At 40.5% G+C, this 144,179-nt stretch overlaps 2 protein-coding genes across 3 annotated transcripts; one reads left to right on the top strand and one right to left on the bottom strand.

The window, feature by feature from the left end:
• Positions 1-30,011: 30,011 nt before the first annotated feature.
• Positions 30,012-89,245, bottom strand: LOC145876363 (uncharacterized). 2 transcript variants are annotated; one of them, XR_014391514.1, is made up of 2 exons: positions 88,672-89,245; positions 30,012-32,543 (listed from the first exon to the last, which is right to left on the bottom strand). XR_014391514.1 is itself a non-coding variant. In XM_082972150.1 (2 exons), the coding sequence occupies exons 1-2, from the start codon at positions 40,580-40,582 to the stop codon at positions 31,825-31,827; spliced, it is 1,023 nt and encodes a 340-aa protein (XP_082828276.1). In that variant the 5' UTR covers positions 40,583-40,797; the 3' UTR covers positions 30,012-31,824. The 2 variants fall into 2 exon arrangements, 1 of the variants encoding a protein (XP_082828276.1); XM_082972150.1 differs by lacking the exon at positions 88,672-89,245 and adding an exon at positions 40,279-40,797.
• On the top strand, positions 59,779-70,856 carry LOC145876329 (uncharacterized). The gene is made up of 2 exons (XM_082972121.1): positions 59,779-59,806; positions 68,058-70,856. The coding sequence occupies exons 1-2, from the start codon at positions 59,779-59,781 to the stop codon at positions 69,635-69,637; spliced, it is 1,608 nt and encodes a 535-aa protein (XP_082828247.1). The 3' UTR covers positions 69,638-70,856.
• Positions 89,246-144,179: the final 54,934 nt, after the last annotated feature.

Genomic DNA, 144,179 nt, shown 5'->3' with positions numbered 1-144,179 from the left:
ATGCATAGGAAGTGTAGTGTTCTGTTTTTTAACATGATATTTCTGTATATATGAATTAACTAGTTAAATCCTGTTTCTTGTCTATTAGTTACAATGTGTAACCATTGATGTCCCAGGACCAAGATTGGTAAACACTGTTGAAGTGTATAATTGTAATACATGCATGCAGACACAGCGTCATTCAAAGACTGGAATTTGATACTCCTGCTATTGGATATGACTGAAAAATAATCTCAAAGACATTCATACCTAAACTGCACCTTTATTTGCCAAGGTAGAGTACATGATCAGTGAATATGTTAAATGTACAGGCTACAATGTGGGGATCTCATGCATGGTAATAACTACATGTATATACGACTTGCATCCTTGGCACAACATGATATTATATTCTACTCAATCCATAGGCTTCATTAATGTCATTCAGGCTGTTTTGAAGTTGATACAACTGGCTATGATAGCTGAGGTTCATAGGTTCTGAACTAATATGTATACCAAACGTTTGGGTCCATACACAGATCGGCTAGATAGCTAGCTACACATCCATAGGCATACAGGTATTTTAATCATCCACTGCACAATAAGCTAGAACATAGCTAGCTACGTTATTTCATCTATCTGCATGGCAAATATCAGCAAGGCAAGCTAACACAATTGTACATTCAATTTTCAGTAAATTCTTCAGCTGGCTAGATTCTACACATTCACTGTTTCACAAAACAACAGCCTGGTTTGCTGGTTGTTTCAGGAGTCCCTAAAACAACCAGAATGACAATTACATACTCATGTCACAACACCCATAATGCTAGTCAGCTAGCTGGCTAATGTTAGCTAGTCAGCTAGCTGGTTATTGTTAGCTAGTCAGCTAGCTGGTTAATGTTAGCTAGTCAGCTAGCTGGCTAATGTTAGCTAGTCAGCTAGCTGGTTAATGTTAGCTAGTCAGCTAGCTGGTTAATGTTAGCTAGTCAGCTAGCTGTTTAATGTTAGCTAGTCCGTTAGCTGGCTAATGTTAGCTATTCAGCTAGCTGGCTAAATCGCGATTTTCGTAAATAAACTTTATGATAAGAAAAAGCATAATCGTTTGTCTCTACATTAACTAACATTTCTGTCAACTGTACATGTTTCTGCATGATTCGTTATGACGTTATAATCCCTTACATTTGCTTCCATCCTAGTATTTCTGTCCGCCATCTTTGATCCAGTTCAGTTCTGTGTAGGGTTACGCCTCTCTCCTAGTATTTCTGTCCTCCATCTTTGATCCAGTTCAGTTCTGTGTAGGGGTATCCCTCTCTCCTAGTATTTCTGTCCGCCATCTTTGATCCAGTTCAGTTCTGTGTAGGGGTACGCCTCTCTCCTAGTATTTCTGTCCGCCATCTTAGATCCAGTTCAGTTCTGTGTAGGGGTACCCCTCTCTCCTAGTATTTCTGTCCTCCATCTTTGATCCAGTTCAGTTCTGTGTAGGGGTATCCCTCTCTCCTAGTATTTCTGTCCGCCATCTTTGATCCAGTTCAGTTCTGTGTAGGGGTACGCCTCTCTCCTAGTATTTCTGTCCGCCATCTTAGATCCAGTTCAGTTCTGTGTAGGGGTACCCCTCTCTCCTAGTATTGCTGAAGAAAGTAATGAATATTTTATGACCAGCGATGTCCCTTATTCCTACCCTTTAACTTTTTGTCTGACAAAATATACATTTTACTCAACTGCGTTACCCACTCCAGTCAGCAGATGGCGGTCTGGGAATTTAACGCGATGCTGTTGGTGTGACGTATAATGTAGTGGACGGAACTCTTCTTTCAACAGCAGCAACAGTTAGTCAGACACCACGGTAGCTTGCTAGACAAAATAGCCGAACCAATAAAGCTCTTTAGACGCGTTAGTGTATATTAGCCACTGTGTTTTAAACCCACTACTGTCGTCTAGTTAGTTATCCGATTTAATTTCATATTTACGGTGTTGTTGTTATTATTCAGCTAGCGGGCTGGTTAAGTTAGCATTAGCCTAGCTAGCTAACATTCCCAACCATGCGGTCACTGATCTACTCTCCTGCTAAAGAAGAGAATATCACAGTAAAACAAGAAGTAGAGGGTGAGGCCGTTACTGTGAAAGAAGAAAAAGACGCGTTCAGAGTGAAAGAGGAGGAGGATGTTACAGTAAAAGAAGAGGAGGATGCAGTTTATGGAGTGAAAGATGAGGAGGAGATGACTGTTACATCGATAAAGGAGGAAACTGGACATCTGGGCCCGGTTTCCCAAACGCATCTTAAGGCGTCCAATGGTTCTAACGGTGAACTTAGCCATAAGATGGTTTTGAGAAACCGTTCCCTGATTAACACTAGTAAGTACTGTCTTAAATACAGAGGCACAAACTCTGCAGTTGTTGAACTGATGTGTGGTGTTAAAGCGGAAATATGCAATAGCTACATCCATATTGTGACTTTTAAATTATTAATTTATAGCCATTGATTGTTGAAGAATATAACACATGCCTCATGAGCTTAGTTCACCAGTTTACCCAATCAGATCCCCAAATAAGCTTTTTTTACTCCAATGTCTAGAAACAATGTAAATCAACACTGTATAGCCTCAACATGGTTAAAACTATCATGTTGATATCATGGATGGTCAGTCCTTGCATCCATAGGTCTGTCTATGAATTTGAAAGTAGTTACATTTCTCCAACCCCCTAATCATCTTATTACCAAAACTGGTGGAATGACAGCTTTGTTATTGTATGAACTGCAGATTGCTGGGTTGTGTGAGTTTTTTCAACAGTAACAAAATGGCTGCCCAGAGGCTTGGTTTGGTAAACAGCTGAGGGATGGGGGAAGGAGGAGTGTAACCACTCAAATTTATTCATCCAGGATGTCATAATGATAGTTTAACCAGGTTTCTAGGATATATAGTATATTCTAGAATTCATCCATGATGTCATAATGATAGTTTAACCAGGTTTCTAGGCTATATAGTATATTCTAGAATTCATCCATGATGTCATAATGATAGTTTAACCAGGTTTCTAGGCTATATAGTATATTCTAGAATTCATCCATGATGTCATAATGATAGTTTAACCAGGTTTCTAGGCTATATAGTATATTCTAGAATTCATCCATGGTGTCATAAAGATAGTTTAACCAGGTTTCTAGGCTATATAGTATATTCTAGAATTCATCCATGATGTCATAATGATAGTTTAACCAGGTTTCTAGGATATATAGTATATTCTAGAATTCATCCATGATGTCATAATGATAGTTTAACCAGGTTTCTAGGATGTATAGTATATTCTAGAATTCATCCAGGATGTCATAATGATAGTTTAACCAGGTTTCTAGGATATATAGTATATTCTAGAATTCATCCATTATGTCATAATGATAGTTTAACCAGGTTTCTAGGCTATATAGTATATTCTAGAATTCATCCATGATGTCATAATGATAGTTTAACCAGGTTTCTAGGCTATATAGTATATTCTAGAATTCATCCATGATGTCATAATGATAGTTTAACCAGGTTTCTAGGATATATAGTATATTCTATAACTGCCAGTGTAGATTTCCTGTGGAGGCAAATTATTAGAGCTGTTAAGTCATTGTATAATATTCAGCCAATTGTTTTTCATGCCATCACATTAAAGGCAAGACATACCTAGATTCAATTACATTCATGAATTGGTTTGAAACCTTTGTTTTAAACCCTTCTAAAAATTGGTGCCTTGCCGGATTTGTAAAAAATGGTTTGTCATGAAACTCTATTTTTTAAATGTATTTAAATGTAACCTTTATTTAACTAGGCAAGTCAGTTAAGAACAAATTCTTATTTACAATGACTGCCTACCCCGGACACCGCTGGGCCAATTGTGCGCCGCCCTATGGGACTCCAAATCACGGCCGGTAGTGATACAGCCTGGATTTGAACCAGGGTGTCTGTAGTGAAGCCTCAAGCACTGAGATGCAGTGTCCGCTGCGCCACTCGGGAGCCCCAAAATCATGTTCTAGTGCTGTCCCCAACTAAAATACATCTTGGTCAACCAAGAGTCATCTGTTCTTTCTACAAATCGCCCCATGTGTTTTTATAAAATCAACTGTATGTACTGAACTTGTCTGATGCTTTAAGCACGCTGTTTGATTAAATAATTTAAACACAAATGACTGGAGGGAGCCAGTCATCACTATAACCTGACTAGAGGGAGGGAGCCAGTCATCACTATAACCTGACTAGAGGGAGGGAGCCAGTCATCACTATAACCTGACTAGAGGGAGGGAGCCAGTCATCACTATAACCTGACTAGAGGGAGGGAGCCAGTCATCACTATAACCTGACTAGAGGGAGGGAGCCAGTCATCACTATAACCTGACTAGAGGGAGGGAGCCAGTCATCACTATAACCTGACTGGAGGGAGGGAGCCAGTCATCACTATAACCTGACTAGAGGGAGGGAGCCAGTCATCACTATAACCTGACTAGAGGGAGGGAGCCAGTCATCACTATAACCTGACTAGAGGGAGGGAGCCAGTCATCACTATAACCTGACTAGAGGGAGGGAGCCAGTCATCACTATAACCTGACTAGAGGGAGGGAGCCAGTCATCACTATAACCTGACTAGAGGGAGGGAGCCAGTCATCACTATAACCTGACTAGAGGGAGGGAGCCAGTCATCACTATAACCTGACTAGAGGGAGGGAGCCAGTCATCACTATAACCTGACTAGAGGGAGCCAGTCATCACTATAACCTGACTGGAGGGAGCCAGTCATCACTATAACCTGACTAGAGGGAGGGAGCCAGTCATCACTATAACCTGACTAGAGGGAGGGAGCCAGTCATCACTATAACCTGACTAGAGGGAGGGAGCCAGTCATCACTATAACCTGACTAGAGGGAGGGAGCCAGTCATCACTATAACCTGACTAGAGGGAGGGAGCCAGTCATCACTATAACCTGACTAGAGGGAGCCAGTCATCACTATAACCTGACTAGAGGGAGGGAGCCAGTCATCACTATAACCTGACTAGAGGGAGGGAGCCAGTCATCACTATAACCTGACTAGAGGGAGCCAGTCATCACTATAACCTGACTAGAGGGAGGGAGCCAGTCATCACTATAACCTGACTGGAGGGAGGGAGCCAGTCATCACTATAACCTGACTGGAGGGAGGGAGCCAGTCATCACTATAACCTGACTAGAGGGAGGGAGCCAGTCATCACTATAACCTGACTAGAGGGAGGGAGCCAGTCATCACTATAACCTGACTGGAGGGAGGGAGCCAGTCATCACTATAACCTGACTAGAGGGAGCCAGTCATCACTATAACCTGACTAGAGGGAGGGAGCCAGTCGTCACTATAACCTGACTAGAGGGAGCCGACCAGTTCTGAAAGCCTTTTGCCGTACCCTCATCCTACTCCTCTGGTGATGTAGACGTTATCCCAGGCCCTGTGTGTCCCCAGGCGCTCTCATTTGTTGACTTCTGTAACCGTAAAAGCCTTGGTTTCATGCATGTTAACATCAGAAGCCTCCTCCCTAAGTTTGTTTTACTCACTGCTTTAGCACACTCCGCCAACCTTGATGTCCTTGCCGTGTCTGAATCCTGGCTTTGGAAGGTCACCAAAAATTCTGAAATTTCCATCCCCAACTACAACATTTTCCATCAAAATGAGAGGAGTTGCAATCTACTGCAGAGATGGCCTGCAAAGTTCTATCATACTTTCCAGGTCTAAGCCCAAACAGTTCGAGCTTCTAATTAAAAAAATTAATCTCTCCAGAAATAAGTCTCTCACTGTTGCCGCCTGTTACAGACCCCCCCTCAGCTCCCAGCTGTGCCCTGGACACCATATGTGAATTGATTGGCCCCCATCTATCTTCAGAGTTTGTTCTGTTAGGTGACCTAAACTGGGATATGCTTAACCTCTCTAGGGGGTGTGGGATGCTACCGTCCCACATGGCCAACATCCAGTGAAATTGCAGAGTACCAAATTCAAAAACAGAAATACTCATTATAAGAATTCATAAAACATTCAAGTGTTATACATCGGTTTAAAGATTAACTTCTTGTTAATCAAACCACGGTGTCAGATTTCATAAAGGCTTTACCGTGAAAGCATACCATGCGATTATCTGAGAACAGCGCCCAGCAGACAAATCATTACAAACAGTTACCAGCCAAGTAGAGGAGTTACACAAGTCAGAAATAGCGATAAAATGAATCACTTACTTTTGATGATCTTCATATCGTTGCAACTCACAAGACTCCCATTTACTCAATAAATGTTTGTTTTGTTCGATAAAGTCTCTCTTTATATCCAAAAACCTCCGTTTTGTTCATGCGTTTTGTTCAGTAATCCACAGGCTCAAAGGCAATCACAACAGCCAGACGAAAAATCCGAAAAGTATCAGTAAAGTTCGTAGAAACATGTCAAACGATGTTTATAATCAATCCTCAGGTTGTTTTTAGCCTAAATAATATATAACATTTCAACCGGACAATAACGTCGTCAATATAAAAGGTAAACAAGAAAGGTGCGCTCTCGGTCTCGCGCATGAAAAATCTCTGAGATACTGAATGGTCCACTCATTCAGAGTGGTCTTACACTCTCATTTTTCAGGATGCAAGCCTGAAACTATTTCTAAAGACTGTTGACATCTAGTGGAAGCCCTAGGAAGTGCAATTTGAGACCTAAGTCAATGGAATCTGTATAGGCAGTCAATGGAAAACTACAACAACAACAAATCCCACTTCCTGGATGTATTTTTCTCAGGTTTTCGCCTGTCATATCAGTTCTGTTATACTCACAGACATTATTTTAACAGTTTTGGAAACTTTAGAGTGTTTTCTATCCAAATCTACCAAGTTTACTTTGGCACGCTTTTCATCCGGAGGTGAAAACAGTGCCCCCTACCCTAGTGAGGTTAACACCCCGGCCGTCCTACAATTCAAGCTAGATGCCCTCAATCTCACACAAATTATCAAGGAACCCACCAGGTACAACCCCTAAATCTGTAAACATGGGCACCCTCATAGATATTATCCTGACCAACTTGCCCTCCAAATACACCTCTGCTGTTTTCAATCAGGATCTCAGCGATCACTGCCTCATCGCCTGCATCCGTTATGGGTTTGCGGTCAAACGGCCACCCCTCATCACTGTCAAATGCTCCCTAGATCACTTCTGCGAGCAGGCCTTTCTAATCGACCTGGTATACATATTCGTCGCCAAACCCACTGGCTCCAGGTCATCTATAAGTCTTTGCTAGGCCGACTTCACTCAGCTCACTGGTCACCATAGCAACACCCACCCATAGCATGCGCTCCAGGAGGTATATCTCACTGGTCATCCCCAAAGCCAACACCTACTTTGGCTGCATTTCCTTCCAGTTCTCTGCTGCCAGTGACTGGAACGAATTGCAAAAATCGCTGAAGTTGGAGACATATATCTCCCTCACTAACTTCAAGCATCAGCTATCTGAGCAGCTTACCGATCGCTGCAGCTGTACACAGCCCATCTGTAAATTGCCCATCTGTAAATAGCCCATCCAACTGCCTACCTCATCCCCATGTTTTTATTTACGTTTTTTTGCTCTTTTGCACACCAGTATTTCTACTTGAACATCTATCACTCCAGTGTTAAATTGTAATTACTTCACTACTATGGTCTATTTATTGCCTTGCCTCCGTACTCCATTTGCACACACTGTATATAGATTTTTCTATTGTGTTATTGACTGTTCGTTTGTTTATCCAACGTGTAACTCTGTTGTTTTTGTCGCACTGCTTTGCTTTATCTTGGCCAGGTTGCAGTTGTAAATGAGAACTTGTTCTCAACTGGCCTACCTGGTTAAATAAAGGTGAAATACATTTTTTTTTTTAAATCTTAGCTTTATTGACAACACTCAAATGGATACTGTCATTAACGCAGTTCTTCAATAATTACACATAATACTTAATACTGTAGATGTTTAGTTACAGTCACATGATCAACTATCAGAAGATCCAGGAAATACTTTTCTGAATGACAGTCACATGACAAACATCACGACATGCAACAACAACCAAAGTGCTTCTTCATTCATTACTCTGGTAAAGACAGTTATGCCGTGCTCCACGTTGGATCCAACATCCCTAACAAATCGATGTTTATAATGTGTTATTGTCTGGTTCATTTACTGTAGGGTCTCATTAGTCTGTCTGGACACAGAGATACGCTCCACGTTGGATCCAACATCCCTACTTTGCTCAATGTGTAGAGAACTGTTCCTTGATGGATAGGCTATTGTACAACACACAGAGCTATTTTCCTTTATTCAGGACATTTAGAATGACAACACATTACAGAGTAGCCTAGTGGGATTATTCACAAAATTATCTGGTGATCAGGTTATGAAATGTCATGACAAAGACATGTTAGTTTCCATGTTTCACCTGAAATATTAAATGATTTATAGTCCTAGGTCTATGTTGTTGTTAGATAAAGTTATGGGTCCTACAGTAGGTCTATGTTATTGTTAGGTGAAGTAATGGGCCAATTTGTTAAACACTTAGTGTACAAACCCTCATTGTCAGGCTGATGTTAAAGCTAGCCAAAGAGCATTTTACTGGTTGAAGTGTTTTTTAAGTGTAAAGCAGTTGATTTGCAACAATAACACAAACACATTAAGCAGGAGATTCAAACGAGCCCTACAATTATAATCCATATTTAATGTGAAATGCACTCATAAGCAACCTGTAAATGGAGGCTATATTTGCTGTCAGTCTATTAGAACTCCCCTGAGTTTCCCCCACGGTGGTGAATTAGTGAATAGACACAGACCTTAATGTGAGTTTCCTTGAGTACCACTCCTGATCTTGTCCTAATAGTGCGCTGTAATATTCAGAATACATTGTGAAAAACTAAAATCTTCTCTCACCATTTTTGCTCCAAGCAGATATACTATGTCTAAAGGGGACCAAGGCACAGCGTGCTCATATTTACTTTATTAAGGAACCACTTAACAAAACGACCACCAACAGTTCCGTCAGGTAACCCAGACAAAACGGAAAACAACTACCCACAAACACACTAGAAAAATACCCAACTTAAATATGATCTCCAATTAGAGGTAACGAGAACCAGCTGCCTTCAATTGGAGATCAACCCCAAAAACAACAACATAGAAATAGAAAAACTAGAACTTAAACATAGACATAGAAAACCACCCCAAAACACCCCCTGTCACGCTCTGCCCACACTACTATAGAAAATGACATTTTACAAGGGTCAGGACGTGACAACTACATCCATAACTAGTGGTTTCCTCATTACCAGATATACTACATCCATAACTAGTGGTTTCCTCATTAGCAGATATACTACATCCATAACTAGTGGTTTCCTCATTAGCAGATATACTACATCCATAACTAGTGGTTTCCTCATTAGCAGATATACTACATCCATAACTAGTGGTTTCCTCATTACCAGATATACTACATCCATAACTAGTGGTTTCCTCATTACCAGATATACTACATCCATAACTAGTGGTTTCCTCATTACCAGATATACTACATCCATAACTAGTGGTTTCCTCGTTACCAGATATACTACATCCATAACTAGTGGTTTCCTCATTACCAGATATACTACATCCATAACTAGTGGTTTCCTCATTACCAGATATACTACATCCATAACTAGTGGTTTCCTCATTACCAGATATACTACATCCATAACTAGTGGTTTCCTCATTACCAGATATACTACGTCCATAACTAGTGGTTTCCTCATTACCAGATATACTACATCCATAACTAGTGGTTTCCTCATTACCAGATATACTACGTCCATAACTAGTGGTTTCCTCATTACCAGATATACTACATCCATAACTAGTGGTTTCCTCATTACCAGATATACTACATCCATAACTAGTGGTTTCCTCATTACCAGATATACTACATCCATAACTAGTGGTTTCCTCATTACCAGATATACTACATCCATAACTAGTGGTTTCCTCATTAGCAGGGAGGAGTTTCTGCAATCAAATTGCCCTCGTGCCGCAATTTTAGCAAACACAGAAAGGGGCCAATATTGGAGACCAAAAGTCGTCTGGCACACTGCTTAGAGTTTCAACAACATGAATAACTTATTTCTAGTTACTACTAATGTGAAAACAAGACAAAATATGATTGTTGCTAAGTTGACTGTCGTAATGGTCAAATAATTTAACAGACGTCAATTGTTGTACAACCTCATGGGTATGATCTGACAAATACATTTGATTTGATTTGGTCATCCCTTTTTACCTAAAATAAACAATGGATTTCTGCTGTTGTGGGCCTTTAACCGTCTGTATGACTTTGTCGTTCACACAGGAGAGAGACGTGACTATCGTGGATCCGCTGGGGAGCCTCAGCAACCTCATGATGCTGACGAGGCAGAGAAGAGTCTCTCCAGATCAGAACTCCTCAAGAAACACCAGCAGAGACCCACAGGGAAGAGAACTCACTGCTGCTCTGACTGTGGGAAGAGATTCACCTCCTCATCAGGCATTAAAATTCATCAGAGAAGACACACAGGAGAGAATCCCTATAGCTGTGATCAATGTGGGAAGAGTTTTACTGAGTCTGGGGGTCTGATATTACACCAGAGAAGACACACAGGAGAGAAACCTTATAGCTGTGATCAATGTGGGAAGAGTTTTACTGAGTCTGGGGGTCTGATATTACACCAGAGAAGACACACAGGAGAGAAACCTTATAGCTGTGATCAATGTGGGAAGAGTTTTGGTCAATCTAGCAATCTGACAGTGCACCAGAGAACACACACAGGAGAGAAACCTCATAGCTGTGACCAGAGATAATCTGATAAAAGATCTCTGATCAAATATCAGAAAATACATACATGAAGGAGTTGTTTCATGATATCAATGAATTAATGTCACAATGTAGAATGTTTTAACATTGTAGTAGGAGTATTTTAATAATGTCACAATGTAGAACCCTAAACGTTTGCCCCCTGTTCTATTGATTTCAACATGATATGGATATTAGCCTCAGGGGGAAAATCCAGGCTCTGAAATGGAAGAGTACTATTTATGTGATTTAACAAAAAGTGACTAACAAAAAAAGAGTTGTGTTACACTTACCACGTTGGTGACCCACTGGAATCAAAATGCAACACTTCAAAATGTAGCTAGCTGTTTTCTACAAATTGTCCTCTAACCAGGGATGTACACATTATTCCCAGATTCCATGTGTTTTTTGAGCTGTTAGTTTTAACAGGACGTGCAACTTCATCTCCCTCCTGTCACACAATTGATCTCATCGTGATATCGATGAGTTGTGAAAAATAAGTGTTGCGTTCCTTTGTTTAGGGACCCTAAATTTAAATGCATCACTCCAAAATGTAGCTGACTGTCTTCTGCAGGTTGTCCTCTAACCAGTGAGGTGAAAGATATCTCCCATTTCCATGTGTTTTTGTTTTGTTGTGTTAGTTTCAACATCATGTACAACCTGATTTCCCCCCTAATGGATATCAGTGATTTATTGCTACTTGTCAAAACAACAGTGTTTCTGGTGCTTGTACAGTTTATAAGGTGCTTGTTTTAAAGAATACAAGTAATATGATTATTGTGGCAGATGTTTGTGTAAATAGCACATGTTATGTTTAGGTTTTCAATTTATCACAAACCGTTTCTGCATATTGGTTATTGATTTGGACACGTTAAAACTGTGTTTTGACATTGGGGATATCCCATCTAGCAACATGTAATTGAAAAGACTTTGAAAATAAGACTATGCAACCAAATATTTCATATTTACATTTCATGTAACATTTAGTAATGATATTTATTTATGCAACCAACTGACAATTTTTTTGGTACAATTATATTGACATTGTTGCCCTGTTTTTATAATATCAGGGTTCATTCTCAGATGTGCCAACCCAAATGTACTAGAGCATGACATTGGGGACTGGACCCCGATCCAACAACATGCCTATCTAGTGAACCCTGAAAAGAGAGAGAAGCTCTGCAGTGAGGTGGAAAGTTACTACGGATATTGCAGGAGTTTCCTCTTGAAATCAGACATGTCTGTGGTAAGGACAACTTGGTTGCTGATTGTCTCAAGGGTGGGCAGTCAAAAAGATTTGTGTTTTGCGTTTAACCAGTGTGTTACCATGGATCACATATTATTTTGACACGTTTTTCCGTGTTGGAGATGAGTTTTATCTCTTATTCTTTTCTGTATGTTTTTGAAACTGCACTGTTGGTTAGGGGCTCGTAAGTCAGCATTTCACTGTTAGGTCTGTTGTATTCGGCGCAGTACAATTTGATTTGAGTTTTGTTATACGGCATGTTTTTCCGTATTTGAGATGATTTTTGTTTGGGCTCGTTCCAAGGGGACGAGAGTTCTAGAAGCTAGTGAGTTTTAGGAAGACGAGAGTTCTAGAAGCTAGTGAGTTTTAGGAAGACGAGAGTTCTAGAAGCTAGTGAGTTTTAGGAAGACGAGTGTTCTAGAAGCTAGTGAGTTTTAGGAAGACGAGAGTTCTAGAAGCTAGTGAGTTTTAGGAAGACGAGTGTTCTAGAAGCTAGTGAGTTTTAGGATTCTATAGACAGAAAAAGGAGAAAAAAATAGTACGATTGTATATTCTTATTTTTAATTGTTGAAAGCCAGTAGACACCATGTTTATATTGGTGAAGGTGAAGCATTGTAGTTGATTATGTGAAATGGAAGTTGTTTTCTTTTGGTGGTGAGCAAACTTTTCTCAGATACTGTTGCCCTCTTACATTCTGCATAGAAATTATCCCCAGCATCCTATCTGAATGTTTGGCTGTTCCTTTTCAGTTGAAAGATGGTGCAACAACAATAGAAACCAGAAAACGTATGTTTGTTTCCTTGTATTTTCTTCTACCAGATCTATTGTGTTATATTCTCCTACATTCAATTCACATTTCCACAAACTTCAGAGTGTTTCCTTTCAAATGAAACCAAGAAAATGCATATCCTTGCTACTGGGCCTGAGCTAGATTTGGGTATGTCTTCAGGTGGAAATTAAGAGAAGTGGGGGGGTAGCCCTAACAGGTTTAAGACTCATTTCCACAGTCACACAATGCTATTCCCAAACATACCTAATCAATTAGTTGTTTTTCAACAATATTTTAACCTGCAGGAATATTTTCACATTTCTATCTCATGGTTAGTTCCTAGGATAATGAAACTCATACATGTACATATTTCAATACTTCTAAAATGGTGTCCAGGTTTAAAATAATTACAGGTGCACCGTACCATCTTATACTATATCACAAATGGTCTTAACTAGTAAACACAGATTCTAGTTTTCATCCAGTTCATAGATAGCTGACAGCCTACTGACTGGGCCCTGTTTACACCTCCACACAGGAATACACACTCAGAGCCTACTGACTGGGCCCTGTTTACACCTCCACACAGGAATAGACACTCAGAGCCTCCTGACTGGGCCCTGTTTACACCTCCACACAGGAATACACACTCAGAGCCTCCTGACTGGGCCCTGTTTACACCTCCACACAGGAATACACACTCAGAGCCTACTGACTGGGCCCTGTTTACACCTCCACACAGGAATACACACTCAGAGCCTACTGACTGGGCCCTGTTTACACCTCCACACAGGAATACACACTCAGAGCCTACTGACTGGGCCCTGTTTACACCTCCACACAGGAACACACACTCAGAGCCTCCTGACTGGGCCCTGTTTACACCTCCACACAGGAATACACACTCAGAGCCTACTGACTGGGCCCTGTTTACACCTCCACACAGGAATAGACACTCAGAGCCTCCTGACTGGGCCCTGTTTACACCTCCACACAGGAATACACACTCAGAGCCTCCTGACTGGGCCCTGTTTACACCTCCACACAGGAATACACACTCAGAGCCTTCTGACTGGGCCCTGTTTACACCTCCACACAGGAATTCACACTCAGAGCCTACGAGGACTTTCTAAAAACTCCACTTTGCGTGTTTCACTCACCTCTTTCTTTTTAAACTACGTTCAAGATGTGGTATATAAATATACTATACTGATGGTATCCACTATAGATACTATACTGATGGTATCCGCTATATATACTATACTGATGGTATCCGCTATATATACTATACTGATGGTATCCGCTATATATACTATACTGATGGTATCCACTATATATACTATACTGATGGTATCCACTATATATACTATACTGATGGTATGCACTATATATACTATACTGATGGTATCCACTATATATACTATACTGATGGTATCCACTATATATACTATACTGATGGTATCCACTCGGCTCGCTGCCTCTCAGAACAAAGGTGGGTCCATTTGCTCCGTTCCCGCAGTGTGGTCTCCCTGAGATCCCAAGTTTGAGGGATCCCTCGTGCATCATTTACCCAGGTCACCAGGAGCGGTCACCAAGTCAAGATTCACATCCCCAAATGTGGTTGTTATTTTCTTTAATATCAATTGAGGAGAGACAAACTTATCACAAGTCAGAGTTATTCTTAAACTAAATCTTTATTCACATATAAGGGAGCAGGTCAATATAACGTACACATATAAAGTGGATCAATTGAGTGCCCTACAATAATGATGGCTGGTGGACCCAGGTGACAAAAGTACAAAGGTCTTTTATAGCCCTTTCAACCTACAGGACGAACAACAGATGTATAGAGCGGGTCACAAGGTTAAGATTTGTATGAAAGATACTTATAATTCTCAGCAGAGACTATCTGCTGTAAAAACAGTACTCTTTGTGTAGAGACCAGGGTCTGGCCCTGAGGTCATCTCTCCCTGGTACCGTATAGAACAGAAACATTAACTCATGTTCTGGAATGCGGTCTCTTTAGGTTTTATCACCCAAAAGACATTGTAAATCTCCTGTCAGTGTTTTCTCCCAGAGGCCCATCCTCAGTAGAACACAGACACAATAGTTCTAAGAACCCTCTATTCTGTTGCATAAAACAACCATTTGATGCAATAAAAGTATTATAACATAATCATGTAGTTTTGCTCACAGTGTCCACTGAAAGTTGACTAGTAACAACAACTGGGACCTAAAAGACACCCACCATGAGACCCACTAAATCTGCCCAAGAAGAGACAAACTAAAGAAAAACCCACAAGGTGGAGCAACTAAAGGTGTTGACTGGAGCACTCAATTTATTAGGATTGTTAATAAAACGTATTATAGACATCCATGTGTATAAGCTGCAAGTACATTGAAATTAAATAGTTTTCTTTTCAACTAAAAACAAACTTATATTGTACGTCGGGCATAGTCTTAGTTTCAATTACATTTTGCTAGGTGAGATATCCCCAATGTCACAGTTTTAACGTGTCCAAATCAATAGTCCAAATGCAGAAACAGTTTGTGATAAATTGAAAACGATATCGATGAGCGATGACAAATAAGTGTTGTGTTCCTTTGTTTAGCGACCCCTACATTTAAATGCATCACTCCAAAATGTAGCTGACTGTCTTCTGCAGGTTGTCCTCTAATCAGTGAGGTAAAATATATCTCCCATTTCCATGTTTTTTTTAGTTGTGTTAGTTTCAACATCACGTACAACCTGATTTCCCCCCTAATCGATATCAGTGATTTATTGCTACTTGTCAAAACAACAGCGTTTTTGGCACAACTAAAAAAAACACATGGAAATGGGAGATATATTTTTCCTCACTGGTTAGAGGACAACCTGCAGAAGACAGTCAGCTACATTTTGGAGTGATGAATTTAAATGTAGGGGTCGCTAAACAAAGGAACGCAACACTTATTTGTCATAACTCATCGATATCATGCTAAAATCATCAACCTGGTAAAATGAACAGCTCAAAAACCACACGGAATCTGGGAATAATGTGTACATCCCAGGTTAGAGGACAATTTGTAGAAAACAGCTAGCTACATTTTGAAGTGATGCATTTTGATTCAAGTGGGTCACCAACATGGTAAGTACTCTTTCATTTCAGAGCCTGGATTTTTCCCAAGGCTAATATCCATATCACGCTGAAATCAATTGAATGGGGCAAACGTTTAGGGTTCTAAATTGTGAAATTCCAAAAAATACTCCTACTACAATGTTAAAAACATTGACATTTTTTCATTGATATCATGAAACAATTCCTTCATGTATGTATTTTCTGATGTTTGATCAGAGATCTTTTATCAGAGTATCTCTTCCAACATAGATCACAGCTATAAAGTTTCTCTCCTGTGTGTGTTCTCTGGTGTCGAGTCAGAGAGCCAGATGTAGTAAAACTCTTCCCACATTGATTACAGCAAGGTTTCTCTCCTGTGTGTGTTCTCTGGTGTATTGATAGATAGCCAGATGTAGAAAAACTCTTCCCACATTGATTACAGCAAGGTTTCTCTCCTGTGTGTGTTCTCTGGTGTATTGATAGATAGCCAGATGTAGAAAAACTCTTCCCACATTGATTACAGCAAGGTTTCTCTCCTGTGTGTGTTCTCTGGTGTATTGCTAGATAGCTAGATGTAGTAAAACTCTTCCCACATTGATTACAGCAAGGATTCTCTCCTGTGTGTGTTCTCTGGTGTTCAGTCAGAGAGCCAGATGTAGTAAAACTCTTACCACATTGACCACAGATAAAAGGTTTCTCTCCAGTGTGTGTTCTCTGGTGTGATATCAGGTTGCTTGACTGAGTAAAACTCTTCCCACATTGACCACAGCTATAAGGTTTCTCTCCTGTGTGTGTTCTCTGGTGTGATATCAGGTTGCTTGACTGAGTAAAACTCTTCCCACATTGACCACAGCTATAAGGTTTCTCTCCTGTGTGTGTTCTCTGGTGTGATTTCAGTTTGCCTGACTCAGTAAAACTCTTCCCACATTGACCACAGCTATAAGGTTTCTCTCCTGTGTGTGTTCTTTGGTGTACAATAAGATTGTTAGATGAATTATAACTCTTCCCACATTGATCACAGCTATAAGATTTCTCTCCTGTGTGTGTTCTTTGGTGTACAATAAGATGGCTAGATTTACCAAAACTCTTCCCACATTGATCACAGCCGTAAGGTTTCTCTCCTGTGTGTGTTCTCTGATGAATTTGAATGCCTGTTGATGAGGTGAATCTCTTCCCACAGTCAGAGTAGCGGTGAGTTCTCTTCCCTGTGGGTCTCTGCAGGTGTTTCTTGAGGTGTTCTGATCTGGAGAGACTCTTCTCTGCCTCTTCAGCATCATGAGGTTGCTGAGGCTCCCCAGAGGATCCACGATAATGAAGTATCTCTCCTGTGTGAACAACAAAGTCAGACAGATGGTTAAAGGCCCACAACAGCGGAAATCCACTGTAAAAGGTGATGCCAACAGCGTTGCCATGATGTTGTACAACAATTGACGTCTGTAATGAACGTTAAAATTACTTGACAATTGTCTTAAAATGAGCAAGAACAGTCATATTTGTCTTGTTTTCACATTAGTAGTAACATCGATGATTGTAGGCTAGAGATAAGTTATTCATGTTGTTGAAACTCTTAAGCACTGTGCCAGATGACTAATTGGTCTCCAATGTAGGGCCCTTTCTGTGTTTCCTAAAATTGTGGCATGAGGGCGATGCACATGCAATTTGATTGCAGAAACTCCTCCCTGCTAATGAGGAAACCACTAGTTATGGATGTAGTATATCTGCCTGGAGCAAAAATGGTGAGCAAAGATTTTAGTTTTTCACAATGTATTCTGAATGTGAATGGGGGAAACTCAGGGGAGTAACCTCCATTACCAGGTTGCTTATGAGTTCATTTCACACTACTTTGGATTATAATTGTAAGGCTCGCTTGAATGTCCTGCTTAATATAATGTTTGCTACAGTATTAAGAACAGCGTTATCCATTTGGGTGTTGTTAACCTGTTGGGGATAGGGGGCAGTATTTGCACGGCCGGATAAAAAAACGTACCCAATTTAATCTGATTATTACTCCTGCCCAGAAACTAGAACATGCATATAATTATTAGCTTTGGATAGAAAACACTCCAAAGTTTCTAAAACTGTTTGAATGGTGTCTGTGAGTATAACAGAACTCATTTGGCAGGCCGAAACCTGAGAAGATTCCAAACAGGAAGCGCTCTCTCTGACCATTTCATGGCCTTCTTTGATCATCTCTAACCAAAACAGGGGATCTCTGGCATGACGTGACATTTTCTAACGCTCCCATAGGCTCTCAGAAGGCGCCAGAAATTTGAATCTTGGCTTTGGAGCCCCAGGCTGAAACACATTAGCGCCTTCAGTAAGTGGTCGATCTGAGAACAATGAGAATGGAGGGGCGTGCAAGGGGCGACTCCATTTTTACTTTCTCTCTCTTTGAGCGTATACAGGGTTTCCCGGTCGGAATATTATCGCTTTTTTACGAGAAAAATCGCATAAAAATTGATTTTAAACAGCGGTTGACATGCTTCGAAGTACGGTAATGGAATATTTAGAATTTTTTTGTCACGAAACGCGTCGGGCGCGTGACCCTTATTTACCTTTCAGATAGTGTCTTGAACGCACGAACAAAACGCCGCTATTTGGATATAACTATGGATTATTTTGAACCAAACCAACATTTGTTATTGAAGTAGAAGTCCTGGGAGTGCATTCTGACGAAGAACAGCAAAGGTAATAACATTTTTCTTATAGTAAATCTGACTTTGGTGAGTGCTAAACTTGCTGGGTGTCAAAATAGCTAGCCTGTGATGGCCGGGCTATGTACTCAGAATATTGCAAAATGTGCTTTCACCGAAAAGCTATTTTAAAATCGGACATAGCGAGTGCATAGAGGAGTTCTGTATCTATAATTCTTAAAATAATTATGTTTTTTGTGAACGTTTATCGTGAGTAATTTAGTAAATTCACCGGAAGTTTGCGGGGGTTATGCTAGTTCTGAACGTCACATGCTAATGTAAAAAGCTGGTTTTTGATATATAAATATGAACTTGATTGAACAAAACATGCATGTATTGTATAACATAATGTCCTAGGGGTGTCATCTGATGAAGATCATCAAAGGTTAGTGCTGCATTTAGCTGTGGTTTGGGTTTATGTGACATTATATGCTAGCTTGAAAAATGGGTGTCTGATTATTTCTGGCTGGGTACTCTGCTGACATAATCTAATGTTAGTCCATAGAGGTTAACTGACTTGTATAGTTAAATAAAGGTTACATTTAAATACATTTAAAAAAAATAGAGTTTCATGACAAACCTTTTTTTACAAATCCGGCAAGGCACCAATTTTGAGAAGGGTTTAAAACAAAGGTTTCAAACCAATTCATGAATGTAATTGAATCTAGGTATGTCTTGCCTTTAATGTAATGACATGAAAAACAATTGGCTGAATATTATACAATGACTTATCAACAGCTCTAATAATTTGCCTCCAAAGGAAATCTACACTGGCAGTTATAGAATATACTATATAGCCTAGAAACCTGGTTAAACTATCATTATGACATCATGGATGAATTCCAGAATATACTATATAGCCTAGAAACCTGGTTAAACTATCATTATGACATCATGGATGAATTCTAGAATATACTATATAGCCTAGAAACCTGGTTAAACTATCATTATGACATCATGGATGAATTCCAGAATATACTATATAGCCTAGAAACCTGGTTAAACTATCATTGTGACATCATGGATGAATTCTAGAATATACTATATAGCCTAGAAACCTGGTTAAACTATCATTATGACATCATGGATGAATTCCAGAATATACTATATAGCCTAGAAACCTGGTTAAACTATCATTATGACATCATGGATGAATTCTAGAATATACTATATATCCTAGAAACCTGGTTAAACTATCATTATGACATCCTGGATGAATAAATTTGAGTGGTTACACTCCTCCTTCCCCCATCCCTCAGCTGTTTACCAAACCAAGCCTCTGGGCAGCCATTTTGTTACTGTTGAAATAACTCACACAACCCTGCAATTTGCAGTTCATACAACAACAAAACTGTCATTCCACCACTGTTTTGGTTATAAGATGATTATGGGTCTGGAGAAATGTAACTACTCTCAAATTCATAGACAGACCTATGGATGCAAGGACTGACCATCCATGATATCAACATTATAGTTTTAACTAAGTCACAATATGGATGTAGCTATTGCATATTTCCGCTTTAACACCACACATCAGTTCAACAACTGCAGAGTTTGTGCCTCTGTATTTAAGACAGTACTTACTAGTGTTAATCAGGGAACGGTTTCTCAAAACCATCTTATGGCTAAGTTCACCGTTAGAACCATTGGACGCCTTAAGATGCGTTTGGGAAACCGGGCCCAGATGTCCAGTTTCCTCCTCTATCGATGTAACAGTCATCTCTTCCTCTTTCACTCCATAAACTGCATCCTCCTCTTCTTTTACTGTAACATCCTCCTCCTCTTTCACTCTGAACGCGTCTTTTTCTTCTTTCACAGTAACGGCCTCACCCTCTACTTCTTGTTTTACTGTGATGTCCTCATCTTCTTTAGCAGGAGGAGAGTAGCTCAGTGACCGCATGGTCGGAGATGTTAGCTAGCTAGGCTATGCTAACTTAACCAGCCCGCTAGCTGAATAATAACAACAACACCGTAAATATGAAATTAAATCGGATAACTAACTAGACGACAGTAGTGGGTTTAAAACACAGAGGCTAATATACACTAACGCGTCTAAAGAGCTTTATCGGTTCGGCTATTTTGTCTAGCAAACTACCGTGGTGTCTGACTAACTGTTGCTGATGTTGAAAGAAGAGTTCCGTCCACTACATTATACGTCACACCAACAGCATCGCCTTAAATTCCCAGACCGCCATCTGCTGACTGGAGTGGGTAACGCAGTTGAGTAAAATGTATATTTTATTGTCAGACAAAAAGTTAAAGTGTAGGAATAAGGGACATCGCTGGTCCTAAAATATTCATTAGCCCCCCCCACCCTAAATAAATCAATATCGGTCAATATATTTTTTCTGTGATTTTTTTTTTTTCGTCAACCGTTCCATCGCATCTTAAACTCCTAGGACCGGGGGAGGCTGCTGCTGCACCAGTGACTGTTAGACTTTCTTCAGAAATACTAGGAGAGAGGGGTACCCCTACACAGAACTGAACTGGATCAAAGATGGCGGACAGAAATACTAGGAGAGAGGCGTAACCCTACACAGAACTGATCTGGATCAAAGATGGTGGACAGAAATACTAGGAGAGAGGGGTACCCCTACACAGAACTGAACTGGATCAAAGATGGCGGACAGAAATACTAGGAGAGAGGGATACCCCTACACAGAACTGAACTGGATCAAAGATGGAGGACAGAAATACTAGGAGAGAGGCGTAACCCTACACAGAACTGAACTGGATCAAAGATGGCGGACAGAAACACTAGGAGAGAGGGGTACCCCTACACAGAACTGAACTGGATCAAAGATGGCGGACAGAAATACTAGGATGGAAGCAAATGTAAGGGATTATAACGTCATAACGAATCATGCAGAAACATGTACAGTTGACAGAAATGTTAGTTAATGTAGAGACAAACGATTATGCTTTTTCTTATCGTAAAGTTTATTTACGAAAATCGCGATTTAGCCAGCTAGCTGAATAGCTAACATTAGCCAGCTAACGGACTAGCTAACATTAAACAGCTAGCTGACTAGCTAACATTAACCAGCTAGCTGACTAGCTAACATTAACCAGCTAGCTGACTAGCTAACATTAGCCAGCTAGCTGACTAGCTAACATTAACCAGCTAGCTGACTAGCTAACAATAACCAGCTAGCTGACTAGCTAACATTAACCAACTAGCTGACTAGCTAACATTAGCCAGCTAGCTGACTAGCATTATGGGTGTTGTGACATGAGTATGTAATTGTCATTCTGGTTGTTTTAGGGACTCCTGAAACAACCAGCAAACCAGGCTGTTGTTTTGTGAAACAGTGAATGTATAGAATCTAGCCAGCTGAAGAATTTACTGAAAATTGAATGTACAATTGTGTTAGCTTGCCTTGCTGATATTTGCCATGCAGATAGATGAAATAACGTAGCTAGCTATGTTCTTGCTTATTGTGCAGTGGATGATTAAAATACCTGTATGCCTATGGATGTGTAGCTAGCTATCTAGCCGATCTGTGTATGGACCCAAACGTTTGGTATACATATTAGTTCAGAACCTATGAACCTCAGCTATCATAGCCAGTTGTATCAACTTCAAAACAGCCTGAATGACATTAATGAAGCCTATGGATTGAGTAGAATATAATATCATGTTGTGCCAAGGATGCAAGTCGTATATACATGTAGTTATTACCATGCATGAGATCCCCACATTGTAGCCTGTACATTTAACATATTCACTGATCATGTACTCTACCTTGGCAAATAAAGGTGCAGTTTAGGTATGAATGTCTTTGAGATTATTTTTCAGTCATATCCAATACCAGGAGTATCAAATTCCAGTCTTTGAATGACGCTGTGTCTGCATGTATGGATTACAATTATACACTTCAACAGTGTTTACCAATCTTGGTCCTGGGACATCAATGGTTACACATTGTAACTAATAGACAAGAAACATGATTTAACTAGTTAATTCATATATACAGAAATATCATGTTAAAAAACAGAACACTACACTTCCTATGCATCATGTAAATACTCTAACACTGGTTCATCTCAACATCTAATGCCCTTCATCTGCATTGATCTGATAAACACAGGATAGGTGGAGTATTTAATCACATTACACTTCATTTCAACCAGTAGAGAATGTGAAATGCTTTATTGAAAAGCTCATTATCCAAGTGTTATAAATACAAGTTTAATCTGTACTTCAATGCACATCTGTTGTGCATTATAAAAACAGAGGAAGAAAGAGGAGGTGGTGAGAGAGGTGTAAAAGACAGAAAGGGAAAGAGGTAAGCACATAGGAGCAGGGAAGGCAGCACATGATTAATGAATCACAGTGCTACATAAATATTCTCTCAGTTCATCACAATTACATAGTGTCTCTAGTCGACCCAAAGGTTCTTAAAAGCAAGTGAGGTGGTGATGACGGGACTGGGGGTTGGCATCCTCTCACATCAAAACATACCTGCAGACAAGAGACAGATGGTGAGAGAGAGAGCATGTTTAAACCTTGTGTTTTTATTTTTTATTCTAACATTGTTAGTCATCAATCAGGAGGTGAAATGCAAAACTGACCTGGGATCATTAACTCTGGGACTACTGCATCTCTATCTGTATTTCAATGTAAAGCATCTCTTTAATAATACTTCCTGTATAATATAAACTGACCTGGGATCATTAACTCTGGGACTACTGCATCTCTATCTGTATTTCAATGTAAAGAATCTCTTTAATAATACTTCCTGTTGACCTGACCAAGTGACCTCTCACCTCTGATCATGCTGTGCCCTCTATGTAGCCAGTTCAGATGCAGGAGGGGTTCACCGACACAGCTGATATAACCTAGAGGATTTAGGGAGAAGGGGAGAGAGGGATGAAGTGAAGGAGAGAGACTGTTATTGAGAAAATAAGGTAGTTAAAGCGACAGTGTTCACAGGAATCTGTGTGTGGCCTCACCTGGTGTCCACACCACACTAAGTGGTTGCAGAGGACTTTATGCTGAAAAACATGAACGGACACACGAGGACAAACAATATAGCGTAGTTATAGAAATAATGAAGTGTCTTACTATTCTCCATGGTTGGCCCTCTTGCCTATTCTTTGAAGGTGGAAGGAGCCACAGTTATACACCTGAGCCTGTTTACTGCACAACACAATCCATCAGATTGATACATGAGTGTGTAGGTGTGGGTTATAGGGTGTCTAATTGTTCTACATTTTTTCAATATGGGTGATTTAAAATAGCCTGTTTTTGTTTTTGTACAGAAATCACACCCTTACCTAAACAGCACCCTCACCTGAGAAGTAGAAATCAAAGGGAGAGAAACTGTGAATTGAATAACTGCAGTTGACATAGCTCAGTAAATGGAAGAATACTCTTATTGCAATGTGAATGGCTCTTAAAAGAGCCTTTGGTTGTGCATAGTGACGTCTATGGTGTTGCCAGGGAACAGCACCCTCTTTGAAGAAGTAGGAGGTGAAGATCTCCTGCACACGGATTGCCTCTCTTGCTGCGTTGTTGGACCCCATCCTTGAAACATCCTGCAGAGCAGCAGACTCCTCCTCTGGCACACGGCGGCGAGCTGCAGATCCCCTCCTGGTCCTCGTGTCCATCCTCATGAAGTTACGCAGGACACAGGTAGCCTTCACACACCTGAATTCCTCCAGGAGGCAGTCCCAGATGGCCCTGATCACCCAACCTTGCAGTGCCCTACACGGTAACTGTAGGCAATCGTTTTGAAGGAATCTCCAGTTACAAGGTATCTGTAGGAATATGGAAGACAATGTAATTATTAGACTGTTACATCACCAGGTCATTGTGGATTACTAAAGTATAATATCCCTGATAACAAATCATGATAACATTGGATTGATAGATGCATGGGCACACATATGTACATGTGTAGCATGTGACAATAACAGGATCATATCAAGGATGGCATCACAAATGAATACATAAATACCACTTGAAGCTTGATGATGAGTTTGAATCATTTGAATCAGCTGTGCAGTGTGAAGGCAAAAACAACAATGTGCCCCTCTGAGTCCCCAGGACTGAGAACCACTGCTCTTCATTGGGACCTCTTCATATGTAGACTGGCTTTCATAGAGCTCTTTATCTGAGGACAGAAATCCTCACAAGAAACAGACTTCATTATAGTCAGATTACACCACACTGAATATTATGTTACTATTATCTCCGTCCTCACTTCTAGGGACAGGAACTACACAAAAGTACCTGCCCTATCCAGAATAGCCTCCTCTCTCACTGACAGTTGGGGCTGCTATCCTTTCACCCTCTTCCATGGCTGTTAGCTAGCTACCTACAAATGCATTTGAAGTTTGCTTTTTACAGTGATAAATAGATAGCTAGCTAATATGAAGTTCGCTAGCTAAGTGAATTAAATATCACCAGCTACCTATCTATCTATACTGTATGTGAAGTTGGCTAGATCGCTAGCTCATTTAGCAGCTCATTTGAGTTAGCCTGCACTGTAGCTAGTTAGCTAATAATACATCGGTTTTTTTTACATTTTCATAATCTATTTACTTACTTACTTGAATAGGTTCTCCCAGCCATGTGGACAATTGGAAACAGGGCAGCAAAGTTTGTCACCAGAGCGTTTTAGAGGATATTACTATTGAACTATGTACCCATTTAATAACCAGACCTTCATACAAACTTGCTCTGCTGAATTCTTGACGGAGTCACAATGGGTGGCCTAAGAGGCATCTAGTCCATCTGCTGACTGGACGCAGTTCAGTAAAATGTACACTTTATCTTCAGACAACAAGTTAAAGTGTAGGAAGCATGAGTTTTTACTCAGCAGTGTAACAACACAGTGTGGTTAAAGACTTAGTAACTGAGTTCTAGTCACGATCTGGTTCCCTATAAGTACAAACAGTTATGTTTCTGTTTTAAATTTACAAAATTAAAAGGACATTTTAAATGTTTTCTTTACTCAAGTATGACAATTGGGTACTTTTTCCACCACTGTATTTTTATAAAGATCCCTTGCGTCATCCAGCCATTCCTCTGGGTAACCCCGCTGTCTGAAACACTCATCCAGCCATTCCTCTGAGTAACCCCGCTGTATGAAACACTCATCCAGCCATTCCTCTGGGTAACCCCGCTGTCTGAAACACTCATCCAGCAGTTCCTCTAGATAACCCCGCTGTCTGAAACACTCATCCAGCCATTCCTCTTGGTAACCCCGCTGTCTGAAACACTCATCCAGCCATTCCTCTGGGTAACCCCGCTGTCTGAAACACTCAACCAGCCATTCCTCTGGGTAACCCCGCTGTCTGAAACACTCATCCAGCCATTCCTCTGGGTAACCCCGCAGTCTGAAACACTCACCCAGCCATTCCTCTGGGTAACCCCGCTGTCTGAAACACTCATCCAGCCGTTCCTCTGGGTAACCCCGCTGTCTGAAACACTCATCCAGCCGTTCCTCTGGGTAACCCCGCTGTCTGAAACACTCATCCAGCCATTCCTCTGGGTAACCCCGCTGTCTGAAACACTCATCCAGCCATTCCTCTGGGTAACCCCGCTGTATGAAACACTCATCCAGCCGTTCCTCTGGGTAACCCCGCTGTCTGAAACACTCATCCAGCCATTCCTCTGGGTAACCCCGCTGTCTGAAACACTCATCCAGCAGTTCCTCTAGATAACCCCGCTGTCTGAAACACTCATCCAGCCATTCCTCTGGGTAACCCCGCTGTCTGAAACACTCATCCAGCCATTCCTCTGGGTAACCCCGCTGTCTGAAACACTCATCCAGCCATTCCTCTGGGTAACCCCGCTGTCTGAAACACTCATCCAGCCGTTCCTCTGGGTAACCCCGCTGTCTGAAACACTCATCCAGCCATTCCTCTGGGTAACCCCGCTGTCTGAAACACTCATCCAGCCATTCCTCTGGGTAACCCCGCTGTCTGTAACACTCATCCAGCCATTCCTCTGGGTAACCCCGCTGTCTGAAACACTCATCCAGCCATTCCTCTGGGTAACCCCGCTGTCTGAAACACTCATCCAGCCATTCCTCTGGGTAACCCCGCTGTCTGAAACACTCATCCAGCCATTCCTCTGGGTAACCCCGCTGTCTGAAACACTCATCCAGCCATTCCTCTGGGTAACCCCGCTGTCTGAAACACTCATCCAGCCATTCCTCTGGGTAACCCCGCTGTCTGAAACACTCATCCAGCCATTCCTCTGGGTAACCCCGCTGTCTGAAACACTCAGACAGCCATTCCTCTGGGTAACCCCGCTGTCTGAAAACACTCAGACAGCCATTCCTCTGGGTAACCCCGCTGTCTGAAAACACTCAGACAGCCATTCCTCTGGGTAACCCCGCTGTCTGAAACACTCATCCAGCCATTCCTCTGGGTAACCCCGCTGTCTGAAACACTCATCCAGCCATTCCTCTGGGTAACCCCGCTGTCTGAAACACTCATCCAGCCATTCCTCTGGGTAACCCCGCTGTCTGAAACACTCAGACAGTCAGCTTGTTTGTCATAGTCACTCTGTGTACTACAAATCCTGTGTATGCGACTTTATTGGTTGATGGTGAGGATCTCTTTTAGGGGTGTAGGGTGGAAGCTGTCTACGTGTAACAGGGAAGTCCTGTCCATCGGCTTCCTGTATAGGTCTGTGCTAAAACCACCCCCCTCCCTCTTAGTCAAAATGTCCAGATAACTTGTTTCATGCACATGGAAGGTGAGGGTGAATTTCAGATGTTTACTGCTTGTATTGATGAAGGAGTGGAATCGATGAAGTTCCTCTGCTGTCCCCTGGAATAGATGGAACACGTCATCAATGAAGACTTTTTCAGAGCCTGATGAGGTGCTAGAATGGATTGTTAGGGCTGACAATCACATTTAACCATTTTAAATGTCAACTTCAATGGGCTAGGGACGTCCCAAGGATGTATCTCTACCTGAAAATACATGATCTAAGTGATTGATCGTTGGTATTCAGCAGTCATAAAGCCTTATTTACTTTAATGAACTACTAAAATAGTGATTTTGTCAGACAGCATAGACAGCAGCTCTACACTTTATTGACTGACTGATCCATTCATCCTTCCATCCCTCCTCAGCCTTCCTCTCCTCTGAAGACCCAGTGAGGGTGGAGCTCAGTCAGAGAGCTGTTGAGGGACTGGTTAGGAAGAACACTTCTACAGCCAGAGAGGTGAGAGGTCACACATGGTTTAGATGGTAAATATTTATGTCCCCTTAGCGGTTCATCACGTCAGCAAAAGGGAATATGTTCCATCATCTATGTTTATTTACATTAGTGCAAATTGTTCACTGATATTGGTATAATTTCTCACCCCTTTTGGCTGTATGAAGTTAATTTCCCCTCAGACACACACATTTGTTCTTTGATATTATGAAGGTCATTTGTGTCAAATGTACTTTTCCCCACTCATTCACCCCATCTCTTTACATTGCTTATGCATATTCAGTGGCCTGACTGCATCCAGACTATCAAAGGCCCATCCTGGTAGATCTGAACCTAATGCAGCTTGGAGTGATCGGTTGACAGAAGTCATTTAGGTGCCAGGTGTAACTGAGGCCATAGATGCTCCATATCCATTACTTTGAGTGTTTTATATAATATGACTAAATGTGTTTCTGTGTTGCAGGGACAGTCAATAAATGGAACAGCAAGGCCACAGAACATGACATAAGCAGAGCTGTGGGAGACCACCTCAAGCCCCTGGTAGAGCCGGGGGTGGTGTTTACCACTCCACCACGCCTTCAGCAGGCTGAAAAAGTGGGATTGATCTGGTTGATCCATTTGTTTGTTTCGGTTTGCAGTAGTTGAATCCTTTGACGTATTGTTTAATTAAACATTTATCTTCAACAAATGCACTGGGTTGGTTGAAAAGTGATACTAAACGTACATACCAGCACTATTTTGACATAGTGGGAGATATACTGAATTTATACTTTTTTCATAATAAGATGGACCAAGATATGTATTGGTTTTCCAAGAGTCTGTTGATTGTCAGTCATTGGGTTAATTTCTTTTGCAATATGTTCAAATCAAGCTTTATTTATACAGCACATTTCAGACATGGATGCTTCACAGGAAAAAAAATTAAACAATGAAAATAAACAGAAATATTTACCACAACAAACAGAAGATTAACAACTGAAAGACAGATTAGCATTCTAAGGAAAATCCATTGATTAAAATATTAATTGGATGCAACATCCAACCCAAAATATAAGCTTGTTTTATAGGAGGGGCTCTGAAATACACTATGGGGGTGTCCACTGGAAGTTGACTAGTAACAACAACTGGGACCTAAAAGACACCCACCATGAGACCCACTAAATCTGCCCAAGAAGAGGAAAACAAAAGAAAAACCCACACCAAACTTAAAGACAGGAAGCAAACCAAAAAGGTGGAGCAACTAAAGGTGTTGACTCTCCACATGTATCAAGACAACTGGAGCACTGGGCCAGACACTCTTAAATAGAACCTGGACCAGCTCAGGTGAAACACCTTCCCACTAACGAGATGGACAAGCCAGCACAGGTGTAACACATACTGACTAACGAGGTGACACCAATCAGTGCGTCCTACGTGCTAACGAGCTAGACGGGCTAACCAGCTAGACGTGCTAACGAGCTAGACGTGCTAACGAGCTAGACGTGCTGACGAGCTAGACGTGCTAACGAGCTAGACGCGCTAACGAGCTAGACGTGCTAACGAGCTAGACGTGCTAACGAGCTAGACGTGCTAACGAGCTAGACGTGCTAAAGTCCAACCTCAAAACATAAATGGAAAAACCAAAGCCTGTAACACCTTAAGACAACAAATATATCCTATATTTTTGTTGGAAAAGTTTGCTCACCACCAACAGAAAAAAACTTCCATTTCACATTATAATCAATTACAATGCTTCACCTTCTACAATATAAACATGGTGTCTACTGGCTGTCAACAATTAAAATCAAGAAAAAAACACGTATTTCTAAATAATAATATACAATAGGATTATTTGTTTCTCCTTTTTCTTTCTATAGAATCCTAAAACTCACTAGCTTCTAGAACTCTCGTCTTCCTAAAACTCACTAGCTTCTAGAACTCTCGTCTTCCTAAAACTCACTAGCTTCTAGAACTCTCGTCTTCCTAAATCCCACTAGCTTCTAGAACTCTCGTCTTCCTAAATCCCACTAGCTTCTAGAACTCTCGTCTTCCTAAATCCCACTAGCTTCTAGAACTCTCGTCTTCCTAAAACTCACTAGCTTCTAGAACTCTCGTCTTCCTAAAACTCACTAGCTTCTAGAACTCTCGTCTTCCTAAATCCCACTAGCTTCTAGAACTCTCGTCTTCCTAAAACTCACTAGCTTCTAGAACTCTCGTCTTCCTAAAACTCACTAGCTTCTAGAACTCTCGTCTTCCTAAAACTCACTAGCTTCTAGAACTCTCGTCCCCTTGGAACGAGCCCAAACAAAACTCATCTCCAATACGGAAAAACGTGCAGTCAAAATACATTGTGATCCATGGCAACGCACTAGCTAAACACAAAACTTTTTAACTGCCCACCCTTGAGACAATCAGCAACCAAGTTGTCCTCACCACAGACATGTCTGATTTCAAGAGGAAACTCCTTAATATCCGTAGTAACTTTCCACCTCATTGCAGAGCTTCTCTCTCTTTTCAGTGTTCACTAGATAGGCATGTTGTTGGATCGGGGCCCAGTCCCCAATGTCATGTTCTAGTACATTTGGGTTGGCACATCTGAGAATGAACCCTGATATTTTAAAAGCAGGGCAACAATGTCAATATAATTGTACCAAAAATTGTCAGTTGGTTGCATTAATAAATATCATCAATAAATCGATTACTAAATCTGATCATGAAATGTAAATATGAAATATTTGTTTGCATAGTCATATTTTCAACGTCTTATCAATGACATGTTGCTAGGTGGGATATCCCCAATGTCAAAACACAGTTTTAATGTGTCCTAATCAATAACCAATAAGCAGAAACAGTTGGGATATATTGAAAACCTAAACATAACATGTGCTATATACACAAACATCTGCCACAATAATCATATTACTTAAACAAGCACCTTATAAACTGCACAAGCACCAAAAACACTGTTGTTTTGACAAGTAGCAATAAATCACTGATATCGATTAGGGGGGAAATCAGGTTGTTCGTGCTGTTGAAACTAACACAACTAAAAAAACACATGGAAATGGGAGATATATTTTACCTCTCTGGTTAGAGGACAACCTGCAGAAGACAGTCAGCTACATTTTGGAGTGATGCATTTAAATGTAGGGGTCGCTAAACAAAGGAACACAACACTTATTTGTCATAACTCATCGATATCATGTTAAAATCATTTGTGTGACAGGAGGGCGATGAAGTTGCAAGTCCTGTTAAAACGAACAGCTCAAAAAGCACACGGAATCTGGGAATAATGTGTACATCCCTGGTTAGAGGACAACTTGTAGAAAGCAGCTAGCTACATTTTGAAGTGTTGCATTTTGATTCAAGTGCGTCACCAACGTGGTAAGTGTAACACAGCTCTTTTTTTGTTAGTCACTTTTTGTTAAATCACATAAATAGTACTCTTCCATTTCAGAGTCTGGATTTTCCCCCTGAAACTAAAATCAATAGAACAAATATAATATAATATTTAGGCAAATATTTAGGGTTCTACATTGTGACATCATTAAAATACTCCTACTACAATGTTAAAACATTCTACATTGTGACATAATTTCATTGATATCATGAAACAACTCCTTCATGTATTTTCTGATGTTTAATCAGAGATCTGTTATCAGAGTATCTCTTCCCACATTGATCACAGCTAGGAGATTTCTCTCCTGTGTGTGTTCTCTGATGTGATACTAGGCTGGTTAGCCAAGAAAATCTTGTCCCACATTGACTACAGCTATATTGTTTCTCTCCTGTGTGTGTTCTCTGGTGTATAGTGAGATAGCTAGACGTAGAAAAACTCTTCCCACATTGAGTACAGCTATAAGGTTTCTCTCCTGTGTGTGTTCTCTGGTGTATAGTGAGATAGCTAGACGTAGAAAAACTCTTCCCACATTGAGTACAGCTATATGGTTTCTCTCCTGTATGAGTTCTCTGGTGTTTAGTGAGATAGCTAGACGTAGAAAAACTCTTCCCACATTGAGTACAGCTATATGGTTTCTCTCCTGTGTGTTATCTGGTGTATAGTGAGATCGCTAGACGTAGAAAAACTCTTCCCACATTGAGTACAGCTATAAGGTTTCTCTCCTGTGTGTGTTTTCTGGTGCTTCTTCATATTGTGTGAAGTTGAGAATATTTTTCCACAATCTGAACAGTGGAAAGATTTCTCTCCTGTGTGTGTTTTCTGGTGTAGAGTCAGAGAGCCAGATGCAGCAAAACTCTTCCCACATTGGTTACAGCTATAAGGTTTCTCTCCTGTGTGTGTTCTCTGGTGTAATATCAGGCCGTCTGACCGAGTAAAACTCTTCCCACATTGATTACAGCTATAAGGTTTCTCTCCTGTGTGTACTCGCTGGTGTTTAGTCAGATGGCAAGATGAAATATAAGTCTTCCCACATTGATCACAGCTATAAGGTTTCTCTCCTGTGTGTGTTCTCTGGTGTACTTTTAGTGCTTTTAAACTTGAGTAACTCTTCCCACAATCAAAACAGTGGTGAGATTTCTCTCCTGTGTGTGTTCGCTGGTGTATTTTAAGTTCTGATGAAGATTTGCAATGTTTTCCACAGTCAGAGCAGCAGATAGATTTCTTCCCTGTGGGTCTCTGCTGGTGTTTCTTGAGGTGATAGAATCTGGACAGACTCTTCTCTGACTCGTCAGCATCATGATGTTGAGGCTCCCCAGAGGATCCATGATAGTCACGTCTCTCTCCTGTGTGAACAAGTCAGACAGATAGTTAAAGGCTCACAACAGCAGAAATCCACTGAAAAAGTTGATGCCAACAGCGTAGCCATGATACTGTACAACAATTGACGTCTGTAATGAATGTTAAAATGACTTGACAATTGTCTTAAGACAGTCAAGTGAGCAACAATAGTCATATTTAGTCTTGTTTTCACATTAGTAGTAACTAGAAATAAGTAAAAGGTGTTGAACTCCTAAGCAGTGTGCCAGGCGACTTTTGTTCTCAAATATAGGCACCTTTCTGTGTTTGCTAAAATTGCGACAAGGGCGATGCGCATGCAATTTGATTGCAGAAACACCTCCCTGCTAATGCAGAAACCGCTAGTTATGGATGTAGTATATCTGCCTGGAGCAAAAATGGTGAGCAAGTGGCCTAAGCTGTGCCATTAGAGATTCTGGGTTCGAGTCCAAGCTCTGTTGCAGCCGGCCGCGACCGGGAGGCCCATGGGGCGACGCACAATTGGCCCAGCGTCGTCCGGGTTAGGGGAGGGTTTGGCCGGCAGGGATATCCTTGTCTCATCGCGCACTAGCGACTCATGTGTCGGGCCGGGCGCAGTGCACACTGACCAGGTCGCCAGGTGTACGGTGTTTCCTCCGACACATTGGTGCTGCTGGCTTCCGGGTTGGATGGGCATTGTGTCAAGAAGTAGCGCGGCTAGGTTGGGTTGTGTTTCGGAGGACGCATGGCTCTCGACCTTCGCCTCTCCAGAGTCCGTATGGGAGTTGCAGCAATGAGACAAGACTATGTACCAATTGGGGAGAAAAAAGGGGTGAAAAAAAAAATATATTTAACAAATGGTGAGCAAAGATTAGTTTTCACAATGTATTCTGAATATTACAGCACTAGATCAGGAGTGTTACTCAAGGAAACTCACATTAAGCTCTGTGTCTATTCACTAATTCACCACCGTGGGGGAAACTCAGGGGAGTTCTCATAGGCTGACAGCAAAAATAGCCTCCATTTCCAGGTTGATTATGATTATTATTATTATCATTTGACACTACTTTGGATTATCATTGTAAGGCTCGTTTGAATGTCCTGATTTAATATAATATTTGTGTTATTGTCAAATGTACTACTTTATATTTAAAAACGACTTCAACCAGTAAAATGCTCATTGGCTAGTTTTCCATCAGCCTGACATCAGCCTGACAATGAGGTTTTGTCCACTAAGTGTATGCCAAAATGGTCTATAATCTCACCTAACAATAACATAGACCTACTGTAGGACCCATAACTTCACCTAACAATAACATAGACCTAGGACTATAAATCATTTAATATTTTAGGTGAAACAAGGAGACTAAAATGTCTTTGTCATGACAATTCATAACCTGATCACCAGATAATTTTGTGAATAATCCCACTAGGCTACTCTGTAATGTGTTGTCATTCTAAATGTCCTGAATAAAGGAAAATAGCTCTGTGTGTTGTACAATAGCCTATCCATCAAGGAACAGTTCTCTACACATTATGAGCTAAGTATCTCCGTTTCCAAACGGACTAACGAGACCCTACTGTAAATCAAGTAGACAATAACACATTATAAATATCGATTTGTTTGGGATGTTGGATCCAACGTGGAGCACGGCATAACTGTCTTTACCGGTGTAATGAATGAAGAACTACGTTTGACTGGCATGCAGAAAATGATTTCCTGGATCAGCTGATGATAGTTGAACATGTGACTGTAACTAAACAGCTACAGTATTAAGTATTATGTGTAATTATTGAAGAACCGCATTAATGACAGTATCCATTTGGGAGTTGTCAATAAAGTTAAGGTGACTCTCGGTTAGAACCATTGGATTTAGTAAACTGAAATGATTTAGGATTTCTGTGCCCATGAAAACTGTTTTCCCAGCGTAACATAAGGAGACACTAAATGTTACGTAGTTAGAGAGCATTTCGGAGATCTGAATATACAAAACAACTGTCCGACAGCAAGATCCAGTATTTAAGTTAAAGTTCATCATATGACAAGCATAACGTTATGACTATAACTACTGTTCCCTGAAGGAGGGAAACTAGGTACAACATACTATTAAATCCACACGTTATGACTATAACTACTGTTCCCTGAAGGAGGGAAACTAGGTACAACATACTATTAAATCCACTGGCTTACTGGTGTTCTTCCATGCCGTCCATGGGAGGGGTGCGTCACTTGAGTGGGTTGAGTCACTGACGTTGTCTTCCTGTCTGGGTTGGCGCCCCCCCTTGGGCTGTGCCGTGGCGGAGATCTTTGTGGGCTATACTCGGCCTTGTCCCGGGATGGTATGTTGGTGGTTGGAGATATCCCTCCAGTGGTGTGGAGGCTGCGCTTTGGCAAAGTGGGAGGGGTAATATCCTACCTGTTTGGCCCTGTCCGGGGGTTTCATCAGATGGGGCCACAGTGTCTCCTGACCCCTCCTGTCTCAGCCTCCAGTATTTATGCTGCAGTAGTTTATGTGTCGGGGGGCTAGGGTCAGTCTGTCACATCTGGAGTATTTCTCGTCTTTTCCGGTGTCCTGTGTGAATTTAAATATGCTCTCTCTAATTCTCAGAGGACCTGAGCCCTAGGACCATGCCTCAGGACTACCTGGCTTGATGACTCCTTGCTGTCCCCAGTTCACCTGGCCGTGCTGCTGCTCCAGTTCAAACTATTCTGCCTGCAGCTATGGAACCCTGACCTGTTCACCGGAGGTGCTACCTGTCAAAGACCTGTTGTTTTCAACACTCTAGAGAGCAGGAGCGGTAGAGATACTCTCAAAGATCGGCTATGAAAAAGCCAACTGACACTTACTCTTGTGTTACTGACTTGTTGCACCCTCGACAACTACTATGATTATTATTATTTGACCATGCTGGTCATTTATGAACATTTGAACATCTTGGCCATGTGCTGTTATAATCTCCACCCGGCACAGCCAGAAGAGGACTGGCCACCCCTCATAGCCTGGTTCCTCTCTAGGTTTCTTCCTAGGTTTTGGCCTTTCTCTGGAGTTTTTGCTAGCCACCGTGCTTCTACACCTGCATTGCTTGCTGTTTGAGGTTTTAGGCTGGGTTTCTGTACAGCACTTTGTGATATCAGCTGATGTAAGAAATACATTTGATTTGATTTGTGACTATAATTACTGTTCCCTGAAGGAGGGAAACTAGGTACAACATACTATTAAATCCACACCTCGCTGGAAGCCCCGCATTCCACAGGTGATGAGCGTGAGACTCGGATATATTCCTTAACCTGTTAGGGCTAGGGGGCAGTATTGACACGGCTGGATAAAAAACATACCCGATTTAATCTGGTTACCACTCCTACCCAGTAACTAGAATATGCATATACTTATTACATATGGATAGAAAACACCCTACATTTTCTAAAACTGTTTGAATGGTGTCTGTGAGTATAACAGAACTCAAATGGCAGGTCAAAACCTGAGAGATTCCTTTACAGGAAGTGGCCTGTCTGACCATTTCTTGAACTTCTTTTCCATCTCTATCATTTACTAAGGATCTCTGCTCTAACGTGACACTTCCCACGTCGTCCATAGGCGCTCAGAGCCCGGGAAAAAACAGAATGTCGTCATTCCAGCCCCAGGCTGAAACACATTATCGCCTTTCTCAAGTGGCCGATCAAGGGACACTGGGCTTATGCGCGTGACCCGACCGCCCCCGCCTTTGGGATTTTTTCCTCTGTTTGCCGAAAAGGAGATTCCCTGTCGGAATATTATCGCTTTTCTATGAGAAAAATGGCGTAAAAATTGATTTTAAACAGCGGTTGACATGCTTCGAAGTACGGTAATGGAATATTTAGAATTTTATTGTCACGAATTGCGCCATGCGCGCGACACTTCTTTACTATTTCGGATAGTGTCTGGAACGCACGAACAAAACGCCGCTATTCGGATATAACGATGGATTATTTTGGACCAAACCAACATTTGTTATTGAAGTAGCAGTCCTGGGTGTGCATTCTGACGAAGACAACAAAAGGTAATCAAACTTTTATAATAGTAAATATGATTATGGTGAGTGCTAAACTTGCCGGGTGTCTAAATAGCGAGCCCGTGATGCCTGGGCTATGTACTTAGAATATTGCAAAATGTGCTTTCACCAAAAAGCTATTTTAAAATCGGACATATCGAGTGCATAGAGGAGGTCTGTATCTATAATTATTAAAATAATTGTTATGCTTTTTGTGAACGTTTATCGTGAGTAATTTAGTAAAATGTTAGCGAATTCCCCGGAAGTTTGCGGGGGGTATGCTAGTTCTGAACGTCACATGCTAATGTAAAAAGCTGGTTTTTGATATAAATATGAACTTGATTGAACAAAACATGCATGTATTGTATAACATAATGTCCTAGGGTTGTCATCTGATGACGATCATCAAAGGTGAGTGCTGCATTTAGCTGTCTTCTGGGTTTTGGTGACATTATATGCTGGCTTGAAAAATGGGTGTCTGATTATTTCTGGCTTGGTACTCTGCTGACATAATCTAATGTTTTGCTTTCGTTGTAAAGCCTTTTTGAAATCGGACAGTGTGGTTAGATTAACGAGAGTCTTGTCTTTAAATAGCTGTAAAATAGTCATATGTTTGAGAAATTGAAGTAATAGGATTTTTAAGGTTTTGAAAATCGCGCCACAGGCTGCCAGTGGCTGTTACGTAGCGTCCCACCTAGCCCATAGAGGTTAAATGATTTAATCCTTAAATGTAATACCTCACTTCACCGACCCAGGAAGTGGAGGAGCCAAACAGGTGTTGTAACTCGTTCATAACTGGCACGCAGATCGGTAGAAATGGTAAGATAAATTGGCACTTCAAACGGAAATGGAAAAAGTTTGCCTATTTTACCGGAAACTTCAGGAGCATAACGTCAGAATTAACGAAGGCCAGCAGCAGGTGGGGAATTGGTTATTTTCTTCTGGTTATATTGACCTCTGGCTTCCTCAAGTAATTTGTTTGTGTTAATTATTTAATCAAATGCTTGAAGCATCAGTTCAATTCAAGTTCTGCACATACAGTTGATTTTATTAAACACATGGGGTGTGTCTATATGAACAAATACACGTCATAAAATGTCAACCAATCAATTGGTAGAAAGAATACAGTAGGTTGTATCTCTCTAGGTCATGCCAGTAGGTTACAGTAGGTTGTATCTCTCTAGGTCATGCCAGTAGGTTACAGTAGGTTGTAACGCTCTAGGTCATGCCAGTAGGTTACAGTAGGTTGTAACTCTCTAGGTCATGCCAGTAGGCTACAGTAGGTTGTATCTCTCTAGGTCATGCCAGTAGGTTACAGTAGGTTGTAACTCTCTAGGTCATGCCAGTAGGCTACAGTAGGTTGTATCTCTCTAGGTCATGCCAGTAGGTTACAGTAGGTTGAACCTCTCTAGGTCATGCCAGTAGGTTACAGTAGGTTGTATCTCTCTAGGTCATGCCAGTAGGTTACAGTAGGTTGTAACTCTCTAGGTCATGCCAGTAGGTTACAGTAGGTTGAACCTCTCTAGGTCATGCCAGTAGGTTACAGTAGGTTGTATCTCTCTAGGTCATGCCAGTAGGTTACAGTAGGTTGTATCTCTCTAGGTCATGCCAGTAGGTTACAGTAGGTTGTACCTCTCTAGGTCATGCCAGTAGGTTACAGTAGGTTGTACCTCTCTAGGTCATGCCAGTAGGTTACAGTAGGTTGTACCTCTCTAGATCATGCCAGTAGGTTACAGTAGGTTGTAACTGTCTAGGTCATGCCAGTAGGTTGTATCTCTCTAGGTCATGCCAGTAGGTTACAGTAGGTTGTAACTCTCTAGGTCATGCCAATAGGCTACAGTAGGTTGTATCTCTGTAGGTCATGCCAGTAGGTTGTATCTCTCTAGGTCATGTCAGTAGGTTGTATCTCTCTAGGTCATGCCAGTAGGTTACAGTAGGTTGTATCTCTCTAGGTCATGCCAGTAGGCTACAGTAGGTTGTATCTCTCTAGGTCATGCCAGTAGGCTACAGTAAGTTGTAACTCTCTAGGTCATGCCAGTAGGTTACAGTAGGTTGTAACTCTCTAGGTCATGCCAGTAGGTTACAGTAGGTTGTAACTCTCTAGGTCATGCCAGTAGGTTGTATCTCTCTAGGTCATGCCAGTAGGTTACAGTAGGTTGTATCTCTGTAGGTCATGCCAGTAGGCTACAGTAGGTTGTATCTCTCTAGGTCATGCCAGTAGGCTACAGTAGGTTGTATCTCTCTAGGTCATGCCAGTAGGTTACAGTAGGTTGTATCTCTCTAGGTCATGCCAGTAGGTTGTATCTCTCTAGGTCATGCCAGTAGGATACAGTAGGTTGTAACTCTCTAGGTCATGCCAGTAGGTTACAGTAGGTTGTATCTCTCTAGGTCATGCCAGTAGGTTACAGTAGGTTGTAACTCTCTAGGTCATGCCAGTAGGTTGTATCTCTCTAGGTCATGCCAGTAGGTTACAGTAGGTTGTAACTCTCTAGGTCATGCCAGTAGGTTACAGTAGGTTGTATCTCTCTAGGTCATGCCAGTAGGTTGTAACTCTCTAGGTCATGCCAGTAGGCTCCAGTAGGTTGTATCTCTCTAGGTCATGCCAGTAGGTTACAGTAGGTTGTATCTCTCTAGGTCATGCCAGTAGGTTGTATCTCTCTAGGTCATGCCAGTAGGCTACAGTAGGTTGTATCTCTCTAGGTCATGCCAGTAGGTTACAGTAGGTTGTAACTCTCTAGGTCATGCCAGTAGGTTACAGTAGGTTGTATCTCTCTAGGTCATGCCAGTAGGTTACAGTAGGTTGTATCTCTCTAGGTCATGCCAGTAGGTTACAGTAGGTTGTACCTCTCTAGGTCATGCCAGTAGGTTGTAACTCTCTAGGTCATGCCAGTAGGCTCCAGTAGGTTGGGTCTCTCTAGGTCATGCCAGTAGGCTACAGTATGTTGTAACTCTCTAGGTCATGCCAGTAGGTTACAGTAGGTTGTACCTCTCTAGGTCATGCCAGTAGGCTACAGTAGGTTGTATCCAAGTGGAAACAATTATCAACCCAATGTGGAAAGTGTTGAATTTGGTCAACAACAAAATGAATGGCTTATTTGCTACGTGAGGTTTACTTGATCTAACAGAAGTTTCGTAATGATTAAGTTGTTACGTGGACACGTGACATACCGACAACTTTGATAAAAACACTATAGGAGTTGTCTCCAGATCTCTATGCATATTCATGCTAGTAGCTTAGCATCTCTCTCCATTGAATACAGGCGGTTGACGTCAACAACCCTCATAGAATATAAACAATAGATTACAATAATAAGATGTATCCACCAATCCAAAGACAGGATAGGTGGGAGATAGACAACCCACAGTGCAGCTTTGTGGACAACGACTCCCCTTGTCAGGACGGAGAGACATCTTGTCAGTATATCCATAATGTTTGGTGTAGCCAACCCAACTCTCACATGGCTCTATTGGGGGTCACGGTGTGTAGTAAAACATCACTACATTAAAAACACTACATGCCGTGGCCCCCAGTCTGCGGTCAGCAGATAGACCCTCCTCAAATATATATGTTAAGTCACTTTTTGGAAACGGAACGGAGAAAACAAGGGGTAGCTTGTCTCTACGTCGTCTGATTCTAGACATATCAGTCATCATCCCAGGGCCCTCCGTTGAAGAGGTATTGACGAGCCAACTCCGAATATCCAAAGTTAAAAACTAATTGAAGGCGGTACTTACTGGTGTTAATCAGATCTCCTATCTCCTCCTCTTCATCTTCATCTTCATCTTTCAATGTGACAGTAATCTCTCCTTCCTTCTTCACTCCAAAAACTGCATCTTCCTCCTCCTTCACTCTTAACACGTCTTCCTCTTCTTTCACTGTAATGTCTTTCTCTTCTTCTTTCACGGTAACAGCCTCACCCTCTACTTGGTTTTGTATTGAAACAGCCTCCTCTTCCTCCTCCTCTTTGACGAGAGCTTCTTTCTCCGTCCAGCAGACCTCCTCTTCTTTAGCAGGAGGAGAGTAGCTTAGTGAACGCATGGTCGGAGATGTTAGCTAGCTAGGCTAATGCTAACTTAACCAGCCCGCTAGCTGACTAATAACAACAACACCGTAAATATGAAATTAAATCGGATAACTAACTAGACGACAGAAGTGGGTTTAAAACACAGTGGCTAATATACACTAAAGCATCTAAAGAGCTTTATTGTTCGGCTATTTTGTCTAGCAAGCTACCGTGGTGTCTGACTAACTGTTGTTGCTGTTGAAAGAAGCGTTCCGTCCACTACATTATACGTCACACCAACAGCATTACCTTAAATTCCCACACCGCCATCTGCTGACTGGAGTGGGTAACGCAGTTGAGTAAAATGATTATTTTATTGTCAGACAAAAAGTTAAAGTGTAGGAAGCATGAGTTTTTACTCGCCAGTGTAACAACACAGTGTGGTTAAAGACTTAGTAGCCTAGTTGTAGTCACGATATGGTTACCTATAAGTACAAACAGCTATGTTTTTGCATTATTACAAAGTGATTAACTTATTTCGGGAAATCTTCTAAACTACCCACAATGCACTATTTCCCAACGTCATATGTATTATCAACTCTATGCTACCGAGTTTGTATGCCAGTGTAACGGTGTAATGAAGTTACATTTAAAAAAAAATGTATTTAACCTTTATTTAAACAGGCAAGCCAGCTAAGGACAAATTCTTATTTACAATGACGGCCAAACCCCTGCCAAACCCTAACCCATGTTTCCTGAAGCACCTCCCACAAATTGGATTGGATTGATGGGCACTTCTTACGTATCATATGGTCAAGCTGCTCCCACAACAGCTCAATAGGGTTGAGATCCAGTGACTGTGCTGACCACTCCATTATAGACAGAATACCAGCTGAATGCTTCTTCCCTAAATGGAGCTGTGCTTTGGGTCATTGTCCTGGTGTAGGAGGAAGTTGGCTCCAATTAAGCGCCGTCCACAGGGTATGGCATGGCTTTGCAAAATGGAGTGATAGCCTTCCTTCTTCAAGATCCCTTTTACCCTGTATAAATCTCCCACTTTACCACCACCAAAGCACCCCAGACCATCACATTGCCTCCACCATGCTTGACAGAAGGCGTCAAGCACTTCTCCAGCATCTTTTCATTTTTTCTGGAACTCACGAATGTTCTTGTTTGTGATCCGAACACCTCAAACTTAGATTCGTCTGTCCATAACACTTTTTTCCAATCTTCCTCTGCCCAATGTCTGTGTTAGTTTGCCCATCTTAATCTTTTCCTTTTTTTAAACGGTCTGAGATATGGATTTTTCTTTGCAACTCTGCCTAGAAGGCCAACATCCCGGAGTCGCCTCTTCACTGTTGACGTTTAGACTGGTGTTTTGCAGGTACTATTTGATAAAGCTTCCAGTTGAAAACTTGTGAGGCGTCTGTTTCTCAAATTAGACACTAATGTACTTGTCCTCTTGCTCAGTTATGCACTGGGGCCTCCTTCCATTCTGGTTAGGCCAGTTTGCGCTGTTCTGTGTAGGGAGTAGTACACAGCATTGTACGAGATCTTCAGTTTCTTGGCAATTTTTCGCATGGAATAGCCTTAATTTCTCAGAAATAGAGTAGACTAACAATTTTCAGAAGAAAATGATTTGTTTCTGGCCATTTTGAGCCTGTAATCGAACTCACAAATGCTGATGCTCCAGATACTCAACTAGTCTAAAGAAGGCCAGTTTTATTGCTTCATTAATCAGAACAACAGTTTTCAGCTGTGCTAACATAATTACAAAAGGGTTTTCTAATGATCAATTAGCCTTTTAAAATGATAAACTTGGAGATTAGGAAATAATATGTTATGTTTTACTAGTACCTCAGCCAGCATTGTGAATGGTTAGGAAATAATATGTCATGTTTTACTAGTACCTCAGCCAGCATTGTGAATGGTTAGGAAATAATATGTCATGTTTTACTCGTACCTCAGCCAGCATTGTGAATGGTTAGGAAATAATATGTCATGTTTTACTCGTACCTCAGCCAGCATTGTGAATGGTTAGGAAATAATATGTCATGTTTTACTCGTACCTCAGCCAGCATTGTGAATGGTTAGGAAATAATATGTCATGTTTTACTCGTACCTCAGCCAGCATTGTGAATGGTTAGGAAATAATACGTCATGTTTTACTTGTACCTCAGCCAGCATTGTGAATGGTTAGGAAATAATATGTCATGTTTTACTCGTACCTCAGCCAGCATTGTGAATGGTGTCTAATGCAGTGACATACTAGACCATGGCAGTAAATCTAATACTTAGGTGTTTTTAGTCATGCATGAAAGGTCTGGGGTGGTTCTGTGGTTATAAGTTACTGACCTTGGAATACATTTCTGGCCATGCTGGCAGGGTCTGAATCAAACCCAATGTCCACCTGGTACACTGACAGGGTCTGAATCAAACCCAATGTCCACCTGGTACACTGGCAGGGTCTGAATCAAACCCAATGTCCACCTGGTACACTGGCAGGGCCTGAATCAAATCCAATGTCCACCTGGTACACTGGCAGGGTCTGAATCAACCCAATGTCCACCTGGTACACTGACAGGGTCTGAATCAAACCCAATGTCCACCTGGTACACTGGCAGGGTCTGAATCAACCCAATGTCCACCTGGTACACTGACAGGGTCTGAATCAAACCCAATGTCCACCTGGTACACTGGCAGGGTCTGAATCAAACCCAATGTCCACCTGGTACACTGGCAGGGTCTGAATCAAACCCAATGTCCACCTGGTACACTGACAGGGTCTGAATCAAACCCAATGTCCACCTGGTACACTGGCAGGGCCTGAATCAAACCCAATGTCCACCTGGTACACTGACAGGGTCTGAATCAAACCCAATGTCCACCTGGTACACTGACAGGGTCTGAATCAACCCAATGTCCACCTGGTACACTGACAGGGTCTGAATCAACCCAACGTCCACCTGGTACACTGACAGGGTCTGAATCAAACCCAATGTCCACCTGGTACACTGACAGGGTCTGAATCAACCCAATGTCCACCTGGTACACTGGCAGGGTCTGAATCAACCCAATGTCCACCTGGTACACTGACAGGGTCTGAATCAAACCCAATGTCCACCTGGTACACTGGCAGGGTCTGAATCAACCCAATGTCCACCTGGTACACTGACAGGGTCTGAATCAAACCAATGTTAAGGGGAGGGAAGATTGGTCAAGAGGGTGATGATTATTGTTGTTCTACTGCCTGATTGTTATGCAACAACACTGAGGATAACGACACTGAAATGTTTTATGAGATTAGAGTACACATTGGGTGGGATCTTAGACCCTTCCTCCATACAGAATCTCTCCAGGTCTTTGATTTATTTTGTCTGCGCTTATGGACTGCCCTGTTCAATTCAAACCACAGGTTTTCAATGGAGTTCAAGTCCGAAGACTGAGATGGCCATTGAAAATGTTGATTTTGTGCTCAATTAACCATTTCTTCGTGGATGTTGATGTGTCTTGCTGGAAGATCCACTTATGGCCAAGTTTCAGCCTCCTAGCAGAGAGGTAACCAGGTTTTGGGCTAAAATATCCTGGTAGTGGGTAAAGTTTATTTATTTATTTTATACAGTAATTTTTTCTCATCTTTATCAAGGGTATCAATAACTAGGTGCTTATTTTGATATGTAGTTATTTGACTGAATCAGAAATACAGATGTGGAGTAGATGTAGAGTTTGTTTAAAATTCTCATAAAAAAATCTTAACTAATCAAACAACACTTGTTGCTCTTTGTACGTGTTGATATAATATTAATATTTAATGGAGAGGAAAAAAACGTTTCCCAAAAACTGCTTTATAATATGATAATTCGATGAAGAATAAAAATACTTTTCCCTCCTCAACTGCGTTTCCTCCCTCCAGACAGCAGATGGCGATATGTGTCTTTCAGGCGATGTTTCTAGTGTGACGTATAATCTAGTGGACGGAACGCTTCTTCAGCAACTGCAGCCACCTCGGTAGCTCGCTAGCCGACAAAGTCTGAACATTCAAGTTCTTTAGACACTTTCCTGGTTTAACTGTAACTGTGATTTAAACATACTTATGTGGAAACAACTAGCTACCCCATTTAATGTAATATTTACGTTGTAAGTCAACTAGCTGGCTGGTTAAGTTAGCACTAGCCTAGCTAGCTAACATCCCCGACCATGCGCTCACTAAGCTACTCTCCTCCTGCTAAAGAAGAGGTCTGTTGGACTGAGAAAGAAGCTCTCGTGAAAGAGGAGGAGGAAGAGGAGGCTGTTTCAATACAAAAACAAGTAGAGGGTGAGGCTGTTACCGTGAAAAAAGAAGAGAAAGACGTTTCAGTGAAAGAAGAGGAAGACGCCTTCAGAGTGAAAGAGGAGGAGGATGTTACTGTGAAAGAAAAGGAGGAAGATGCAGTTTTTGGAGTGAAAGATGAAGAGGGGGAGATTACTGTCACATTAGAGGAGGACGAAGAAGAGAAGACTGGAGAACTGATTAACACTAGTAAATACAGTGAGTACTATCTAATAAAACAGGGACATTGATCTGATTAACACCAGTAAATACAGTGAGTACTATCTAATAAAACAGGGACATTGATCTGATTAACACCAGTAAATACAGTGATTACTATCTAATAAAACAGGGACATTGATCTGATTAACACCAGTAAATACAGTGAGTACTATCTTATAAAACAGGGACACAAACTCTGCAGTTGTTGAACTAATGTGTGATTTTTAAAAGGGCATTCTACACTTGAATATATTTTTGTACGGTATGAATTGTCCATGAAGTCCTCCAGGGATTTTTAAACTTTTCCTGTTGAAAAGTGATATATAAATACAGTAAAGTATAAACACACTAATGGGAAACAAATAAATGTTTTGAGCAAAATAGTGTTTTTTTTTAACAACTGCAAACTAGAAGGAGTGAGTGATGTCATAGTAAGGTCTCCAAGGAGTTGGCTTGATGGGAAGTCGTGATGTCATCCAATAGGAGACTGATATTCATGTGAATATTCATTATTCTTTTGAAAATCCTTCCTGTTCTGTCAAGTTGGTTGTTGATCATTGCTAGAAAGCCGTTTTCAAGTCTTGCATTGACTTTCAAGATGATTTAAGTCCAAACTGTAACTAGGCCACTCAGGAACATTCAATGTCATCTTGGTAAGCTCCTCCAGTGTAGATTTGGCCTTGTGGTTTAGGTTATTGTCCTGTTAGGACGTTTTTTTGTATTCAGATCTCTGAAATGCTCTCTACCTACGTAACATTTAGTGTCTCCTTATGTTACGCTGGCAAAACAGTTTTTATGGGCACAGAAATCCTAAATCATTTCAGTTTACTAAATCCAATGGTTCTAACCGAGAGTCACCTTAACTTTATTGACAACACCCAAATGGATACTGTCATTAACGCGGTTCTTCAATAATTACACATAATACTTAATACTGTAGCTGTTTAGTTACAGTCACATGTTCAACTATCATCAGCTGATCCAGGAAATCATTTTCTGAATGACAGTCACATGACAAACATCACGACATGCTACAACAACCAAAGTGCTTCTTCATTCATTACTCTGGTAAAGACAGTTATGCCGTGCTCCACGTTGGATCCAACATTCCTAACAAATTGATGTTTATAATGTGTTATTGTCTGCTTGATTTACTGTAGGGTCTCGTTAGTCTGTTTGGACACAGAGATACTTCACTCATAATGTGTAGAGAACTGTTCCTTGATGGATAGGCTATTGTACAACACACACAGATATTTTCCTATATTTGTTGTTAGGTGAAGTTATGGGTCCTACAGTAGGTCTATGTTATTGTTAGGTGAAGTTATGGGTCCTACAGTAGGTTTATGTTATTGTTAGGTGAAGTTATGGGTCCTACAGTAGGTCTATGTTATTGTTAGGTGAAGTTATGGGTCCTACAGTAGGTCTATGTTGTTGTTAGGTGAAGTTATGGGTCCTACAGTAGGTCTATGTTATTGTTAGGTGAAGTTTTGGGTCCTACAGTAGGTTTATGTTATTGTTAGGTGAAGTTATGGGTCCGACAGTAGGTCTATGTTATTGTTAGGTGAAGTTATGGGTCCTACAGTAGGTCTATGTTATTGTTAGGTGAAGTTATGGGTCCTACAGTAGGTCTATGTTATTGTTAGGTGAAGTTATGGGTCCTACAGTAGGTCTATGTTATTGTTAGGTGAAGTTATGGGTCCTACAGTAGGTCTATGTTATTGTTATGGGTCCTAGAGGACACTATGTGTGTCATGCAACAACAACCAAAGTGCTTCTTCGTTCATTACATAGGTATGATTGTTGTTAGGTGAAGTTATGGGCCAATTTGGCAAAGAGTGTACAAACCCTCATTGTCAGGCTGATGGAAAAGCCAAAGAGCATTTTACTGGTTGAAGTGTTTTTTAAGTATAAAGCAGTTGATTTGCGACAATAACACAAACATATTAAGCAGGACATTCAAACGAGCCTTACAATTATAATCCAAAGTAGTGTGAAATGAACTCATCATCAACCTGGAAATGGAGGTTACTCCCCTGAGTTTTCCCCCATTCACATTCAGAATACATTGTGAAAAACTAAAATCTTTGCTCACCATTTTTGCTCCAGGCAGATATACTACATCCATAACTAGTGGGTTCCTCATTACCAGATATACTACATCCATAACTAGTGGTTTCCTCATTAGCAGATATACTACATCCATAACTAGTGGTTTCCTCATTAGCAGATATACTACATCCATAACTAGTGGTTTCCTCATTACCAGATATACTACATCCATAACTAGTGGTTTCCTCATTACCAGATATACTACATCCATAACTAGCCGTTTCCTCATTACCAGATATACTACATCCATAACTAGTGGTTTCCTCATTACCAGATATACTACATCCATAACTAGTGGTTTCCTCATTACCAGATATACTACATCCATAACTAGTGGTTTCCTCATTAGCAGATATACTACATCCATAACTAGTGGTTTCCTCATTACCAGATATACTACATCTATAACTAGTGGTTTCCTCATTACCAGATATACTACATCCATAACTAGTGGTTTCCTCATTAGCAGATATACTACATCCATAACTAGTGGTTTCCTCATTAGCAGATATACTACATCCATAACTCGTGGTTTCCTCATTACCAGATATACTACATCCATAACTAGTGGTTTCCTCATTACCAGATATACTACATCCATAACTAGTAGTTTCCTCATTACCAGATATACTACATCCATAACTAGTGGTTTCCTCATTACCAGATATACTACATCCATAACTAGTGGTTTCCTCATGACCAGATATACTACATCCATAACTAGTGGTTTCTTCATTACCAGATATACTACATCCATAACTAGTGGTTTCCTCATTACCAGATATACTACATCCATAACTAGTGGTTTCCTCATTACCAGATATACTACATCCATAACTAGTGGTTTCCTCATTACCAGATATACTACATCCATAACTAGTGGTTTCCTCATTACCAGATATACTACATCCATAACTAGTGGTTTCCTCATTAGCAGATATACTACATCCATAACTAGTGGTTTCCTCATTACCAGATATACTACATCCATAACTAGTGGTTTCCTCATTACCAGATATACTACATCCATAACTAGTGGTTTCCTCATTACCAGATATACTACATCCATAACTAGCGGTTTCCTCATTAGCAGGGAGGAGTTTCTGCAACCAAATTGTGTCGCCCTTATAGTCCAAACACAGAAAGGGGCAGAATATTGGAGACCAAAAGTCGTCTGGCACACTGCTTAGAGGTTCAACAACATGAATAACTTATTTCTAGCCTACAATCATCGATGTTACTACTTATGTGAAAACAAGACAAAATATGACTATTCTTGCTCATTTTAAGACAATTGTCAAATCATTTTTACATTCATTACAGATGTCAATTGTTGTATAACATCATGGCTACGCTGTTGGCATCACCTTTTACAGTGGGTTACCGCTGTTGTGGGCCTTTAACCATCTGTCTGACTTTGTTGTTCACACAGGAGAGATACTTAACTACCGTGGATCCTCTGGGGAGTCTCAACAACATCATGATGCTGACGAGGCAGAGAAGAGTCTCTCCAGATCAGAACACCTCAAGAAACACCCGCAGACATCCACAGGGAAGAGAACTCACTGCTGCTCTGACTGTGGGAAGAGATTCACCTCATCAACAGGCATTAAAATTCATCAGAGAACACACACAGGAGAGAAACCATATAGCTGTGATCAATGTGGGAAGAGTTTTACTGAGTCTGGGGGTCTGATATTACACCAGAGAAGACACACAGGAGAGAAACCTTATAGCTGTGATCAATGTGGGAAGAGTTTTGGTCAATCTAGCAATCTGACAGTGCACCAGAGAACACACACAGGAGAGAAACCATATAGCTGTGATCAATGTGGGAAGAGTTTTGGTAAATCTAGCAATCTGACATCACACCAGAGAACACACACAGGAGAGAAATCATATAGCTGTGATCAGTGTGGGAAGAGTTTTACTGAGTCTGGGGGTCTGATATTACACCAGAGAAGACACACAGGAGAGAAACCTTATAGCTGTGATCAATGTGGGAAGAGTTTTGGTCAATCTAGCAATCTGACAGTGCACCAGAGAATACACACAGGAGAGAAATCCTATAGCTGTGATCAATGTGGGAAGAGTTTTGGTAGATCTGGCCAGCTGACAGTGCACCAGAGAATACACACAGGAGAGAAACCTTATAGCTGTGATCAATGTGGGAAGAGATTTGGTCAATCTGGCCATCTGACATCACACAAGAGAACACACACAGGAGAGAAATCTTATAGCTGTGATCAATGTGGGAAGAGTTTTGCTGATTCTGGCTCTCTGACTCAACACCAGAGAACACACACAGGAGAGAAACCTCATAGCTGTGACCAGAGATAATCTGATAAAAGATCTCTGATCAAATATCAGAAAATACATACATGAAGGAGTTGTTTCATGATATCAATGAATTAATGTCACAATGTAGAATGTTTTAACATTGTAGAAGGAGTATTTTAATAATGTCACAATGTAGAACCCTAAACGTTTGTCCCCTGTTCTATTGATTTCAACATTATATGGATATTAGCCTCAGAGGGAAAATCCAGGCTCTGAAATGGAAGAGTACTATTTACGTGATTTAACAAAAAGTGACTAACAAAAAAAGAGTTGTGTTACACTTACCATGTTGGTGACCCACTGGAATCAAAATGCAACACTTCAAAATGTAGCCAGCTGTTTTCTACCAGTTGTCCTCTAACCAGGGATGTACACATTATTCCCAGATTCTGTGTGGTTTTTGAGCTGTTAGTTTTAACAGGACGTGCAACTTCATCTCCCTCCTGTCACACAAATGATTTTAGCATGATATCGATGAATAAGTGTTGTGTTCCTTTGTTTAGCGACCCCTAAATTTAAATGCATCACTCCAAAATGTAGCTGACTGTCTTCTGCAGGTTGTCCTCTAACCAGTGAGGTAAAATATATCTCCCATTTCCATGTGTTTTTTTAGTTGTGTTAGTTTCAACAGCACGTACAACCTGATTTCCCCCCTAATCGATATCAGTGATTTATTGCTACTTGTCATAACAACAGTGTTTCTGGTGCTTGTGCAGTTTATAAGGTGCTTGTTTAATAAAAATACAAGTAATATGATTATTGTGGCAGATGTTTGTGTATATAGCACATGTTATGTTTAGGTTTTCAATACATCACAAACTGTTTCTGCTTATTGGTTATTGATTTGGACAGCCCACCAGACATTATTTCCTAAAGGACTTAATGATGAAATGCCTATGTATTTTATGTTGTGATTCTGAACTTGAATTATTTCCCTATTTAAGATAATTCTGATGCTTTTCGTACGATGTACCCAATGATTAATGAAAACTTGTCCTCATTGTGGTTTTATTTAATGCGTCTTATTTATACACTGTAGTGTTTGTGAAATGCTTGTTATGTTTCGTAGCACTTATTTATTTGTCCTTTGCCTCCAACCCCTTTCCATGCATGGAAAATATCCCACCTAGCAAAATGTAATTGAAAAGATGTTGAAAATAAGACTATGCCCAACATCCAATACACATTCAGTTTTAGTTGAAAGTGAAAGTTGAGAAGATGTCGTTTTTTTCATTGACTTGAAAACAACTTAAATTCAATGTCCTTGCAGCCTATACACATGGACTCAGTATAATAAATTGGTCTATAATCAATTGTATTAACAATCCTACATCACTCCAGCATTTATTGACAACATTCAAATTCTAATTGTCTTTATTCCACTACTGAAGAAGCATGACTCAAATCACCTCATATTTCAAACATTCAGCCTGACAAAAGATACGTGTTTTATTATTCCATGCCTCACCATTAAGTTAATTATTGCCAATACATATTAACAAAGGGGTGTACATTTGGTTTGATATTTCATATTTACAATTAATGTAACATTTAGTAATCAATGATTTATGCAACCAACTGACAATTTTTGGGTACAATTATATTGATGTAATATCAGGGATAATTTTATAATGTAATTTTATAATATCAGGGATCATTCTCAGATGTGCCAACCCAAATGTACTAGAGCATGACATTGGGGACTGGGCCCCGTTCCAACAACATGCCTATCTAGTGAACCCTGAAAAGAGAGAGAAGCTCCGCAGTGAGGTGGAAAGTTACTACGGATATTGCAGGAGTTTCCTCTTGAAATCAGACATGTCTGTGGTAAGGACAACTTGGTTGCTGATTGTCTCAAGGGTGGGCAGTTAAAAAGTTTAGTGTTTTGTGTTTAACCAGTGTGTTACCATGGATCACATATTATTTTGACACGTTTTTCCGTGTTGGAGATGAGTTTTATCTCTTATTCTTTTCTGTATGTTTTTGAAACTGCACTGTTGGTTAGGGGCTCGTAAGTCAGCATTTCACTGTTAGGTCTGTTGTATTCGGCGCAGTACAATTTGATTTGAGTTTTGTTATACGGCATGTTTTTCCGTATTTGAGATGATTTTTGTTTGGGCTCGTTCCAAGGGGACGAGAGTTCTAGAAGCTAGTGAGTTTTAGGAAGACGAGTGTTCTAGAAGCTAGTGAGTTTTAGGAAGACGAGTGTTCTAGAAGCTAGTGAGTTTTAGGAAGACAAGTGTTCTAGAAGCTACTGAGTTTTAGGAAGACGAGTGTTCTAGAAGCTAGTGAGTTTTAGGAAGACGAGTGTTCTAGAAGCTAGTGAGTTTTAGGAAGACGAGTGTTCTAGAAGCTAGTGAGTTTTAGGAAGACGAGAGTTCTAGAAGCTAGTGAGTTTTAGGAAGACGAGAGTTCTAGAAGCTAGTGAGTTTTAGGAAGACGAGAGTTCTAGAAGCTAGTGAGTTTTAGGAAGACGAGAGTTCTAGAAGCTAGTGAGTTTTAGGAAGACGAGAGTTCTAGAAGCTAGTGAGTTTTAGGAAGACGAGAGTTCTAGAAGCTAGTGACTTTTAGGATTCTATAGACAGAAAAAGGAGAAAAAAATAGTACGATTGTATATTATTATTTAGAAATACGTGTTTTTTCTTGTTTTTAATTGTTGACAGCCAGTAGACACCATGTTTATATTGGTGAAGGTGAATCATTGTAGTTGATTATAATGTGAAATGGAAGTTGTTTTCTGTTGATGGTGAGCAAACTTTTCCAACAAAAATATAGGATATATTTGTTGTCTTAAGGGGGAAGGTGTTACAGGCTTTGGTTTTTCCATTTATGTTTTGAGGTTGGACATTAGCACGTGGGAAAGGGGGATACCAAGTCAGTTGTACAACTGAATGCATTCAACTGAAATGTGTCTTGGGTGCACTGATTGGTGTCACCTCGTTAGTCAGTATGTGTTACACCTGTGCTGGCTTGTCCATCTCGTTAGTGGGAAGGTGTTTCACCTGAGCTGGTCCAGGTTCTATTTAAGAGTGTCTGGCCCAGTGCTCCAGTTGTCTTGATACATGTGGAGAGTCAACACCTTTAGTTGCTCCACCTTTTTGGTTTGCTTCCTGTCTTTAAGTTTGGTGTGGGTTTTTCTTTTGTTTTCCTCTTCTTGGGCAGATTTAGTGGGTCTCATGGTGGGTGTCTTTTAGGTCCCAGTTGTTGTTACTAGTCAACTTCCAGTGGACACCCCCATAGTGTCTTTCAGAGCCCCTCCTAAAAAACAAGTTATATTTTGGGTTGGATATTGCATCATATTGTTGATATTTTAATCAATGGCAATTCCTTACAATGCTCATTAGTCTTTCAGTTGTTAGTCTTCTGTTTTTTATCCTCATATTTGTGTACTAAATGTTTCGGATTATTTTCATAGTTTTTTCCTGTGAAGCCATTGTGTTGCATCCATGTCTGACATGTGCTGTATAAATAAAGCTTGATTTGATTTGAACACATTGTAAAACAAATTTACCCAATGACTGACCAATCAACAAACTATTGGTCCACCTTAGTATGAAAAACTGTATCAATCCCACTTTTCCAGCCTGCTGAAGGTGTGGTGGAGTGGTAAACACCACCCCCGGCTCTACCAGGGGCTTGAGGTGGTCTCCCACAGCTCTGCTTATGTCATGTTCTGTGGCCTTGCTGTTCCATTTATTGACTGTCCCTGCAACACAGAAACACATTTAGTCATATTATATAAAACACTCAAAGTAATGGATATGGAGCATCTATGGCCTCAGTTACACCTGGCACCTAAATGTGACTTCTGATCACTCCAAGCTGCATTAGGTTCAGATCTACCAGGATGGGCTTTTGACATAGTCTGGATGCAGTCCGGCCATTGAATATGCATAAGCAATGTAAAGATATGCTGGGAAAAGTACATTTTACACAAATGACCTTCATAAATCAAATGTTGTTGGTCACATACAGGTGTTCAGCAGATGTTATTGCGGGTGTAGCGAAATGCTTGTCCACAACAAATACCTAATACACACAAATCTAAGTAAAGGAATGGAATTAGGAATATATAAATATATGGATAAACAATGTCAGAGCAGCATAGACTGAGATACAGTTTATACATAGAGATGAGAAATGGAAGATATGTAAACATTATTAAAGGGACATAATTAAAGTGACTAGTGTTCCATTTATTAAAGTGGCCAATGATGTCAAGTCTATATGTAGGCTGCAGCCTCTCTGTGCTGTTTAACAGTCTGATGACCTTGAGATAGAAGCTGTTTTTCAGTCTTTCGGTCCCAGCTTTGATGCACCTGTACTGATATCGCCTTCTGAATGATAGCGGGTGAACAGGCAGTGGCTCAGGTGGCTCGGGTAATAACAAGAAACATGTATGTATGCCTAAGGGGAAATTCACTTTCATACAGCTTAAAGGGGTGAGAAATTACACCGATATCAGTGGACAATTTGCACTAATGTAAATAAATATAGATGATGGAACATATTCCCTTTTGCTGACGTGATGAACCACTAAGGGGACATAAATATTTACCATCTAAACCATGTGTGACCTCTCACCTCTCTGGCTGTAGAAGTGTTCTTCCTAACCAGTCCCTCAACAGCTCTCTGACTGAGCTTCACCCTCACTGGGTCTTCAGAGGAGAGGAAGGCTGAGGAGGGATGGAAGGATGAATGGATCAGTCAGTCAATAAAGTGTAGAGCTGCTGTCTATGCTGTCTGACAAAATCACTATTTTAGTAGTTCATTAAAGTAAATTAGGCTTTATGACTGCTGAATACCAACTGACTGGGCCCTGTTTACACCTCCACACAGGAATACACACTCAGAGCCTCCTGACTGGGCCCTGTTTACACCTCCACACAGGAATACACACTCAGAGCCTACTGACTGGGCCCTGTTTACACCTCCACACAGGAATACACACTCAGAGCCTCCTGACTGGGCCCTGTTTACACCTCCACACAGGAATACACACTCAGAGCCTCCTGACTGGGCCCTGTTTACACCTCCACACAGGAATACACACTCAGAGCCTCCTGACTGGGCCCTGTTTACACCTCCACACAGGAATACACACTCAGAGCCTCCTGACTGGGCCCTGTTTACACCTCCACACAGCAATACACACTCAGAGCCTCCTGACTGGGCCCTGTTTACACCTCCACACAGGAATACACACTCAGAGCCTACGAGGCTTTTCTAAAAACTCCACTTTGCGTGTTTCACTCACCTCTTTCTTTTTAAACTACGTTCGAAATGTGGTATCCACTCGGCTCGCTGCCTCTGGAGATGTACTGATGTATATACTATACTGATGGTATCCACTCGGCTCACTGCCTCTCAGATCAAAGGTGAGTCCATTTGCTCCGTTCATGAAGTGTGGTCTCCCTGAGATCCCAAGTTAGAGGGATCCCTGGTGCACCATTTACCCAGGTCACCAGGAGCGGTCACCAAGTCAAGATTCACATCCCCAAATGTGGTGATTAATTTCTTTAACATCAAATGAGGAGACAAACTTATCACACAAGTCAGAGTTATACTTAAACTAAATCTTTATTAACTTATTAATAAGGGAGCAGGTCAATACAACACGCAAATATAGGGTGAATCAATTGAGTGCTCTACGATAATGATGGCTGGTCGACGAATCACTCCCAGATGACTCGTTGAGAACCACGATACAAAAGTACAAAGGTATTTTAAAGCCAAGATTCAACCTACATGACCAACAACAGATGTATAGAACTGGTCACAAGCTTAAGATTTGTATGACAGTATCTGCTGTAAAAACAGTACTCTTTGTGTAGAGACCAGGGTCTGGCCCTGGGGTCATCTCTCCCTGGTACCATATATAACAGAAACATTAACTCATGTTCTGGAATGCAGTCTCTTTAGGTTTTATCACCCAAAAGACATTGTAAATCTCCTGTCAGTGTTTTCTCCCAGAGGCCCATCCTCAGTAGAACACACAGACACAATAGTTCTAAGAACCCTCTATTCTGTTGCATAAAACAACCATTTGATGCAATAAAAGTATTATAACATAATGTTGCAGTTTTGCTCTCAGTGTCCACTGAAAGTTGACTAGTAACAACAACTGGGAGCTAAAAGACACCCACCATGAGACCCACTAAATCTGCCCAAGAAGAGACAAACAAAAGAAAATCCCACACCAAACTTAAAGACAGGAAGTAAACCAAAAAGGTGGAGCAACTAAAGGTGTTGACTCTCCACATGTATCAAGACAACTGGAGCACTGGGCCAGACACTCTTAAATAGAACCTGGACCAGCTCAGGTGAAACACCTTCCCACTAACGAGATGGACAAGCCAGCACAGGTGTAACACATACTGACTAACGAGGTGACACCAATCAGTGCGTCCTACGTGCTAACGAGCTAGACGGGCTAACGAGCTAGACGGGCTAACGAGCTAGACGGGCTAACGAGCTAGACCTGCTAACGAGCTAGACCTGCTAACGAGCTAGACGTGTCAGCATTTAAAAACAAGAAAAACACATTTCTAAATAATATATATATATACAATCGAAATATTTTTGATCCTTTTTCTTTATCCTTTTTCTTACTATAGAATCCTAAAACTCACTAGCTTCTAGAACTCTCGTCTTCCTAAAACTCACTAGCTTCTAGAACTCTCGTCTTCCTAAATCCCACTAGCTTCTAGAACTCTCGTCTTCCTAAAACTCACTAGCTTCTAGAACTCTCCTCTTCCTAAATCCCACTAGCTTCTAGAACTCTCATCCTCTTGGAACGAGCCCAAACAAAACTCATCTCCAACACGTAAAAACATGCAGTCATAATAAATTGTGATCCATGGCAACACACTGGCTAAACGCAAAACACAAATCTTTTTGACTGCCCACCTTTGAGACAATCAGAAACCAAGTTGTCCTTACCACGGACATGTCTGATTTCAAGAGGAAACTCCTGCAATATCCGTAGTAACTTTTCACCTCACTGCAGAGCTTCTCTCTCTTTTCAGGGTTCACTAGATAGGCATGTTGTTGGATCGGGGCCCAGTCCCCAATGTCATGCTCTAGTACATTTGGGTTGGCACATCTGAGAATGATTCCTGATATTCTAAAAGCAGGGCAACAATGTCAATGTAATTGTACCCAAAAATTATCAGTTGGTTGCATAAATAATTATGATTACTAAATGTTACATGAATATTAAACATGAAATATAAAACCCAAATGTACACCCCTTTGTTAATATGTATTAGCAATAATTCACTTAATGGTGAGGCATAAAATGTATCTTTTGTCAGGCTTAATGTTCGAAATATGAGGTGATTTGAGTCATGCTTCTTCAGTAGTGGAATAAAGACAATTAGTAGTTGAATGTTGTAAATAAATACTGGAGTGATGTAGGATTGTTCATATAATTGATTATTGTACTGTGACTATGTGTATAGGCTGTAAGTATGTTGAAATTAAATTGTTTTCTTTTCAACTTTCACTTTCAACTAAAACCAAACTTATATTGTATGTCGGGCAAAGTCTTATTTTCTACGATATTTTGCTAGGTGAGATATCCCCAATGTCACAGCTTAAACGTGTCCAAATCAGTAGTCCAAATGCAGAAACAGTTTGTGATAAATTGAAAACCTAAACATAAAATGTAATACATACACAAACATCTGTCACAATAATCATATTACTTGTATTATTTAAAACAAGCACCTTATAAAACTGTACAAGCACCAAAAACGCTGTTGTTTTGACAAGTAGCAATAAATCACTAATATCGATTAGGGGGGAAATCAGGTTGTACGTGCTGTTGAAACTAACACAACTAAAAAAACACATGGAATGGGAGATATATTTTACCTCACTGGTTAGAGGACAACCTGCAGAAGACAGTCAGCTACATTTTGGAGTGATGCATTTAAATGTAGGGGTCACTAAATAAAGGAACACAACACTTATTTGTCATCACTCATTAATATCATGTTGAAATCAATTGTACGACAGGAGGGAGATGAGGTTGCACGTCCTGTTAAAACTAACAGCTCAAAAATCACACGGAATCTGGGAATAATGTGTACATCCCTGGTTAGTGGACAACATGTAGAAAACAGCTCGCTACATTTTGAAGTGTTGCATTTTGATTCCAGTGGGTCACCAACGTGGTAAGTGTAACACAGCTCTTTTTGTGTTAGTACTTTTTGTTAAATCACATAAATAGTAACTCTTTCAATTCAGAGCCTGGATTTCCCCCTGAGGCTAATATCCATATCATGTTGAAATCAATAGAACAGGGGACAAACATTTAGGGTTCTACATTGTGACATCATTAAAATACTCCTACTACAATGTTAAAACATTCTACATTTTATTTCACTGATATCATGAAACAACTCCTTCATGAATTTTCTGATGTTTAATCAGAGATCTTTTATCAGAGTATCTCTTCCCACATTGATTACAGCTATGAGATTTCTCTCCTGTGTGTGTTCTCTGATGTGATACCAGGCTGTTTGACTGAGTAAAACTCTTCCCACATTCACCACAGCTATAAGATTTCTCTCCTGTGTGTGTTCTCTGATGTGATACCAGGTTGGTTGACTGAGTAAAAGTCTTCCCACATTGATTACAGCTATAAGATTTCTCTCCTGTGTGTATTCTCTGGTGTTTAGTCAGATAGAAAGATGTAGTAAAACTCTTCCCACATTGATCACAGCTATAAGGTTTCTCTCCTGTGTGTCTTCTCTGGTGCACTGTCAGCACTCCAGATCGACAAAAACTCTTCCCACATTGATCACAGCTATAAGATTTCTCTCCTGTGTGTTTTCTCTGGTGTAGTGTCAGAGTTCTAGTTGCAGCAAAACTCTTCCCACATTGATCACAGCTATAAGATTTCTCTCCTGTGTGTATTCTCTGGTGAGCTGTCAGCTCTCCAGATCGAGCAAAACTCTTCACACATTGACCACAGATATAAGATTTCTCTCCTGTGTGTGTTCTCTGATGTAGAGTCAGACTGGTAGATGCAGCAAACCTCTTCCCACATTGACCACAGCTATAAGGTTTCTCTCCTGTGTGTATTCTCTGGTGTTTCGTCAGACCACTAGAGTCAGTAAAACTCTCTGATGAATTTTAATGCCTGATGAGGTGAATCTCTTCCCACAGTCAGAGCAGCAGTGAGTTCTCTTCCCTGTGGATCTCTGCAGGTGTTTATTGAGGTGTTCTGATCTGGAGAGACTCTTCTCTGCCTCTTCAGCATCAAGAGGTTGTTGAGGCTCCCCAGAGGATCCACGATAGTCACGTCTCTCTCCTGTGTGAACAACAAAGTCAGACAGATGATTAAAGGCCCACAACAGCGGTAATCCACTGTAAAAGGTGATGCCTACAGCGGAGCCATGATGTCTGACAACAATTGACGTCTGTAATGAATGTTACAATTATTTGAAATTTGCCTTAAAATGAGCAATAATAGTCATATTTTGTCTTGTTTTCACATTAGTAGTAACATCGATGATTGTAGGCTAGAAATAAGTTATTCATGTTGTTGAAACTCTAAGCAGTGTGCCAGACGAATTTTGGTCTCCAATATAGGCCCCTTTCTGTGTTTGCTAAAATTGTGGCACGAGGGCAATTTGATTGCAGAAACTCCTCCCTGCTAATGAGGAAACCGATAGTTATGGATGTACTATATCGGCCTGGAGCAAAAATGGTGAGCAAAGATTTTAGTTTTTCACAATGTATTCTGAATATTATCTTTGCTACTTCCAGACACAAATGAGACTCTGACCATTTTACTCGCCCTAGCAGAGCTGTTAGGCAGTTTTCATGTTATCCAGGGTGACTGTAACTGTGCTGCTGGAAAACATTTATTTACGGTTTTTGTTGCCTACGTTTACTGACACCTGGACATATTGAATGGGTGTTGAGCGCTAGTAAATTCATTATTCTGCTCTCTGGTACTCAGACGAGAGTGCTCTGAAATCAGAGTAGATAGTCAATCAGAGTGAATTTATGAAAGCACCCGAATGTCCATTGAGAAAGCACAACGACTATACCATTTAGCTAAGCTAAGAATGACGGGAATAATCAAGTCAATAAACGTTGGGTAGTTAGTTAGATAGAATATAGTTCATATACTGGCAAGTTTGATGTATAAGTAGCCAACTAACGTTAGGTAGCTAGTTAACATACCGGTACATACTGCTGTAATAACATGCTAGCAAATAGTCAGCCAAAATGACGTGTAAAGTAACTTATTTGAAAAGTAATTATTTTATTACATTGCTCAACATTTTGTTAACATTTGTCATAATTAGTTAAAGCAATGAATTTGTATCGGCTCTCGTTGGACTTCGGCTACATATTTTCTGCAATTTTCTTCAAATCTGAAAACGATGTGAAGCCACGCCCATTTCCTGAAGAATTGCATTATGGGCCCTAACGTACTGCGTGTTTACGTCATATTATGGCGAATTTAGTACGACATCCGGGAGGTTTTGGCATACTAACTATATCATACTATGACCAATAAGCACACTATATACTCAATTAACATCACAAATAGTACGGTTAGTATGAGTATTCTAACACAGCTAATGACTTATCAACAGCTCTAACAATTTGACCCCCACAGGAAAATCTACACTGGCAGTTATAGAAAGACCCATTTACTATATAACCATTGATTCTTGAAGAATATAACTTAGAAATGCCTGAAATGTTTCAACTGTATTACCCCATCAGAAACCAAAACATAAGCTTGAAAAACGCCACTGTTTGTAAACAAGCACTGTATAGCCTTGAAATCTGGTTAAAACTATAATTTTGACCTTATGGCCAGCCAGTCCTTGTATTCAGAGTGTAGTGAATTCAGGGGGTAGTCCTGAGCTGAACTCAAACCTGGGTCCAGCGACTGTCAAGTCAACAGCTTATAACTGTTACGCCAAGATGTCTGAACTTCTTGACGAGGTCGCTAGGTGTTGGGTTACGGTTGCTACAATAGCTTTCTCTATGAATTTCAGAGTGGTTACATTTCTCCAGCCCCCATCCCTCAGCTGCTTACCAAACCAAGCCTCTGGGCAGCCATTTTGTTACTGTTTTAAAACTAGGTTGTCCCTTTAAACAAGCCACACAATCAACCAATTAATCTGCAGTTCAAACAATAACAAAGCTGTAATTCCACCACTGATTTGGTAATAAGATGATGATGGGGCTGGAGAAATGTAACTACTCTCAAATTCATAGACGGACCTATGGATGCAAGGACTGACCATCCATGATATCAACATAGTTTTAACCATGTTTTGAGTGTGTGTTTACAGTGTTTGTTTATCATTTAAATTGTTTCTAAACATTGGAGTATAAAAAGCTTATTTGGGGTTCTGATGGGGTACAACAGTTGAACTAAGCTCATGAGGCATGTGTTATATTCTTCAAGACTCAATGGCCATAAATAACTAATTTAAAAGTAACAATATGGATGTAGCTATTGAATATTTCCCCTCTAACACCACACATCAGTTCAACAACAACATCATCTTTATCAGGAGGAGAGTAGCTTAGTGAACTCATGGTCGGAGATGTTAGCTAGCTAGGCTAATGCTAACTTAACCAGCCCGCTAGCTGAATAATAACAACAACACCGTAAATATGAAATTAAATCTGATAACTAACTAGACGACAGAAGTGGGTTTAAAACACAGTGGCTAATATACACTAACGCGTCTAAAGAGCTTTATCGGTTCGGCTATTTTGTCTAGCAAGCTACCGTGGTGTCTGACTAACTGTTGTTGCTGTTGAAAGAAGCGTTCCGTCCACTACATTATACGTCACACCAACAGCATTACCTTAAATTCCCACACCGCCATCTGCTGACTGGAGTGGGTAACGCAATTGAGTAAAATGTTTATTTTAATTTTCAGACAAAAGGTTAAAGTATAGGAAGCATTCATTTTTACTCGCTAGTGTAACAACACAGTGTGGTTAAAGACGTAGTAAGCTAGTTGTAGTCACGATATGGTTCCCTATAAGTACAAACAGTTATGTTTTTGCGTTGTTACATATTTCTTGACTTATTTCCGGATATCTTCTAAACTACCCACAATGCACTATGTGCTACAGAGTTTGTATGCTAGCTCGGTATTTAGCTCCAGCTTGTAAACGTCAGCCACACCTCATGCTTTCATATACTGTGTGGTTGTGATATCTAGTGGGAACGCATTAGCACGGTAGACTCTGCTGCCTTGTTGTCAGTAGGGATGTTACTTTTGATACCGGAGCTACGACGCCTGCGTCCAAATCGCTAAGCAGTAAACTTCAAAGCAGTGTACCGATGCCTGTATCACTTTATCAGCAGCACGTCATCAATGGCGTCTGAAGCTTCATTTCATCAAACAACCACCTGATTGGTTTGGTATTGGGCTTGAAGATCCCACCCAATGTGTTCTCTAATCTCATAAAACATTTCAGTGTCTTTATTCTCCCAAGGGGAAGGTGCTGGAGTATTGAAAACATGGGTGGCAATAATTCAGACCCCTACCTTTTGAGAATTACATGTTAAACTAAATATCTTTCTCTGAGCTATTGTATTAGTATAAAATCATTTCCCTGTATTTTTGACACAATATAGCTCAGTATTTGAATTTTTTTTATAGAGTCGTTTTTGCTCATCTTTATCAAGAGTGTCAACAATTTTGTCCCCCACTGTACCTCCATACTGCTGCTACATGGTGTAACAATACATCATGTAGATGTATATAATGAACAGACTAGGTCCATACTGCTCCTACATGGTGTAACAATACATCATGTAGATGTATATAATGAACAGACTAGGTCTATACTGCTCCTACATGGTGTAACAATACATCATGTAGATGTATATAATGAACAGACTAGGTCCATACTGCTCCTACATGGTGTAACAATACATCATGTAGATGTATATAATGAACAGACTAGGTCTATACTGCTCCTACATGGTGTAACAATACATCATGTGGGGCTTTAAGGCGATGCTAGTGTGACGTATAATGTAGTGGACGGAACGCTTCTTTCAACAGCAGCAACAGGGAATTTGTAGATCAGTCAATCGGCAGTCGCTTGCAATGTCGAACAAGCCATTCCTCCATACAGAATCTCTCCAGGTCCTTGATTTATTTAGTCTGTCTTATGGACTGCCCTGATCAATTCAAACCACAGGTTTTCAATGGAGTTCAAGTCCGAAGACTGAGATGGCCATTGAAAATGTTGATTTTGTGCCCAATTAACCATTTCTTCATGGATGTTGATGTGTCTTGCTGGAAGATCCACTTATGGCCAAGTTTCAGCCTCCTAGCAGAGAGGTAACCAGGTTTTGGGCTAAAATATCCTGGTAGTGGGTAAAGTTTATTTATTTATTTTATACAGTAATTTTTGCTCGTCTTTATCAAGGGTATCAATAACTAGGTGCTTATTTTGATATCTAGTTATTTGACCGAATCAGAAATACAGATGTGGAGTAGATGTAGAGTTTGTTTTAAATTCTCAGAAAAAAATCTGAACTAATCAAACAACACTTGTTGCTCTTTGTACGTGTTGATATAATATTCATATTTAATAGAGAGAAAAAAACGTTTCCCTAAACTGCTTTATAATATTATAATTCAATGAAAGAATAAAAATAGTTTTCCCTCCTCAACTGCGTTTCCTCCCTCCAGACAGCAGATGGCGATATGTGTCTTTCAGGCGATGTTTCTAGTGTGACGTATAATCTAGTGGACGGAACGCTTCTTCAACAACTGCAGCCACCTCGGTAGCTCGCTAGCCGACAAAGTCGGAACATTCAAGTTCTTTAGACAATTTCGTGGTTTAATCGCCACTGTGATTTAAACATAGTACTCCATTTTATGTAATATTTACGTTGTAAGTCAACTAGCTGTCTGGTCAAGTTAGCACTAGTCGCTAATGCTAACTAGCTATTATCCCCGACCATAAGTTCACTAAGCTACTCTCCTCCTGATAAAGAAGAGGAGGTCTGCTGGACGGAGAAAGAAGCTCTGGTGAAAGAGGAGGAAGAGGAGGCTGTTACAATACAAAAACAAGTAGAGGGTGAGGCTGTTACAGTGAAAGAAGAAGAGAAAGACGTTTCAGTGAAAGAAGAGGAAGCGTTCAGAGTGAAAGAAGATGAAGACGTTTTTGGAATGAAGGATGAAGAGGGGGAGATTACTGTCACATTAGAGGAGGACGAAGAAGAGAAGACTGGAGAACTGATTAACACCAGTAAATACAGTGAGTACTATCTAATAAAACAGGGACATTGATCTGATTAACACCAGTAAATACAGTGAGTACTATCTAATAAAACAGGGACATTGATCTGATTAACACAAGTAAATACAGTGAGTACTATCTAATAAAACAGGGACATTGATCTGATTAACACCAGTAAATACAGTGAGGACTATCTAATAAAACAGGGACATTGATCTGATTAACACCAGTAAATACAGTGAGTACTATCTAATAAAACAGGGACATTGATCTGATTAACACCAGTAAATACAGTGAGTACTATCTAATAAAACAGGGACATTGATCTGATTAACACCAGTAAATACAGTGAGTACTATCTAATAAAACAGGGACATTGATCTGATTAACACCAGTAAATACAGTGAGTACTATCTAATAAAACAGGGACATTGATCTGATTAACACCAGTAAATACAGTGAGTACTATCTAATAAAACAGGGACATTGATCTGATTAACACCAGTAAATACAGTGAGTACTATCTAATAAAACAGGGACATTGATCTGATTAACACCAGTAAATACAGTGAGTACTATCTAATAAAACAGGGACATTGATCTGATTAACACCAGTAAATACAGTGAGTACTATCTTATAAAACAGGGACACAAACTCTGCAGTTGTTGAACTAATGTGTGATTTTAAAAGGGCATTCTACACTTGAATATGTTTTTGTACTGTCGGAATTGTTCATGACGTCCTTTCCTGTTGAAAAGTGATATATAAATACAGTAAAGTATAAACACACTAATGGGAAACAAATAAATGTTTTGAGCAAAATAGTGTTTTTTTAACAACTGCAAACTAGAAGGAGTGAGTGATGTCATAGTAAGGCCTTCAAGGAGTTGGCTTGATGGGAAGTCGTGATGTCATCCAATAGGAGACTGATCTTCATGTGAATATTCATTATTCTTTTTAAAATCCTTCCTGTTCTGTCAAGTTGGTTGTTGATCATTGCTAGAAAGCCGTTTTCAAGTCTTGCATTGACTTTCAAGATGATTTAAGTCCAAACTGTAACTAGGTCACTCAGGAACATTCAATGTCATCTTGGTAAGCTCCTCCAGTGTAGATTTGGCCTTGTGGTTTAGGTTATTGTCCTGTTAGGACAGTTTTTTGTATTCAGATTTCTGAAATGCTCTCTACCTATGTAACATTTAGTGTTTCCTTATGTTACGCTGGGAAAACAGTTTTCATGGGCACAGAAATCCTAAATCATTTCAGTTTACTAAATCCAATGGTTCTAACCGAGAGTCACCTTAACTTTATTGACAACACCCAAATGGATACTGTCATTAACGTGGTTCTTCAATAATTACACATAATTCTTAATACTGTAGCTGTTTAGTTACAGTCACATGTTCAACTATCATCAGCTGATCCACGAAATCATTTTCTGAATGACAGTCACATGACAAACATCACGACATGCTACAACAACCAAAGTGCTTCTTCATTCATTACTCTGGTAAAGACAGTTATGCTGTGCTGCACATTGGATCCAACATCCCTAACAAATTCATGTTTATAATGTGTTATTGTCTGCTTGATTTACAGTGGGGTCTCGTTAGTCTGTCTGGACACAGAGATACTTAGCTCATAATGTGTAGAGAACTGTTCCTTGATGGATAGGCTATTGTTCAACACACAGAGCTATTTTCCTTTATTCAGGACATTTAGAATGACAACACATTACAGAATAGCCTAGTGGGATTATTCACAAAATTATCTGGTGATCAGGTTATGAAACGTCACGACAGACATTTTAGTGTCCATGTTTCACCTGAAATATTAAATGATTTATAGTCCTACGTCTATGTTGTTGTTAGATAAAGTTATGGGTCCTACAGTAGGTCTATGTTATTGTTAGGTGAAGTTATGGGTCCTACAGTAGGTCTATGTTATTGTTAGGTGAAGTTATGGGTCCTACAGTAGGTCTATGTTATTGTTAGGTGAAGTTATGGGTCCTACAGTAGGTCTATGTTATTGTTAGGTGAAGTTATGGGTCCTACAGTAGGTCTATGTTATTGTTAGGTGAAGTTATGGGCCAATTTGTTAAACACTTAGTGTACAAAGCCTCATTGTCAGGCTGATGTTAAAGCTAGCCAAAGAGCATTTTACTGGTTGAAGTGTTTTTTAAGTGTAAAGCAGTTGATTTGCGACAATAACACAAACATATTAAGCAGGAGGTTCAAACGAGCTTTACAATTATAATCCAAAAGTAATGTGAAATGCACTCATATGCAACCTGTAAATGGAGGCTATTTTTGCTGTCAGCCTATGAGAACTCTCCTGAGTTTTCCCCCACAGTGCTGAATTAGTGAATAGACAGAACTTAATGTGAGTTTACTTGAGTAGCACTCCTGATCTTGTCCTGATAGTGCGCTGTAATATTCAGAATACATTGTGAAAAACGATCATCTTCGCTCACCATTTTTGCTCCAGGCAGATATACTACATCCATAACTAGTGGTTTCCTCATTACCAGATATACTACATCCATAACTAGTGGTTTCCTCATTACCAGATATACTACATCCACAACTAGTGGTTTCCTCATTACCAGATATACTACATCCATAACTAGTGGTTTCCTCATTAGCAGATATACTACATCCATAACTAGTGGTTCTCATTACCAGATATACTACATCCATAACTAGTGGTTTCCTCATTAGCAGATATACTACATCCATAACTAGTGGTTTCCTCATTACCAGATATACTACATCCATAACTAGTGGTTTCCACATTACCAGATATACTACATCCATAACTAGTGGTTATTTACCAGATATACTACATCCATAACTAGTGGTTTCCTCATTACCAGATATACTACATCCATAACTAGTGGTTTCCTCGTTACCAGATATACTACATCCATAACTAGTGGTTTCGTCATTACCAGATATACTACATCCATAACTAGCGGTTTCCTCATTACCAGATATACTACATCCATAACTAGTGGTTTCCTCATTACCAGATATACTACATCCATAACTAGTGGTTTCCTCATTACCAGATATACTACATCCATAACTAGTGGTTTCCTCATTACCAGATATACTACATCCATAACTAGTGGTTTCCTCATTACCAGATATACTACATCCATAACTAGTGGTTTCCTCATTACCAGATATACTACATCCATAACTAGTGGTTTCCTCATTAGCAGATATACTACATCCATAACTAGTGGTTTCCTCATTACCAGATATACTACATCCATAACTAGTGGTTTCCTCATTACCAGATATACTACATCCATAACTAGTGGTTTCCTCATTACCAGATATACTACATCCATAACTAGTGGTTTCCTCATTACCAGATATACTACATCCATAACTAGCGGTTTCCTCATTACCAGATATACTACATCCATAACTAGTGGTTTCCTCATTACCAGATATACTACATCCATAACTAGTGGTTTCCTCATTACCAGATATACTACATCTATAACTAGTGGTTTCCTCATTACCAGATATACTACATCCATAACTAGTGGTTTCCTCATTAGCAGATATACTACATCCATAACTAGTGGTTTCCTCATTAGCAGATATACTACATCCATAACTAGTGGTTTCCTCATTACCAGATATACTACATCCATAACTAGTGGTTTCCTCATTACCAGATATACTACATCCATAACTAGTGGTTTCCTCATTACCAGATATACTACATCCATAACTAGTGGTTTCCTCATTACCAGATATACTACATCCATAACTAGTGGTTTCCTCATGACCAGATATACTACATCCATAACTAGTTGTTTCCTCATTACCAGATATACTACATCCATAACTAGTGGTTTCCTCATTACCAGATATACTACATCCATAACTAGTGGTTTCCTTATTAGCAGGGAGGAGTTTCTGCAACCAAATTGTGTCGCCCTTATAGTCCAAACACAGAAAGGGGCAGAATATTGGAGACCAAAAGTCGTCTGGCACACTGCTTAGAGGTTCAACAACATGAATAACTTATTTCTAGCCTACAATCATCGATGTTACTACTTATGTGAAAACAAGACAAAATATGACTATTCTTGCTCATTTTAAGACAATTGTCAAATCATTTTTACATTCATTACAGATGTCAATTGTTGTACAACATCATGGCTACGCTGTTGGCATCACCTTTTACAGTGGATTTCTGCTGTTGTGGGCCTTTAATCATCTGTCTAACTTTGTTGTTCACACAGGAGAGAGACGGGACTATCGTGGGTCCTCTGGGGAGCCTCAACAACCTCATGATGCTGAAGAGGCAGAGAAGAGTCTCTCCAGATCAGAACACCTCAATAAACACCTGCAGAGATCCACAGGGAAGAGAACTCACTGCTGCTCTGACTGTGGGAAGAGTTTTGTTAATTCTGGGAAGCTGACTGTACACAGGAGAATACACACAGGAGAGAAACCCTATTGCTGTGATCAATGTGGGAAGAGTTTTACAAGATCTAGCGAACTGACATTACACCAGAGAATACACACAGGAGAGAAACCTTTTAGCTGTGATCAATGTGGGAAGAGTTTTTCTGCATCTAGCAATCTGACTCTACACCAGAGAATACACACAGGAGAGAAACCTTATAGCTGTGATCAATGTGGGAAGAGTTTTACAGGATCTGGCAATCTGACAAGACACCAGAGAATACACACAGGAGAGAAATCTTATAGCTGTGATCAATGTGGGAAGAGTTTTACAGGATCTGGCCAGCTGACTTTACACCAGAGAACACACACAGGAGAGAAACCTTATAGCTGTGATCAATGTGGGAAGAGTTTTACAGGATCTGGCAATCTGACAAGACACCAGAGAATACACACAGGAGAGAAATCGTATAGCTGTGATCAATGTGGGAAGAGTTTTACAGGATCTGGCCAGCTGACTTTACACCAGAGAACACACACAGGAGAGAAATCTTATAGCTGTGATCAATGTGGGAAGAATTTTGTTCATTCTGGGAGTCTGACTGTACACAGGAGAATACACACAGGGGAGAAGCCTTATACATGTGATCAGTGTGGGAAGACTTTTGTTCGATCTGACCAGCTGACATTACACCAGAGAACACACACAGGTGAGAAACCTTATAGCTGTGGTCAATGTGGGAAGACATTTGTTCAATCTCGCCAGCTGACATTACACCAGAGAACTCACACAGGAGAGAAACCTTTTAGCTGTGATCAATGTGGGAAGAGTTTTGCTGCATCTAGCAATCTGACTCTACACCAGAGAATACACACAGGAGAGAAACCCTATTGCTGTGATCAATGTGGGAAGAGTTTTACAAGATCTAGCGAACTGATGTTACACCAGAGAATACACACAGGAGAGAAAGCTTTTAGCTGTGATCAATGTGGGAAGAGTTTTGGTCAATTTGGGCAGCTGACTGTGCACCAGAGAACACACACAGGAGAGAAATCTTATAGCTGTGATCAATGTGGGAAGAGTTTTTCAGGATCTGGCCAGCTGACTTTACACCAGAGAACACACACAGGAGAGAAACCTTATAGCTGTGATCAATGTGGGAAGAATTTTGTTCATTCTGGGAGTCTGACTGTACACAGGAGAATACACACAGGGGAGAAGCCTTATACATGTGATCAGTGTGGGAAGACTTTTGTTAGATCTGACCAGCTGACATTACACCAGAGAACACACACAGGTGAGAAACCTTATAGCTGTGATCAATGTGGGAAGAGTTTTGCTGCATCTCGCAATCTGACTGTACACAAGAGAACACACACAGGAAAGAAACCTCTTAGCTCTGACCAGAGATAATCTGATAAAAGATCTCTGATCAAATATCAGAAAATACATGGAGTTGTTTCATGATATCAATAAATTAATTTCACAATGTAGAATGTTAACACATTGTAGTAGGACAATGTAGAACCCTAAACGTTTGCCCCTTCATCAACATGATATGGATATTAGCCTCAGGCTCTGAAAGGGTCGTTACACTTACCACGTTGGTGACCCACTTGAATCAAAATGCAACACTTCAAATGTATCTGTATCTGGCTGTTTTCTACAAATTGTCCTCTAACCAGGGATGTACACATTATTCCCAGATTCCGTGTGGTTTTTGAGCTGTTAGTTTAACAGGATGTGCAACCTCATCTCCCTCCTGTCACACAAATGATTTTAGCGATGAGTTATGACAAATAAGTGTTGTGTTCCTTTGTTTAGTGACCCCTACATTTAAATGCATCACTCCCAAATGTAGCAGACTGTCTTCTGCAGGTTGTCCTCTAATCAGTGAGGTAAAATATATCTCCCATTTCCATGTGTTTGTTTAGTTGTGTTAGTTTCAACATCACGTTCAACCTGATTTCCCCCCTAATCGATATCAGTGATTTATTGCTACTTGTCAAAACAAGTGTTTCTGGTGCTTGTACAGTTTATAAGGTGCTTGTTTAATAAAAATACAAGTAATATGATTATTGTGGCAGATGTTTGTGTATATAGCACATGTTATGTTTAGGTTTTCAATACATCACAAACTGTTTCTGCTTATTGGTTATTGATTTGGACAGCCCACCAGACATTATTTCCTAAAGGACTTAATGATGAAATGCCTATGTATTTTATGTTGTGATTCTGAACTTGAATTATTTCCCTATTTAAGATAATTCTGATGCTTTTCGTACGATGTACCCAATGATTAATGAAAACTTGTCCTCATTGTGGTTTTATTTAATGCGTCTTATTTATACACTGTAGTGTTTGTGAAATGCTTGTTATGTTTCGTAGCACTTATTTATTTGTCCTTTGCCTCCAACCCCTTTCCATGCATGGAAAATATCCCACCTAGCAAAATGTAATTGAAAAGATGTTGAAAATAAGACTATGCCCAACATCCAATACACATTCAGTTTTAGTTGAAAGTGAAAGTTGAGAAGATGTCGTTTTTTTCATTGACTTGAAAACAACTTAAATTCAATGTCCTTGCAGCCTATACACATGGACTCAGTATAATAAATTGGTCTATAATCAATTGTATTAACAATCCTACATCACTCCAGCATTTATTGACAACATTCAAATTCTAATTGTCTTTATTCCACTACTGAAGAAGCATGACTCAAATCACCTCATATTTCAAACATTCAGCCTGACAAAAGATACATGTTTTATTATTTTATGCCTCACCATTAAGTTAATTATTGCCAATACATAACAAAGGGGTGTACATTTGGTTTGATATTTCATATTTACAATTAATGTAGCATTTAGTAATCAATGATTTATGCAACCAACTGACAATTTTTGGGTACAATTATATTGACATAATATCAGGGATCATTTTATAATGTCATTTTAGAATATCTGTGTTCATTCTCAGATGTGCCAACCCAAATGTACTAGAGCATGACATTGGGGACTGGGCCCCGATCCAACAACATGCCTATCTAGTGAACCCTGAAAAGCGAGAGAAGCTGAGGTGGAAAGTTACTACGGATATTGCCAGAGTTTCCTCTTGAAATCAGACATGTCCGTTTTAAGGGCAACTTGGTAGCTGATTGTCTCAAGGCTGGGCAGTCAAAAATGTTTTGTGTTTAGCCATTGCGTTGCCATGGATCCCAATTTATTTTGACTGCACGTTTTTCCGTATTGGAGATGAGTTTTGTTTGGGCTCGTTCCAAGTGGACGAGAGTTCTAGAAGCTAGTGGGTTTTAGGAAGACGAGAGTTCTAGAAGCTAGTGAGTTTTAGGAAGACGAGAGTTCTAGAAGCTAGTGAGTTTTAGGAAGAGGAGAGTTCTAGAAGCTAGTGAGTTTTAGGAAGACGAGAGTTCTAGAAGCTAGTGAGTTTTAGGAAGAGAGTTCTAGAAGCTAGTGAGTTTTAGGAAGACGAGAGTTCTAGAAGCTAGTGAGTTTTAGGAAGACGAGAGTTCTAGAAGCTAGAATTGTAGGATTCTATAGAAAGAAAAAGGATAAAAAAATTATACGTGTAATAAATAATTATTATTTTGTTTTCTTGTTTTTATTTGTTGATTGTATATTATTATTTAGAAATACGTGTTTTTTCTTGTTTTTAATTGTTGACATCCAGTAGACACCATGTTTATATTGTAGAAGGTGAAGCATTGTAGATGATTAAGTGAAATGGAAGTTGTAGAGATACTCTGAATGATCGGCTATGAAAAGCCAACTGACATTTACTCCTGAGGTGCTGACCTGTTGCACCCTCGACAACCACTGTGATTATTATTATTTGACCCTGCTGGTCATCTATGAACATTTGAACATCTTGGCCATGTTCTGTTCTAATCTCCACCCGGCACAGCCAGAAGAGGACTGGCCACCCCTCATAGCCTGGTTCCTCTCTAGGTTTCTTCCTAGGTTTTGGCCTTTCTAGGGAGTTTTTCCTAGCCACCGTTCTTCTACACCTGCATTGCTTGCTGTTTGGGGTTTTAGGCTGGGTTTCTGTACAGCACTTTGAGATATCAGCTGATGTAAGAAGGGCTTTATAAATACATTTGATTTGATTGATTGATTGATTGATTGTACAACTGAATGCATTCAACTGAAATGTGTCTTGGGTACATATTGGTGTCGCCTGGTTAGTCAGTATGTGTTACACCTGTGCTGGCTTGTCCATCTCGTTAGTGGGAAGGTGTTTCACCTGAGCTGGTCCAGGTTCTATTTAAGAGTGTCTGGCCCAGTGCTCCAGTTGTCTTGATACATGTGGAGAGTCAACACCTTTAGTTGCTCCACCTTTTTGGTTTGCTTCCTGTCTTTAAGTTTGGTGTGGGTTTTTCTTTTGTTTGCCTCTTCTTGGGCAGATTTAGTGGGTCTCATGGTGGGTGTCTTTTAGGTCCCAGTTGTTGTTACTAGTCAACTTCCAGTGGACACCCCCATAGTGTCTTTCAGAGCCCCTCCTAAAAAACAAGTTATATTTTGGGTTGGATATTGCATCATATTGTTGATATTTTAATCAATGGCATTTCCTTACAATGCTCATTAGTCTTTCAGTTGTTATTGTTTTTTATCCTCATATTTGTGTACTAAATATTTCTGATTATTTTCATAGTTTTTTCCTGTGAAGCCATTGTGTTGCATCCATGTCTGACATGTGCTGTATAAATAAAGCTTGATTTGATTTGAACACATTGTAAAACAAATTTACCCAATGACTGACCAATCAACAAACTATTGGTCCACCTTAGTATGAAAAACTGTATCAATCCCACTTTTCCAGCCTGCTGAAGGTGTGGTGGAGTGGTAAACACCACCCCCGGCTCTACCAGGGGCTTGAGGTGGTCTCCCACAGCTCTGCTTATGTCATGTTCTGTGGCCTTGCTGTTCCATTTATTGACTGCCCCTGCAACACAGAAACACATTTAGTCATATTATATACAACACTCAAAGTAATGGATATGTAGCATCTACAGCCTCAGTTACACCTGGCACCTAAATGTGACTTCTGTCATCTGATCACTCCAAGCTGCATTAGGTTCAGATCTACCAGGATGGGCCTTTGACATAGTCTGGACGCAGTCAGGCCACTGAATATGCATAAGCAATGTAAAGAGGTGGGGTGAATGAGGGGAAAAGTACATTTGACACAAATTACCTTCATAATAAATCAAATGTTGTTGGTCACATACAGGTGTTCAGCAGATGTTATTGCAGGTGTAGTGAAATGCTTGTCCTTCTAGTTCCCACAGTGCAGTAATATCTAACAATTAATATCTAACAATTTCACAACAAATACCTAATACACCTATATCTAAGTAAAGGAATGGAATTAGGAATATATAAATATATGGATAAACAATGTCAGAGCAGCATAGACTGAGATACAGTTTATACATATGAGATGAGAAATGATATGCAAACATTATTAAAGTGACTAGTGTTCCATTTATTAACTAGTATAGTACTACTAGAGCAGCATAGACTGAGATACAGTGGGGGGGAAAAGTATTTGATTTTGTACGTTTGCCCACTTACACTTTCACTGACAAAGAAATGATCAGTCTATCATTTTAATGGTTTATTTGAACAGTGAGAGACAGAATAACAACAACAAAAAATCCTGAAAAACGCATGTCAAAAATGTTATAAATTGATTTGCATTTTAATGAGTGAAATAAGTATTTGACCCCTTTAACTTGTTGTCTGAAGATAAAATGTACATTTTACTGAACTGCGTCCAGTCAGCAGATGGACTAGATGCCTCTTAGGCCGCCCATTGTGACTCCGTCAAGAATTCAGCAGAGCAAGTTTGTATGAAGGTCTGGTTCTTAAATGGGTACATAGTTCAATAGTAATATCCTCTAAAACGCTCTGGTGACAAACTTTACTGCCCTGTTTCCAGTTGTCCACATGGCTGGAAGAATCTATTCAAGTAAGTAAGTAAATAGATTTTGAAAATGTAAAAAAAACCGATGTATTATTAGCTAACTAGCTACAGTGCAGGCTAACTCAGATGAGCTGCTAAATGAGCAAACATTATTAAAGGGCCAATGATTTCATGATGCCTGTTTACCAGTCTGATGGCCTGGAGATAGAAGCTGTTTAACAGTCTGATGGCCTGGAGATAGAAGCTGTTTAACAGTCTGATGGTCTGGAGATAGAAGCTGTTTAACAGTCTGATGGTCTGGAGATAGAAGCTGTTTAACAGTCTGATGGCCTGGAGATAGAAGCTGTTTATCAGTCTGATGGTCTGGAGATAGAAGCTGTTTAACAGTCTGATGGCCTGGAGATAGAAGCTGTTTATCAGTCTGATGGTCTGGAGATAGAAGCTGTTTAACAGTCTGATGGCCTGGAGATAGAAGCTGTTTATCAGTCTGATGGCCTGGAGATAGAAGCTGTTTAACAGTCTGATGGCCTGGAGATAGAAGCTGTTTAGCAGTCTGATGGCCTGGAGATAGAAGCTGTTTAGCAGTCTGATGGCCTGGAGATAGAAGCTGTTTTTCAGTCTTTCAGTTCCAGCTTTGATGCACCTGTACTGACCTCGCCTTCTGGATGATAGCAGGCTGAACAGGCAGTGGCTCGGGTAATAACAAAGAATGAAATGTGTGTGCCTGAGGGGAAATTAACTTTCATACAGCCAAAAGGGGTGAGAAATTACACCCATATCAGTGGACAATTTGCACTAATGTAAATAAACATAGATGATGGAACATATTCCCTTTAGCTGACGTGATGAACCACTAAGGGGACATAAATATTTACCATCTAAACCATGTGTGACCTCTCACCTCTCTGGCTGTAGAAGTGATCTTCCTAACCAGTCCCTCAACAGCTCTCTGACTGAGCTCCACCCTCACTGGGTCTTCAGAGGAGAGGAAGGCTGAGGAGGGATGGAAGGATGAATGGATCAGTCAGTCAATAAAGTGTAGAGCTGCTGTCTATGCTGTCTGACAAAATCACTATTTTAGTAGTTCATTAAATTAAATAAGGCTTTATGACTGCTGAATACCAACTATCAATCACTTAGATCATGTATTTTCAGGTAGAGATACATCCTTGGGACGTCCCTAACCCGTTGAAGTTGACATTTAAAATGGTTAAGGTAGGGGTTAAGGTTAGGGTTTAGGGTAGGGATGTACCAAGGATCCCAGATATCATTGACCATTGTGCATTATTCTGTCTCTTTTACATAGCAGGTGATGGGTTCTGACTTCTGAACTTGAAAATATTAAATATCCTTATTATGTGAAATTGTATGAAACAATAATGTATGTTGATGCTAATATGATGTACAATATTCCATCATGTTTCTATCTGATAACAACAGAGTAATATATTTAATATGACAAATACTATTTTTTTTATAGTTTCACTAATTCATTTTAATTAACTTAATCATTATGAGTCAACATCAGTTCACCGTCTCACCTCATACTGTATTGGAGCAGCAGCAGCTGACTGCCCAGTTCAACATCAGTTCACCGTCTCACCTCATACTGTATTGGAACAGCAGCAGCTGACTGCCCAGTTCAACATCAGTTCACCGTCTCACCTCATACTGTATTGGAGCAGCAGCAGCTGACTGCCCAGTTCAACATCAGTTCACCGTCTCACCTCATACTGTATTGGAGCAGCAGCAGCTGACTGCCCGGTTCACCGTCTCACCTCATACTGTATTGGAGCAGCAGCAGCTGACTTGAACTTCGGAATTACAACTGAAAACGATGGTGACAAGTTTGGATGCGACAACAGTTAAAAAGGTTAAGTTGGGTTGATGTTTGGCTCTGAATATGTCTCGAAATAATTTATATAATAATATAACATACTAACAATGAATAACGAAGACAATGATGGTTTTCTGTGAATAGCTTCCATAACGTTACTATAGTTAATGAACGTAAATATTATAAAGCCGGGTTTGACCGTCGGCATTGTATGAGCTACAGTACAGTACCGTTAGCTAGCTAGCTAACGTTATGTCCTAACTAGGCACAACTAGGTTTGGATTATTTCCTCAACTATATTCTTTACCATATATTGTATATCGTTTCCATAAAGACAATATGGCTTTACACTCATTAACGTAAGTTTCCAATCTAGAGCAGTTCTCACTTTTGTGATAATGAACTAGCTAACGTTAGCTTTGTTAACTAACTAACTAACTAACTAACTAAGGACGGTGACCTGTCCAGACCAGATGTTACAACGAACTGAATCGTCAATGGAGGTCTTCCTCTTTATATAGCCTGCTACAGCATGCAATACTATTAACTCACAAGGGGGTATAACGTTACATGTACAATACTATCCCATTTTGGAAACGTTACATGTACAATACTATCCCATTTTGGAAACGTTACATGTACAATACTATCCCATTTTGGAAACGTTACATGTCCGCCCCCTTGTGGAGGGAAATTAATATCTTAGATGGTAGCTGTAGATGGGATTCAAATGCATAATGGTATTAATACAGTGTCTAGACTACCTCTTTTGTATAAATGCCCTTCAGAATCCAAACACAGTATTGCCACGCAGCAAAATGTTGCGTATAATCTTTCAAGTCAGCCTGATAAAATATTGAACAATTTGTGTACAAAGATATCTTGAAATGTGATATTATGCCTGTATGGCAGTACTGTTACTGTATGGCAGTACTGTATTGGCTAGTGCTTTCTCCAATATGTTCTTCTATTTTACATTGTATGTCGATGTCATTTATCTTTCAACATTTATTTAATAAATCAAATTTATTTTCAAATCAAATGTATTTATATAGCCCTTCGTACAGCAGCTGATATCTCAAAGTGCTGTACAGAAACCCAGCCGAAAACCCCAAACAGCAAGCAATGCATGTGAAAGAAGCACGGTGGCTAGGAAAAACTCCCTAGGAAAAACTCCCTAGAAAGGCCAAAACCTAGGAAGAAACCTAGAGAGGAACCAGGCTATGAGGGGTGGCCAGTCCTCTTCTGGCTGTGCCGGGTGGATATTATAACAGAACATGGTCAAGATGTTAAAATGTTCATAAATGACCAGCATGGTCAAATAATAAAAATCATAGTAGTTGTCGAGGGTGCAACAAGCACGTCCGGTGAACAGGTCAGGGTTCCGTAGCTGCAGGAAGAACAGTTGAAACTGGAGCAGCAGCATGGCCAGGTGGACTGGGGACAGCAAGGAGTCATCATGCCAGGTTGTCCCGAGGCATGGTCCTAGGGCTCAGGTCCTCCGAGAGAAAGAAAGAAAGAGAGAATTAGAGAGAGCATATTTAAATTCACACAGGACACCGGATAAGACAAGAGAAATACTCCAGATGTAACAGACTGACCCTAGCGCCCCGACACAAACTACTGCAGCATAAATACTGGAGGCTGAGACAGGAGGGTCTCAGCCTCCATAATATATATATATATGTTTTTTAAAGACTATTCTTTGACACATTTTCTCTTCCTTTGAAATTCTTATAGGACAGAACATGGACACAATGCAATTGGGATTAAGAAGAAGGTACAGATATGATGTAGGACAGCTGCATTTGAAGTGTACATTTAACCTACATAGCAGTCAATACAAACTGAAATCTATTAGCGTACAAATGTGTGCAAATGATCTTTTCAGATCTTCTCAGAAATGAATCAAGTCCATGGAATGGATATAGACAAAAAGATAATTCAAGGACTATCAGAGGTAGAGAGGCGAGGCAGGGGTGAGGACATCATCCTGCTATTTTGACAGTCCCTGAAGGACAATACAGAAGAGGTATATCTGCTCTTATTCCTTCCCTTTCTCTAATGTATTTTGTAATAAAATTAGCAAGTGTAGTAAGATCATTGCTTTACTTTACTAGGACTGGAGACCACAGCAGCGATTCTGCTCTTGCCCTACCTCTTCAATGAGGACCCGAGTGGCCTTTATGTCCGTGACAAGGTATGTCTATGCACCAATCATCTGTTTCTTTATAAACATAGGTGTGCATGCTGATATAAAACTACAGCTGAACATTTGTTATGTTCTTTGTTAATTGTTTGTGTATTAATCTTTTCTTACTTTTGTTGACACAGATTTCACCGCTCTTCACTCCTTTACTGCACATCGGTGGAAATCCATTCCACCATGAGAGTGAAATCCCGCTGGCCTTTGATGGGGAGAACATCCAGGCCCTCGAGGACGTCCCCCATGGGACTTGGGGCTCTGCTACGACTGGATTTTTATTTTCCCTTAAATTTCCCAAAAATGTCAGAAAAACACTTATGTTGTTAAGTGACTTTGTTCTGGGGATCAGAGAAGTTGGGGTGAAGTTACCAGGGCCGGTCATAAAGATGGAAAACTTCCTAACATAACTAAGTGGATATGATATACACACTAAAGCTGAAAAATCTGTATTTAGCATCAAGTCTACAATGTTGTTAGTTGACCTGTGAATCATTTTTAATGTTGTTTTTATTGTACATCATTATTATTGTTGCAATATTGTAATTTGTTTTGTTTGGTAAATTGTTTTGTAAATATTAATTCATATTTGTGGTGGCACTAAATAAACAATGAATTATTTAAATCAATACTGTCAATATTGTTATTATTAATATTAAAATGTGTTTTTATAATGGAGGGAGGGTGGACAGGGAGTTAAAAAAATTAACCCCAAAAGGTTATTTGAGGAACCATGATAAGGGGTTCTTCAAAGAACTTAGAGGTTCCCACAAAAGGTTCTTCAAATAACTTTTAGGGGTTCCCCCACAGTTTCAATTTGAAGAACCCCTACAGGATACTCCAGGAACCTTTACTTTTTAGAGTGTATATTGATAAAAGTCACCTGGTCCGAGAGACATTTACATAGTTATACATGTATAAACCAATTTGGGGTGAAATAGCGGCCACAACAGACAGACCTGATATCGACCATAATTCGACGTCCTTGGACGTCACGTGCTGAGTAGGTATGACCAAAGTTATTCTATTTGTCTACACTTGTAGTACATTTTTACACTATAATAAATGTTTATGATGCCACATCATCCGTTTTCAAAGGGAGTCGTTGGTTTTTAGTGGCAGTCGCTTTTGAGCTTTTTGTCTGAAAGTATTTTCTCAACTGCGATACCAACTCCAGTCAGCAGATGGCGATGTGCGTCTTTCAGGTGATTCTGCCACTGTGACGTATAATCTAGTGGACAGGACGCTTGTTCAGCATCAACAGCTAGTCAGCCACCTTGGTTCACTCTAACTTTATGGAAAAAGGTTTATTCAATAAATCTAGCAACTCCTCTCATACTGGGAAGAACCCCCCCACAGGCCTTAAGGGCAGTTTTATTTCAAATGTAGTACCTGGATGGAGAAAATCCAATAAGCGTTTTATAGTTACATCGTTAGGGTAACTTAACCTAAAGTGGACACACTCCCATCAGTTTCTGAGACAACTGCCCAGACTTTGTAGACAGTTTAATAATGCTTAAAACTCATCTTTATCAAATGATCCATTAAAGATACCAACTCAAAACCTACGTTCGTCTACATATGGATTGTTTAAATTGAATCTAATTATATTCCCAGTATTACTTCATCAAATCTCTAGTAATCATTATACACGCATACAATTCATCATATTTTCATATATTCACAGAATCCATATAAAACGTAAGAAATTCTCAGGTACTCACAACAACCATTCCATTTGCTTTTTCAAGGACTCTCCAAACATACTCCCAGCAGAACAAAAAATTAACTTTTGTTTCCCGGACAATGACCATGGGATCCTCAACGGTTCTCTAACCTCCCAGAGACCACGGCAAAATCAAGCCTCCCAGGAACTATAGACCTTCCGCTGCTTTCTAAAATATCATCCCGCTTATTATCCACATTTCAATCATCTGATTCAGCATATTTCTATGTTACTATCCAAACGTCAGATTAAGACTCATATCACAGTCACACAACTCTCATATCAGTCACACAACTCCCATATCACAGTCACACAACTCTCATATCACAGTCACACAACTCTCATATCACAGTCACACAACTCTCATATCACAGTCACACAACTCTCATATCACAGTCACACAACTCGCATATCACAGTCACACAACTCTCATATCACAGTCACACAACTCTCATATCACAGTCACACAACTCTCATATCACAGTCACACAACTCTCATATCACAGTCACAACTCTCATATCACAGTCACACAACTCTCATACCAGTCACACAACTCTATCACAGTCACACAACTCTCATATCACAGTCACACAATGCTATTCCCAAACATACCTAATCAATTAGTTGTTTTTCAACAATATTTTAACCTGCAGGAATATTTTCACATTTCTATCTCATGGTTAGTTCCTAGGATAATGTAAGTCATACATTTACATCTCTCAATACTTCTAAAATGGGGTCCAGGTTTAAAACAATTACAGGTGCACCTTACTATCTTATACTATATCATAAATGGTCTTAACTAGTAAACACAGATTCTAGTTTTCATCCAGTTCACACCTCCACACAGGAATACACACAGAGCCTACGAGGATTTTCTAAAATCTCCACTTTGCGTGTTTCGCTCACCTCATTCTTTTTTAAAAATTAGGTTTGAGTTGTGGTATCCACTCAGATCAAAGGTGGGTTCATCTGCTCCGTTCCCGAAGTCTCCCTGAGATCCCAAGTTAGAGGGATCCCTCGTGCACCATTTACCCAGGTCATCAGGAGTCAGGTCATTTACCCAGGTCGTCAGGTCATTTACCCAGGTCATCAGGAGCCAGGTCATTTACCCAGGTCATCAGGTCATTTACCCAGGTCATCAGGAGTCAGGTCATTTACCCAGGTCGTCAGGAGTCAGGTCATTTACCCAGGTCGTCAGGAGTCAGGTCATTTATCCAGGTCATCAGGAGCCAGGTAATTTACCCAGGTCGTCAGGAGCCAGGTCATTTACCCAGGTCATCAGGAGTCAGGTCATTTACCCAGGTCGTCAGGAGTCAGGTCATTTACCCAGGTCATCAGGAGCCAGGTCATTTACCCAGGTCATCAGGAGCCAGGTCATTTACCCAGGTCATCAGGAGCCAGGTCATTTACCCAGGTCGTCAGGAGTCAGGTCATTGACCCAGGTCATCAGGAGTCAGGTCAAGATTCACATCCCCATCGCCAAATGTGGAGGTTAATTTCTTTAATATCAATTGAGGAAACAAACTTATCACACAAGTCAGCGTTATTCTAAAACTAAATCTTTATTCACTTATTAATACGGGAGCAGGTCAATACAACACACATATAAAGTGAATCAATTGAGTGTTCTACGAAAATGATGGCTGGTCGACAAATCACCCCCAGATGATTCATTGAGAGATGAATCACCACCAGATGATTCGTTGAGAGATGAATCACCCCCAGATGATTCGTTGAGAGCCCCGAGACAAAAGTACAAAGGTCTTTTACAGCCAAGATACACCCCTTTCAACCTACATGACCAACAACAGATGTATAGAACGGGTCACAAGGTTAAGATTTGTATGAAAGATACTTATAATTCTCAGCAGACAGTATCTGCTGTAGAAACAGTACTCTTTGTGTAGAGACCAGGGTCTGGCCCTGGGGTCATCTCTCCCTGGTACCATATCGAACAGAAACATTAACTCGTGCTCTGGAATGCGGTCTCTTTAGGTTTTATCACCCAAAAGACATTGTAAATCTCCTGTCAGTGTTTTCTCCCAGAGGCCCATCCTCAGTAGAACACACAGACACAATAGTTCTAAGAACCCTCTATTCTGTTGCATAAAACAACCATTTGATGCAATAAAAGTATTATAACATAATCTTGCAGTTTTGCTCTCAGTGTCCACTGAAAGTTGACTAGTAACAACAACTGGGACATAAAAGACACCCACCATGAGACCCACTAAATCTGCCCAAGAAGAGGAAAACAAAAGAAAAACCCACACCAAACTTAAAGACAGGAAGTAAACCAAAAAGGTGGAGCAACTAAAGGTGTTGACTCTCCACATGTATCAAGACAACTGGAGCACTGGGCCAGACACTCTTAAATAGAACCTGGACCAGCTCAGGTGAAACACCTTCCCACTAACGAGATGGACAAGCCAGCACAGGTGTAACACATACTGACTAACGAGGTGACACCAATCAGTGCGTCCTACGTGCTAACGAGCTAGACGGGCTAACGAGCTAGACGTGCTAACGAGCTAGACGTGCTAACGAGCTAGACGTGCTAACGGGCTAGACGTGCTAACGAGCTAGACGTGCTAACGAGCTAGACGTGCTAACGAGCTAGACGTGCTAACGAGCTAAAGTTCAACCTCAAAACATAAATGGAAAAACCAAAGCCTGTAACACCTTCCCCTTTAAGACAACAAATATATCCTATATTTTTGTTGGAAAAGTTTGCTCACCACCAACAGAAAACAACTTCCATTTCACATTATAATCAACTACAATGCTGTCAACAATTAAAAACAAGAAAAAAACACGTATTTCTAAATAATAATATACAATAGTATTATTTATTTCATTTTATTCTTTATAGAATCCGAAAAATCACTAGCTTCTAGAACTCTCGTCCACTTTTCATTTAACCTTTATTTAATTAGGCAAGTCAGTTAAGAACAAATTATTATCGACAATGACGGCCTAGGAACAGTGGGTTCAACATATTTTTACCTTGTCAGCTCGGGGATTCGATCCAGCAACTTTTTGGTTACTGGCTCAACGCTCTAACCACTAGGCTACTTGGAAGTACGTTGAAATTAAGTTGTTTTCAAGTAATTTAACTACAACCGAACGAATATAGGACATCGGGCATAGGCTTCTTTTCAAAGACATTTTGCTAGATGGGATAGCCCCAATGTCAAAACACAGTTTTCAATAACAAATACGCAGAAACAGTTTGTGATATATTGAAAAACTAAACATATAATGTGCTATATACACAAACATCTGCCACAATAATCATATTACTTGTATTTTTTTGACAAGTAGCAATAAATCACTGATATCGTCAGGGGGGAAATCAGGTTGTACATGTTGTTGAAACTAACACAAATAAAAAAACACATGGAAATGGAGATATATTTTACCTCACTGGTTAGAGGACAACCTACAGAAGACAGTCAGCTACATTTTGGAGTGATGCATTTAAATGTAGGGATCGCTAAACAAAGGAATGCAACACATTTGTCATCACTCATCGATATCACGATGAGATCAATTGTGAGAGAGGGAGATGAGGTTGCACGTCCTGTTAAAACTAACAGCTCAAAAACCACACGGAATCTGGGAATAATGTGTACATCCCTGGTCAGAGGACAATTTGTAGAAAACAGCTAGCTACCTTTTGAAGTGTTGCATTTTGATTCAAGTGGGTCACCAATATGGTAAGTGTAACAGAACTCTTTTTGTGTTAGTCACTTTTTGTTAAATCTCATAAATAGTAACTCTTCCATTTCAGAGCCTGGATTTTCCCCCTGAGGCTAATATCCATATCATGTTGAAATCAATAGAACAGGGGACAAACGTTTAGGGTTCTACATTGTGACATCATTAAAATACTCCTTCTACAATGTTTAAACATTCTACATTGTGACATTAATTCATTGATATCATGAAACAACTCCATGTATTTTCTGATGTTTAATCAGAGATCTTTTACTAGAGTATCTCTTCTCACATTGATTACAGCTATAAGGTTTCTCTCCTGTGTGTGTTCTATGGTGTCTAGTCAGCATGCTAGAACAAGTAAAACTCTTCCCACATTGAGCACAGCTATAAGGTTTCTCTACCGTGTGTGTTTTCTGGTGGTATATCAGGCTGCTTAGCAGAGTAAAACTCTTCCCACATTGATTACAGCCAAAAGGTTTCTCTCCTGTGTGTGTTCTCTGGTGTGCTGTCAGGCCGCCAGGTGAAGCAAAACTCTTCCCACATTCATCACAGCTACATGGTTTCTTTCCTGTGTGTGTTCTCTGGTGTGATATCAGGGCGATTAAAATAGGAAAACTCCTCCCACATTGATCACAACTGTAAGTTCTCTCTCTTGTGTGTGTTCTCTGGTGTGATATCAGGCTGGTTGACAGAGGAAAACTCTTCCCACAGTCAGAGCAGAAGTAAGGTTTCTCTCTTGTGTGATTTCTCAGGTGTATTTTAGTTCTGATGAAGATTTAAAACATTTCCCACAATCAGAGCAGCAGTAAGAATTATCACTTGTGTGAATTCTCCGGTGTAGTTTAATGCCTGATGAGGTGCATCTTTTCCCACAGTCAAAGCAGCGGTGAGATCTTTTCCCTGTGGTTCTCCGCTGGTGTTTCTTGAGGTGTTCTGATGTGGAGAGACTCTTCTCTGCCTCTGTCAGCATCATGAGGTTGTTGAGGCTCCCCAGAGGATCCACGATAGTCACGTCTCTCTCCTGTGTGAACAACAAAGTCAGACAGATGGTTAAAGGCCCACAACAGCGGTAATCCACTGTAAAAGGTGATGCCAACAGCGGAGCCATGATGTTGTACAACAATTGACGTCTGTAATGAATGTAATGATTACTTGACATTTGTCTTAAAATGAGCAAGAAGTCATATTTTGTCTTGTTTTCACATTAGTAGTAACATCGATGATTGTAGGCTAGAAATAAGTTATTCATGTTGTTGAAACTCTAAGCAGTGTGCCAGACGACTTTTGGTCTCCAATATAGGCCCCTTTCTGTGTTTGCTAAAATTGCCAAAACTGACGCATCTTGCGGGGTCAGGTGAAAAATGGGTGTCTGATTATTTCTGGCTGGGTACTCTCCTGACAATCTAATGTTTTGCTTTCGTTGTAAAGCCTTTTTGAAATCGGACAGTGTGGTTAGATAAAGGAGAGTCTTGTCTTTAAAATGGTGTAAAATAGTCATATGTTTGAAAAATGGAAGTTTTCGGATTTTTGAGGAATTTGTAATTCGTGCCACGCCCTATCATTGGATATTGGAGCAGGTGTTCCGCTAGCGGAACGTCTAGATGTAAGAGGTTAAGAGTGTGCTCCTAATCTCAGCTCGTTACCTGTATAAAAGACACCTGGGAGCCAGAAATCTTTCTGATTGAGAGGGGGTAGCGGAACATCTAGATGTAACAGGTTAATATCTCAATGTTCAAAGTTTAGCCCGAATCCAACAATAGTCATAAAGTTACACTCCCTTTCAACTTCGGTACAACATACTATGGGGAAATACAATCATTCCTCAATGCCGACCCAAACGGATACTAAATGAAACGGCCCCTGGCAGACCACCCAGACCTGACCCCGCAAGATGCGTCGTTGTCAATTTATTAATTGTCTTTTGTTTGAAACACTCCTGTCAATGTTGAGTAAGGACGCACACCTGAATACGCATATAGAAGTAGGACTAGTCTACCTGGCCTGTGTGCAAATGTAGGCCTATAAATGTGCCCATTTGTGGATGTCTGATAGTATTTCTGATTGTCTTAATGCACCACCACTAATGAGTTGTGGAGCTTCTCAAAACAAATGTTTCTTCACCTCAAACAGCAAGTGCACCTCAGTGACGCTCAAGGTCCTAAACGATATCTTAACCGCCATCGATAAGAAACAATACTGTGCAGCCGTATTCATTGACCTGGCCAAGGCTTTCGACTCTGTCAGTTACCACATTCTTATTGGCAGACTGAACAGCATTGGTTTCTCAAATGATTGCCTCGCCTGGTTCAACAACTACTTCTCTGATAGAGTTCAGTGTGTCAAATCGGAGGGCCTGTGGTCCGGACCTCTGGCAGTTTCTATGGGGGTGCCACAGGTTTCAATTCTTGGGCCGACTCTCTTCTCTGTATACATCAATGATGTTGCTCTTGCTGCTGGTGAGTCTCTGATCCACCTCTACGCAGACGACACCATTCTGTATATTTCTGGCCCTTCTTTGGACACTTTGTTAACAACCCTCCAGACAAGCTTCAATGCCATACAACTCTCCTTCCGTGGCCACCAACTGCTCTTAAATACAAGTAAAACTAAATGCATGGTCTTCAAACGATCGCTGCCTGCACCTGCCCGCCCGTCCAGCATCACTACTCTGGACGGTTCTGACTTAGAATATGTGGACAACTACAAATACCTAGGTGTCTGGTTAGACTGTAAACTCTCCTTCCAGACTCACTATAAGCATCTCCAATCCAAAGTTAAATCTAGAATTGGCTTCCTATTTCGCAACATAGCATCCTTCACTCATGCTGCCAAACATACCCTCATAAAACTGCCCATCCTACCGATCCTCGACTTCGGCGATGTCATTTACAAAATAGCCTCCAATACCCTACTCAATAAATTGGATGCAGTCTGTCACAGTGCCATCCGATTTGTCACCAAAGCCCCATATACTACCCACCACTGCGACCTGTACGCTCTCGTTGGCTGGCCCTCGCTTCATACTCGTCGCCAAACCCACTGGCTCCAGGTCATCTACAAGACCCTGCTAGGTAAAGTCCCCCCTTATCTCAGCTCACTGGTCACCATAGCAGCACCCACCTGTAGCACGCGCTCCAGCAGGTATATCTCTGGTCACCCCCAAAGCCAATTCCCCCTTCGGCCGCCTCTCCTTTCAGTTCTCTGCTGCCAGTGACTGGAACGAACTACAAAAATATCTAAAACTGGAAACACTTATCTCCCTCACTAGCTTTAAGCACCAGCTGTTAGAGCAGCTCACAGATCACTGCACCTGTACATAGCCCATCTATAATTTAGCCCAACTACCTCTTCCCCTACTCTATTTATATATTTAGCTCCTTTGCACCCCATTATTTCTACTTTGCACTTTCTTCCACTGCATATCTACCATTCCAGTGTTTTACTTGCTATATTGTATTTATTTTGCCACCATGGCCTTTTTTTGCCTTTACCTCCCTTATTTCACTTCATTTGCTCACATTGTATATAGACTTATTTTTCTACTGTATTATTGACTGTATGTTTGTTTTACTCCATGTGTAACTCTGTGTTGTTGTATGTTGTCGAACTGCTTTGCTTTATCTTGGCCAGGTCGCAATTGTAAATGAGAACTTGTTCTCAACTTGCCTACCTGGTTAAATAAAGGTGATTTAAAAAAAAATAATAATAAAAGATCAATGTCCCTGTTTTATTAGATAGTACTCACTGTATTTACTGGTGTTAATCAGATCAATGTCCCTGTTTTATTAGATAGTACTCACTGTATTTACTGGTGTTAATCAGATCAATGTCCCTGTTTTATTAGATAGTACTCACTGTATTTACTGGTGTTAATCAGATCAATGTCCCTGTTTTATAAGATAGTACTCACTGTATTTACTGGTGTTAATCAGATCAATGTCCCTGTTTTATTAGATAGTACTCACTGTATTTACTGGTGTTAATCAGATCAATGTCCCTGTTTTATTAGATAGTACTCACTGTATTTACTGGTGTTAATCAGATCAATGTCCCTGTTTTATTAGATAGTACTCACTGTATTTACTGGTGTTAATCAGATCAATGTCCCTGTTTTATTAGATAGTACTCACTGTATTTACTGGTGTTAATCAGATCAATGTCCCTGTTTTATTAGATAGTACTCACTGTATTTACTGGTGTTAATCAGATCAATGTCCCTGTTTTATAAGATAGTACTCACTGTATTCACGGGTGTTAATCAGATCAATGTCCCTGTTTTATAAGATAGTACTCACTGTATTTACTGGTGTTAAACAGATCAATGTCCCTGTTTTATAAGATAGTACTCACTGTATTTACTGGTGTTAAACAGATCAATGTCCCTGTTTTATAAGATAGTACTCACTGTATTCACGGGTGTTAATCAGATCAATGTCCCTGTTTTATAAGATAGTACTCACTGTATTTACTGGTGTTAATCAGATCAATGTCCCTGTTTTATAAGATAGTACTCACTGTATTTACTGGTGTTAATCAGATCAATGTCCCTGTTTCATAAGATAGTACTCACTGTATTTACTGGTGTTAATCAGATCAATGTCCCTGTTTTATAAGATAGTACTCACTGTATTCACGGGTGTTAATCAGATCAATGTCCCTGTTTTATTAGATAGTACTCACTGTATTTACTGGTGTTAATCAGATCAATGTCCCTGTTTTATTAGATAGTACTCACTGTATTTACTGGTGTTAATCAGATCAATGTCCCTGTTTTATTAGATAGTACTCACTGTATTTACTGGTGTTAATCAGATCAATGTCCCTGTTTTATTAGATAGTACTCACTGTATTTACTGGTGTTAATCAGATCAATGTCCCTGTTTTATTAGATAGTACTCACTGTATTTACTGGTGTTAATCAGATCAATGCCCCTGTTTTATTAGATAGTACTCACTGTATTTACTGGTGTTAATCAGATCAATGTCCCTGTTTTATTAGATAGTACTCACTGTATTTACTGGTGTTAATCAGCTCTCCAGTCTTCTCTTCTTCGTCCTCCTCTAATGTGACAGTAATCTCCCCCTCTTCATCCTTCATTCCAAAAACGTCTTCATCTTCTTTCACTTCATCCTCCACTCCAAAAACTGCATCTTCCTCCTCTTCTTTCACAGTAACATCCTCCTCCTTTCACTCTGAACGCGTCTTTCTCTTCTTTCACTGAAACGTCTTTCTCTTCTTCTTTCACGGTAACAGCCTCACCCTCTACTTGTTTTTGTATTGAAACAGCCTCCTCTTCCTCCTCCTCTTTCACGAGAGTTTCTTTCTCCGTCCAACAGACCTCCGCTTCTTTAGCAGGAGGAGAGTAGCTTAGTGAACTCATGGTCGGAGATAATAGCTAGTTAGCATTAGCGACTAGACTAGTGCTAACTTAACCAGCCAGCTAGCTGACTTACAACGTAAATATTACATAAAATGGAGTACTATGTTTAAATCACAGTGGCAATTAAACCACGAAATTGTCTTAAGAACTTGAATGTTCAGACTTTGTCGGCTAGCGAGCTACCGAGGTGGCTGCAGTTGTTGAAGAAGCGTTCCGTCCACTAGAATATACGTCACACTAGAAACATCGCCTGAAAGACACATGTCGCCATCTGCTGTCTGGAGGGAGGAAACGCAGTTGAGGAGGGAAAACTATTTTTATTCTTCATTGAATTATAATATTATAAAGCAGTTTAGGGAAACGTTTTTTTCCTCTCCATTAAATATGAATATTATATCAACACGTACAAAGAGCAACAAGTGTTGTTTGATTAGTTCAGATTTTTTTATGAGAATTTAAAACAAACTCTACATCTACTCCACATCTGTATTTCTGATTCAGTCAAATAACTACATATCAAAATAAGCACCTAGTTATTGATACCCTTGATAAAGATGAGAAAAAATTACTGTATAAAATAAATAAATAAACTTTACCCACTACCAGGATATTTTAGCCCAAAACCTGGTTACCTCTCTGCTAGGAGGCTGAGACTTGGCCATAAGTGGATCTTCCAGCAAGACACATCAACATCAAAGAAGAAATGGTTAATTGAGCACAAAATCAACATTTTTAATGGCCATCTCAGTCTTCGGACTTGAACTCCATTGAAAACCTGTGGTTTGAATTGAACAGCGCAGTCCACAAGCGCAGACTAAATAAATCAAGGACATGGAGAGATTCTGTATGGAGGAATGGTCTAAGATCCCACCCAATGTGTTCTCTAATCTCATAAAACATTTCAGTGTCATTATCCTCCCAAGGGGAGAGTGCTGGAGTATTGAAAACATGGGTAGCAATAATTCAGACCCCTGCCTTTTGAGAATTACATGTTAAACTAAATCTCTTTCTCTGAGCAATTGTATTAGTATAAAATAATATAATTTCCCTTTTTTTTGGTGTAACAATACATCATGTAGATGTATATAATGAACAGACTAGGTCTATACTGCTCCTACATGGTGTAACAATACATCATGTAGATGTATATAATGAACAGACTAGGTCTATACTGCTCCTACATGGTGTAACAATACATCATGTAGATGTACAGTGGGGGGAAAAAGTATTTGATCCCCTGCTGATTTTGTACATTTGCCCACTTACAAAGAAATAATCAGTCTATAATTTTAATAGTAGGTTTATTTGAGCAGTGAGAGACAGAATAACAACAAAAAAATCCAGAAAAATGCATGTCAAAAATGTTATAAAATTTTTTGCATTTTAGTGAGGGAAATAAGTATTTGACCCCCTCTCAATCAGAAAGATTTCTGGCTCCCAGGTGTCTTTTATACAGGTAACGAGCTGAGATTAGGAGCACACTCTTAAAGGGAGTGCTCCTAACTGTAGAGGGATAATTCCAGTACAGTACATGTGTAAAGGGATAATTCCAGTGCACCGGTTATTGACTGCAGACTTAAAATGCTGAAAACAGGTCCCTAGTGGAATGACAACAACATGGCTGCTTGTTAAAGAAGAGATGGAGAGAGAGACAGAGATAACCATATACATTGCACATGGACCGTAAGAAATCCTGAATGTATTGAAATGCCTGGGCTCGCAGGGGATGTGTTAATTCAAAACCCATCATTTATACCTGTTAATTCATAACCCATCATTTATACCTGTTAATTCATAACTCATTCTCCTTCAGAGAGCCTATGGGAACCTTAGAAATTGTCACGTTACAGCAGAGATGCTGTATTTTCAATAGAGATGCCACAGAAGCAGAAGAATGGGCCAGACAGGGCACTTCCTGTATGGAATCTTCTCAGGTTTTGGCCTGCCATATGAGTTCTGTTATACTCACAGACACCATTCAAACAATTTTACAAACTTTGGAGTGTTTTATATCCGAATATACTGGAAAAGAGTAGTAACCAGTTTAAATCGGGTACGTTTTTTATCCGGCCGTGAAAATACTGCCTCCTAGCCCAGACAGGTTAAAGAAGAGGAGGGGCATTTGTAAGGAGTATGACATATGTTATGACCAAATGTTAGGTATAAAAGGCTGTGTACATTGTATGATATTAAGAGCTCTCTCAATAAAGAACTAACCTTTTGCTGACTTCGGGGACTTTGTCGAATTCTTCTATTAACCGGGGCCTTACAACCCCCGGGGAATTGGTCAAAGCATATAGTGAGTTTTGAGTTAATAACATTGGGATGAAAATTCTCGTGACAACTTGGTCCTTCGAGCCGGATCTCAATACCTGCCTCTGTCGTCCCAAGGAACTGCTGGAAACCGTGCACGGGTGGATCCAGGATCCGTAAGACAAAGACCTGACCTCTGAATTGAGGGTTTATTTCAGGCCAGTGGTGAACTGGTACACGACAGAGGTGGTGTGTCACGTCCTGGCCAGTATAAGGTTAATTGTTTTTGTAGTTTGGTCAGGACGTGGCAGAGGGTATTTGTTTTATGTGGTTCGGGGTGGTGTGTTTGTGTAAAGGGTGTTTGATTTAGTATTTCCGGGTTTTTGGTTGATGGTCTATGTGTTTGTATTCTATGGTTAGTCTGGTGTGTGTGTTTCTATGTTTGGTTAATTGGGGTTGGGACTCTCAGTTGAAGGCAGGTGTTGTCTATCTGCCTTTGATTGAGAGTCCCATATATGAGGGTGTGTTTGTGTGTGTGATTTGTGGGTGATTATTCTGTGTTTAGCCTTGTGCCTTACCAGACTGTTTTTGTTGATCGTTCGTTCTTTGTTATTTTGGTGTTCATTTTGTATTTATTAAAAAAACAAGATGAGCATACACATACCTGCTGCGTTTTGGTCCTCCATTTCCAACGACAAGCGTGACATGGTGACAAGATCCAACCTACATTTAATTTTTAGCTGCAAGAATAAGGTCAGTAGTCTTTATTCATGGATTTTGGGGGTAGGATCTAAACTTGCATTAGACGTATACATCGGTATAAATCTTGTGTAGGTAAGGTGATAATTACTAAAGTCCAGGAGGATTCATATTCAGTATACCGTTTAAAAAAAAGTTTATATAGAGAAAGTTCAAAAGTAACAAAGTATCTAGATAAATATAAAACGGGGGGCTGAGTATTGAACAAAATTGGGTCTGCAATGTCTCAAGGTAGTTGAGACCATTACCAAAAGAAACTACCCCGTATCAAAATAGTCTGGGACTATTAGAAGAATATGGGAAGTAGTCTGGGACTAGTAAAAATATATGGGAAATAGTCTGGGACTATTAGAGGAATATGGGAAGTAGTCTGGGACTATTAGAGGAATATGGGAAGTTGTCTGGGACTATTAAAAATATATGGAAAATAGTCTGGGACTATTAGAGGAATATGGGAAGTAGTCTGGGACTATTAGAGGAATATGGAAAGTTGTCTGGGACTAGTAAAAATATATGGGAAATAGTCTGGGACTATTAGAGGAATATGGGAAGTAGTCTGGGACTAGTAAAAATATATGGGAAATAGTCTGGGACTATTAGAGGAATATGGGAAGTAGTCTGGGACTAGTAAAAATATATGGGAAATAGTCTGGGACTATTAGAGGAATATGGGAAGTAGTCTGGGACTATTAAAAATATATGGAAAGTAGTCTGGGACTATTCAAAATATATGGGAAGTTGTCTGGGACAAGTTAAAATATATAGATTGTAAGATTTAAGTATAAAAACAGTAAAAGCACACACATAGATTGTGAGAATAAGCATAATAACAAGGAAGGTAATTGAATAACATGGGTGGTAAATCCTCAAAGGAGGTCCCGGAATTAACTGGGGATGAGAGGTATATGGAATCCAAGGATAAAAGGAACATTTATTTTGGCCCAAAATGGAGAAAGAAGTACGAACTTGATGGACGTTTAGATGTAGAAAAGCTAGAGTTAATGGTAAAACATAGACATGAAGATAATGAAGAGGACAGGACAGTCAAAGCCCTGAGAAGGCTGCTGGAAGAACAGCGAAAGGAGAGAGAGGAACTACTGAAGTTGAGAGAGGAGAGTACTGAGCCAGTAAGGAGAAAGAGTGAGGATAGAGAGTTCAGAAAATTAACCCAAGAATGGGAAAAAGATAGACGGGGACTAGGACATAAGTGTGGAAGACCTAAGGCCCTCAGTAGACTGGATCCCCATAATCAGAGTCAGAAGCCAGGGAGATTCAGAATGGATAGAGGAGGATGGGGAGAGTGGCCAGTACCCTATGATAGCATTGCCAAACCCACGGGCTGGGGATGATGGGGCACTGGCCACTCTGGATGTATACAGGGCATGGACACAGAGAGATGTGGTCCGAGCCGTAGAGGGTGTAGTGCATCCTAAGACAGGTATAGAAGGGTTCAGAAGAGATCTGGAAGGTCTAGCAGCCAGCTTTAAGCTAGACACAGGGGAGATTGAGAGAGCAGTAAGACATCTGGTGGGGAAGGACTGGGCAGCAGTCCGGGGACAGTGGGTACCTGGACATAATGATTTGGTGGTATTGCCCTGGGCAGCAGATGGGCCATATGCCGACAAAATAGCACAGCTGTGTAATAATCTGAGGGAACACTATCACCGACATGCCGATTTTTCCAAGGTCCACGAATGTAAGCAGGGAGACAGTGAGACCATAAGTCAGTACCTAGAGAGGCTGAAATATGTTTTCAATGCCAACAGTGGGTTAATAGAGCCACCAGTAGCCCAGGGGAACGATACAGCATATCACCAACAACTGAAAATAGCTTTCCTCAGTGGAATGCGCCCAGAGATAAGTCGTACCATAAAAAAGACTCTAGTAGGGTAGGGAACAGCAACTCTGGCAGAGGTAAAGAGATATGCCGTTCACTATGAGCAGGATGGGAAAAACGACAGAATGAAAAAAGAACAGAAAAGAGCAGAGTACCTGGTAGCAACCCTAGGGGAACTAGCGGGGAGGAGCAGAGACTCTGTAGACAGGAGGGGAAAAACAGGGAAACACGATGACAGAGACGGAGAGAAGCGGTGTTTTAATTGTGATAAAACAGGACATTTCACCAGGGACTGTAAAACACCCTGCAAATACTGTAACCAAGTAGGACACAATCACCGTATCTGCAGACATAAGGGGAAAGGCAGGCGTGACAATCGGGGTGGGAAGGGAGAGAAGAACAATAGGCGCCCACAGCCCGATTCAGGGAAGGAGGAAAAAGAGGATGAGGCATGACTAGATTCAGAGGAGGGGGAAGATCTGAGTGAACTAGACGAGGGGGTAACAGAACCAAATTGTGAAGTGTTTGAATTGGCAACCATTGATTTGGCATTACAACAGGAACAGAAACCACAGTTGATATTGACGGTAATGGGAAAGAAAATACAATTTCTTTGTGACAGAGGAGCATGCCGTACAGCGATCTGTGCTGCTGATAAACCTGAGGGAGTAAGAATATATGGGGAAAAGATTATAGTTCGCTCAGCTTCATGGACATCAATTCATGGAAAGGTTGTCCTCACCAATCAATTTAAAACATGAGCAGTCTGGAGGGGAGGCAACCGTCCCTGTCTTGATATCCAAACTGTGAACCTGCTGGGACGTGATGTAATGACCAAATTAAATGTAGCTGCCACTCCCATTGAATGGGGAATGATGGCACACATTGTTCAAGACAACATGGTAGTTTGCAGGGAACCGTGCTATTGGTAGAGTCAAGATCTGTTAAGGGGGGGAGTAACGGATAATCCTAAAACCTTGATGGAACTTGCGGATGATGCAGTACCAGGCCTCACTAAGATGCCCCCCGATGACTTACACTGCCCTCTCTGGTATAATAGACACCCAGGCCCCAATCCAGTCTATGAGGAGGCATTACTTAAAACCACAGAGAGAATTATAGGGCTAAAGTGGTTCCACTATGACAGTACACATGCAGCAGGGGAAGTAGAGCCACAGCATCAGACACAAAGACTGTTCAGGGAAAGGTGTGGCCCCCATGTCTCTCTTGCGAAAGAACCTTCAGAAGGGTGGGAGGACATGTCAGTGGATATTTAAGGGAAAGAGAATCACAGACTGGGCAGACATGATGAGTGGAGATCAGCATAGTCCATCAACCGATAGATATCGTAGGAAGCTATATTGGAGAGCTAATAGTGTTCCTGTGGTACATTTGAGTGAATGTGGGAGGTACTGAGGAGAGGCATGAAAATAAGGGAGAGCCGCACACCCTAGGAGCTCAGATGCAACGTTTCGACAGCCAAGCTGTCTTCATCAGGGTATAATCCGAGGAGGGTATAACTGAGGAGAGGCATACCTGTTAACAGAAGTTACCTGTTAACAGAAGAACAGGAATTAGAATTACAAATAGTCCCTGAGCACTTATGGTCACAAGGTCCAGCAGATGTAGGATTAATTAAAGGGGTAATTCCAATACAGGTATTGCCGAAATCTAATCATAGACCATACCAGAAGTAAAATTTAATGAAGCCCGAGGTAATAAAAGGGATTACTCCCATATTTGAGGAATGGGTAGAAGGGGGAGTAATCAGAGAAGGAGATGAAGCATAGTGCAATTCTCCAATGTTTTTGGTAAAGAAAGCAGCGCCGAGTAATGACTGGAGGATGTTATATCTACTCGGCTACTATAAGAGGTGATTTAGAGTGTAATACCTGGATCTTTATGTGTACCAGATTTTGGTTAACCTCTATGGGCTAGGTGGGACGCTAGCGTGCCACCCGTGGTGCACTCCATCAACAGCAGGTGCATTTCAAGAGCGGCAAATTTGAATCCAAATAAATGTCAAAATTCACATTTTTCAAAAATACAACTATTTTACACCATTTGAAAGATAAACATCTCCTTAATCTAACCACGTTTTACGATTTCAAAAAGGTTTTACGGCGAAAGCATAAATTTAGAGTATGTTAGGACAGTACATTTACAAGAGTTGTGTGTAATGTTTTGTCAAGTCAAAGACAGGGTCACCAAAACCATAAAACCAGCTAAAATGATGCACTAACCTTTTACAATCTCCATCAGATGACACTCCTAGGACATTATGTTAGACAATGCATGCATTTTTAGTTCTATCAAGTTCATATTTATATCCAAAAACAGCGTTTTACTATGGCATTGATGTTGAGGAAATCGTTTCCCTCCAATAACCGGCAGTCAAGTCAGCGTCACAAATTAAATAATTAAAATTAGAAAACATTGGTAAAATATTATATTGTCATTTAAAGAATTATAGATTTATATCTCTTGAACGCAATCAACTTGCCAGATTTAAAAATAACCTTACTGGGAAATCACACTTTGCAATAATCTGAGCACTGCGCCCAGAAAAATACGCGTTGCGATACAGACTAGACGTCATGTTGGGGAGATCTAAAATCGAAAATACTATGTAAATAATCCATTACCTTTGATTCTCTTCATCAGATGTCACTTCCAGGTATCACAGGTCCATAACGAATGTAGTTTTGTTCAAAAAAGCTCATCATTTATGTCCAAAAATCTCCGTCTTGTTAGCACATGATCTAAGCCAGCCGGACTTCTCGTCATGAACGAGGGGAAAAAATATATTTCCGTTCGTTCAAACATGTCAAACGTTGTATAGCATAAATCATTAGGGCCTTTTTTAACCAGAACATGAATAATATTCAAGGTGGACGAATGCATACTCTTTTATAACGTATTGGAACGAGGGTACCCAACATGAACTCGCGCGCCAGGTGTCTAATGGGACATCATCGTTCCATGGCTCTTGTTCGGTCAGATCTCCCTCCAGAAGACTCAAAACACTTTGTAAAGGCTGGTGACATCTAGTGGAAGCAATAGGAAGTGCCAAAATATTCCTCAGCCCCTGTGTTTTTCAATGGGATAGGTTTAAAGTCAATACAACACATCAGGTATCTACTTCCTGTCAGAAAATGTCTCAGGGTTTTGCCTGCCAAATGAGTTCTGTTATACTCACAGACACCATTCAAACAGTTTTAGAAACTTTAGAGTTTTCTATCCATATATAATAAGTATATGCATATTCTAGTTACTGGGTAGGATTAGTAACCAGATTAAATCGGGTACATTTTTTTATGCAGACGTGCAAATGCTGCCCCCTAGCCCTAACAGGTTAATGTATTTTTATTTTAGTATAAGTAGTATATCCTGATAGCCAAGGTTGGTTTGGCTTTACCTTTTAAGGGAGGGAATGGATATATAAAAGGGTATTATATGATTTTTTAAAAAGTAATTAGGAGTAATTTAGGAAGATTTGACCCTCCAGAGGAGAGCCACATTTGAATATATGAAGATGACATATTGGTGGCGAATCCCTCCCAGGGGGGCTGTAAAGCGAACACTCTAGCTCTGTTAGTGTTCTTAGCAGAACAAGGTCATAAAGTTAATAAGAGGAAGTTACAGCTCTGGCAGGAACAGGTCATTTATTTGGGACACACAATAAGACAGGAAGGGAGAACACTTAATTCCACCAGAAAGACAGCCATTCTAGAAGCACCTAAACCACTCAATAAGAAACAGATGAGTTTTCTTGGAATGATTAACTATTGTCGTGCGTAGATACCCCACTTTGCATTACATACAGGGAAGCTTAGTGAGTTGATATGTGGTAAAGCTATGGCAGCAAAAGATAAGATCAAGTGGACAGATGAGGTTGAGAACCAGTTTGTAACGATAAAGAAGTTATTGACAACTAGCTCTGTCCTAGCGTTTCCCAGATATGATTGTCCTTTTACACAGACAGTAGACTGTAGGGAAGGATTCATGACGTCAGTACTAACCCAGAGACACGGGGGGGGGGGGGGGGGGAGAGAAATAGGCCTAATGCTTATTATTCCTCCCGATTAGATGAAGTAGCCCAAGCCATGCCACTATGTTTGCAGTCTGTGGTGGCAGCAGCTCAGGCAGTTGAGGACTTGGCATCTGTTGTGCTCTATCATGATTTGACTTTAAAAGTTCCTCATGCCGTATCCATACTGTTGTTAGAACATAAGATGGCTTACAGGTCACCAGCTAGACATTTGTCTTGTATGATAATTCTTTTGAACATGCCTAATTTGACAATAGGATGTTGTACTACTCTGAACCCCTCAACATTAGTTCCTATTGCAACAGATGGCAGCCCACATGATTGTGTAAGAGAAACTGAGAAAGTTGTCGTACCAAGACCCGATTTGACTTATCTAGCTTTACCTGATGGGGAACTGACTATGTTTGTAGATCGATCATCAAGAAAAAACCATGATGGCACTAATGCGACAGGATATGCTATAGTTACAGACACAGAGGTCTTGGAAGCAGAGCCGTTACCGAGAAACTATTCAGCACAATAAGCAGAAATAGTAGCACTTACCCGTGCGTGTCAGTTAGGGACAGGAAAACGTATTACTATTTACAAAGACAGTGCCTATGCATTTAACACAGTACACATATTTGCAGCCCAATGGAGAAGCAGGGGAATGGTAACCACTTCTGGGAAACCTATTACACACACTCAGTTGATTTTGAATCTATTAGATGCTGTACTTTTGCCAGAAAAGTTAGCTATTTGTAAATGTGAGGCCCACATTAGAGGGACAGATAGTGTCAGTAACAACAACAGAAAAGCAGATGCGGAAACGAAAAAGGCAGGTCTTAAACCGCAGCCGTCGACACAGCAGTTCTTAAAAGAGGAAGTAAACATAGACAAAGCTATATTAAAATTGTCAGTCTAGAGCACCAGTGAAAGGGATTTCGAAATGGGAGAAGTTAGGAGCAATTTATATAAGGACGGTATTTGGTATCATGATAAGTTACCAATACTACCTAAGTCATTGTTTAGAGATGCGGCAAGATTGACACATGGGCAGAGCCATGTGTCAACAGGGGGGATAGTAGAGCAGGTTCGGAAACACTTTGTGGCCTATTGGAAAACGAACTACTTAAAAAAACATTTTTTATAATAGATAAGTATATTAAATGGGAAGAAGTGGTCCCAACTTACTGGGTGGACACGATTAGGGTAGTTGGTTTACTAGGATCTATCTCTTTAAATAATAGATTACATTTTAGCTGATCAGGTAAACCATATAGAATGCCAGAGTTAAATGTATCTCCATACTCTTCATGATCACCACAGATGTCATATATCCCTGTCCTGTTGGCTTAGAATATATCCTATATACTTAACCTCTTGATGTTACCCTAGGATAGGGGGCGCCACAGCGCATTTTGGAAAAAATTCGTGCCCATTTTCAACGGCCTACTAATCAGACTCAGAAGCTAGGATATGCATATAATTAATACATGTGGATAGAAAACACCCTAAAGTTTCTAAAACTGTTTGAATGGTGTCTGTGAGTATAACAGAACTCATATGGCAGTCAAAACCCCGAGACCGATTGAAACATGAAGTGGCATTCTGAATTGTGGACTCAACTTCACGTCGTCGCCTATTATTCACACCGTGCGATATCGTTTATTGAGCACTTCCTATTGCTTCCACAAGATGTCGCCAGTCTTTACAAAGTGTTTTGAGCCTTCTACTGTCGAAACTCAGTGAATGAGACGCGTTGGAAATTGGTCACAGGGGGAGGGCCATCACCATTATGACGCCGGCGGCCCTGTCTACCCCCACCTTTGGAAACGTTTTGAAACACGATGAAATCATCCCCCTCGAATCTTATTGGCTCTCTTGTTGAAACAGGCCCTGAAGATTTATGTTATACAACGTTTGACATGTTTGAACGAACCTAAATGTGAAAAAAAAGGAATATTTCGAAACTGCTGTGGCGCTAAGTGTGATTACCCAGTAAAGTTATTTTTAAATCTGGTATGAGAGGTGCTTTCAAGAGATATTCATCTATAAATCTTAGAATGACAATATTACATTTTAACCTCTCTGGGCTAGGCGGGACGAATTCGTCCCACCTACGTAACAGCCACTTGAAGCCTGTGGCGCGATTTTCAAAACCTTAAAAATCCTATTACTTCAATTTCTCAAACATATGACTATTTTACAGCTATTTAAAGACAAGACTCTCGTTAATCTAACCACACTGTCTGATTTCAAAAAGGCTTTACAACGAAAGCAAAACATTAGATTATGTAAGCAGAGTACCAAGCCAGAAATAATCAGACACCCATTTTTCAAGCTAGCATATAATGTCACAAAAACCCAGAAGACAGCTAAATGCAGCACCAATCTTTGATGATCTTCATCAGATGACAACCCTAGTACATTATGTTATACAATACATGCATGTTTTGTTCAATCAAGTTCATATTTATATCAAAAACCAGCTTTTTACATTAGCATGTGACGTTCAGAACTAGCATACCCCCTGCAAACTTCCGGTAAATTCGCTAACATTTTACTAAATTACTCACGATAAACGTTCACAAAAAGCATAACAATTATTTTAAGAATTATAGATACAGACCTCCTCTATGCACTCGATATGTCCGATTTTATTAAAATAGCTTTTTGGTGAAAGCACATTTTGCAATATTCTAAGTACATAGCCCAGGCATCACGGGCTAGCTATTTAGACACCCGGCAAGTTTAGCACTCACCATAATCATATTTACTATTATAAAAGTTTGATTACCTTTTGTTGTCTTCGTCAGAATGCACTCCCAGGACTGCTACTTCAATAACAAATGTTGGTTTGGTCCAAAATAATCCATCGTTATATCCGAATAGCGGCGTTTTGTTAGTGCGTCCCAGACACTATCTGAAATGGTAAATCAGGGTTGTGCGCATGGCGCAATTCGTGACAAAAAAAATCTAAATATTCCATTACCGTACTTCGAAGCATGTCAACCGCTGTTTAAAATCCATTTTTATGCCATTTTTCTCGTAAAAAAGCGATAATATTCCGACCGGGAATGTCCATTTAGCTAAACAGAGGAATGAAAACAAACCTTTCGGTCATGCGGGCACGAGCCTGAGTCTCACAGTACTGTAACCAGCCACTACCCAAACGCGCTACTTTTTTTCAGCCAGAGCCTGCAAAGCCACGATTCTGCGTTTTGCCGCCTTCTGAGAGCCTATGGCAGCCGTAGGAAGTGTCACGGGACAGCTAAGATCCTCACTCTTCAATAAACAGAGACAAGAAGAACGATACCTTGTCAGACAGGCCACTTCATGCATGAAACCGTCTCAGATTTTTGCCTGCCAAATGAGTTCTGTTATACACAGACACCATTCAAACAGTTTTAGAAACTTTAGGGTATTTTCTATCCATATGTAATAAGTATATGCATATTCTAGTTACTGGGCAGGAGTAATAATCAGATTAACTCGGGTACGCTGTTTAAAATCAATTTTTATGCAATTTATCTCGTAAAAAAGCGATAATATTCCGACCGGGAATCTGCGTTTCGGTAAATAGAGGAAAAAAAAGAAAGACGGGGGCGACCAGTGCACGCGCCTAAGCCCACTGTCCCTTGATCGGCCACTTGACAAAGGCGATAATGTGTTTCAGCCTGGGGCTGGAATGACGACATTCAGCTTTTTCCCGGGCTCTGAGAGCCTATTGGAGCCGTGGGAAGTGTCACGTTACCGCAGAGATCCTTTGTTTTGGAAAGAGATGTCAAAGAGAGCCAATAAATGGTCAGACAGGCCACTTCCTGTAAAGGAATCTCTCAGGTTTTTGCCTGCCATATGAGTTCTGTTATACTCACAGACACCATTCAAACAGTTTTAGAAACTTTAGGGTGTTTTCTATCCATATCTAATAAGTATATGCATATTCTAGTTACTGGGTAGGAGTAGTAACCAGATTAAATCGAGTACGTTTTTTATCCGGCGGTGTAAATACTGCCCCCTAGCCCTAAGAGGTTAAACATTCATGAAATTACAAGTGTCATACATCATTTAAAAGCTTAGAATCTTGGCAATCGAACTGCGTTGTCAGATTTCAAAAAGGCTTTACGGTGAAAGCATAGCATTCGATTATCTGAGGACAGCACCCCACAACAACATATTTTCCAAACAAGCAGAGGAGTCACAGAATCCCAAATAGCGATAAAATAAATCCCTTACCTTTGAAGATCTTCCTCTGTTTGCAATCCCAAGCGTCCCAGCTACACAATGAATGGTCGTTTTGTTCGATAAAGTCCTTCTTTATATCCCAAAATAGTCTGTTTAGCAGGCGCCATGACTTCAGAAATCCACTCCTTCAACATGCAGACAAAGAAGTTCTAAAAGCTACCAGTAAATTTAGTCCAAACAAGTCAAATAATGGGTCTATATCATCCTCAGGTTGTCTAAAATGTAAATAAACTATAATATTTCATACGGAAAGTACTGTGTTCAATAGGAATGCCAAATTCGCAAGTGCGCACCCTCTCCATTGCGCGCAAAAACACTGATGTGACCCAAGCAGTCAGCTCACTGAAAGTGTAAATATTTATTTATTTTTCAAAATTGAAGCCTCAAAACCTTGAATAAATACTGTTGACATCTAGTGGAAGCTATTATGAATTGCAATCTGGGTGACGGACATAGGAGTTTTCAATAGCTTTACAAAATATGAGCCTGTGATTTTGTTTATTTATTTTTGGGCCGGATTTTCTTCGGGTTTTCGCCTGCCACATCTGCTCTGTTATACTCACAGACATTATTTTAACAATTTTGGAAACGTCAGAGTGTTTTCTTTCCAAATCTACCAATTATATGCATAGCTTCTGGGCCTGAGTAACAGGCATTTTACTTTGGGCTCGCCAGACTCTCCGAACTTCCGAAAACTGCCCCCTAGCCCTAAGACGTTTTAACGGTCCTCACACTGTTCATGCTCTCATTTCATAGACGCGTACTGCTCACCTGTTCATCTCGTAATGAATAATGTGGAAATTGAGCAAGTTGAGGTGACTAAACTGCTTGGAGTAACCCTGGATTGTAAACTGCCATGGTCAAAACATTGATACGACAGTAGCTAAGATGAGGACAAGTCTGTCCATAATAAATCCCTGCTCTAGCTTCTTAACAACACTATCAACAAGGCAGGTCCTACAGGCCCTAGTTTCTACCTTCTGTCATGGGAATTCTGTTCCCAAAGTTCATAAACCGAACTTCAATTAACCTCTCTGGGCTAGGCGGGACGAATTCGTCCCACCTACGTAACAGCCACTTGAAGCCTGTGGCGCGATTTTCAAAACCTTAAAAATCCTATTACTTCAATTTCTCAAACATATGACTATTTTACAGCTATTTAAAGACAAGACTCTCGTTAATCTAACCACACTGTCCGATTTCAAAAAGGCTTTACAACGAAAGCAAAACATTAGATTATGTCAGCAGAGTACCAAGCCATAAATAATCAGACACCCATTTTTCAAGCTAGCATATAATGTCACAAAAACCCAGAAGACAGCTAAATACAGCACTCACCTTTGATGATCTTCATCAGATGACAACCCTAGGACATTATGTTATACAATACATGCATGTTTTGTTCAATCAAGTTCATATTTATATCAAAAACCAGCTTTTTACATTAGCATGTGACGTTCAGAACTAGCATACCCCCCGCAAACTTCCGGGGAATTCGCTAACATTTTACTAAATTACTCACGATAAACGTTCACAAAAAGCATAACAATTATTTTAAGAATTATAGATACAGACCTCCTCTATGCACTCGATATGTCCGATTTTAAAATAGCTTTTTGGTGAAAGCACATTTTGCAATATTCTAAGTACATAGCCCAGGCATCACGGGCTAGCTATTTAGACACCCGGCAAGTTTAGCACTCACCATAATCATATTTACTATTATAAAAGTTTGATTACCTTTTGTTGTCTTTGTCAGAATGCACTCCCAGGACTGCTACTTCAATAACAAATGTTGGTTTGGTCCAAAATAATCCATCGTTATATCCGAATAGCTGCGTTTTGTTCGTGCGTTCCAGACACTATCCGAAATGGTAAAGAAGGGTCGCGCGCATGGCGCAATTCGTGACAAAAAAATTCTAAATATTCCATTACCGTACTTCGAAGCATGTCAACCGCTGTTTAAAATCAATTTTTACGCCATTTTTCTCGTAGAAAAGCGATATTATTCCGACCGGTAATCTCCTTTTCGGCAAACAGAGGAAAAAATCACAAAGGCGGGGGCGGTCGGGTCACGCGCCTAAGCCCAGAGTCCCTTGATCGGCCACTTGAGAAAGGCGATAATGTGTTTCAGCCTGGGGCTGGAATGACGACATTCAGGTTTTTCCCGGGCTCTGAGCGCCCATGGAAGACGTAGGAAGTGTCACGTTAGAGCAGAGATCCTTAGTAAAAGATAGAAATGGAAAAGAAGTTCAAGAAATGGTCAGACAGGCCACTTCCTGTAAAGGAATCTCTCAGGTTTTGACATGCCATTTGAGTTCTGTTATACTCACAGACACCATTCAAACAGTTTTAGAAACTTTAGGGTATTTTCTATCCATATGTAATAAGTATATGCATATTCTAGTTACTGGGTAGGAGTGGTAACCAGATTAAATCGGGTACGTTTTTTTATCCAGCGGTGTAAATACTGCCCCCTAGCCCTAACAGGTTAAACTACTCAGTCTGCCCCCCAGAGGGTGTAAGATTCTGGTTGAATGAAGCAGACAGAGAGCCAGCCTACAATTGGTCAGAATGTTTATTTACGAGAGCTCTGAATATCATACTATGTACACAGCCTTTTATACCTGACATTTGGTCATACCATATGTCATACCCCTTACAAATGCTCCTCCTCTTCTTTAATACTGTCAATGCTTATTTACAAGTCTTCTCCATCTCATACATTGCTTATCATATCCTGCCCCATGTTACATAATCTACTGCAAGCCTAAAGGTTTCTCCCCTCCCTGGGTGGGGAGACCTTCTTCCTGTTATCAGTTTCACAGTGGTCACAAGTTGTCTGCTGTCTGGTTGCTTACATTGCTAAATCATTAACCTGTTGGGTCTAGGGGGCAGCATTTGCACGTCTGGATAAAAAAAATGTACCCGATTTAATCTGGTTACTAATCCTACCCAGTAACTAGAATATGCATATACTTATTATATATGGATAGAAAACACTCTAAAGTTTCCAAAACTGTTTGAATGGTGTCTGTGAGTATAACAGAACTCATTTGGCAGGCAAAACCCTGAGACATTTTCTGACAGGAAGTGGATACCTGATGTGTTGTATTGACTTTAAACCTATCCCATTGAAAAACACAGGGGTTTAGGAATATTTTGGCACTTCCTATTGCTTCCACTAGATGTCACCAGCCTTTACAAAGTGTTTTGAGTCTTCTGGAGGGAGATCTGACCGAACAAGAGCCATGGAAAGATGATGTCCCATTAGACACCTGGCGCGCGAGTTCATGTTGGGTACCCTCGTTCCAATACGTTATAAAAGAGTATGCATTCGTCCACCTTGAATATTATTCATGTTCTGGTTAAAAAAGGCCCTAATGATTTATGCTATACAACGTTTGACATGTTTGAACGAACGGAAATATATTTTTTCCCCTCGTTCATGACGAGAAGTCCGGCTGGCTTACATCATGTGCTAACGAGACGGAGATTTTTGGACATAAATGATGAGCTTTTTTGAACAAAACTACATTCGTTATGGACCTGTGATACCTGGAAGTGACATCTGATGAAGAGAATCAAAGGTAATGGATTATTTACATAGTATTTTCGATTTTAGATCTCCCCAACATGACGTCTAGTCTGTATCGCAACGCGTATTTTTCTGGGCGCAGTGCTCAGATTATTGCAAAGTGTGATTTCCCAGTAAGGTTATTTTTAAATCTGGCAAGTTGATTGCGTTCAAGAGATGTAAATCTATAATTCTTTAAATGACAATATAATATTTTACCAATGTTTTCTAATTTTAATTATTTAATTTGTTACGCTGACTTGACTGCCGGTTATTGGAGGGAAACGATTTCCTCAACATCAATGCCATAGTAAAACGCTGTTTTTGGATATAAATATGAACTTGAAAGAACTAAAAATTCATGCATTGTCTAACATAATGTCCTAGGAGTGTCATCTGATGGAGATTGTAAAAGGTTAGTGCATCATTTTAGCTGGTTTTATGGTTTTGGTGACCCTGTCTTTGACTTGACAAAACATTACACACAACTCTTGTAAATGTACTGTCCTAACATACTCTAAATTTATGCTTTCGCCGTAAAACCTTTTTGAAATCGTAAAACGTGGTTAGATTAAGGAGATGTTTATCTTTCAAATGGTGTAAAATAGTTGTATATTTGAAAAATTTGAATTTTGACATTTATTTGGATTCAAATTTGCCGCTCTTGAAATGCACCTGCTGTTGATGGAGTGCACCACGGGTGGCACGCTAGCGTCCCACCTAGCCCCAAGAGGTTAAGCTTCAACTTTTCCGACACACACACATTAGTACATTCATCTTATAATCACTCGGTTATACCTTTTCAGGGTGAAATCATTTAGTCAAACCTTTAATCATATTATTTCCATTACAATCCACACTATTGGCTAAATATTTCACATACACTATAACACATCTATTTTTATTGGATTTAGAAATGTCACACAAAATCAAACTAGATCAAAGCAAACTAATACATGTATTTTCATTACATACTTATCAATGACTGTTCTAAGCCTATGTCCAGTCATAACTCTTCGGATTAGGATTTTTGCTATGACCTTCATTTAGAGAAACAGTCTTCCTAGACATTAAAGATGGTCTCGTCTATCATGGGCTCCTCGTCATTGAATGAATCCTCCACCAGGCTCGGCGGTAGGTATTTGTTATCCCACTGGTCTGAACTTGGAATCAGTCCGTATCTCACCATCTGCTCCGTCATCGATCTCTCCAGAGCCCTGGAAATGAGACCTCTCGCACAAGGGACCAAACAACAACCACATAATATCAACACAGTCATACAGGTGAAAGCAGCCCACAACACAGTGATTACAACCTTTTTCCATTTTCCGAACGTACTATCAAACCATCCCGTGAGTGCCGTGTCCACCCCGGAATTTTCTGCTAACTCCTGAGCTAAATTGTTTAGACCGGCCAGGACCTTGGTCACTGATCCATCTGGAGCTGTGTTCTCAGGGATGAAAGTACAGCATTCAGATCCAAACATCACACACACACCACCCTTTTCAGCCAGAAGCATATCCAAAGCTATTCTATTCTGCAATACCATCAAAGTGGTCGCAGCTGTCTGTTCTGCTAACCCTTGAATTGCCTCTCTGGTATAGTTGATGAAACGCTGTTGGTTATAATAAATGTAATTTATCCAATCCACATTTTTATTGAGAGTCGACCACCAAAAAAGACTTGATTCCAATCCAGCCCATATCTGATTCCTAGCTTTAAACTCATCAGGCACCCCCCTTGGAACCCCAATGCTATCAATGTAAATTCTATCGTCAAAGGACCCTGACAGAGCACTCCTCCCCTCTCTTTCACCTGGCACTAGGTCTTTGTGTTGTATAAGGGTGAAGGGCATGCCTAACTGTACCAATGCACAAATACCAGTCCAATTTGCAGGCAGGTTTGGCCACAGCTTCATACCTCCACACAACCACCAGACATCCGCTCTCGGCCTTTTTATCTTACTAAAGTCCTCGGAACTCAACCACCCAGTCAGGTCCCTCATTGTCTCGTCAGTTGTAACATTCTCTGTCCTATTGACTTCCCCCTTTCACAGTCGCAGGAGGAGACTATTATTGTGTGGCTCGACACAACACACCGGATGGAATGTAGGGGAAGTAAGAACATGCAATAGGACAGAGAATGTTACAACTGACGAGACAATGAGGGACCTGACTGGGTGGTTGAGTTCCGAGGACTTTAGTAAGATAAAAAGGCCGAGAGCGGATGTCTGGTGGTTGTGTGGAGGTATGAAGCTGTGGCCAAACCTGCCGGCAAATTGGACTGGTATTTGTGCAGTGGTACAGTTAGGCATGCCCTTCACCCTTATACAACACAAAGACCTAGTGCCAGGTGAAAGAGAGGGGAGGAGTGCTCCGTCAGGGTCCTTTGACGATAGAATTTACATTGATAGCATTGGGGTTCCAAAGGGGGTGCCTGATGAGTTTAAAGCTAGGAATCAGATATGGGCTGGATTGGAATCAAGTCTTTTTTGCTGGTTGACTCTCAATAAAAATGTGGATTGGATAAATTACATTTATTATAACCAACAGCGTTTCATCAACTATACCAGAGAGGCAATTCAAGGGTTAGCAGAACAGACAGCTGCGACCACTTTGATGGTATTGCAGAATAGAATAGCTTTGGATATGCTTCTGGCTGAAAAGGGTGGTGTGTGTGTGATTTTCTGATCTGAATGCCGGTCTAAACAATTTAGCTCAGGAGTTAGCAGAAAATTCCGGGGTGGACACGGCACTCACGGGATGGTTTGATAGTACGTTCGGAAAATGGAAAAAGGTTGTAATCACTGTGTTGTGGGCTGCTTTCACCTGTATGACTGTGTTGATATTATGTGGTTGTTGTTTGGTCCCTTGTGCGAGAGGTCTCATTTCCAGGGCTCTGGAGAGATCGATGACGGAGCAGATGGTGAGATACGGACCGATTCCAAGTTCAGACCAGTGGGATGACAAATACCTACCGCCGAGCCTGGTGGAGGATTTATTCAATTACGAGGAGCCCATGTTAGACGAGACCATCTTTAACCTCTTGGGGCTAGGTGGGACGCTAGCGTGCCACCTGTGGTGCACTCCATCAACAGCAGGTGCATTTCAAGAGCGGCAAATTTGAATCCAAATAAATGTCAAAATTCAAATTTTTCAAAAATACAACTATGTTACACCATTTGAAAGATAAACATCTCCTTAATCTAACCACGTTTTACGATTTCAAAAAGGTTTTACGGCGAAAGCATAAATTTAGAGTATGTTAGGACAGTACATTTACAAGAGTTGTGTGTAATGTTTTGTCAAGTCAAAGACAGGGTCACCAAAACCATAAAACCAGCTAAAATGATACACTAACCTTTTACAATCTCCATCAGATGACACTCCTAGGACATTATGTTAGACAATGCATGCATTTTTAGTTCTATCAAGTTCATATTTATATACAAAAACAGCGTTTTACTATGGCATTGATGTTGAGGAAATCGTTTCCCTCCAATAACCGGCAGTCAAGTCAGCGTCACAAATTAAATAATTAAAATTAGAAAACATTGGTAAAATATTATATTGTCATTTAAAGAATTATAGATTTACATCTTTTGAACGCAATCAACTTGCCAGATTTAAAAATAACCTTACTGGGAAATCACACTTTGCAATAATCTGAGCACTGTGCCCAGAAAAATACGCGTTGCGATACAGACTAGACGTCATGTTGGGGAGATCTAAAATCGAAAATACTATGTAAATAATCCATTACCTTTGATTCTCTTCATCAGATGTCACTTCCAGGTATCACAGGTCCATAACGAATGTAGTTTTGTTCAAAAAAGCTCATCATTTATGTCCAAAAATCTCCGTCTCGTTAGCACATGATGTAAGCCAGCCGGACTTCTCGTCATGAACGAGGGGAAAAAATATATTTCCGTTCGTTCAAACATGTCAAACGTTGTATAGCATAAATCATTAGGGCCTTTTTTAACCAGAACATGAATAATATTCAAGGTGGACGAATGCATAGCCTTTTATAACGTATTGGAACGAGGGTACCCAACATGAAGTAGCGCGCCAGGTGTCTAATGGGACATCACCGTTCCATGGCTCTTGTTCGGTCAGATCTCCCTCCAGAAGACTCAAAACACTTTGTAAAGGCTGGTGACATCTAGTGGAAGCAATAGGAAGTGCCAAAATATTCCTAAACCCCTGTGTTTTTCAATGGGATAGGTTTCAAGTCAATACAACACATCAGGTATCCACTTCCTGTCAGAAAATGTCTCAGGGTTTTGCCTGCCAAATGAGTTCTGTTATACTCACAGACACCATTCAAACAGTTTTGGAAACTTTAGAGTGTTTTCTATCCATATATAATAAGTATATGCATATTCTAGTTACTGGGTAGGATTAGTAACCAGATTAAATCGGGTACATTTTTTTTATCCAGACGTGCAAATGCTGCCCCCTAGACCCAACAGGTTAATGTTTAGGAAGACTGTTTCTCTAAATGAAGGTCATAGCAAAAATCTTAATCCGAAGAGTTATGACTGGACATAGGTTTAGAACAGTCATTGATAAGTATGTAATGAAAATACATGTATTCGTTTTCTTTGATCTAGTTTGATTTTGTGTGACATTTCTGAATCCAATAAAAATAGATGTGTTATAGTGTATGTGAAATATTTAGCCAATAGGGTTGATTGTAATGGAAATAATATGATTAAAGGTTTGACTAAATGATTTCACCCTAAAAAAGGTATAACCGAGTGATTATAAGATGAATGTACTAATGTGTGTGTGTGTCAGAAAAGTTGACCTCTTGGGGCTACCCTAGGTTAGGGAGCGCCACAGCGCATTTTGAAAAAAATTCGTTCCCATTTTCAACGGCCTACTAATCAAACTCAGAAGCTAGGACATGCATATACTTATTATATATGGATAGAAAACACCCTAAAGTTTCTAAAACTGTTTGAATGGTGTCTGTGAGTATAACAGAACTCATATGGCAGTCAAAACCCCGAGACCGATTGAAACAGGAAGTGTAATTCTGAATTGTGGACTCGACTTCATCACTTTGCCTATTAATCAAACCGTGAGCAATGGTTCACTGAGCACTTCCTATTGCTTCCACTAGATGTCCCCAGTCTTTTCACAGTGGTTTGAGCCTTATACAGTCGAAACTCAGTGAATGATACGCGTTGGAAATTGGTCACAGGGGATGGGCCATCACCATTATGACGTCGGCGGCCCTGTCTACCCCCACCTTTGGAAGTGTTTCAAAACACTCTGCAATCGTCCCCGTCAAATCTTATTGGCTCTCTTGGTGTTACAGGCCCTGAAGATTAATGTTTTACAACGTTTGACATGTTTGAACGAACCTAGAGGAGGGGAAAAGTACATTTTCCTAAACTTCTGTCCCGCGCACGTCGGAAGATTTGGAGATAGCCCTAGGACACGCTACCAACAGCAGGCTAATGGAACATGAATTATGGACTTTTTCGACCGAAAATACATCTGTTGTGGACCTGGGATTCTGAGTGCTTTCTGATGAAGACAACTAAAGGTAGGCGATTATTGACAATATTATACAAGATGAGATGTGACATGCGATTGTTCCAAGATGGCGCGGCGCTAGTATTCCAGGCTCATTTTCTGAGTATCGCATCTCCTTTTATCGCAAAGTGTGATTACCCAGTAAAGTTAATTTAAAATCTGGTATGACAGGTGTTCTCAAGAGATATTCATCTATAAATGTTAGATTGACAATATAAATTAAAAAAATTGTTTTCGAATAGTAATAAATGGAATTATGCACTGTTTCCCGGGACGCATTTGAGGGGAAAATAGTTAGTCAACTCAGACGCCGATGTAAAATACTGTTTTTATATATAAATATGACCTTTATTGAACAAAAGAATGCATGCTGTGTGTAACATGATGTCCTAGGTGTGTCATCTGATGAAGTTTGTAAAAGGTTAGTGCTGCATTTAGCTGTCTTCTGGGTTTATGTGACATTATATGCTAGCTTGAAAAATGGGTGTCTGATTATTTCTGGCTTGGTACTCTGCTGACATTATCTAATGTTTTGCTTTCGCTGTAAAGCCTTTTTGAAATCGGACAGTGTGGTTAGATTAACGAGAGTCTTGTCTTTAAATGGCTGTAAAATAGTCATATGTTTGAGAAATTGAAGTAATAGGATTTTTAAGGTTTTGAAAATCGCGCCACAGGATAGCAGTGGCTGTTACGTAGGTGGGACGAATTCGTCCCGCCTAGCCTAGAGAGGTTAAGGAAGTGATTGAGGTGGAGACTTGGTTTGGGGATTCCAACCTATGGCTGGAATGGATTCAGTATACAGCTAGATCAGTAGCTAAAGAAGAAGGTTATGCCTGCGCAACAGCCAAACTTCAGTTGACAACCATCCCCTTTCTACTCGATGGAATTAATTTACCAAGGGGAATGGCCTGTATGGTTAAGCTGTTCATGAAGGCAAGGAAGCCAGACAGTTGCACTGATCTGCATTATCTGTATCCTATGTGTCCATTTGATTCAGACTTCCCCCTTTCACAGTCGCAGGAGGAGACTATTATTGTGTGGCTCGACACAACACACACGGATGGAACGTAGGGGAAGTAAGAACATGCAATAGGACAGAGAATGTTACAACTGACGAGACAATGAGGGACCTGACTGGGTGGTTGAGTTCCGAGGACTTTAGTAAGATAAAAAGGCCGAGAGCGGATGTCTGGTGGTTGTGTGGAGGTATGAAGCTGTGGCCAAACCTGCCTGCAAATTGGACTGGTATTTGTGCATTGGTACAGTTAGGCATGCCCTTCACCCTTATACAACACAAAGACCTAGTGCCAGGTGAAAGAGAGGGGAGGAGTGCTCTGTCAGGGTCCTTTGACGATAGAATTTACATTGATAGCATTGGGGTTCCAAGGGGGGTGCCTGATGAGTTTAAAGCTAGGAATCAGATATGGGCTGGATTGGAATCAAGTCTTTTTTGGTGGTCGACTCTCAATAAAAATGTGGATTGGATAAATTACATTTATTATAACCAACAGCGTTTCATCAACTATACCAGAGAGGCAATTCAAGGGTTAGCAGAACAGACAGCTGCGACCACTTTGATGGTATTGCAGAATAGAATAGCTTTGGATATGCTTCTGGCTGAAAAGGGTGGTGTGTGTGTGATGTTAGGATCTGAATGCTGTACTTTCATCCCTGAGAACACAGCTCCAGATGGATCAGTGACCAAGGCCCTGGCCGGTCTAAACAATTTAACTCAGGAGTTAGCAGAAAATTCCGGGGTGGACACGGCACTCACGGGATGGGTTGATAGTACGTTCGGAAAATGGAAAAAGGTTGTAATCACTGTGTTGTGGGCTGCTTTCACCTGTATGACTGTGTTGATATTATGTGGTTGTTGTTTGGTCCCTTGTGCGAGAGGTCTCATTTCCAGGGCTCTGGAGAGATCGATGACGGAGCAGATGGTGAGATACGGACCGATTCCAAGTTCAGACCAGTGGGATGACAAATACCTACCGCCAAGCCTGGTGGAGGATTCATTCAATTACGAGGAGCCCATGTTAGACGAGACCATCTTTAATGTTTAGGAAGACTGTTTCTCTAAATGAAGGTCATAGCAAAAATCCTAATCCGAAGAGTTATGACTGGACATAGGCTTAGAAGAGTCATTGATAAGTATGTAATGAAAATACATGTATTTGTTTTCTTTGATCTAGTTTGATTTTGTGTGACATTTCTGAATCCAATAAAAATAGATGTGTTATAGTGTATGTGAAATATTTAGCCAATAGGGTTGATTGTAATGGAAATACTATGATTAAAGGTTTGACTAAATGATTTCACCCTGAAAAGGTATAACCGAGTGATTATAAGATGAATGTACTAATGTGTGTGTGTCGGAAAAGTTGAAGCTTAACCTCTCTAGGGTATGTTGGACGAAATCGTCCCACCTACTCAACAGCCAGTGGAATCCCATGGCGCGTTATTCAAATACCTTAGAAATGCTATTACTTCAATTTCTCAAACATATGACTATTTTACACAATTTTAAAGACAAGACTCGTTAATCTAACCACACTGTCTGATTTAAAAAAGGCTTTACAACGAAAGCAAAACATTAGATTATGTCAGCAGAGTACCCAGCCAGAAATAATCAGACACCCATTTTTCAAGCTAGCATATAATGTCACAAAAAACAAAACCACAGCTAAATGCAGCACTAACCTTTGATGATCTTCATCAGATGACACTCCTAGGACATTATGTTATACAATACATGCATGTTTTGTTCAATCAAGTTCATATTTATATCAAAAAATAGCTTTTTACATTAGCATGTGACGTTCAGAACTAGCATACCCACCGAAACTTCCTGTGAATTTACTAAATTACTCACGATAAACGTTCACAAAAAGCATAACAATTATTTTAAGAATTATAAATACAGAACTCCTTTATGCAATCGCTATGTCCGATTTTAAAATAGCTTTTCGGTGAAAGCACATTTTGCAATATTCTGACTAGATAGCTCGCCATCACGGGCTAGCTATTTTGACACCCACCAAGTTTGGCCCTCACCAAACTCAGATTTACTATAAGAAAAATTGGATTACCATTGCTGTTCTTCATCAGAATGCACTCCCAGGACTTCTACTTCAATAACAAATGTTGGTTTGGTTCCAAATAATCCATAGTTATATCCAAATAGCGGCATTTTGTTGTGCGTTCAAGACACTATCCGAAGAGTTACGAAGGGTGACGTGCCCGGTGCTTTTCGTGACAAAAATTTTAAAAATATTCCATTACCGTACTTCGAAGCATGTCAAACGCTGTTTAAAATCAATTTTTATGCGATTTTTCTCGTAAAAAAGCGATAATATTCCAACTGGGAGTCGTTGTTTTCGTTCAAAGACTGAAAATAAAAACATGGGGTCTTCTCTGCACGCGCCCCCAGTCTCATTGTTCTCAGATCGACCACTATCCAAATGCGCTACTGTTTTTCAGCCATGGCCTGCAAAGTCATCATTCACCATTCCGCCACCTTCTGAGAGCCTATGGGAGCTGTAGGAAGTGTCACGTTACAGCAGAGATCCTCCGTTTTCAATAAAGAGAGTGTAGAAGGCCAAGAAATGGTCAGAGAGGGCACTTCCTGTAAGGAATCTTCTCAGGTTTTGGCCTGCCAAATGAGTTCTGTTGTACTCACAGACACCATTCAAACAGTTTTAGAAACTTTGGAGTGTTTTCTATCCAAAGCTAATAATTATATGCATATTCTAGTTTCTGGGCAGGAGTAATAATCAGATTAAATCGGGTACTTTTTTTTATCCGGCCGTGAAAATACTGCCCACCATCCATAACAAGTTAACAAGCGATGACCACTCCACTACCATTGTCAACTACCTCCTCACATGAACTGGAAGCCACGTCTCATGTGGCCCACTCATCCACTGGCACATTGAATGTTTCCTCTCCAAGCACTGTGAGGGAACCCCTGTCAATTTTCTCTCATTACTTTATGTAGAGTCAATCACAAAGACATTATTACACATCTATGATTTTACTCCTTGCTTGGACTAACTCATTCTTAGCTCTTTTGTCTCACTGTGTAGTGTGTTGTGTTATTGTCTTCCCAGTCAAATCCTGTCCTGCACTGGTCAAGCCTCTGAACACCTCAACTCATGCCTCATACCCTCATTCAATCACTGCTGTGATCCCTTCCCAAAACTGGTGTAAGTAGCCCTCTCATTCCTATTCCCCATAATATTGTACTATAAGTGTCTTTATTAAATGCTTTAGGTTAAAAAAATGACTCTTCGACGATTTTTGAAAAACATTTTGACGTCTCTGTGGGTCTCCCATCCTCCTCAACAACAGAAATGTCTAATAACGTCTAATACAATTCATCATTAATAATTCTGCAAGTTTTCTGTGTTCAGAAGCCTGATTCTACTCACTGTGGTAGTATGGAAGTGTTGAGCTGTATTATTTGGCCTGTGGTCCTGTTGTCCCCAGTCCCAGTGGTGAAGATAATGTCTTAATTGAGCTTCTTGTCTGTGACTGAGATACGTAATCTGCACATTTACTAAAACGTCAGCTCTCATCTCTCCCAATGTTCTCAATGTCAAACGATGAAGGCCGGGTAGTTTTTTTTCATGATTGCAACACAGGTCATTTTAGTTGGTTGGCCCTCGCTACATATTCGTCGCCAGACCCACTGGCTCCAGGTCATCTACAAGTCTATGCTAGGTAAAGCTCCGCCTTATCTCAGCTCACTGGTCACGATAACAACACCCACCCATAGCACGCGCTCCAGCAGGTACATCTCACTGGTCATCCCCAAAGCCAACACCTCCTTTGGCTTTGAATTGCAAAAATCGCTGAAGCCGGAGACTTATATTTCCCTCACTAACTTTAAACATCAGCTATCTGAGCAGCTAACCGATCGCTGCAGCTGTACATAGTCCATCTGTAAATAGCCCACCCAATCTACCTACCTCATCCCCATACTGTTTTTATTTACTTTACTGCTCTTTTGCACACCAGTATCACTACTTACACATCATCATCTGCTCATCTATCACTCCAGTGTTAATCTGATAAATTATGATTACTTTGCTACTACGGCCTTTTTATTGCCTTACCCCCTCACGCCATTTGCACACACTGTATATAGACTTTCTTTTTTATATTGTGTCATTGACTGTACGCTTGTTTATTCCAGGTAACTCTGTGTTGGTGTTTCGGTCGCACTGCTTTGCTTTATTCTTGGCCAGGTCGCAGTTGTAAATGAGAACTTGTTCTCAACTGGCCTACCTGGTTAAATAAATATTAAATAAAAAAAATAAAAAGATCCTATATCATAATGAATCAGATTACATGGAGAGGGGGGACCTGATCCTACATCATAATGAATCAGATTACATGGAGAGGGGGGACCTGATCCTAGATCATAATGAATCAGATTACATGGAGAGGGGGGGACCTTATCCTAGATCATAATGAATCACATTACATGGAGAGGGGGGACCTGATCCTAGATAATAATGAATCAGATTACATGGAGAGGGGGGACCTGATGCTAGATCATAATGAATCAGATTACATGGAGAGGGGGGGGACCTGATCCTAGATCATAATGAATCAGATTACATGGAGAGCGGGGACCTTATCCTAGAAAATAATGAGTCAGATTACATGGAGAGGAGGGACCTGATCCTAGATCATAATGAATCAGAAAACATGGAGAGGGGGGACCTGGTCCTAGATTATAATGAATCAGATTACATGGAGAGGGGGACCTGATCCTAGATCATAATGAATCAGATTACATGGAGAGGGGGGACCTGATCCTATATCATAATAAATCAGATTACATGGAGAGGGGGGACCTGATCCTAGATCATAATGAATCAGATTACATGGACAAGGTGGGACCTGATCCTATATCATAATGAATCAGATTACATGGAGAGGGGGGACCTGATCCTAGATCATAATGAATCAGATTACATGGAGAGGGGGGGACCTGATCCTAGATCGTAATTAATCAGATTACATGGAGAACCGTATATGTATAATATAGCCTACTATTTTTTAATATTTAATATGCCATAAACTATTGTTTTTTTTAAAAAGTTTCATTAATTCATTGTAATTAACTTAATCATTATGACACACCCCTCTCTATTGTCATTGTTTGCACTAATTGCACTGTTTGTCTAGATAACCTGGTTCAAGTATTGATGACATCACCCTGAAGAAGGCACAGTGATGCTGAAATGTTGGTAAATAACCAATAAATTATTGGGAGTTTATATATGGAGTGTGGGATTCTCTTTATTTTGATAGTTTATAACTCTTATGTATGTGCCATCTTTTTGTGTTTTTCAGGCAGCCTGGGAAAGAACTGAAAAAACTCACTAAAGAGTCAAGACAGAGACACCAGAAAGACCCAAGAAGACTTGGACGCAGCATCAGAGGACAGAGAGGGATGTTCAGAACTCACTCAGTCTGGTCAGTTGGTGAGGGTAGACTTGGAGGCTGCTTACCTGACACAAAGTCTTTCCTTTTCATCTCCTCTTCCCTACCTTCCCTGACATGGAGGAAGTCCCCCCTCCTCTCCCCTACCTTCCCTATACCCCCTCCTCTCCCCTACCTTCCCCATAACCCCCTCCTCTCCCCTACCTTCCCTATACCTCCCCTGTCCCCTATTATGTTGGACCATCACGTTTATTTGTTTGAATCTTGTCTTTGTTTGTGATTAGGTTAGAAGAGAATGACTCCTCAACCCAAGAGGCCCTGGAGCAGCTGTGATCAGGTTAGAAGAGAATGACTCCTCAACCCAAGAGGCCCTGGAGCAGCTGTGATCAGATTAGAAGAGAATGACTCCTCAACCCAAGAGGCCCTGGAGCAGCTGTGATCAGATTAGAAGAGAATGACTCCTCAACCCAAGAGGCCCTGGAGCAGCTGTGATCAGGTTAGAAGAGAATGACTCCTCAACCCAAGAGGCCCTGGAGCAGCTGTGATCAGGTTAGAAGAGAATGACTCCTCAACCCAAGATGCCCTGGAGCAGCTGTGAGAGAGCAGCAGTGTGGAAGCATTTGGGGAAATTTAAAGAAGGTTTCCTGGAAAAGAGGATTGACTGTTATGTAAAGGGTCAGAGCCACTGAGTGGACAAAATATTAAGGATACCTTCCTAATATTGAGTTACGCCTGGTCAGTTTGTCATGGAAAGAAAGGTGTCCTTAGCCTGTTTGGGATAGGGGGCAGTATTTTCACGTCCGGATAAAAAACGTACCCGATTTAATCTGGTTACCACTCCTACCCAGTAACTAGAATATGCATATACTTATTACATATGGATAGAAAACACCCTAAAGTTTCTAAAACTGTTTGAATGGTGTCTGTGAGTATAACAGAACTCCTATGGCAGGCAAAAACCTGAGAAGGTTTCATGCAGGAAGTGGCCTGTCTGACAAGGTGTTGTTGTTCTTGCTTCTGTGTATTGAAGAGTCAGGATCTTAGCTGTAACGTGACATTTACTAGGGCTCCAATAGGCTCTCAGAGCCCGGGAAAAACCTGAACGATGACGAGGCAGCGTCAGGCTGAAACACATTATCGCCTTTTCCAAGTGGCCCATCAGAGGACAATGGAATTAGGCGCGTGCCCGATTCGACCCCTTGCAGTATTTTCCTTCGGCTGTTTAGCTAATTGCAGATTCCCGGTCGGAATATTATCGCTTTTTTACAAGAATAATGGCATAAAAATTTATTTTAAACAGCGGTTGACATGCTTCGAAGTACGGTAATGGAATATTTAGAATTTTTTTGTCACGAAATGCGCCATGCGTGGGACCGTTATTTACCATTTCGGATAGTGTCTAGAACTCACGAACAAAACGACGCTGTTTGGATATAACAATGGATTATTTGGGACCAAACCAACATTTGTTATTGAAGTAGAAGTCCTGGGAGTGCATTCTGATGAAGAACAGGAAAGGTAAGACCATTTTTGTTATAGTAAATGGGATTTTGGTGAAGGCTAAACTTGCCGGGTGTCTAAATAGCTAGCCCTGTGATGCCGGGCTATCTACTCAGAATATTGCAAAATGTGCTTCATCCGAAAAACTATTTTAAAATCGGACATATCGAGTGCATAGAGGAGTAATGTATCTATAATTCTTAAAATAATTGTTATGCTTTTTGTGAACGTTTATCGTGAGTAATTTAGTAAATTTAACCTCTCTGGGGCAGGCGGGACGAATTCGTCCCACCTACGTAACAGCCAGTTGAATCCTGTGGCGCGATTTTCAAAACCTTTGAAATGCTATTACTTCAATTTCTCAAACATATGACTATTTTACAGCTATTTAAAGACAAGACTCTCGTTAACCTCTATGGGCTAGGTGGGACGCTAGCGTGCCACCCGTGGTGCACTCCATCAACAGCAGGTGCATTTCAAGAGCGGCAAATTTGAATCCAAATAAATGTCAAAATTCAAATTTTTCAAACATACAACTATTTTACACCCTTTGAAAGATAAACATCTCCTTAATCTAACCACGTTTTACGATTTCAAAAAGGTTTTACGGCGAAAGCATAAATTTAGAGTATGTTAGGACAGTACATTTACAAGAGTTGTGTGTAATGTTTTGTCAATTCAAAGACAGGGTAACCAAAACCATAAAACCAGCTAAAATGATGCACTAACCTTTTACAATCTCCATCAGATGACACTCCTAGGACATTATGTTAGACAATGCATGCATTTTTAGTTCTATCAAGTTCATATTTATATCCAAAAACAGCGTTTTACTATGGCATTGATGTTGAGGAAATCGTTTCCCTCCAATAACCGGCAGTCAAGTCAGCGCCACAAATTAAATAATTAAAATTAGAAAACATTGGTAAAATATTATATTGTCATTTAAAGAATTATAGATTTACATCTCTTGAACGCAATCAACTTGCCAGATTTAAAAATAACCTTACTGGGAAATCACACTTTGCAATAATCTGAGCACTGCGCCCAGAAAAATACGCGTTGCGATATAGACTAGACGTCATGTTGGGGAGATCTAAAATCGAAAATACTATGTAAATAATCCATTACCTTTGATTCTCTTCATCAGATGTCACTTCCAGGTATCACAGGTCCATAACGAATGTAGTTTTGTTCAAAAAAGCTCATCATTTATGTCCAAAAATCTCCGTCTTGTTAGCACATGATCTAAGCCAGTCGGACTTCTCGTCATGAACAAGGGGAAAAAATATATTTACGTTCGTTCAAACATGTCAAACGTTGTATAGCATAAATCATTAGGGCCTTTTTTAACCAGAACATGAATAATATTCAAGGTGGACGAGTGCATACTCTTTTATAACGTATTGGAACGAGGGTACCCAACATGAACTCGCGCGCCAGGTGTCTAATGGGACATCATCGTTCCATGGCTCTTGTTCGGTCAGATCTCCCTCCAGAAGACTCAAAACACTTTGTAAAGGCTGGTGACATCTAGTGGAAGCAATAGGAAGTGCCAAAATATTCCTCAGCCCCTGTGTTTTTCAATGGGATATTTTTAAAGGCAATACAACACATCAGGTATCCACTTCCTGTCAGAAAATGTCTCAGGGTTTTGCCTGCCAAATGAGTTCTGTTATACTCACAGACACCATTCAAACAGTTTTAGAAAATTTAGGGTGTTTTCTATCCATATGTAATAAGTATATGCATATTCTAGTTACTGGGTAGGAGTGGTAACCAGATTAAATCGAGTACGTTTTTTTATCCAGCCGTGTCAATACTGCCCCCTAGCCCTAACAGGTTAATCTAACCACACTGTCCGAATTCAAAAAGGCTTTACAACGAAAGCAAAACATTAGATTATGTCAGCAGAGTACCAAGCCAGAAATAATCAGACACCCATTTTTCAAGCTAGCATATAATGTCACAAAAACCCAGAAGACAGCTAAATGCAGCACTAACCTTTGATGATCTTCATCAGATGACAACCCTAGGACATTATGTTTTACAATACATGCATGTTTTGTTCAATCAAGTTCATATTTATATCAAAAACCAGCTTTTTACATTAGCATGTGACGTTCAGAACTAGCATACCCCCCGCAAACTTCCGGGGAATTCGCTAACATTTTACTAAATTACTCACGATAAACGTTCACAAAAAGCATAACAATTATTTTAAGAATTATAGATACAGAACTCCTCTATGCACTCGATATGTCTGATTTTAAAATAGCTTTTTGGTGAAAGCACATTTTGCAATATTCTAAGTACATAGCCCAACCATCACGAGCTAGCTATTTAGACACCCGGCAAGTTTAGCACTCACCAATATCAGATTTACTATTATAAAAGTTTGATTACCTTTTGTTGTCTTCGTCAGAATGCACTCCCAGGACTGCTACTTCAATAACAAATGTTGGTTTGGTCCAAAATAATCCATCGTTATATCCGAATAGCGGCGTTTTGTTCGTGCGTACCAGACACTATCCGAAATGGTAAATCAGGGTCGCGCGCATGGCGCAATTCGTGACCAAAAAAAATCTAAATATTCCATTACCGTACTTCGAAGCATGTCAACCGCTGTTTAAAATCCATTTTTATGCCATTTTTCTCGTAAAAAAGCAATAATATTCCGACCGGGAATGTCCATTTAGCTAAACAGAGGAAAGAAAACAAAGCTTTCGGTCGACGCGGACACGAGCCTGAGTCTCACAGTACTGTAACCAGCCACTACCCAAACGCGCTACTTTGTTTCAGCCAGAGCCTGCAAAGCCACGATTCAGCGTTTTGCCGCCTTCTGAGAACCTATGGCAGTCGTTGGAAGTGTCACGGGACAGCTAAGGTCCTCACTCTTCAATAAACAGAGACAAGAAGAACGACACCTTGTCAGACAGGCCACTTCCTGCATGAAATCTTCTCAGGTTTTTGCCTGACATATGAGTTCTGTTATACTCACAGACACCATTCAAACAGTTTTAGAAACTTTAGGGTGTTTTCTATCCAAAGCCAATAATTATATGCATATTCTAGTTACTGGGCAGGAGTAGTAACCAGATTAAATCGGGTAAGTTTTTTATCCAGCCGTGTCAATACTGCCCCCTAGCCCTAACAGGTTAAGAATTATAGATACAGAACTCCTCTATGCACTCGATATGTCCCATTTTAAAATAGCTTTTCGGTGAAAGCACATTTTGCAATATTCTCAGTAGATAGCCCGGCATCACAGGGCTAGCTATTTAGACACCCAGCAAGTTTAGCCTTCACCAAAATCAGATTTACTATTAGAAAAGTTTGATTACCTTTCCTGTTCTTCATCAGAATGCACTCCCAGGACTTCTACTTCAATAACAAATGTTGGTTTGGTCCAAAATAATCCATAGTTATGTTCCAACAGCGGCGTTTTGTTCGTGCGTTCTAGACACTATCCGAATGGTAAATAAGGGTCATGCGCACGGCGCATCTCGTGACAAAAGATTTCTAAATATTTCATTACCGTACTTCGAAGCATGTCAACCGCTGTTTAAAATCCATTTTTTATGCCATTTTTCTCGTAAAAAAGCAATAATATTCCGACTGGGAATCTGCAATTAGGTAAACAGACGAAAGAAAATATATCACTGGGTCGACTCGGGCACGCACCTAATTCCTTTGTCCTCTGATCGGCCACTTGGCAAAGGCGATAATGTGTTTCAGCCAGGGGCTGCCTCAATATCGTTCAGCTTTTTCCCAGGCTCTGAGAGCCTATGGGAGCCGTAGGAAGTGTCACGTTACAGCTAAGATCCTGACTCTTCAATAAACAGAGACAAGAAGACCGACCACTTGTCAGACAGGCCACTTCCTGCATGAAACCTTCTCAGGTTTTTGCCTGCCATAGGAGTTCTGTTATACTCACAGACACCATTCAAACAGTTTTAGAAACTTTAGGGTGTTTTCTATCCAAAGCTAATAATTATATGCATATTCTAGTTACTGGGCAGTAGTAGTAACCAGATTAAATCGGATACGTTTTTTATCCGGCCGTGTCAATACTGCCCCCTAGCCCTAACAGGTTAATCATATTATTTCCATTACAATCCACCCTATTGGCTAAATATTTCACATACACATTAACACATCTATTTTTATTGGATTCAGAAATGTCACACAAAATCAAACTAGATCAAAGAAAACGAATACATGTATTTTCATTACATACTTATCAATGACTGTTCTAAGCCTATGTCCAGTCAGGATTAGGATTTTTGCTATGACCTTCATTTAGAGAAACAGTCTTCCTAAACATGGGCTCCTCGTAATTGAATGAATCCTCCACCAGGCTCGGCGGTAGGTATTTGTCATCCCACTGGTCTGAACTTGGAATCGGTCCGTATCTCACCATCTGCTCCGTCATCGATCTCTCCAGAGCCCTGGAAATAAGACCTCTCGCACAAGGGACCAAACAACAACCACATAATATCAACACAGTCATACAGGTGAAAGCAGCCCACAACACAGTGATTACAACCTTTTTCCATTTTCCGAACGTACTACCAAACCATCCCGTGAGTGCCGTGTCCACCCCGGAATATTCTGCTAACTCCTGAACTAAATTGTTTAGACCGACCAGGGCCTTGGTCAATAATCCATCTGGAGCAGTGTTCTCAGGGATGAAAGTACAGCATTCAGATCCGAACATCACACACACACCACCCTTTTCAGCCAGAAGCATATCCAAAGCTATTCTATTCTGCAATACCATCAAAGTGTTCGCAGCTGTCTGTTCTGCTAACCCTTGAATTGCCTCTCTGGTATAGTTGATGAAACGCTGTTGGTTATAATAAATGTAATTTATCCAATCCACATTTTTATTGAGAGTTGACCACCAAAAAGACTTGATTCCAATCCAGCCCATATCTGATTCCTAGCTTTAAACTCATCAGGCACCTCCCTTGGAACCCCAATGCTATCAATGTAAATTCTATCCTCAAAGGACCCTGACGGAGCACTCCTCCCATCTCTTTCACCTGGCACTAGGTCTTTGTGTTGTATAAGGGTGAAGGGCATGCCTAACTGTACCAATGCACAAATACCAGTCCAATTTGCAGGCAGGTTTGGCCACAGCTTCATACCTCCACAAAACCACCAGACATCCGCTCTCGGCCTTTTTATCTTACTAAAGTCCTCGGAACTCAACCACCCAGTCAGGTCCCTCATTGTCTCGTCCGTTGTAACATTCTCTGTCCTATTGCATGTTCTTACTTCCCCTACGTTCCATCCGTGTGTGTTGTGTCGAGCCACGCAATAATAGTCTCCTCCTGCGACTATGAAAGTGGGAAGTCTGGATCTAATGGGCACATAGGATACAGATAATGCAGATCAGTGCAACTGTCTGGCTTCCTTGCCTTCATGAACAGCTTTACCATACAGGCCATTCCCCTTGGTAAATTAATTCCATCGGGTAGAAAGGGGATGGTTGTCAACTGAAGTTTGGCTGTTGCGCAGGCATAACCTTCTTCTTTAGCTACTGATCTAGCTGTATACTGAATCCATTCCAGCCATAGGTTGGAATCCCCAAACCAAGTCTCCACCTCAATCACTTCCTTAAGATCTTTCGTCTGAACTATCCTCACCGGTCCTTGGCTCTGGATGACTACACGGGTAATGTCCGTTTTATCAGGGGTACTACTGGTATTCTGGCTGGCGGTAGAACTATCTCCTGTCCTAACCTCTACTACTCGGAATGGTACTGCAGTGTCGACAATGGTCTGGTCAAGGCCAACATACCATAACCCTAAATCCTCTTTCCTTATGCTTTTAATGGTCATTCCTATCTTCAAGCAATACTTCACTTGCTCTGGATTGCAGTCAAAAACCCTGGCCTTCACTATATTCCATCTGTTTCTATATTGGGTGTGTGGATTGACATAGCCTTCTCTCTCTGTGTGAGCTATGATTCCATGAGTTACACCGGGATCTACACAGATATCTTCCCCATGAAGTCCGAGTCCTAGACTGCCAGGAGGTTAGGGACCCCATTTGGTCTGCATAGAACTCTATTGAGACATCCTTCCCTAACTCTAATCTCACTTCCTTTTTATCCAGATCGAGTGACCTTTTGTACCTAGGCCATAAAAACTCCTCATCTTCTACACTATGGGTCAAGTTACCACTTTCTGACTTCTCGAGTGGTTCATGGTGTATTAGGAATATGGCTCCCACAATCAGACAGCTCAGACCGACCAGTACCCCTGTAAAGCCCCACCCCCTCCCGGAGAATATATCACTGGCTAGAGGCCAAACCACACTTTCACTTCTATGAACGCACACAGTGAGGATCGGGCGGGTTAGGGAATCTTCGTTAGAGAGGTAACCCCCGAACCTTATTGGTATTTGGTTCTTCTCCTAACTCTGTGATTGTTTGACAGTGTCAGTGTGTCTTACCCTCCCGCAATGTGTGATATGAACCCAGGTAGCCCTTTCAGCTATTCTCACCACGAAGGCTATTACCAGGAACACTTGGTATGGGCCCTCCCATTGTGGCTGCTTCCAGTTCTTTTCTCCTCAGGGACTGGATCCACACCCAGTCTCCTGGTTGGATTGAGTGAATCATCTTCTCCTGTAATTCACCTGTTGGACACAAAGTCTCGGACATATGGGTTTGGTTAACCATGTGTTCTGTTAGTATATATTCAACTTCAATGTCTACCTGTTCTGGCCTCCCTAACTCTGGCATTCTATATGGTTTACCTGATCAGCTAAAATGTAATCCATTATTTAAAGAGATAGATCCTAGTAAACCAACTACCCTAATCATGTCCACCCAGTAAGATGGGACCGCTTCTTCCCATTTAATATACTTATCTATTATAAAAAATGTTTTTTTAAGGAGTTCGTTATCCAATAGGCCACAAAGTGTTTCCGAACCTGCTCTACTATCCCCCCTGTTGACACATGGCTCTGCCCATGTGTCAATCTTGCCGCATCTCTAAACAATGACTTAGGTAGTATTGGTAACTTATCATGATACCAAATACCGTCCTTATATAAATTGCTCCTAACTTCTCCCATTTCGAAATCCCTTTCACTGGTGCTCTAACCGGACAATTTTATTATAGCTTTGTCTATGTTTACTTCCTCTTTTAAGAACTGCTGTGTCGACGGCTGCGGTTTAACCTGTTTAGGATAGGGGGCAGTATTTTCACGGCCGGATAAAAAACGTACCCGATTTAATCTGGTTTTTACTCCTGCCCAGAAACTAGAATATGCATATAATTGTTTGATTTGGATAGAAAACACCCTAAAGTTTATAAAACTGTTTGAATGGTGTGTGTGAGTATAACAGAACTCATATGGCAGGCCATAACCTGAGAAGATTGCATACAGGAAGTGCCCTCTCTGACCATTTCTTGGCCTTCTATTGCCTCTTTATGGAAAATAGAGGATCTTTGCTGTAACGTGACATTTTCTAAGGCTCCCATAGGCTCTCAGAAGGCGCCAGAACGGGGAATGATGACTCTGCAGTCTCTGGCTGAAAAACAGTAGCACATTTGGATAGTGGTTGATCTGAGAACAATGAAACGGGTGTGTGCATGCACATGAAGAGTCCATTTTACATTTTCAGTCTTTGAACGAAAACAACGTCTCCTGGTCGGAATATTATCACTATTTTATGAGAAAAATCACATAAAAATTGATTTTAAACATCGTTTGACATGCTTCGAAGTACGGTAATGGAATATTTTTGTCACGATACGCGTCGGCGCGTCACCCTTCGTTACCCTTCGGACAGTGTCTTGAATGCACGAACAAAACACCGCTATTTGGATATAACTATGGATTATTTGGAACCAAACCAACATTTGTTGTTGAAGTAGAAGTCCTGGGAGTGCATTCTGACGAAGAACAGCAAAGGTAATCCAATTTTTCTTATAGTAAATCTGAGTTTGGTGAGTACCAAACTTGGTGGGTGTCAAAATAGCTAGCCTGTGATGGCTGGGCTATCTACTCAGAATATTGCAAAATGTGCTTTCACCGAAAAGCTATTTTAAATTCTGACACCACGATTGCATAAAGGAGTTCTGTATCTATAATTCTTAAAATAATTGTTATGTTTTTTGTGAACGTTTATCATGAGTAATTTAGTAAATTCACCGGAAGTGTTCAGTGGGAATGCTAGTTCTGAACGTCACATGCTAATGTAAAAAGCTGGTTTTTGATATAAATATGAACTTGATTGAACAAAACATGCATGTATTGTATAACATAATGTCCTAGGAGTGTCATCTGATGAAGATCATCAAAGGTTAGTGCTGCATTTAGCTGTGGTTTTGTGACATTATATGCTAGCTTGAAAAATGGGTGTCTGATTATGTCTGGCTGGGTACTCTCCTGACATAATCTAATGTTTTGCTTTCGTCGTAAAGCCTTTTTGAAATCGGACAGTGTGGTTAGATAAAGGAGAGTCTTGTCTTTAAAATGGTGTAAAATAGTCATATGTTTGAAAAATTGAAGTTTTCGGATTTTCGAGGAATTTGTATTTCGTGCCACGCCCTATCGTTGGATATTGGAGCGGTGTTCCGCTATCCTAAACAGGTTAACCTCTATGGGCTAGGTGGGACGCTTGCGTACGGTAATGGAATATTTTGAATTTTTTTGTCACGATTTGCGCCAGCGCGTCACCCTTCGGAGAGTGTCTTGAACACAAGAACAAAACGCCACTATTTGGATATAACTATGGATTATTTGGGACCAAAAATCAAATCAAAATCAGATCAAATGTATTTATATAGCCCTTCGTACATCAGCTGATATCTCAATGTGCTGTACAGAAACCCAGCCTAAAACCCCAAACAGCAAGCAATGCATGTGAAAGAAGCACGGTGGCTAGGAAAAACTCCCTAGGAATAACTCCCTAGAAAGGCCAAAACCTAGGAAGAAACCTAGAGAGGAACCAGGCTATGAGGGGTGGCCAGTCCTCTTCTGGCTGTGCCGGGTGGAAATTATAACAGAACATGGTCAAGATGTTAAAATGTTCATAAATGACCAGCATGGTCAAATAATAATAATCATAGTAGTTGTCGAGGGTGCAACAAGCACGTCCGGTGAACAGGTCAGGGTTCCATAGCCGCAGGCAGAACAGTTGAAACTGGAGCAGCAGCACGGCCAGGTGGACTGGGGACAGCAAGGAGTCATCATGCCAGGTAGTCCTGAGGCATGGTCCTAGGGCTCAGGTCCTCCAAGAGAGAGAAAGAAAGAAAGAGAGAAAGAGAGAATTAGAGAGAGCATATTTAAATTCACACAGGACACCGGATAAGACAAGAGAAATATTCCAGATGTAACAGACTGACCCTAGCCCCCCCGACACATAAACTACTGCAGCATAAATACTGGAGGCTGAGACAGGAGGGATCAGAAGACACTGTGGCCCCATCCGATGATACCTTCGGACAGGGCCAAACAGGCAGGATATAACCCCACCCACTTTGCCAAAGCACAGCCCCCACACCACTAGAGGGATGTCTCCAACCACCAATTTACCGTCCTAAGACAAGGCAGAGTATAGCCCACAAAGATCTCCACCATGGCACAACCCAAGGGGGGGTGCCAACCCAGACAGGAAGACCATGTCAGTGACTCAACCCACTCAAGTGACACACCCCTCCCATGGACGGCATGGAAGAACACCAGTAAGCCAGTGACTCAGCCCCTGTAATAGGGTTAGAGGCAGAGAATCCCAGTGGAGAGAGGGGAACCGGCAAGGCAGAGACAGCAAGGGCGGTTCGTTGCTCCAGCCTTTCCGTTCACCTTCACACTCCTGGGCCAGACTATGCTTAACCTCTTATGGCTAGGGGGCAGTATTTTCACGGCTGGATAAAAAACGGACCCGATTTAATCTGATTATTAGTCCTGCCCAGAAACTAGAATATGCATATAATTATTAGCTTTGGATAGAAAACACTCCAAAGTTTCTAAAACTGTTTGAATGGTGTCTGTGAGTATTACAGAACTCATTTGGCAGGCCAAAACGTGAGAAGATACTGCACAGGAAGTACCCGGTCTGACCATTTCTTGAACTTGTTTGCCATCTCTATCCATTACAAATGATCTCTGCTCTAACGTGAAACTTCCTACGGCTCACATGGTCTCTCAGAAGGCGGCAAAAAGCTGAATGACGTAATTCAAAGCCCTGGCTGAAACACACGAGCGCTTTTGCTAAGTGGTCTATCAGAGGACAAAGGGCTTAGGCGCGAGCACTGGCCGCCCCCGCCTTTCTGTTTTTCCCTCTGTTTACAGACACCCTGATTCCCGGTCGGAATATTATCGCTTTTCTACGAGATAAATTGCATAAAAATTGATTTTAAACAGCGGTTGACATGCTTCGAAGTACGGTAATGGAATATTTAGAATTTTTTTGTCACGAAATGCGCCATGTGCGCAACCCTGATTTACCATTCGGATAGTGTCTAGAACGCACGAACAAAACGCCGCTGTTGGACATAACGATGGATTATTTGGGACCAAACCAACATTTGTTATTGAAGTAGAAGTCCTGGGAGTGCATTCTGACGAAGAACAGGAAAGGTAAGACCATTTTTCTTATAGTAAATCTGATTTTGGTGAAGGCTAAACTTGCCGGGTGTCTAAATAGCTAGCCCTGTGATGGCCGGGCTATGTACTTAGAATATTGCAAAATGTGCTTTCACCAAAAAGCTATTTTTAAATCGGACATATCGAGTGCATAGAGGAGTTCTGTATCTATAATTCTTAAAATAATTGTTATGCTTTTTGTGAACGTTTATTGTGAGTAATTTAGTAAATTGTTAGTAAATTCCCCGGAAGTTTGCGGGGGGTATGCTAGTTCTGAACATCACATGCTAATGTAAAAAGCTGTTTTTTCATATAAATATGAACTTGATTGAACAAAACATGCATGTATTGTATAACATAATGTCCTAGGTGTGTCATCTGATGAAGATCATCAAAGGTTAGTGCTGCATTTAGCTGTCTTCTGGATTTTTGTGACATTATATGCTAGCTTGAAAAATGGGTGTCTGATTATTTCTGGCTGGGTACTCTGCTGACAATCTAATGTTTTGCTTTCGCTGTAAAGCCTTTTTGAAATCGGACAGTGTGGTTAGATTAACGAGATTCTTGTCTTTAAAATGGTGTAAAATAGTCATATGTTTGAGAAATTGAAGTAATAGCATTTCTAAGGTATTTGAATAACGCGCCACAGGATTCCACTGGCTGTTACGTAGGTGGGACGATTTGGTGCCACCTGCCCTAGAGAGGTTAACCTGTTAGGGCTAGGGGGCAGTATTGACACGGCTGGATAAAAAACGTACCCGATTTAATCTGGTTACTACTCCTGCCCAGTAACTAGAATATGCATATAATTATTGGCTTTGGATAGAAAACACCCTAAAGTTTCTAAAACTGTTTGAATGGTGTCTGTGAGTATAACAGAACTCATATGGCAGGCCAAAACCTGAGAAGATTCCATGCAGGAAGTGGCCTGTCTGACAATTTCTTCCCCTTCTTGATTATCTCTATCCATTACAAAGGATCTCTGCTGTTACGTGACACTTCCTACGGCTCCCATGGGCTCTCAGAAGGCGGCAAAAAGCTGAATCGTGGCTTTGCAGGCTCTGGCTGAAAAAAAGTAGCGCATTTGGGTAGTGGCTGGTTACAGTACTGTGAGACTCAGGCGCGTGCCCACGTCGACCGAATGCTTTGTTTTCTTTCCTCTGTTTACCTAAACGCAGATTCCTGATCAGAATATTATCGCTTTTTTACGAGAAAAATGGAATAAAAATGGATTTTAAACAGCGGTTGACATGCTTCGAAGTACGGTAATGGAATATTTAGATTTTTTTTGTCACGAATTGCGCCATGCTCGTGACCCTTATTTACACTTCGGATAGTGTCTTGAACGTGCGAACAAAACGCCGCTGTTTGGATATAACGATGGATTATTTTGGACCAAGCCAACATTTGTTATTGAAGTTGCAGTCCTGGGAGTGCATTCTGATGAAGAACATCAAAGGTAATCAAACTTTTCTAATAGTAAATCGGAGTTTGGTCAGTGCTAAACTTGGTGGGTGTCTAAATGGCTAGCCGTGATGGCTGGGCTATCTACTCAGAATATTGCAAAATGTGCTTTCACCGAAAAGCTATTTTAAAATCGGACACATCCATTGCACAAAGGAGTTCTGTATCTATAATTCTTAAAATAATTGTTATGTTTTTTGTGAACGTTTATCGTGAGTAATTTAGTAAATTCACCGGAGGTTTGCGGGGGGTATGCTAGTTCTGAACATCACATGCTAATGTAAAAAGCTGGTTTTTGATATAAATATGAACTTGATTGAACAAAACATGCATGTATTGTATAACATAATGTCCTAGGTGTGTCATCTGATGAAGATCATCAAAGGTTAGTGCTGCATTTAGCTGTGGTTTTGTGACATTATATGCTAGAGTGAAAAATGGGTGTCTGATTATGTCTGGCTGGGTACTCTGCTGACATAATCAAATTTTTTGCTTTCGTTGTAAAGGGTTTTTGAAATCAGACAGTGTGGTTAGATTAACGAGAGTCTTATCTTTAAAATGGTGTAAAATAGTCATATGTTTGAGAAATTGAAGTAATAGCGTTTCTAAGGTATTTGAAAATCGTGCCACGGGATTACACTGGCTGTTGTGTAGGTGGGACGATTTCGTCCCGCCTAGCCCAGAGAGGTTGAGGAAGTGATTGAGGTGGAGACTTGGTTTGGGGATTCCAACCTATGGCTGGAATGGATTTAGTATACAGCTAGATCAGTAGCTAAAGAAGAAGGTTATGCCTGCGCAACAGCCAAACTTCAGTTGACAACCATCCCCTTTCTACCTGATGGAATTAATTTACCAAGGGGAATGGCCTGTATGGTAAAGCTGTTCATGAAGGCAAGGAAGCCAGACAGTTGCACTGATCTGCATTATCTGTATCCTATGTGCCCATTAGATCCAGACTTCCCCTTTTCACAGTCGCAGGAGGAGACTATTATTGTGTGGCTCGACACAACACACACGGATGGAACGTAGGGGAAGTAAGAACATGCAATAGGACAGAGAATGTTACAAATGACGAGACAATGAGGGACCTGACTGGGTGGTTGAGTTCCGAGGACTTTAGTAAGATAAAAAGGCCGAGAGCGGATGTCTGGTGGTTGTGTGGAGGTATGAAGCTGTGGCCAAACCTGCCTGCAAATTGGACTGGTATTTGTGCATTGGTACAGTTAGGCATGCCCTTCACCCTTATACAACACAAAGACCTAGTGCCAGGTGAAAGAGAGGGGAGGAGTGCTCCGTCAGGGTCCTTTGACGATAGAATTTACATTGATAGCATTGGGGTTCCAAGGGGGGTGCCTGATGAGTTTAAAGCTAGGAATCAGATATGGGCTGGATTGGAATCAAAAAATTTTTGGTGGTCGACTCTCAATAAAAATGTGGATTGGATAAATTACATTTATTATAACCAACAGCGTTTCATCAACTATACCAGAGAGGCAATTCAAGGGTTAGCAGAACAGACAGCTTTGACCACTTTGATGGTATTGCAGAATAGAATACCTTTGGATATGCTTCTGGCTGAAAAGGGTGGTGTGTGTGTGATGTTCAGATCTGAATGCTGTACTTTCATCCCTGAGAACACAGCTCCAGATGGATCAGTGACCAAGGCCCTGGCCGGTCTAAACAATTTAGCTCAGGAGATAGCAGAAAATTCAGGGGTGGACACGGCACTCACGGGATGGTTTGATAGTACGTTCGGAAAATGGAAAAAGGTTGTAATCACTGTGTTGTGGGCTGCTTTCACCTGTATGACTGTGTTGATATTATGTGGTTGTTGTTTGGTCCCTTGTGCGAGAGGTCTCATTTCCAGGGCTCTGGAAAGATCGATGACGGAGCAGATGGTGAGATACGGACCGATTCCAAGTTCAGACCAGTGGGATGACAAATACCAACTGCCGAGCCTGGCGGAGGATTCATTCAATTAGGAGGAGCCCATGTTAGACGAGACCATCTTTAATGTTTAGGAAGACTGTTTCTCTAAATGAAGGTCATAGCAAAAATCCTAATCCGAAGAGTTATGACTGGACATAGGCTTAGAACAGTCATTGATAAGTATGTAATGAAATACATGTATTTTTTTTTTTGATTTAGTTAGATTTTGTGTGACATTTCTGAATCCAATAAAAATAGATGTATTATAGTGTATGTGAAATATTTAGCCAATAGGGTGGATTGTAATGGAAATAATATGATTAAAGGTTTGACTAAATGATTTCACCCTGAAAAGGTATAACCGAGTGATTATAAGATGAATGTACTAATGTGTGTGTGTCGGAAAAGTTGAAGCCTAATGATTTAGCAATGTAAGCAACCAGACAGCATACATCTTGTGACCACTGTGAAACTGATAACAGGAAGAAGGTCTCCCCACCCAGGGAGGGGAGAAACCTTTAGGCTCGCAGTAGATTATGTAACATGGGGCAGGATATGATAAGCAATGTATGAGATGGAGAAGACTTGTAAATAAGCATTGACAGTGTTAACCTGTTGGGTCTAGGGGGCAGCATTTGCACGTCTGGATAAAAAAAATGTACCCGATTTAATCTGGTTACTAATCCTACCCAGTAACTAGAATATGCATATACTTATTATATATGGATAGAAAACACTCTAAAGTTTCCAAAACTGTTTGAATGGTGTCTGTGAGTATAACAGAACTCATTTGGCAGGCAAAACCCTGAGACATTTTCTGACAGGAAGTGGATACCTGATGTGTTGTATTGACTTTAAACCTATCCCATTGAAAAACACAGGGGTTTAGGAATATTTTGGCACTTCCTATTGCTTCCACTAGATGTCACCAGCCTTTACAAAGTGTTTTGAGTCTTCTGGAGGGAGATCTGACCGAACAAGAGCCATGGAACGGTGATGTCCCATTAGACACCTGGCGCGCTACTTCATGTTGGGTACCCTCGTTCCAATACGTTATAAAAGACTATGCATTCGTCCACCTTGAATATTATTCATGTTCTGGTTAAAAAAGGCCCTAATGATTTATGCTATACAACGTTTGACATGTTTGAACGAACGGAAATATATTTTTTCCCCTCGTTCATGACGAGAAGTCCGGCTGGCTTACATCATGTGCTAACGAGACGGAGATTTTTGGACATAAATGATGAGCTTTTTTGAACAAAACTACATTCGTTATGGACCTGTGATACCTGGAAGTGACATCTGATGAAGAGAATCAAAGGTAATGGATTATTTACATAGTATTTTCGATTTTAGATCTCCCCAACATGACGTCTAGTCTGTATCGCAACGCGTATTTTTCTGGGCACAGTGCTCAGATTATTGCAAAGTGTGATTTCCCAGTAAGGTTATTTTTAAATCTGGCAAGTTGATTGCGTTCAAAAGATGTAAATCTATAATTCTTTAAATGACAATATAATATTTTACCAATGTTTTCTAATTTTAATTATTTAATTTGTGACGCTGACTTGACTGCCGGTTATTGGAGGGAAGCGATTTCCTCAACATCAATGCCATAGTAAAACGCTGTTTTTGGATATAAATATCAACTTGATAGAACTAAAAATGCATGCATTGTCTAACATAATGTCCTAGGAGTGTCATCTGATGGAGATTGTAAAAGGTTAGTGTATCATTTTAGCTGGTTTTATGGTTTTGGTGACCCTGTCTTTGACTTGACAAAACATTACACACAACTCTTGTAAATGTACTGTCCTAACATACTCTAAATTTATGCTTTCGCCGTAAAACCTTTTTGAAATCGTAAAACGTGGTTAGATTAAGGAGATGTTTATCTTTCAAATGGTGTAACATAGTTGTATTTTTGAAAAATTTGAATTTTGACATTTATTTGGATTCAAATTTGCCGCTCTTGAAATGCACCTGCTGTTGATGGAGTGCACCACGGGTGGCACGCTAGCGTCCCACCTAGCCCCAAGAGGTTAAAGAAGAGGAGGGGCATTTGTAAGGGGTATGACATATGGTATGACCAAATGTCAGGTATAAAAGGCTGTGTACATTGTATGATATGCAGAGGTCTTGTAAATAATCATTCTGACCAATTGTAGGCTGGCTCTCCGTCTGCTTCATTCAACCAGAATCTTACACCCTCTGGTGGGCAGTCTGAGTAGTTTAATTGAAGTTCGGTTTATGAACATTGGGAACAGAATTCCAATGACAATTTGGTTCTTCGAGCCGGATTCCAACATCTGTCCCTGTCTTCCTAAGGTAACACGCCGAAAACCGTGCACGGGCAGGTCATTGACTCGTAAACTGTCCTGTCCCCTGAAATTGGGGTTCCATATCAGGCCGGTAAATATCTAAGGTCGACAGGGACGGTGACGGAATCCAACCTACATTGCTTTTCCCAGCCTACAAGACAAAGGTCAGTAAATCTTTATTTACGCGGATTTGGGGAGTAATACCTTTATGATTGCATGTAGTGGATAAGGGAGTTAGTGTAGTCTAGGTGTTAAACACCGAAATATCCGTTGGGGCATACTAACCTGGTGACCTGTCTTTAGAATATTGTGTGGAGAACCCTGATATAGGTAGTATTCTATGCAATTGGAAGAGAGGAATTGGGTGTAGAGCCATCCTAGGCAAGGTGTGGGGGGGTCCGTAATGACCCTAGGTATCTGTGGCCACTACCAATGTAAACTATCTAATGTTGAGACCTAAAGGTTAAACTGGTCGATATACATTAGGCAAGCTAATGCGCATAGATCTAAAGGATAACTGATCTAGAGTATATTAGCGGGGAGGGTAGTTGAGATCTAACAGGGCGCAAAAATTGGTCTGACTATTCTATGGAAGGAGGAAGCACACACACATAGATTGTGAGAAGTGAAAAGCACATACACAGAGATCGTGTGCATAGAGTGTGAGCACCCACACAGAGAGGAGTGATAAACACATAGATTGTGATACACATAGAAGGTTTAAATGGAAACAGAGTAAAAGTATATATACATAGATTAAAGATAATAACAGATAATAGAAACACACGCATAGATTGTGCAGCCTAATAATAAATAGTTATTGAATAACCATGGGTGGCAAACCCTCAAAGGAGGTGCAGGAATTAACTGGAGATGAGCAGTATATGGAGTTAAATGTTATAAAATAAATATTTATTTCAGTCCGATGTGGAGAAGGAAGTATGAATTTGATGGAAGTTTGGACATAGAAAAGTCGGGACTAATGATAAGAAAGATACATAAGGTATGTGGGGACAAGACAGGGAAACAGCAGGTCGAGGGTTAGACATAGCCAGGGTGTGGCTGTCTGAAGCCTGGAGAAGAAGGCGAGAAGGCAAGTGTAGAGAAAGAGAGAGAGAAAGTTGAAGAAGGATATCAGCAGCGAAAAAATGATGTGCGTGTGAGATAGGTTTACTGACCAGTTAAAAGTAACTTGTCTATGTGTGAGACCTAATAACTTATCAAAAGTCACAATAGTAATTATTCCTAAATTCTGAGAAGGGGAAAAAGAGACAGAAACAACGAGGAAGAGAGCAGAGGGTGAAAAGAACAAGGAACTTACTACGAAAGTTGAAAAGTAGGTTTGGCAATTTACATGGTACTTTTAAGTCTTGGACATTTCATAATTGTGAAGCCGAAAGAGAAGAGACAGTTGAAAAGTTGGTTTTACTCTTACGATAGAGGAAAGGCAGAACGTTGTTGGAGTAGAGGTTATATATTTTTTAGATTGTTTAGTTAACAATAGTGAATTTGAGCAGGAAGTAATGTATTCTAACATTATAATCTGTTTCCATTACGTGGAACAATGTCAGGTCAGTAAAGTGAATTGCAGGTTGAGTTAATTTTTATTTTACAGGGACGGTGCACCTTAATCACAGTAGTGTGTGTCTAATGGCAGGGTATTCCACAAAGGGGAAGCTCTTACACTGAAGGCAGATTGAATTAATAACCTCTTACATCTAGATGTTCCGCTAGCGGAACACCGCTCCAATATCCAATGATGGGCGTGGCGCGAATTACAAACTCCTCGAAAATCCAAAAACTTCAATTTTTCAAACATATGACTATTTTACACCATTTTAAAGACAAGACTCTCCTTTATCTAACCACATTGTCCGATTTGAAAAAGGCTTTACAACGAAAGCAAAACATTAGATTATGTCAGGAGAGTACCCAGCCAGAAATAATCACACACCCATTTTTCAAGCTAGCATATAATGTCACAAAAACCAAAACCACAGCTAAATGCAGCACTAACCTTTGATCTTCATCAGATGACACTCCTAGGACATTATGTTATACAATACATGCATGTTTTGTTCAATCACATTCATATTTATATCAAAAACCAGCTTTTTACATTAGCATGTGATGTTCAGAACTAGCATACCCACCGAAACTTCCGGTGAATTTACTAAATTACTCACGATAAACGTTCACAAAAAACATTAATTAAATTAAAACATATATTAAAATTGTCAGTCTAGAGCACCAGTGAAAGGGATTTCGAAATGGGAGAAGTTAGGAGCAATTTATATAAGGACGATATTTGGTATCATGGTAAATTACCAATACTACCTAAGTCATTGTTTAGAGATGCGGCAAGATTGACACATGGGCAGAGCCATGTGTCAACAGGGGGGATAGTAGAGCAGGTTCGGAAACACTTTGTGGCCTATTGGATAACGAACTACTTAATCAAAAAAACCTTTTTTATAATAGATAAGTATATTAACCTCTATGGGACCGGCGGGACGAATTCGTCCCACCTACGTAACATCCACTGCCAGCCTGTGGCGCGATTTTCAAAACCTTCAAAATCCTATAACTTCAATTTCTCAAACATATGACTATTTTACAGCCATTTAAAGATAAGACTCTCGTTAATCTAACCACACTGTCCGATTTCAAAAAGGCTTTACAACGAAAGCAAAACATTAGATTATGTCAGCAGAGTACCCAGCCAGAAATAATCAGACACCCATTTTTCAAGCCAGCATATAATGTCACCAAAACCCAGAAGACAGCTAAATGCAGCACTCACCTTTGATGATCTTCATCAGATGACAACCCTAGGACATTATGTTATACAATACATGCATGTTTTGTTCAATCAAGTTCATATTTATATCAAAAACCAGCTTTTTACATTAGCATGTGACGTTCAGAACTAGCATACCCCCCGCAAACTTACGGGGAATTCGCTAACATTTTACTAAATTACTCACGATAAACGTTCACAAAAAGCATAACAATTATTTTAAGAATTATAGATACAGACCTCCTCTATGCACTCGATATGTCCGATTTTAAAATAGCTTTTTTGGTGAAAGCACATTTTGCAATATTCTAAGTATATAGCCCAGGCATCACGGGCTCGCTATTTAGACACCCGGCAAGTTTAGCACTCACCATAATCATATTTACTATTATAAAAATGTCATTACCTTTTGTTGTCTTCGTCAGAATGCACACCCAGGACGTCTACTTCAATAACAAATGTTGGTTTGGTCCAAAATAATCCATCGTTATATCCGAATAGCGGCGTTTTGTTCGTGCGTTCCAGACACTATCCGAAATAGTAAAGAAGTGTCGCGCGCTTGGCGCAATTCCTGACAATAAAATTCAAAGTATTCAATTGCCGTACGTCGAAGCATGTCAACCGCTGTTTAAAATCAATTTTTACGTCATTTTTCTCGTAGAAAAGCGGTAAAATTCCGACAGGGAATCTCCTTTTCGGCAAACAGAGGAAAAAATCCCAAAGGCGGGGGCGGTCGGGGTCACGCGCATAAGCTAGTGTCTCTTGATGGGCCACTTGAGAAAGGCGATAATGTGTTTCAGCCTGGGGCTGGAATGACGACATTCTCTTTTTTCCCGGGCTATGAGAGCCTATGGACGACGTGGGAAGTGTCACGTTAGAGCAGAGATCCTTAGTAAATGATAGAGATGGCAAAGAAGTTCCAGAAATGGTCAGACAGGCCACTTCCTGTAAAGGAATCTCTCAGGTTTTGACCTGCCATTTGAGTTCTGTTATACTCACAGACACCATTCAAACAGTTTTAGAAAATTTAGGGTGTTTTCTATCCATATGTAATAAGTATATGCATATTCTAGTTACTGAGTAGGAGTGGTAACCACATTAAATCGGGTATGTTTTTTATCCAGCCGTGTCAATGCTGCCCCCTAGCCCTAACAGGTTAAATGGGAAGAAGCGGTCCCAACTTACTGGGTGGACACGATTAGGGTAGTTTGTTTACTAGGATCTATCTCTTTAAATAATGGATTACATTTTAGGTGATCAGGTAACCCATATAGAATGCCAGAGTTAGGGAGGCCAGAACAGGTAGACATAGAAGTTGAAGATATACTAACAGAACACATGGTTAACCAAACCCGTATGTCCGAGACTTTGTGTCCAACAGGTGAATTACAGGAGAAGATGATTCACTCAATCCAACCAGGAGACTGGGTGTGGATCCAGTCCCTGAGGAGAAAAGAACTGGAAGCAGCCACGGTGGGAGGGCCCATACAAGTGTTCCTGGTAATAGCCTTTGTGGTGAGAATAGCTGAAAGAGCTACCTGTGTTCATATCACACATTGCGGGAGGGTAAGACACACTGACACTGTCGAACAATCACAGAGTTAGGAGAAGAACCGAATACCAATAAGGTTCGGGGGTTACCTCTCTAACAAAGATTCCCTAACCCGCCCGATCCTCACTGTGTGCGTTCATAGAAGTGAAAGTGTGGGTTGGCCTCTAGCCAGTGATATATTCTCCGGGAGGGGGTGGGGCTTTACAGGGGTACTGGTCAGTCTGAGCTGTCTGATTGTGGGAGCCATATTGGGCCAACTCTTTTCTCTGTATACATCAATGATGTCACTCTTGCTGCTGGTGAATCTCTGATCCACCTCTACGCAGACGACCCCATTCTGTATACTTCTGGCCATTCTTTGGACACTGTGTTAAAAAACCTCTTGGGGCTAGGTGGGACGCTAGCGTGCCACCCGTGGTGCACTCCATCAACAGCAGGTGCATTTCAAGAGCGGCAAATTTGAATCCAAATAAATGTCAAAATTCAAATTTTTCAAAAATACAACTATGTTACACCATTTGAAAGATAAACATCTCCTTAATCTAACCACGTTTTACGATTTCAAAAAGGTTTTACGGCGAAAGCATAAATTTAGAGTATGTTAGGACAGTACATTTACAAGAGTTGTGTGTAATGTTTTGTCAAGTCAAAGACAGGGTCACCAAAACCATAAAACCAGCTAAAATGATACACTAACCTTTTACAATCTCCATCAGATGACACTCCTAGGACATTATGTTAGACAATGCATGCATTTTTAGTTCTATCAAGTTGATATTTATATCCAAAAACAGCGTTTTACTATGGCATTGATGTTGAGGAAATCGTTTCCCTCCAATAACCGGCAGTCAAGTCAGCGTCACAAATTAAATAATTAAAATTAGAAAACATTGGTAAAATATTATATTGTCATTTAAAGAATTATAGATTTACATCTTTTGAACGCAATCAACTTGCCAGATTTAAAAATAACCTTACTGGGAAATCACACTTTGCAATAATCTGAGCACTGTGCCCAGAAAAATACGCGTTGCGATACAGACTAGACGTCATGTTGGGGAGATCTAAAATCGAAAATACTATGTCAATAATCCATTACCTTTGATTCTCTTCATCAGATGTCACTTCCAGGTATCACAGGTCCATAACGAATGTAGTTTTGTTCAAAAAAGCTCATCATTTATGTCCAAAAATCTCCGTCTCGTTAGCACATGATGTAAGCCAGCCGGACTTCTCGTCATGAACGAGGGGAAAAAATATATTTCCGTTCGTTCAAACATGTCAAACGTTGTATAGCATAAATCATTAGGGCCTTTTTTAACCAGAACATGAATAATATTCAAGGTGGACGAATGCATAGTCTTTTATAACGTATTGGAACGAGGGTACCCAACATGAAGTAGCGCGCCAGGTGTCTAATGGGACATCACCGTTCCATGGCTCTTGTTCGGTCAGATCTCCCTCCAGAAGACTCAAAACACTTTGTAAAGGCTGGTGACATCTAGTGGAAGCAATAGGAAGTGCCAAAATATTCCTAAACCCCTGTGTTTTTCAATGGGATAGGTTTAAAGTCAATACAACACATCAGGTATCCACTTCCTGTCAGAAAATGTCTCAGGGTTTTGCCTGCCAAATGAGTTCTGTTATACTCACAGACACCATTCAAACAGTTTTGGAAACTTTAGAGTGTTTTCTATCCATATATAATAAGTATATGCATATTCTAGTTACTGGGTAGGATTAGTAACCAGATTAAATCGGGTACATTTTTTTTATCCAGACGTGCAAATGCTGCCCCCTAGACCCAACAGGTTAACCTCTTAGGGCTAGGGGGCAGTATTTACACCGCCGGATAAAAACCGTACCCGACTTAATCTGGTTACTACTCCTACCCAGTAACTAGAATATGCATATAGTTATTAGATATGGATAGAAAACACCCTAAAGTTTCAAAAACCGTTTGAATGGTGTCTGTGAGTATAACAGAACTCATATGGCAGCCAAAAACTTGAGAGATTCCTTTACAGGAAGTGGCCTGTCTGACCATTTATTGGCTTTCTATGACATCTCTTTCCAAAAACAAAGGATCTCTGCGGTAACGTGACACTTCCCACGGCTCCCATAGGCTCTCAGAGCCCGGGAAAAAGCTGAATGTCGTCATTCCAGCCCCAGGCTGAAACAAATTATCGCCTTTGTCAAGTGGCCGATCAGGGGACAGTGGGCTTAGGCGCGTACACTGGTCGCCCCCGTCTTTCTTTTTTTCCCTCTATTTACCGAAACGCAGATTCCCGGTCGGAATATTATCGCTTTTTTACGAGATAAATTGCATAAAAATTGATTTTAAACAGCGGTTGACATGCTTCGAAGTACGGTAATGGAATATTTAGAATTTGTTTGTCACGAAATGCGCCATGCTCGTAACCCTGATTTACCATTTCGGATAGTGTCTAGAACGCACAAACAAAACGCCGCTGTTTGGATATAACGATGGATTATTTGGGACCAATCCAACATTTGTTATTGAAGTAGAAGTCCTGGGAGTGCATTCTGATGAAGAACACCAAAGGTAATAACATTTTTGTTATAGTAAATCAGATTTTGGTGAAGGCTAAACTTGCTGGGTGTCTAAATAGCTAGCCCGTGATGGCTGGGCTATGTACATAGAATATTGCAAAATGTGCTTTCACCAAAAATCTATTTTAAAATCGGACATATCGAGTGCATAGAGGAGTTCTGTATCTATCATTCTTAACCTCTCTGGGCTAGGCGGGACGAATTCGTCCCGGCAAGTTTAGCACATAATCTAATGCTTTGCTTTTGTTGTAAAGCCTTTTTGAAATCGGACAGTGTGGTTAGATTAACGAGAGTCTTGTCTTTAAATAGCTGTAAAATAGTCATATGTTTGAGAAATTGAAGTAATAGGATTTTTAAGGTTTTGAAAATCGCGCCACAGGCTTCAAGTGGCTGTTACGTAGGTGGGACGAATTCGTCCCGCCTAGCCCATAGAGGCTAATAAAGACACTTATAGTACAATATTATGGGGAATAGGAATGAGAGGGCTACTTACACCATTTTGGGAAGGGATCACAGCAGTGATTGAATGAGGATATGAGGCATGAGTTGAGGTGTTCAGAGGCTTGACCAGTGCAGGACAGTATTTGACTGGGAAGACAATAACACAAAAACACTACACAGTGAGACAAAAGAGCTAAGAATGAGTTAGTCCAAGCAAGAAGTCAAATCATAGATGTGTAATAATGTGATTGTGATTGTGATTGTGATTGACTCTACATAAAGTCATGAGAGAAAAATTGACAGGGGTTTCCTCACAGTACTTGGAGAGGAAACATTCAATGTGCCAGTGGATGAGTGGGCCACATGAGACGTGGCTTCCAGTTCATGTGAGGAGGTAGTTGACAATGGTAGTGGAGTGGTCATCACTTGTTAACCTGTTTGGGCTAGGGGGCAGTATTGAGAATTTTGGAAAAAATATGTGCCCATTTTTAACTGCCTCCTACACCAACTCAGAAGCTAGAATATGCATATTATTGTTCAGGTTTGGATAGAAAACACCCTAAAGTTTCTAAAACTGTTTGAATGGTGTCTGTGAGTATAACAGAACTCCTATGGCAGGCAAAAACCTGACAAGGTTTCATGCAGGAAGTGGCCTGTTTGACAAGGAGTCGTGCGTCTTGCATCTGTTTATTGAAGAGTAAGGATCTTAGCTGTAACGTGACAATTCCCAGGGCTCCAATAGGCTCTCAGGACCCGGGAAAATCATGAAGGTTGACGAGGCAGCCTCAGGCTGAAACAGATTATCACCTCATCCAAGTGTCCCATTAGGTGACAATGGAATGAGGCGCGTGCGCGATTATCCCCCGTGGAGTATTTTAATTCGGCTGTTTAGTTTATTGCAGATTCCCGGTGGGAATATTATCGCTTTTCTATGAGATAAATGGCATAAAAATTGGTTTTAAACAGCGGTTGACATGCTTCGAAGTACGGTAATGGAATATTTAGACATTTTTTGTCACGCCATGCGCCATGCGCGCGACCGTGGATTACCATTCGTATAGTGTCTAGAACGCACAAACAAAACGACGCTATTTGGATATAACTATGGATTATTTGGGACCAAACCTACATTTGTTATTGAAGTAGAAGTCCTGGGCGTGCATTCTGACGAAGAACAGGAAAGGTAAGAACATTTTTCTTATAGGAAATGTTATTATGGTAAAGGCTAATCTT

Source organism: Salmo salar, unplaced genomic scaffold (genome assembly GCF_965601325.2).
Source record: "Salmo salar unplaced genomic scaffold, fSalSal1 ptg000578l, whole genome shotgun sequence".
Taxonomy (NCBI): domain Eukaryota; kingdom Metazoa; phylum Chordata; class Actinopteri; order Salmoniformes; family Salmonidae; genus Salmo; species Salmo salar.
The sequence above is the reverse complement of the archived record's forward strand: the minus strand, read 5'-3'. Positions and strand labels throughout refer to the sequence as shown.

What these genes read in the sequence shown, in the direction of transcription:
- LOC145876363 (XM_082972150.1), bottom strand. Translation starts at nt 40,582, where the DNA reads ATGCGTTCACTAAGCTACTCTCCTCCTGCTAAAGAAGAGGAGGTCTGC. An exon ending in AGGAGATCTGATTAACACCA is followed by an intron (nt 32,544 to 40,278) that starts GTAAGTACCGCC and finishes TTGTTCACACAG; the next exon opens with GAGAGAGACGTGACTATCAT.
- LOC145876329 (XM_082972121.1), top strand. Translation starts at nt 59,779, where the DNA reads ATGACGTGTAAAGTAACTTATTTGAAAA. An exon ending in TAAAGTAACTTATTTGAAAA is followed by an intron (nt 59,807 to 68,057) that starts GTAATTATTTTA and finishes TTGTTCACACAG; the next exon opens with GAGAGAGACGGGACTATCGT.